General features: G+C 46.8%; 3 protein-coding genes across 3 annotated transcripts in view; all 3 read left to right on the forward strand.

The window, feature by feature from the left end:
• The window catches only part of LOC120946261 (putative uncharacterized protein DDB_G0286901), a gene marked incomplete at both ends in the record, with an annotated part of 5,550 nt that extends 1,503 nt beyond the window's left edge, over window positions 1-4,047 (forward strand). Inside the window, 2 exons of the mRNA XM_040361090.1 lie at window positions 3,622-3,843; window positions 3,943-4,047. Of these exons, the coding sequence (XP_040217024.1) occupies window positions 3,622-3,843; window positions 3,943-4,047 (327 nt within the window). The remainder of the gene's footprint in view (window positions 1-3,621; window positions 3,844-3,942) is intronic.
• Window positions 4,048-7,324: 3,277 nt separating this feature from the next.
• On the forward strand, window positions 7,325-31,233 carry LOC120946262 (mucin-19-like; the record flags this gene model as incomplete). Its single annotated transcript, XM_040361091.1, has 7 exons — window positions 7,325-8,266; window positions 10,532-10,593; window positions 12,151-12,302; window positions 20,601-24,269; window positions 27,076-27,182; window positions 29,300-29,413; window positions 30,954-31,233. Coding segments are annotated over 7 exons (5,073 nt in total), but the record flags the coding sequence as incomplete, so codon positions are not given.
• Window positions 31,234-40,913: 9,680 nt separating this feature from the next.
• LOC120946264 (mucin-2-like) lies at window positions 40,914-105,605 on the forward strand. Its single transcript, XM_040361092.1, has 19 exons — window positions 40,914-40,947; window positions 68,758-68,790; window positions 71,854-72,239; window positions 72,304-72,341; window positions 72,412-73,052; window positions 73,231-73,304; window positions 73,411-73,484; window positions 73,591-74,168; window positions 74,527-74,951; window positions 77,410-77,471; window positions 81,845-81,996; window positions 82,104-82,432; window positions 82,565-87,499; window positions 89,416-89,477; window positions 91,350-91,391; window positions 93,892-94,043; window positions 97,758-97,855; window positions 99,781-99,841; window positions 105,030-105,605. The coding sequence occupies exons 1-18, from the start codon at window positions 40,914-40,916 to the stop codon at window positions 99,826-99,828; spliced, it is 8,163 nt and encodes a 2,720-aa protein (XP_040217026.1). The 3' UTR covers window positions 99,829-99,841; window positions 105,030-105,605.
• Window positions 105,606-110,725: the final 5,120 nt, after the last annotated feature.

The raw sequence follows: 110,725 nt of genomic DNA on the forward strand, positions 1-110,725 counted from the left end.
AACTGCAGAAACAACAACTCCAACATCAACTGCAGCAACAACAACTCCAACATCAACTGCAGAAACAACATCTCCAACACCAACTGCAGAAACACCTCCAACATCAACTGCAACAACAACTTCAACTGCAACAACAACAACTCGAACACCAACTGCAGCAACAACTCCAACATCAACTGCAGCAACAACTTTAACATCAACTGCAAAAACAACAACTGCAGAAACAACTCCAACATCAACTGCAGAAACAACAACTACAGCAACGAAAACTCCAACATCAACTGCAGTGACAACAACTAGAACATTAACTGCAGAACCAACAACTCCAACATCACCTGAAGAAATAACAACTCCAACATCAACTGCAGAAACAATAACTCCAACATCAACTACAGAGACAACAACTCCAACATCAACATCAACTGCAGAAACAACTCCAACATCAACATCAACTGCGACAACAACAACTCAAACATCAACTGCAATGAAAATAATCCCAACATCAACTGCAGCAACAACAACTCCAACATCAACTGCAACAACAACAACTCAAACATCAACTGCAGAAAAAACATTTCCAACATCAACTCCAACATCAACTGCAGAAACAACAACTCCAACATCAACTGCAGAAACAACAACTCCAACATCAACTGCAGAAACAACAACTCCAACATCAACTGCAGAAACAACAACTCCAACATCAACTACAGAGACAACAACTCCAACATCAACTGCAGAAACAACAACTCCAACATCAACTACAGAGACAACAACTCCAACATCAACTACAGAGACAACAACTCCAACATCAACATCAACTGCAGAAACAACTCCAACATCAACATCAACTGCAGGAACAACAACTCCAACATCAACTGCAGAAACAACAGCTCCAACATCAACTGCAGAAACAACAACTCCAACATCAACTACAGAGACAACAACTCCAACATCAACTGCAGAAACAACAACTCCAACATCAACTACAGAGACAACAACTCCAACATCAACTACAGAGACAACAACTCCAACATCAACATCAACTGCAGAAACAACTCCAACATCAACATCAACTGCAACAACAACAACTTCAACATCAACTGCTGAAACAACAACTCCAACATCAACTGCAACAACAACAACTCCAACTGCAGAAACAACAACTCCAACATCAACTGCAGAAACAACAACTCCAACATCAACTGCAGAAACAACAACTCCAATATCAACTGCAGAAATAACAACTCCAACATCAACGGCAGAAACAACAACTCCAACATCAACTGCAACAACAACAACTCCAACATCAACTGCAGCAACAACAGCTCCAACATCAACTGCAGAAACAACAACTCCATCATCAACTGCAGAAACAACAACTCCATCATCAACTGCAGAAACAACAACTCCAACATCAACTGCAGAAACAACAACTCCAACGTCAATTGCAGAAACAACAACTCCAACATCAACTGCAGCAACAACAGCTCCAACATCAACTGCAGAAACAACAACTGCAGAAACAACAACTCCAACATCAACTGCAGAAACAACAACTCCAACATCAACTGCAGAAACAACTCCAACATCAACTGCAGAAACAACAACTCCAACATCAACTGCAGAAACAACTCCAACATCAACTGCAGAAACAACATCTGCAGAAACAACAACTCCAACCTCAACTGCAGAAACAACAACTCCAACATCAACTGCAGAAACAACAACTCCAACATCAACTGCAGAAACAACATCTCCAACACCAACTGCAGAAACACCTCCAACATCAACTGCAACAACAACTTCAACTGCAACAACAACAACTCGAACACCAACTGCAGCAACAACTCCAACATCAACTGCAGCAACAACTTTAACATCAACTGCAAAAACAACAACTGCAGAAACAACTCCAACATCAACTGCAGAAACAACAACTACAGCAACGAAAACTCCAACATCAACTGCAGTGACAACAACTAGAACATTATCTGCAGAACCAACAACTCCAACATCACCTGAAGAAATAACAACTCCAACATCAACTACAGAGACAACAACTCCAACATCAACATCAACTGCAGAGACAACTCCAACATCAACATCAACTGCAACAACAACAACTCCAACATCAACTGCAGCAACAACAGCTCCAACATCAACTGCAGAAACAACAACTCCAACATCAACTGCAGAAACAACAACTCCATCATCAACTGCAGAAACAACAACTCCAACATCAACTGCAGAAACAACAACTCCAACGTCAATTGCAGAAACAACAACTCCAACATCAACTGCAGCAACAACAGCTCCAACATCAACTGCAGAAACAACAACTGCAGAAACAACAACTCCAACATCAACTGCAGAAACAACTCCAACATCAACTGCAGAAACAACAACTCCAACATCAACTGCAGAAACAACAACTCCAAAATCAACTGCAGAAACAACATCTGCAGAAACAACAACTCCAACCTCAACTGCAGAAACAACAACTCCAACATCAACTGCAGCAACAACAACTCCAACATCAACTGCAGAAACAACATCTCCAACACCAACTGCAGAAACACCTCCAACATCAACTGCAACAACAACTTCAACTGCAACAACAACAACTCGAACACCAACTGCAGCAACAACTCCAACATCAACTGCAGCAACAACTTTAACATCAACTGCAAAAACAACAACTGCAGAAACAACTCCAACATCAACTGCAGAAACAACAACTACAGCAACGAAAACTCCAACATCAACTGCAGTGACAACAACTAGAACATTAACTGCAGAACCAACAACTCCAACATCACCTGAAGAAATAACAACTCCAACATCAACTGCAGAAACAATAACTCCAACATCAACTACAGAGACAACAACTCCAACATCAACATCAACTGCAGAAACAACTCCAACATCAACATCAACTGCAACAACAACAACTCAAACATCAACTGCAATGAAAATAATCCCAACATCAACTGCAGCAACAACAACTCCAACATCAACTGCAACAACAACAACTCAAACATCAACTGCAGAAAAAACATTTCCAACATCAACTCCAACATCAACTGCAGAAACAACAACTCCAACATCAACTGCAGAAACAACAACTCCAACATCAACTGCAGAAACAACAACTCCAACATCAACTGCAGAAACAACAACTCCAACATCAACTACAGAGACAACAACTCCAACATCAACTGCAGAAACAACAACTCCAACATCAACTACAGAGACAACAACTCCAACATCAACTACAGAGACAACAACTCCAACATCAACATCAACTGCAGAAACAACTCCAACATCAACTGCAGAAACAACTCCAACATCAACATCAACTGCAGGAACAACAACTCCAACATCAACTGCAGAAACAACAGCTCCAACATCAACTGCAGAAACAACAACTCCAACATCAACTACAGAGACAACAACTCCAACATCAACTGCAGAAACAACAACTCCAACATCAACTACAGAGACAACAACTCCAACATCAACTACAGAGACAACAACTCCAACATCAACATCAACTGCAGAAACAACTCCAACATCAACATCAACTGCAACAACAACAACTTCAACATCAACTGCTGAAACAACATCTCCAACATCAACTGCAACAACAACAACTCCAACTGCAGAAACAACTCCAACATCAACTGCAGAAACAACAACTCCAACATCAACTGCAGAAACAACAACTCCAACATCAACTGCAGAAATAACAACTCCAACATCAACGGCAGAAACAACAACTCCAACATCAACTGCAACAACAACAACTCCAACATCAACTGCAGCAACAACAGCTCCAACATCAACTGCAGAAACAACAACTCCATCATCAACTGCAGAAACAACAACTCCATCATCAACTGCAGAAACAACAACTCCAACATCAACTGCAGAAACAACAACTCCAACGTCAATTGCAGAAACAACAACTCCAACATCAACTGCAGCAACAACAGCTCCAACATCAACTGCAGAAACAACAACTGCAGAAACAACAACTCCAACATCAACTGCAGAAACAACAACTCCAACATCAACTGCAGAAACAACTCCAACATCAACTGCAGAAACAACAACTTCAACATCAACTGCAGAAACAACTCCAACATCAACTGCAGAAACAACATCTGCAGAAACAACAACTCCAACCTCAACTGCAGAAACAACAACTCCAACATCAACTGCAGCAACAACAACTCCAACATCAACTGCAGAAACAACATCTCCAACACCAACTGCAGAAACACCTCCAACATCAACTGCAACAACAACTTCAACTGCAACAACAACAACTCGAACACCAACTGCAGCAACAACTCCAACATCAACTGCAGCAACAACTTTAACATCAACTGCAAAAACAACAACTGCAGAAACAACTCCAACATCAACTGCAGAAACAACAACTACAGCAACGAAAACTCCAACATCAACTGCAGTGACAACAACTAGAACATTATCTGCAGAACCAACAACTCCAACATCACCTGAACAAATAACAACTCCAACATCAACTACAGAGACAACAACTCCAACATCAACATCAACTGCAGAGACAACTCCAACATCAACATCAACTGCAACAACAACAACTCAAACATCAACTGCAATGAAAACAATTCCAACATCAACTGCAGCAACAACAACTCCAACATCAACTGCAACAACAACAACTCAAACATCAACTGCAGAAACAACATTTCCAACATCAACTCCAACATCGACTGCAGAAACAACAACTCCAACATCAACTGCAGAAACAACAACTCCAACATCAACTACAGAGACAACAACTCCAACATCAACTGCAGAAACAACATTTCCAACATCAACTCCAACATCAACTACAGAAACAACAACTCCAACATCAACTGCAGAAACAACTCCAACATCAACATCAACTGCAACAACAACAACTCAAACATCAACTGCAGTGAAAACAATTCCAACATCAACTGCAGCAACAACAACTCCAACATCAACTGCAACAACAACAACTCAAACATCAACTGCAGAAACAACATTTCCAGCATCAACTCCAACATCAACTGCAGAAACAACAACTCCAACATCAACTGCAGAAACAACAACTCCAACATCAACTACAGAGACAACAACTCCAACATCAACTGCAGAAACAACAACTCCAACATCAACTACAGAGACAACAACTCCAACATCAACTACAGAGACAACAACTCCAACATCAACATCAATTGCAGAAACAACTCCAACATCAACATCAACTGCAGGAACAACAACTCCAACATCAACTGCAGAAACAACAGCTCCAACATCAACTGCAGAAACAACAACTCCAACATCAACTGCAGCAACAACAGCTCCAACATCAACTGCAGAAACAACAACTCCAACATCAACTGCAGAAACAACTCCAACATCAACTGCAGAAACAACAACTCCAACATCAACTGCAACAACAACAACTCCAACTGCAGAAACAACTCCAACATCAACTGCAGAAACAACAACTCCAACATCAACTGCAGAAACAACAACTCCAACATCAACTGCAGAAATAACAACTCCAACATCAACGGCAGAAACAACAACTCCAACATCAACTGCAACAACAACAACTCCAACATCAACTGCAGCAACAACAGCTCCAACATCAACTGCAGAAACAACAACTCCATCATCAACTGCAGAAACAACAACTCCATCATCAACTGCAGAAACAACAACTCCAACATCAACTGCAGAAACAACAACTCCAACATCAACTGCAGAAACAACAACTCCAACATCAACTGCAGCAACAACAGCTCCAACATCAACTGCAGAAACAACAACTGCAGAAACAACAACTCCAACATCAACTGCAGAAACAACTCCAACATCAACTGCAGAAACAACAACTCCAACATCAACTGCAGAAACAACTCCAACATCAACTGCAGAAACAACAACTCCAACATCAACTGCAGAAACAACTCCAACATCAACTGCAGAAACAACTCCAACATCAACTGCAGAAACAACAACTCCAACATCAACTGCAGAAACAACAACTCCAACATCAACTGCAGAAACAACATCTGCAGAAACAACAACTCCAACCTCAACTGCAGAAACAACAACTCCAACATCAACTGCAGCAACAACAACTCCAACATCAACTGCAGAAACAACAACTCCAACATCAACTGCAGGAACAACAACTCCAACATCAACTGCAGAAACAACAGCTCCAACATCAACTGTAGAAACAACAACTGCAACAACAACAACTCCAACATCAACTGCAGAAACAACAACTCCAACATCAACTGCAGAAACAACAACTCCAACATCAACTGCAGAAACAACAACTCCAACATCAACTGCAGAAACAACAACTCCAACATCAACTGAAGAAACAACTCCAACATCAACTGCAGAAACAACAACTCCAACATCAACTGCAGAAACAACTCCAACATCAACTGCAGAAACAACTCCAACATCAACTGCAGAAACAACAACTCCAACATCAACTGCAGAAACAACATCTGCAGAAACAACAACTCCAACCTCAACTGCAGAAACAACAACTCCAACATCAACTGCAGCAACAACAACTCCAACCTCAACTGCAGAAACAACAACTCCAACATCAACTGCAGAAACAACAAATCCAACATCAACTGCAGGAACAACAACTCCAACATCAACTGCAGAAACAACAGCTCCAACATCAACTGTAGAAACAACAACTCCAACATCAACTGCAGAAACAACAACTCCATCATCAACTGCAGAAACAACAACTTCAGAAACAACAACTCCATCAACTGCAGAAACAACAACTCCAACATCAACTGAAGAAACAACTCCAACGTCAACTGCAGTGACAACAACTCCAACTGCAACAACAACAACTCCAACATCAACTGCAGAAACAACTCCAACATCAACTGCAGAAACAACAACTCAAACATCAACTGCAGAAACCACAACTCCAACATCAACTGCAGAAACAACAACTCCAACATCAACTGCAGGAACAACAACTCCAACATCAACTGCAGAAACAACAACTGCAGAAACAACAACTCCAACATCAACTGCAGAAACAACTCCAACATCATCTGCCACAACAACAACTCCAACATCAACTGCAGAAACAACAGCTCCAACATCAACTGTAGAAACAACAGCTCCAACATCAACTGTAGAAACAACAACTCCAACATCAACTGCAGAAACAACAACTCCATCATCAACTGCAGAAACAACAACTTCAGAAACAACAACTACAACATCAACTGCAGAAACAACAACTCCAACATCAACTGAAGAAACAACTCCAACGTCAACTGCAGTGACAACAACTCCAACTGCAACAACAACAACTCCAACATCAACTGCAGAAACAACTCCAACATCAACTGCAGAAACAACAACTCAAACATCAACTGCAGAAACCACAACTCCAACATCAACTGCAGAAACAACAACTCCAACATCAACTGCAGGAACAACAACTCCAACATCAACTGCAGAAACAACAACTGCAGAAACAACAACTCCAACATCAACTGCAGAAACAACTCCAACATCATCTGCCACAACAACAACTCCAACATCAACTGCAGAAACAACAACTCCAACATCAACTGCAGAAACAACAACTCCATCATCAACTGCAGAAACAACAACTTCAGAAACAACAACTCCAACATCAACTGCAGAAACATCAACTCCAACATCAACTGCAGAAACAACAACTCCAACATCAACTGCAGAAACAACAACTCCAACATCAACTGCAGAAACAACAACTCCAACATCAACTGCAGAAACAACAACTCCATCATCAACTGCAGAAACAACAACTTCAGAAACAACAACTCCAACATCAACTGCAGAAACATCAACTCCAACATCAACCGCTCCAATAACAGCAGCAACAACATCTTCCCCAACAACTGCAGCAGTAACAACTCAAAACACAACTGCATTATCAACACCTTCAACAACAACAACTGTAGCGCCTGCAACTTCAGCAGCACAGAATACAACTACAACACCAACAACTACAGTAAAACTGACTACAACTAGAATACCAACAACTACAACAGCAAAGAGGCCCACAAATAGTAAACCAAAAACTGTTAGCTATTCCTTTATTATAATAATGGATCTGCAATTCATAGAAGACTATAACGTTCCTACATCCAGACCATACAAGGAACTCAGTGCAAGGATTAGGAAATATGTGAGTATACGAACGATTGTTATTGCCATAAATATTATTAGAAGTTTCTTGACATTCATGAATTTAATGTTGTAGGTCAGGTGTAAGTAAACTGGAGTTGCTGCCGCTTCCCGCCAAACAGGCCAAAGGGCTTCTTCTTGAGATGGGGTACACACATACAGTACCTGTCTTTAGGAGAAACTCCGCCATGTTGTGTCACATGAACTCCGGGCCCGACGTCCACCACCTTGAATAAACCATGGGCCAGATTCACGTACCTGGGCGCATCTTTGTGCGGGCGTAGCGTATCTTATTTACGCTACGCCGCCACAACTTAGAGAGGCAAGTGCAGTATTCACAAAGCACTTGCTCCATAAGTTGCGACGGCGTAGCGGAAATTGGCCGGCGTAAGCCCGCGTATTTCAAAGTAGGAAGCAGGTGGGCGTCATCTATTTAAATTAAGCGTGACCCCATGTAAATTAATGGCCGGTGGAACTGGGCATGCGCGCGCATGCTCAGTATCACGGCAAATTTTCTCCCTAAGTTACGCCGGCTCAATGCCTGTGACGTGAACGTAACCTCCGCACAGCCCCATTCACGTACGACTTATGTAAACAACGTAAAAAGATACGCTTGTGCCAACGTCCATATTTCGCATTACCTGCGCCTCATATAACAGGGGTAACGTTACGCCGGACGTAAGCCTTACGTAAACGGTGTAGCGGGCGCAATTACGTTTGTGAATCGGCGTATCTAGCTCATTTACATATTCGACGTGTAAATCAACGGAAGCGCCCCTAGCGGCCAGCGTAAATATGCAACCAAGATACGACGGCGTAAGAGACTTACGTCAGTCATGTCTTGGAGAAATTCTGGCGTATCTGATTCTTTGAATCAGGCGCATAGATACGACGCCTCACACTCGGACTTACGACGGCGTATCTGGAGATACGCCGTCGTAAGTCCTTTGTGAATCTGGGCCCATGTCTACACAATGGGCTAGATTCACATAGATTAGCGGATCTTTAGATCCGCGTAATCTATGTGATTTACGATCCGCCGGTGCAATTTATTGAGGCCAGTGCATGATTCACAAAGCACTTACCTCGAAAATTGCACCGTCGGATCGTAACTCCCCCGGCGGAGTTCAAATTCCGCGGCTAGGGGGAGTGTACAATTTAAATCAGGCGCGTTCCCGCGCCGATTTAACTGCGCATGCGCCGCTGGCGAAATTTCCTAGTGCGCATGCTCCAAATGACGTCGCTAGGACGTCATTGTTTTCGACGGCTACGTATTCCCGAACGACTTACGCAAACGACGTAAAAATTTGAATCTCGGCGCGGGAACGTCGGCCATACTTAACATTAGCTACCCCTCATATAGCAGGGGTAACTATCCGCCGGAAAAAGCCGAACGCAAACGACGTAGACGGGCGGACGTTCGGTCTTGAATCGGCTTTTCTCCTCATTTGCATATCTGACACGTAAAAAACAGCGACGACACCTAGCGGCCGGCGGTAGATTGCAGCCTAAGATCCGACTGGTGTAAGTCACTTACACCAGTCGGATCTAAGGGAGATCTATGCGGAACTGATTCTTATGAATCAGTCGCATAGATCCGACCGTCGGATCTCAGAGATACGACGGCGTATCAGGAGATCCGCCGTCGTATCTCTTCATGAATCTGACCCAATATGTTTTTCCAACGCTTTACTGAAAGCAGTAGGTTAACAATCTGTAAAACCATATGAAAGTGTGTGATCCCTCGCGCTACCAAGTGAACTATATAAATAAATAAATAAATAAATAGATCAAAAAATAAACGAAAGATGCTGCTGGATCTAAATTGTACAAGTGCACAGAAATTGAATATTAATAAAAAATGATTGGCGCATCTTCCAGATTTTCCTAAAACTCAATCAATAACGATCGCTAATGAACAAACAATAGAAAAATCACAATTTTATAATTCTGTAAGCTCCGAATTAGATGAAATAAAAGTGACAAAGAAACATTATAATTTTCCTTTAAAGTTATTCAATGGCAGGGGAAGTTACTGTACTTCCTGTCAAGTGAATGAATTATCAGCAGGACAGGAAGTGAGAAGAAATCTCCCTGCTCTGGATAGCAGTACAAACCCGACTGAGATTCTAATACAGCTACAAAAAAATAAAAATAAAAAATGTCTGGACTTACACTTTACTCAAATTTCTCATTTCTAAATACAAGGCCTTCAAATGTTGGGATTACAAATTCATCTCAGTAATTATATATATTCTCCTTGCAGGCATATCTAATCATTATTCAGACGATGCCTGACTGTATTGGTATCAATGTACATGGCTTCAAGTAAGTTTATTTAATGTTATTATATGGGGGGGGGGTTATTCAGGGGTCTGGGTAAGGCCACCCTAACTTTAAGCACTTAGCTGGCACAGAGTCCTGACCTCAACTGCAAGCCAGGCCTTCTCATTCAACATCAGTGCCTGACCTCACAAATGCTCTTCTGGAAGAACGGTCAAACATTCCCATAGACACCCTCCTAAACCTTGTGGACGGCCTTCCCAGAAGAGTTGAAGCTGTTATAGCTGCAAAGGGCGGGGCCAACTCAATATTGAACCCTACAGACTAAGACTGGGATGCCAGGATGATGGCCACAGTGCGGACCTGAATTGCCGGGAGGCCTTCAATAGATGTCCTCCCCTTTGCACGCTCCCCGCGCGCCCCCTGCAGGGGGCGCGCAGCGTGCGCTGTGATCACTGAGTCACTGAGACTCGGGTGATCACAGATCTGAGAAAGGGGCCGATCCCGGCCCTTTACCATGTGATCAACTGTCAGCCAATGACAGCTTATCACGTGATGTAAACAAAAGCTGGGTAATCGTTTATTTTTTCTCCTCACGCCGATCATTGGCTTATGTGTAAGGGACATCGATCCCGAAAAGGAAGAGGCAATTCTGCCTTATCTGTGCAATCAATACCCCATGCCAGTACCACCTGCCATTGCACCTGCCAGTGACCACCAGTGCCACCTATTAATGCCCACGAGTTCCACCTATCAATGTCCACGAGTGCCATCTATCAATGCCCACCAGTGGTGCCAATCAGTGACTCATCAGTGCCACCTAGCAGTGCTGCCTATCAGACTCACCTACCAGTGCCGATCAGTGCCCACTATTATCACACATCAGTGCCCATCACTGACACCCATCAGCACCCATCACTGACACCTATCAGTGCCACTTTTTATTGCCACTTCTCAATGCCCACCCGTGCCACCTATTAATGCCCTTCAGTGCCACCTCTCAGTGCACACCAGTGCCCTCTATCAGTGCCCACCAGTGACCATCAGTGCAGTGCAGCCTATCGATGCCCATCACTGAAGCCTATCAGTGCCCATCAGTGCAGCCCATCAGTGCCCATCCGTGCATTCTTTCAATGCCCATCAGTGCCCATCAGTGCAGCCTATCGGTGCCCATCAGTGCAGCCTCATCAGCCTACATCAAGGAAGGCGAAATATTACCTGTTTGCAAAATTGTATAACAAAATATAAAAAAAAAAAAAAAATTTTTTTAATTCGTCACAAAAAATAAAAACCGCAGAGGTGATCAAATACCATCAAAAGAAAGCTCTATTTGTGGGGGGAAAAATGATAAAATGTAATTTGGGTGCAGTGTTGTATGACTGCGCAATTGTTATTCAAAGTGCATCAGCGCTGAAAACGAAAAATATATCTGGGCCGGAGGGGGGGTTAAGTGCTCGGTAAGCAAGTGGTTAAAGTTCATGTGCATGGAAAGGCAGGCGTCCCAATACTTTTGGTCATATAGTGTATGTCTGTGTGAGTGGCATATCTGTTTAGGAAAAAAAGGCAGTAAAGTTGGGATATTTCTGTGTGTTTTCTCTACAGACGAGGTTCCACCGTCGCCAACACTTCCGCGATATTCCCGACGAGCAATCACACCGATATGGGGGTGCAGGAAGCGTTTAATAGGAATGCTGAAGCTGAGAACAACACCCTGGATAACATCCCTCTCTTCTTTGTAAACATAACAACTCCAGGTAGGTGAAACCCACATAGGAATGACCAGTGGAGTCCAGATGTCCCCAACCTTCCTTTTACCGCCTGACCACTCCAAATGCCCCCCTTATTTCCCCTTTTACAATGATGAGACCACACCTGAATTTGGAGTATAAATGGCCATAGCAGCCTTTTTTATTAACACAATATTAAATAATTTCAATATTAAAATATAATGGCCCGGATTCACAAAACACTTACACCGACGTATCTCGAGATACGCTGCGTAAGTGTAAGTATGCGCCGTTGTATCTGTGCGCCGTGCCCACAAAACTAGATACGCCTGAAAATAGGCTTCATCCGACCGACGTAACTTTTTTTTATTTCAATATATTTTTATTGGATTATTCAAAATTGTACAATAGTAGCAAATAAAATAACAATGTTTTACAGTATACAAGAGGTGAAATAGCATACATCTTCGATTGCACATATACAATGCTAGTTAGGAAGTTGAGTATATACAATACTGTTTAAATAAGGTAGAGAATTCCAAGTGATACTTAATGTTGAAACAAAAATCTAATTTCAATCGTAGAAGGGAGGATTGAACACTCCCGAACACCCCCGAGGGGACTCACAGTGCCCGGGAGGCAATCCTTCCATAAGAGATGTTAACTAAACAAAAAAAGTAAATAATAGTATTAAATTAAATGAAGCAAATCATGTCAGGGTATCGTACCAGAGATTCCAAGTAGCCCAATGGATCGTATATTTATGAAGTAAGCCTAAGGATGATGCCAGTATTTTTTCTTGTACAAAGAGTTTTATTGAAAAAGGTACATCAACAAACAAAAAGAGTACAAAAGAGAAAAAGACAGTGGTGGACACAGCATAAGCTATCAAACATCAGAACAAATAGTCCGTAGACCTGAGATCAATCCGGCTTCTAGGGATCCAAAAGCGAATCCAGAAGACCGGCAATAAAATGTCCTCAACTCCAGTAGCCTGCTAAATTAACCTAATGCCGGCTTAGGTAACATACCGGCTAACACGCCGGGGTAAATGTAGAACTTAAAAGCAAAGTTGCTATACGATACACAACATTACCAAAATATAAAAAAATAAATAAAAAAAATAAAGATAATAAATAAAATAACAAACCAAAAATTTTAATTCAAGCAGGCACATAGCAGAGGATATCAGTTTTTAAAAATATAAAATAAATAATGCATCCTGTGTCCAGGGCCGACAGGACCAAGCCCGAGGGCCCAAGCCACAAAGAACAAAGAAAGAGAGGATGAAAAGAAAGAGAGCCAACTAGATAAGTAGCATGAGCAAGTAGCAATGAAGAGAAAGAGGAAAAGAAATAGAGAAAAGAAAATAGAAAAAAGAAAGAAAGAAAAATAGAAAGAAAGAAAGAAAGAAAGAAAGAAAGAAAGAAAGAGAGAAAGAAAGAAAGAAAGAAAGAAAGAAAGAAAGAAAGAAAGAAAGAAAGAGAGAAGGGGGTCCACGGGGCGGGGGAACAGAGACCTATCAAAGAGAAAGTAGTGTCGGGTGCCAGTATTTTTTCATAGGAGTTATGAAGGTTGGTAAGGTCAACAGCATCATCAGGAGATGGCGGATTAGAATCTTCCCATTTCCTAGTAATAGATAGTCTAGCCGCTAAGAGGAAGTGAGTTACAATTCTTTGTAGATTAGCTGGGAATTTTTCTATTCCCAGGGATAACAGAGCCAATGCCGGATCGGGTGTTACTTGTGTTTGTGTCAAATCAGAAATTGTTTGGAAAATTTTTGTCCAGTAGTTGTTAAGCTTAGGGCAGCTTCACAATATATGAAATATGTCCCCTTTAGCAGTACAAAGTCTCCAACACGTGTTGGGGGATTGGGAATTAAATTTGGACATTACTGCTGGAGTATAATACCAACGTAGATTAATTTTGGTAGATAATTCCCATAGGGAGGTGCACTTAGAAGCTGATTGATTGGCTTTGCAAGCTATATGCCATTGGTTATCTGTAAAGGAACATTTAAAGTCTTTTTCCCACTGTAGATGAGAAGAAGATTTAGTGAAAGTATGTTTTTGTTGCATTAAATTATAGAATAAGGAAATGCCTCTTTTTTGTTGTACTGTTGATGTCAAATAGAACCAAGCCGAAGTGTGAATGAGCTTAAAGAAATGGCCTAGTTTATATAAACAATGTACCACTTGTGCAGGGGCGTCGTTAGGGCGTGGCTAGGGGGGCTGGAGCCCCGAATGGGTCCCCGAAAAGCCCCGAGTCTATGCCACATCCGATCACATTGTTAGCCCCGAGCGTCTGGGAGTCAGGACCTGATGCCGACGGTGGCCGAGTGCCGCCAGCACCGAGTGTCGCCGAGTGCCGTACTCGGCGACACTCGGCGCTGGTGACACTCTGCTACTTTCGGCATCAGATTGGCCCTGATCCCCAGACGCTCGGGGCTAACATGTGATCGGATGCGGCCCCGCCTTCTGGAGCCTCGGTGGCTCCCTTTCTCATGATCAGTGAGAACAGGCAGCGGGGAGGGATATATGTAAATCCCTCCCTGCTTGCAGCCCAGTGGGAGGTATCATGGGCGTTTGCTACTGTACACAGCGCCGCCGCCACGGTGCCTGACTTGAGCAAGGGAAGAGTGTCTCCTTTCTTCCTAGAGGAGGAATGAGAGCCAATAGGAGAGCTGCTACCTTCCATCCAATGCCTGAGAGCGGGCAGGTCTCCAAGGATCTCGGGCGCTGAAACATGAACAGGTGGAGGATTGTATAGGCAGCTATGGAAGACCCTGAATTATGGAAGAAAACTGATTGTGGCAACAAGTCCTGGAAACAAGTTAGTGTATTTTCAGAACTAAAGTGTCAGGGTACAAACTGGTCATATACCCTATAACCCATATTGTACATTATATACAGACTAGTCTGTACCCTGATACCAAGCTGAACATTATATACACACTGGGCTGTATATAATGTACAATATGATTTACAGGGTATATGACCAGTTTGTACCCTGCTGACACATTATATACAGACCAGTGTGTATATACAGTAATGTTCAGACCAGTGTATCAAAGCCTGGTGACAGATTGGAGCTGAGCCCGGACATGTGTGGAGGTGGTGGGGTTCCAAGAATTAATACTGGAAGAGGGACACCTGCATTGAACAGGGGGTGGGGGAGTTAAGACCCCCCCAGAATATGTGCTGAGGGACACTTTGGGAGAAGAAAGGACCTATGCTAGAAGTGGAGGTTGGATTTTAAATCCAACCTCCCACAAGAACATAAGCCCTCCCACCTCCCAAAGCACCCCCCAGCAAATCTGCCCCCCACCTCCCAACAAGCGCAAGTGGAGAGGGATGTGTGTACTGAGGGAGGGGATCTTTTTACGGAGGGAGGGGGGGTCTGTACTTGGTGGAGAGGGTGGTCTGTAAAAAGGGAGGGGGTCTGGACTGAGGGACAGAGGTCTATACTTAGTGGAGAGGGTGGTCAGTAGTAAGAGAGGGGATCTATACTTAGTGTAGAGGGGAGGTCTGGACTGAGGGAGGCGGGTCTGTACTGAGGGGGGACTATACTTGGTGGAAGGGGGTGACACCAACCCTAGTGACGCCACTATGCAGGGACAGGTCAGTGAGTCAGGTCAGTGTATGCAGGGACAGGTCAGTGTATGCAGGGACAGGTCAGTGTATGCAGGGACAGGTCATTGTATGCAGGGACAGGTCATTGTATGCAGGGACAGGTCAGTGTATGCAGATCAGGTCAGTGTATGCAGATCAGGTCAGTGAGTCAGGTCAGTGTATGCAGGGACAGGTCAGTGTATGCAGGGACAGGTCAGTGTATGCAGATCAGGTCAGTGTATGCAGATCAGGTCAGTGAGTCAGGTCAGTGTATGCAGGGACAGGTCAGTGTATGCAGGGACAGGTCAGTGTATGCAGGGACAGGTCATTGTATGCAGGGACAGGTCAGTGTATGCAGATCAGGTCAGTGAGTCAGGTCAGTGTATGCAGGGACAGGTCAGTGTATGCAGGGACAGGTCAGTGTATGCAGGGACAGGTCATTGTATGCAGGGACAGGTCATTGTATGCAGGGACAGGTCAGTGTATGCAGATCAGGTCAGTGTATGCAGATCAGGTCAGTGAGTCAGGTCAGTGTATGCAGGGACAGGTCAGTGTATGCAGGGACAGGTCAGTGTATGCAGATCAGGTCAGTGTATGCAGATCAGGTCAGTGAGTCAGGTCAGTGTATGCAGGGACAGGTCAGTGTATGCAGGGACAGGTCAGTGTATGCAGGGACAGGTCATTGTATGCAGGGACAGGTCAGTGTATGCAGATCAGGTCAGTGAGTCAGGTCAGTGTATGCAGGGACAGGTCAGTGTATGCAGGGACAGGTCAGTGTATGCAGGGACAGGTCAGTGTATGCAGGGACAGGTCAGTGTATGCAGGGACAGGTCAGTGAGTCAGGTCAGTGTATGCAGGGACAGGTCAGTGTATGCAGGGACAGGTCAGTGTATGCAGGGACAGGTCAGTGTATGCAGGGACAGATCAGTGTATGCAGGGACAGGTCAGTGTATGCAGGGACAGGTCAGTGTATGCAGGGACAGGTCAGTGTATGCAGGGACAGGTCATTGTATGCAGGGACAGGTCAGTGTATGCAGATCAGGTCAGTGTATGCAGATCAGGTCAGTGAGTCAGGTCAGTGTATGCAGGGACAGGTCAGTGTATGCAGGGACAGGTCAGTGTATGCAGGGACAGGTCAGTGTATGCAGATCAGGTCAGTGAGTCAGGTCAGTGTATGCAGGGACAGGTCAGTGTATGCAGGGACAGGTCAGTGTATGCAGATCAGGTCAGTGTATGCAGATCAGGTCAGTGAGTCAGGTCAGTGTATGCAGGGACAGGTCAGTGTATGCAGGGACAGGTCAGTGTATGCAGGGACAGGTCATTGTATGCAGGGACAGGTCAGTGTATGCAGATCAGGTCAGTGAGTCAGGTCAGTGTATGCAGGGACAGGTCAGTGTATGCAGGGACAGGTCAGTGTATGCAGGGACAGGTCAGTGAGTCAGGTCAGTGTATGCAGGGACAGGTCAGTGTATGCAGGGACAGGTCAGTGTATGCAGGGACAGGTCAGTGTATGCAGGGACAGATCAGTGTATGCAGGGACAGGTCAGTGTATGCAGGGACAGGTCAGTGTATGCAGGGACAGGTCATTGTATGCAGGGACAGGTCATTGTATGCAGGGACAGGTCAGTGTATGCAGATCAGGTCAGTGTATGCAGATCAGGTCAGTGAGTCAGGTCAGTGTATGCAGGGACAGGTCAGTGTATGCAGGGACAGGTCAGTGTATGCAGGGACAGGTCAGTGTATGCAGATCAGGTCAGTGAGTCAGGTCAGTGTATGCAGGGACAGGTCAGTGTATGCAGGGACAGGTCAGTGTATGCAGATCAGGTCAGTGTATGCAGATCAGGTCAGTGAGTCAGGTCAGTGTATGCAGGGACAGGTCAGTGTATGCAGGGACAGGTCAGTGTATGCAGGGACAGGTCATTGTATGCAGGGACAGGTCAGTGTATGCAGATCAGGTCAGTGAGTCAGGTCAGTGTATGCAGGGACAGGTCAGTGTATGCAGGGACAGGTCAGTGTATGCAGGGACAGGTCAGTGTATGCATGGACAGGTCAGTGTATGCAGATCAGGTCAGTGTATGCAGATCAGGTCAGTGAGTCAGGTCAGTGTATGCAGGGACAGATCAGTGTATGCAGGGACAGGTCAGTGTATGCAGGGACAGGTCATTGTATGCAGGGACAGGTCATTGTATGCAGGGACAGGTCAGTGTATGCAGATCAGGTCAGTGTATGCAGATCAGGTCAGTGAGTCAGGTCAGTGTATGCAGGGACAGGTCAGTGTATGCAGGGACAGGTCAGTGTATGCAGGGACAGGTCAGTGTATGCAGATCAGGTCAGTGAGTCAGGTCAGTGTATGCAGGGACAGGTCAGTGTATGCAGATCAGGTCAGTGAGTCAGGTCAGTGTATGCAGGGACAGGTCAGTGTATGCAGGGACAGGTCAGTGTATGCAGGGACAGGTCATTGTATGCAGGGACAGGTCAGTGTATGCAGATCAGGTCAGTGAGTCAGGTCAGTGTATGCAGGGACAGGTCAGTGTATGCAGGGACAGGTCAGTGTATGCAGGGACAGGTCAGTGTATGCAGATCAGGTCAGTGTATGCAGATCAGGTCAGTGAGTCAGGTCAGTGTATGCAGGGGCAGGTCAGTGTATGCAGATCAGGTCAGCGAGTCAGGTCAGTGTATGCAGGGACAGGTCAGTGTATGCAGGGACAGGTCAGTGTATGCAGATCAGGTCAGTGTATGCAGGGACAGGTCAGTGTATGCAGGGACAGGTCAGTGTATGCAGATCAGGTCAGTGAGTCAGGTCAGTGTATGCAGGGACAGGTCAGTGTATGCAGGGACAGGTCATTGTATGCAGGGACAGGTCATTGTATGCAGGGACAGGTCAGTGTATGCAGATCAGGTCAGTGAGTCAGGTCAGTGTATGCAGGGACAGGTCAGTGTATGCAGGGACAGGTCAGTGTATGCAGGGACAGGTCAGTGTATGCAGATCAGGTCAGTGTATGCAGATCAGGTCAGTGAGTCAGGTCAGTGTATGCAGGGACAGGTCAGTGTATGCAGATCAGGTCAGTGTATGCAGATCAGGTCAGTGAGTCAGGTCAGTGTATGCAGGGACAGGTCAGCGTATGCAGGGACAGGTCAGTGTATGCAGGGACAGGTCAGTGTATGCAGGGACAGGTCAGTGAGTCAGGTCAGTGTATGCAGGGACAGGTCAGTGTATGCAGGGACAGGTCAGTGTATGCAGGGACAGGTCAGTGTCACACACACACACGTAGGTCAGGGTATGTGTGTCAGGTAGGTCACCCCGCGCCACTCCACCGACCGCGGCCAAAGACACCCCCCCGGCTTCGCTTCTGGCTGAAGCCCCTGGTCTTTTTGGCACCTGGCAACGCCCCTGCACTTGTGTATATTGAGAATAATTAATGTGAGGGAGGTCATATTCGGATTGAATAGATTGGAAGGATTTAATGTATCCATTCGAGTAAAAGTCCTGTAGATAACTAATGCCTTTTCTGTGCCAGGAAGCAATCGGAATGTGATTAATAAGAAGGTATAAAGCTTGGATAGGGACCTTAATATCAATGCTGGGATCTGTTAGTTCATTTATACAGAAGTCTTGATTCATTCCACAAAGAAGAACAATTTACACAATACAGTACTTTAATGTCAAAAGTCACGGGGCCGGATTCAGATAGCCTTTACGCCGGCGTATCTATTGATACTTCTTTCTGTATTCAGCTAGATACGCCAGAATTTCCCTGAGATCCGACCGGCGTAAGTGTCTTACACCGTCGTATCTTAGGCTGCATATTTACGCTGGCCGCTAGGTGGCGCTTCCGTATATTTCCGCGAGGAATATGCAAATTAGGTCGTTACGCCGATTCAGAAACGTACGTCCACCCGGCGCATTTTGTTACGTCGTTTACGTTAGGCTTTTTCCGGCGTAAAGTTACCCCTGCTACATGAGGGGTATCCTATGTTAAGTATGGACGTCGTTCCCGCGTCGAAGTTTGAAAATTTTACGTAGTTTGCGTAAGTCGTTCGCAAATAGGGCTGTACATAAGTTACGTTCACGTCTAAAGCATTGACGATTTGCAGCGTAATTTCGAGCATGCCCACTAGGATTTTTCTGGTGCTGTACACACCATCAGATCAAAATCCCCACGGAAAACATACGCGGTGACGTGGCCGCGCCGTCGCCGCGACGATGACGCGGCGACGTGAGCGACCCTGGAAGGTAAATACTTCCACGCATGCGTCGAATCACTTCGAGGCATGCGAGGGATGGGGATCGCTTGGACGTGTCCGGTGAGTCTGTACAGACGACCGGATCAGTCCAACGGACAGGTTTCCAGCGGATAGATTTCTTAGCATGCTAAGAAATTTTTATCCGCTTGAAAACCGTCGGCTGGAGAAATGTCCGCCGAAAAATGTCCGCTAGGCCAGACACACGACCGGATTTGTCTGCTGGAACTGATCCGCGGATAAATCCCAACGGACAGATCCGGTCGTGTGTACGAGGCATTACACCCCGCGGAAAGATACACCAATGTATCTGAATCCGGCCCACGGACTGGTTCCCTAGGAGCCACATAATGAGAGGTAGGATGTTGGTCGGGTGTTCTATAACCCAAAACTCCACTGAATGTAGAGTAACAATACGCATAGGCAAAAGTTAACTTACAACACTAAAAATGTTCCTTACATGTTCTTGCAGAACCAGCAACGACTTTAGCTTCAAGAACAACTACAACTGTAGCATCCACGTCTTCTACACCTACACCAGCTACTACAACTACAGGAGCCACTACAACACCGCGATCAAGTATAGCCACAGAATCCAGTGCAACTCCTGGATCCAGTACAACTCCAGAAACCAGTACAACACCTGTATCCAGTACAACGCCAGAAACCAGTACAACACCTGGATCCAGTACAAAGCCAGAAACCAGTACAACACCTGGATCCAGTACAACGCCAGAAACCAGTACAACACCTGGATCCAGTACAAAGCCAGAAACCAGTACAACGCCAGGATCCAGTACAACACCTGGATCCAGTACAACTCCAGGAGCCAGTACAACACCTAGATCCAGTACAACGCCAGAAACCAGTACAACGCCTGGATCCAGTACAATGCCAGAAACCAGTACAACTCCTCTATCAAGTACAACTCCTGGACCCAGTAAAACGCCAGTAACCAGAACAACACCTGGATCCAGTACAACGCCAGAAACCAGTACAACACCTGGATCCAGTACAAAGCCAGAAACCAGTACAACGCCAGGATCCAGTACAACGCCAGAAACCAGTACAACACCTGGATCTAGTACAACACCAGAAACCAGTACAACACCTGGATCCAGTACAACTCCAGGAGCCAGTACAAGACCTAGATCCAGTACAACGCCAGAAACCAGTACAACGCCTGGATCCAGTACAATGCCAGAAACCAGTACAACTCCTCTATCCAGTACAACTCCTGGATCCAGTAAAACGCCAGTAACCAGAACAACACCTGGATCCAGTACAACGCCAGAAACCAGTACAACACCTGGATCCAGTACAACGCCAGAAACCAGTACAACGCCAGAAACCAGTACAACACCTGGATCTAGTACAACGCCAGAAACCAGTACAACACCTGGATCCAGTACAACACCAGAAACCAGTACAACACCTGGATCCAGTACAACGCCAGAAACCAGTACAATACCTGGATCCAGTACAACGCCAGAAACCAGTACAACACCTGGATCCAGTACAATGCCAGAAACCAGTACAACTCCTCTATCCAGTACAACTCCTGGATCCAGTAAAACGCCAGAAACCAGTACAACACCTGGATCCAGTACAACGCCAGAAACCAGTACAATACCTGGATCCAGTAAAACTCCAGGAGCCAGTTCAACACCTCGATCCATTACAACCCCAGAAACCAGTACAACACCTAGATTTAGTACTATGCCAGAAACCAGTACAACACCTGCATCAAGCACAACCTCAGAAGCCAGTACAACTCCTGGATCCAGTACAACGCCGGAAACCACTACAACACCTGGACCCAGTACAATGGCAGAAACCAGTACAACACCTTTATCCAGTACAACTCCAGGAGCCATTACAACACTTGGATCCAGTACAACTCCAGGATCCAGTACAACTCCAGGATCCAGTACAACACCTGGATCCAGTACAACTCCAGGAGCCAGTACAACACCTGGATCCAGTATAACTTCAGGAGCCAGTACAACACCTGGATCCAACACAACTTCAGGAGTTAGTACAACAGTTAGATACACAACTCCACAAGCCAGTACAAGTTCAGCAACTAGTATAACACCTGGATTCAGTACAGCACCAGGAACCAAAACAACACTTGAATCCAGCACAACTCCAGGATCCAGTACATTGCCAGAAGCCAGTACAACTCCAAGAGCTGGTACAACACTTGGATCTAGTACCGCAACACTTGAAACCAGTAAAACGACAGTAGCCAGTACAACACCTGGACCCAGTGATACTCCAGGAGCCAGCACGACACCTCATTCCAGTACAACTCCAAGAGCCAGTACAACACCTGGATCAAATACAACTCCAGCAGCCAGCACAATCCATGGGTCCAGTTCAACTCCAGTAGGCAGTACACTACCAAGAGGAAGCACAACATCTGCACCTAGAACAATCCCTGGAGACAGTACACCGCCAGGATCCAGCACCACAGCTCTATCCAGTACAAATCCAAGAGCCAGTACAACACCTGGATACAGTACAACTCCAAGAGCCAGTACAACGCCTGGATACAGTACAAATCCAAGAGCCAGTACAACGCCTGGATCCAGTACAAATCCAAGAGCCAGTACAACGCCTGGATCCAGTACAAATCCAAGAGCCAGTACAACGCCTGGATCCAGTACAAATCCAAGAGCCAGTACAACGCCTGGATCCAGTACAAATCCAAGAGCCAGTACAACACCTGGATCCAGTACAACTCCAGGAACCAGTACAACACCTGGATCCAGTACAACTCCAAGAGCCAGTACAACACCTGGATCCAGTACAACTCCAAGAGCCAGTACAACACCTGGAACCAGTACAACTCCAAGAGCCAGTACAACACCTGGATTCAGTACAACTCCAAGAGCCAGTACACCACCTCGATCCAGTACAACTCCAAGAGCCAGTACACCACCTGGATCCAGCACCACAGCTCTATCCAGTACAAATCCAAGAGCCAGTACAACACCTGGATCCAGTACAAATCCAAGAGCCAGTACAACACCTGGATCCAGCACCACAGCTCTATCCAGTACAAATCCAAGAGCCAGTACAACACCTGGATCCAGTACAACTCCAAGAGCCAGTACAACGCCTGGATACAGTACAAATCCAAGAGCCAGTACAACACCTGGATACAGTACAAATCCAAGAGCCAGTACAACGCCTGGATCCAGTACAAATCCAAGAGCCAGTACAACGCCTGGATCCAGTACAAATCCAAGAGCCAGTACAACGCCTGGATCCAGTACAAATCCAAGAGCCAGTACAACACCTGGATCCAGTACAACTCCAGGAACCAGTACAACACCTGGATCCAGTACAACTCCAAGAGCCAGTACAACACCTGGATCCAGTACAACTCCAAGAGCCAGTACAACACCTGGAACCAGTACAACTCCAAGAGCCAGTACAACACCTGGATTCAGTACAACTCCAAGAGCCAGTACACCACCTCGATCCAGTACAACTCCAAGAGCCAGTACACCACCTGGATCCAGTACAACTCCAAGAGCCAGTACAACACCTGGATCCAGTACAACTCCAAGAGCCAGTACACCACCTGGATCCAGTACAACTCCAAGAGCCAGTACACCACCTGGATCCAGTACAACTCCAAGAGCCAGTACAACACCTGGATCCAGTACAACTCCAAGAGCCAGTACAACACCTGGAACCAGTACAACTCCAAGAGCCAGTACACCACCTGGATCCAGTACAACTCCAAGAGCCAGTACACCACCTGGATCCAGTACAACTCCAAGAGCCAGTACAACACCTGGAACCAGTACAACTCCAAGAGGCAGTACAACACCTGGAACCAGTACAACTCCAAGAGCCAGTACAACACCTGGATCCAGTACAACTCCAAGAGGCAGTACAACACCTGGATCCAGTACAACTCCAAGAGGCAGTAGAACACCTGGATCTAGTACAACTCCAAGAGGCAGTACAACACCTGGATCCAGTACAACTCCAAGAGTCAGTACAACACCTGGATCTAGTAAAACACCTGGACTGGGCACAACTTCTGTCCCTAGAAGAACTACAGGAGCCAGTTCAACTGTGGCCAGTAAAACAGCTGGAATCAGTGCTGCTGCTGCACAAGGTACTGCATGGTTTACCCTACACCTGCTTTTTTTATCTCATGCTGGGAGATTACATTTAGTCATTTTTAGCCCCATCTGGAATTGGGCTTCATGGTACTATTCCATCTATTTCACTTTAAGGTCCTCACAGAGGACAAGGGGGGCACTCTTTATGTCTGGAGGAAAGGAGATTTAATCCCCAAATATGTAAAAGTCTTCTGCACAGTCACTGTGAAAATGTGGAATAGGCTCCCTCAAGAGCTGGTTCTGGCCATGAGGGTGAACCTAAACATTCCATTCAATTTATATCCAGCCCTGCTGCCCTTCACATTGTATCGTTTTTTGGAAACCCTAAAGGACATTTTTAGATTAAATGATAATTTTAGATGGGATAACAAGAGGAACGTAATGGTTCACTTTATAGAACAAAAGGGCGCATTTATAAGTAAGTGAATAGGCCCATGGGGGTAGCATAAGGGGTTGCAGGGGTCACAATCACAACCCCGCCCCTAGCTCGAGGAGGCCCCTGCTGCCTCCCTGTCATATTATCATATCCTCCACAAAGTCCAGCTCCGATTTGCCCTAGGGCCCCACAGCCTCGCTCCGGTACTGGGCTCCCACTTTGCCTTTCACCGTCCACACCTCTCTGTTCTCATTGGCTGGGGAGAAGCTGTGAGCCATTTCCTGAATGGAGGGGAGCACGAGTTAGGAACAGCCCAGGATGGGGGATGGGAGTGGGGGGGGGCAGGTCAACTTTTGCATCGGAGGCCCACAAGCTTCAAGCTACGCCTCTGGATAGGCCACCAGTCATCTTGTTGGCTTGGGCAGAAATTGATGTCCCACAGACCCTGGAATCCAATGAACTCCATAGGGACAGATTAGATCTGAAGACTATCATGATTCCCACACTTCAGCACCTTCCAGGGTTGGATTTCCATCACAGACTCCTGTAGGTACCCAACTGTTGGCACCCTAATACCCCTTTGATAGGATCCCCTATAACACAGAACATTTTCTTATTTTCTTGGTTCTAACCGGATTGAGACTATTATAATACTGTGCACTGTGGGCAGCAGCGTGGCTAAGTGGTTAGCACTTCCAACCAGCAGCACTGGGGTCATGGTTCGAATCTCTACCAGGAATAGGCGCAGACCAAGGCTGTGGCGGATATTTTCCAAAGTACAGACCATAGTGAAGGACACCAAGGTACATTTTAAATTAAAACCATCAACAAAAACACCCTTTAGAGCAGGGTGCCGATAGATCCCCCTTTAGAGCAGGGACCTCATAGATCCCCGTTTAGAGCAGGGCCCCCCATAGATCCCCCTTTAGAGAAGGGTCCCCATAGATCCCTCTTTAGAGCAGGGTCCCCATAGATCCCCCTTTAGAGTGAGGTCACCATAAATCCCCCTTTAGAGCAGGCTCCCCATAGATCCCCTTTAGAGCAGGGTCCCCATAGATCCCCCTTAGAGCAGGGTCCCCATAGATCTCCCTTTAGAGAAGGCACCCCCATAGAACCCCCTTTACAGCAGGGTCCCCATAGAACTTCCTTTAGAGCAGGGTCCCCTGCAAGACGGGCATAACAGGAGGCTGCGGACCCTGCAAGGACCACTCAAGGACACTGGTATATGTGTACAGACACCTTGCCGATCCCTGATCCCAACCATGGCACTACCTGACTGGAGCTTGCATGTTCTTCCTGTGCCTGCGTGGGTTTCCTCCCAGACTCCAAATGAGTAGTGCAGGAAGTAGTAGTCAGGTAGGTCAGTGTATGTGGTCTGGTAGGTCAGTGTATGTGGTCGGGTAGGTCAGTGTATGTGGTCAGGTAGGTCAGTGTATGTGGTCAGGTAGGTCAGTGTATGTGGTCAGGTAGGTCAGTGTATGTGGTCGGGTAGGTCAGTGTATGTGGTCAGGTATGTCAGTGTATGGGGTCAGGTAGGTCAGTGTATGGGGTCAGGTAGGTCAGTGTATGTGGTCAGGTAGGTCAGTGTATGTGGTCAGTTAGGTCAGTGTATGGGGTCAGGTAGGTCAGTGTGTGTGGTCAGTTAGGTCAGTGTATGGGGTCAGGTAGGTCAGTGTATGTGGTCAGTTAGGTCAGTGTATGGGGTCAGGTAGGTCAGTGTATGTGGTCAGTTAGGTCAGTGTATGGGGTCAGGTAGGTCAGTGTATATGGTCAGTTAGGTCAGTGTATGTGGTCAGGTAGGTCAGTGTATATGGTCAGTTAGGTCAGTGTATGTGGTCAGGTAGGTCAGTGTATATGGTCAGTTAGGTCAGTGTATGGGGTCAGGTAGGTCAGTGTATGTGGTCAGTTAGGTCAGTGTATGGGGTCAGGTAGGTCAGTGTATATGGTCAGTTAGGTCAGTGTATGTGGTCAGGTAGGTCAGTGTATATGGTCAGTTAGGTCAGTGTATATGGTCAGTTAGGTCAGTGTATGTGGTCAGTTAGGTCAGTGTATATGGTCAGTTAGGTCAGTGTATGTGGTCAGTTAGGTCAGTGTATGTGGTCAGTTAGGTCAGTGTATGTGGTCAGCTAGGTCAGATGTGTTACAAGGGCAGGGCAAAGGAGGTGGAGTCAGGGGCGGAGCCAATGGGGTGGCAAAATAAAGTTTCACCTAGGGTGTCGAGAAACCTTGCACCAGCCCTGAGTGCACCCGGTATCTGGGGCCCCACCCCTTTACCTCTTCTGCCTTTATTCGTATTCCTACTTTGCTTGGGAGTAAATCTAGTGCTGATTGTTGAACAGATTTTAGAATTTCATTTTAAGGCCAATATGTCTCATTGTTCAAATCTTTACAGAACTTTTATTTTTTTCTATTTTCCCATCCAGTACTAAATGATGGAAGTGAAATATCTGGATTTATCCCTAATTATGGAATTGTTCTCATTGTGCTGGCGGCTGTGGCGATGGCTGCTCTCCCGATAGGAGGATATCTGGTAAGTGCCAATGTTCTGGTAAGGCCAGCAGTGTATTTAGGTTTTGTGCTGCTCTAGGCCTGACTAAACTAATTTAAATATGGCCCACCCCTTCCTGTGAAGGCCACACCCCTTTCTGTTTAAGACCCGCCCTGAAATTGGGGACACTAGTTCTTAGGGCCTGGGGGGGGGGCATTGTATTGCCTTAATTTGCATAGATTTCCTCTCACTTCCTGTTTGGCTATGGGGCAGGAAGTGAAGGTAAATCTTTGTAATGGGACAGGGATGGTAAAAAATAAACTGACAGGGGATATAACCCTCCCTTATAGGGAGAATGTTGGGACTTTGATGTAAGGGAGGACTCTGTTGTGAGCGTGGCACTCATCCCGACTGCTTTACTCTATTAGCCAGATTCAGATAGACTGGCTTAATTTTGAGGTGGCGTAGTGTATCGCATATACGCTACGCCGCCGTAAGTTAGAGAGGCAAGTGCTGTATTCACAAAGCACTTGCCTCCTAAGTTACGGCGGCGTAGCGTAAATGGGGCCGGCGTAAGCGCGCCTAATTCAAATGAGGATGAGGGGGGCGTGTTTTATGTAAATGGATGGTGACCCGACGTGAGTGACGTTTTTTATGAACGGCGCATGCGCCGTCCGTGGACATATCCCAGTGTGCATTGCTCCAAAGTACGCCGCAAGGTACGCTTACGACTAACGCAAACAACGTAAAAAGATAGGCTTGTTCCGACGTCCATACCTTGCATGGGCTGCGCCACCTAGGGAGCAGCTTTATCTTTACGCCGGCGTATCTCTTACGTCAACGGCGTAACTAATTGCGACGGGCGCACGTGCGTTCGTGAATCGGCGTATCTTACTCATTTGCATATTCGACGCGGAAAACAACGCAAGCGCCACCTAGCGGCCAGCGTAAATATGCACCCTAAGATACGACGGCGTAGGAGACTTACGCCGCTCGTATCTTAGCCTAATTTAAGCGTATCTGGTTTCCAGAATACGCTTAAATTTACGACGGCGTAGATTCAGAGTTACGACGGCGTATCTACTGATACGCCGGCGTAAACGCCTCTGAATCTAGCTAGATGTGTTGTTTTGTTTGTTACTTACTCCTGGCATGGCGGCCACCTGTAAGCCTGGGGGCCCCATAATCTTCTATTGCCCGGGGGCCCTATGAGTTGTCAGTCCGCCCCTGCTGCCATCCACGCACTCCGCTCATTGTGGCCCATGACCGGTTACCTCTTCAAAAGGTTAAGCACCAGGGTGCCCACGCAGGGCCGCCATCAGGAATTATGGGGCCCCTTACACAGCTTCAGTCATGGGCCCCCTGGAGCAGAGAACCAGGGGGGGGGGGGGTGCTGCCGTCTGAAATTGAAATTGAATTGAGAAGCCGGAGGGGGGGGGGGCTGCTGCGAATTGAGAAGTGGAGGGGGGGCCCTTTACAAATTATTAATACAAATTAAAAATTAAAAAAAAATATAAAATAAATAAATAAACATTAATTAAAAAAAAGGGGGGGTTGCCATCCAGGGCCCTGGGGACCTCTGGGCCCTTTAATAAAAAAAAACATTTATAAAAAAAAAGGGGGGGTTTGACACATGGGGCCCTGGAGACCTCATGAGCCCTTTAATATATATATATATATATATATATATATATATATATATATATATATATATATATATATATATATCAAAAAAGGAATAAAAAGAAATAAAATAATATAAAAATAATATAAAAATTAATAATAATAATAATAATAATAATAATAATAATATATATATATATATATATGAAATAAAAAAATATATAAAAACCTCCGGACCTCTAAAAAAAAAAATGTCCCTTTAATAAAAAATAAAATAAAAATATATTAAAAAAATATATATATATTTTTTGTAAAAAATAAATAAAAAAAATGGGAGTTGTCATATAGGGCCCTGGGGGCCTCCGGGCCCCTGGGGACCTCCGGACCCCTAAAAAAAAAAAAAGGGGGTTGCCATCCGGGCCCCTGCTAGCCCGGGGCCCACTACAACAGGGCCAGTTGTACTGGCTTATCAGCGGCCCTGTGCCCACGTGTCCTAGTTTTGTTTGCTCACCTCTATCAATTTGTTTTTTCCACAGGTAGCCAGATTTGGATTTTTTAATAGCTCAATATCAAGAGAGATCCCATCTTACAGCTTGCCGGAGACTGGACGGGCGGTGCGAAGTTTCGAAATGTCAATGCCAACATCCATGGTAACAAGATTTAATTTGATATTAAAATGGAAATGTTGCATTTCCCATGGGGTTTTTTAGGCAGCAAAGAGTTTATAAGAGGATAGTTGAATAAAAACCTTTTATTGGGTCAAGAAATAAATGATAAATTCAGATATACTGTTGAACCTTGGATTACGAGCATAATCCGTTCCAGGAGAACGCTCGTAATCCGCGCTATCGTCAAAAGACGTCTGCAGCGCGGACCTGAAGTGCCGGGAGGACGTCTTTGGACGTCTTATTGTTTACATTACCCGCGCGCGCCACTGGGGGGCGCGCAGCGGGTAAACACTGTGCCGTCGCATCGCTGGGAAGCTGATGCGTGTACCTGGCGGCCGCGATGTCCGCTGGGTACACGCGATCGGCGGGAACACAGCAGGGACGTGGAGCTCTGTGTGTAATGATGGGGTGTAAACACAGAGCTCCACGTGCTGTCAGAGGAGAGGAGACCGATGCTGTGTCCCTTGTACATAGGGACACAGCATCGGTCACCTCCCCCAGTCACCCCCTCCCCCCACACAGTTAGAACACACCCAGGCTACACATTTAACCCCTTCCTCACCCCCTAGTGTTAACCCCTTCCCTACCAGTCACATTTATACAGTAATTAGTGCATTTTTATAGCACTGATCGCTGTATAAATGTGAATGGTCCCAAAATTGTGTAAAAAGTGTCCGATATGTCCGCCGCAATATCGCAGGTCTGACAAAAAAAATCGCAGATCGCCGCCATTACTAGTAAAAAATAAAAAATAAATCATAAATCTATCCCCTATTTTGTAGGCGCTATAACTTTCGCGCAAACCAATCAATAAACGCTTATTGCGATTTTTTTTAACAAAAATATGTAGAAGAATACGTATCGGCCTAAACCAAGGAAAAAAATATATATATTTTTTTTTAAATGGGATATTATTATTATAACAAAAAGTAAAAAATATTGTGTTTTTTTTCAAAGTTTTCTGTGTTTTTCTGCAAAAAATAAAAATCGCAGAGATGATCAAATTCCACAAAAAGAAAGCTCTATTTGTGGGGAAAAAATTATAAAAATATAATTTGGGTACAGTGTTGTATGACCGCGCAATTGTCATTCAAAATGCGTCAGCGCTGAAAGCTGAAAATTGGTCTGGGCACGAAGGGGGTTTAAGTGCCCAGTAATGAAGTGGTTAAACTGGGATATTTATTATAGCAAAAAGTAAAAAGTATTGTTTTATTTATTTTTTTTTGCTGTATTTTTGTTTATAGCGCAAAAAGTTCAAAACGCAGAGGTGATCAAATATCACCAAAAGAAAGCTCTATTTGTGGGGGAAAAAAAAGGACGTTGATTTTGTTTGGGAGCCACGTCGCACGGTCGCGCAATTGTCGGTTAAAGCGACGCAGTGCCGAATCCCACAAAAATGTCCCGGTCAGGAAAGGGGGGTAAATCCTTCCGGGGCTGAAGTGGTTAAGCCAGACGGTTTTGGCAGAAGACTTCTGTACTGATATTTTTTCTCCTACTAATTAATATTTTTCTCTTTTCACAGACTGGAAGATACACCCTCAGATCTTAGACCGACCAGCCACGACCTCCGGACAAGTCTGAATAAGAGAAATCGGAATGTTTAAACTGTATCCGGAAACACGCGCGATAAGAAGCGGTTGTACCGTCACGCCTCGGCTCTGCAGGGATCACCCATAGGAAGTCATGTGGTGGATCTGTTATCCCTGCTGGGGGTCTGGCACACCGGACATATTTATTAACCACTTCCATACAGGGCACTTATACACCTTCCTGCCCAGACCAATTTTTAGCTTTCAGCACTGTTGCACTTTGAATGACAATTGCGCGGTCGTGCTACACTGTACCCAAACTACATTTTTATAATTTTGTACCCACAAATAGAGATTTCTTTTGGTGGTATCTGATCACCTCTGGGATATTTATTTTCTGCAAAAAAAAATAAAAAATGACCGAAAATTAAGAAAAAAAAAAGATTTTTTTGTTTCTGTTATAAAACATTGTAAATAAGTACGTTTTCTCCTTCACTGATGGGCACTGATGGTACTGCACTGACGGGCACTGATAAGGCGGCACTGATGGGCACTGATGAGGTGGCACTGATGTGGTGGCACTGATGGGCACTAATATGCGGCACTGATGGGCGGCACTGATAGGCGGCACGGATAGGCGGCATGGATGGGCTTGGATAGGCGGCATGGATGGGCACGGATAGGTGGCACAGATGGGCACAGATAGGCGGCACGGCTGGGCACGGACGGGCACGGATAGGCGGCACAGACGGGCATGGATAGGCGGCACGGATGGGCACTGATAGGCGGCATGGATAGGCACTGATGGGTGGCATGGATGGGCACAGATAGGTGGCACGGATGGGCATAGATGGGCACTATTGTATTGTTGTACTAATGGATGCCAATCAGTGCCAAACAATGCCTGCCAATCAGTGATGCCCATTGTTGGCACTGATTGGCATCCATTGCGGCACTGATTGGCATTCATTTTGTGTGTCCTCCTCATCCCTGGTGGTCTAGGGTGGCATCCTTTTTTTTTTTTCACTTCTGGTCCATTTGCCCATCCCTGGTGGTCCAGTGGGCATCCTCGGGGGGGGGGGGCCTGTGCTGATGATCGATCAGCACAAACCCCCCCTGTCACAGGAGCAGCCGATCAGCTCTCCTCTACTCGTGTCTGACAGACGCGAGTGAGGAAAAGACGATTACCGGCTTTTCCTGTTTACATCGTGATCAGCTGTGATTGGACACGGCTGATCACGTGGTAAAGAGTCTCCGTGAGAGACTCTTTACCTTGATCGGTGTTGCGGGGTGTCAGACTGACACCCTGCAACAACGATCGCCGCGATGCGCGCCCCCGGGGGCGCGCAGCGGCTCAGAATCCTGAGGACGTCATATGACATCCAGTCAGGATTCTACAACCACTTTGCCGACGTCAATATGTCATTGGCGGGCGGCAAGTGGTTAAGCGATATTGCACTGGACTTTAATTCTTAGATCACTCCTTGAAGTGGAAATAGACTCAGGTATTACAGGACTCTGTCTACTGACACATTCTGATTTGAAATCTATTCAGAGCACTGCTACTAACAACTCAAGTATAGAAATCCACGCATGCGCAGTCCGTGGCTGCACGTTCAATGCACGGTACATTCTGCCATCTACAATAGAATGACATACCTCCCAACTTTCTGAGATGGGAATGAGCAGGGGCGGCTCCTTAATTAGGCAAATTAGGCGGTCGCCTAAGGCCTCGCACTTACAGGGGCCTCGCAAGCCGCCTAATTTGCCTCTGCTCAACCACTGTCTGATAGATCCGTGCCACTTTCTGCAGCCATTTTTATTTGCTTGAATTTTTTTTACCCATCATGGGCATGAGGGGGGCCCCCGTGTCTTTGTTTTTGCTTAAGGCCTCACAAAGCCTCTCGGAATGAGGGACACCTACTAACAAATGTATGTAGGCATAGGACACGCCCCCTGCCACACCCCCTTAAAGGAGAATTAACCACACAAAAAAAAGTTATTTAAATTCACAAGGACTTTTTTTACCACTATTATTCCTTTATTTTGGCTCCTAAAATGTACAAATGCAGAAATTTAGAAACTGGATGAAAGGTTTAGCTCTGGGGAAACACTTTTTGAAAGATAAAAAGTGAATTTTATATACAACTTTATAGATCAGACGAAAATGAGGGACAAATGAGGAGGAAAGAGGGACATTGCTCCAAATCAGGGACAGTCCCTCCAAATCAGGGACAGTTGGGAGCTATGGGATAAGCAGGGCGGCCATCCGGGGGGTACAGGCAGTACACCTGTAAGGGGCCCAGATGGCAACCCCCTTTTTTTATAAAAAAAAATTATATATATATATTTTTTTTTTTTTATTAAAGAACCCAGAGGTCGCCAGGGCCTTTTTTTTTTTTATTTAAATATTTTTTTATCATTTTTTATTTATTTATTTATTTTTTGTTTTTATTAAAGGGCCCAGAGGTCCCCAGGGGCCCGAAGGTACCCAGGCCCCCCGGATGGCACCCTCCCCTTTTTTTTTTTTTTTTTTTTTTTTCTTTTTTTTATATATTTTTTTCTTTCTTTTTTCTTTTTATTAAAAGGACCCAGAGGTCCCCAGGGGCCCGGATGGCTTTCCCACTTTTTATTATAATTTTTTTAAATATATTTTTTTATTGTTATTTTTTTTTGTAAGGGGCCCAGAGGTCCCCAGGGCAACCCCCCCCCCCCCCTAATTCGTGGTACTCCGCGCTTCTCAATTAGCGGCACCCCCCCCCCCCTCCCCTCAATCTTAGGCTGTAGCACCCCCCCCCCCCCCCTGGTTCTCTTCTCCAGGAGGCCCATGCCTGAAGCTGTGCAAGGGGCCCCAGAATTCCTGATGGTGGCCCTGGGGATAAGCAGCTTATAAAGTTGGGCACAAGTCCTTGTAACACTAAAATCACTTATTACAAAGCTCCCTAATGAACCTGCTAATTAGCAAATGTGTTCCAATTTATTTTTATACAAGATGATATTCTTTTTTATGATTCATACTACGCAATTCTTGGAAAATGTGTGAACTTGTCAGGTCATGGCTGTCAGGTCATGGCACCTGATATTTATGCTGATTAATCGTATTTATAGCGATATTAATAAAGAAGTGTCAAAGCAAGTCTGTGTCATTATGATGAAGGAGGTGTTGGAAACAATGTAACTAAACCGGATTTGATTGATCATTTTATTACAGGCTGGAGAAAAATTGATACAATGGGAAGATGTTTCTCTCGGAAGGACACGTCTCTGATGCCGCGTACACTCGACCGTTTTTCTGGGTTGTAAAAAATTAAATTTTTAAGGGTCTAGAAAAAAAACGACGTTTTTTTTTCAACCCGATCTTTAAACCGGCCTTGCCCACACACAATCGTGAAGAAAAAAAATATGCTTTAGCAAAGCGCGGTGACGTACAACACGTACGACGGCACTATAAAGGGGAAGTTCCATGCGGATGGCGCCGCCCTTGGGGCTGCTTTAGCTGATTCCGTGTTAGTAAAAGACGATTCGTGCTTTTCTGTCCGTTACAGCGTGATGAATGTGCTTACTCCATTACGAAACGCTAGAATTACCAGAACGAGCGCTCCCGTCTCATAACTTGCTTCTGAGCATGCGTGGGTTTTTCACGTCGTTAAAGCCCACACACGACCATTTTTTACGACGTTAAAAACGTAGTGGAAAATTAGAGCGTGTTATACATTTTTAATGGCCATTTTTTACATCGTGAAAAATGCTCTGTAGTCCACACACGATCATTTTTAATGACATAAAAAAAAAACTTCATTTTTTATAACCCGAAAAAGAGTCGTGTGTACGCGGCATGATAGCTTGTTAATGGTATTATTGACATGTGATTTTTGTCACAGGGTGGGATCGACCTCTCATTTACCACAAACTTATGTGCAATATGTTCGATTCCATACTAATGAACTACAACATGCACATTAACTGTAATAATTTAACCACCTCCATACCGGGCCTATCCTGGCACTTCTCTCCTACATGTACAAATCATCATTCTTTTGCTAGAAAATTACTCAGAACCCCCAAACATTATATATGTTTTTTTTAGCAGACACCCTAGTGAATAAAATGGCGGTCATTGCAACTTTTTCAAACGCCTTTTTTTGGAAAAAAAAAAATGGTTTTATGAATTAAAAAAATAACAAAACAGTAAAGTTAGCCCAATTTTTTTAGTAAAATATTAAAGATGATGTTACGCCGAGTAAATAAATACCTAACATGTCACGTTTTAAAATTGCGCACGCTCATGGAATGGCGCCAAACTTTGTTACTTAAAAATCTCCATAGGTGACTGTGACGGTATCGGTATGATATCCCCGTCAAGCATTCCCTCCTCTCCATACAAGAACATCACAGGATCCCCCACACATGAGTCAAGACTGGATGCTGGAACCAAGACACTTTATTGACACAAAAACTCAGCTTATATGTGGTTACAGCCTGTTAGGAACGCCCCCCTCACACAGTGGGGTTTCCCATACAGATTATAGGAGACAAGTCGGAGCCGACCATGCAGACACATTTCTTTAGATAAAGACATCACTGGAGTTAATTACTACACTGAAGCAATCAGAATAATTAACATACTACTTCTCTAATCATTTAGCCTGATGATACAATACACATCTTTTAAGGGTAAACACAGATCTTCTTTACACAACACAATAGATCAATTAACATTTAGAAATAGTGAGGGGACATTAGCACGTCAATAACCTGTCAGAGGAATGAATCACACATGAAATTCCTTTCTACCTCTACCCATGGCTAGCAGGGAGCAGTACACTGAGACATATAGGCAAATGTATCACAATGGCCCCCCTTCTTCTCCCTGCTCCGGCAAATCCGGTTGGACCTTCCCTGGTCCAGTAGGGTTGACGGGTTCAGAGCTTTTAGTCCGAGGTTAACTCCGTTTGGCATGACTGACCTCCCTTGACAACTGCTTCAGACTCAGGTATGTCACCGGGTCGTCAGATCACACGCCGGTCAGTCCCCAAGTCTTAGTGCGATTTGCAAAGTCACCAGAAGTCAGTGTGAAGACAGCGAATGGGTCTGTGCGCCGCCGTCTAGGTGTCCCGCTATGGGAGGGGGCAGGTTATGGCTCTGAAGTGACAATCACAGGAGATTCATAAAAAGGAAAAGTTATATTTGTTGTAGCACTGGTGCTCAGAGTCCGGGGGGGGGGGGGAGAGAGGGGACTCAGAGCCCCATAAGGTCAGCCACCCCCTGCTCCCTCCGCAGCCGCCGGTTCTCCTCTTGGAGCTTCTCCAGCTCCATCTCCAGTTCATGGAGCCTGGGGGGGTCAGCCTGCTGTGACCTCAGGTGGTTGTTCTCCTCCTCCATGCGGCTGATGCACTCCTCCAGCTCTATGTACTCACGGATCAGCTCCTGCTTGCTCATGTCCTGCAGGCTCTCCACGTGGTCCTTCATCATCAGGAACTGGGTGGTGGTGTAAGGGGCCACCGGTGGGCCCTTGGCGAACATCTCGGCCCGCATCTGGGACGCCCGCTGCGACTCCCTCTCCTCCAGTCGCTTCTTCTCCTCCCAGGTCCGCTGGTTATATGACTTCCAGGACCTCTTCTTCTTGAAGGGTGGCCGGCGGCGCCTCTTTCTGCCCAGCTCCCTCCAGGGCCCCTCCGGCTCAGGGCTGGAGCCCATGACCAGCTGACAATGGTGTTCCCTGTTGTCCGTAATAGCAGATTGTACCATGAGGGCTTCGTAAGGGGTGCCCAATGGTTCTTCCCGACCCCGCTCCTGGGGATCCCAAGCCGAGTCTACACAATGGGCTGCTGCTGGTGGGCGGTACCCAGGTTGAGACCAATTTGACCTGGTATTGTCATTCATGGGGCAATTCTGCTTGAAGTGACCCAACTGTTTGCACCGGAAGCAGCGTTGTTCGTTGTCCTCCTGGCGTGGATAGCGAGGGCTAGATGTCACAGGGGCGTTTTAATTTTTTTCATTTTTTTTTTTTTTTTTTTTTTTACTTATTTATACATTTTTTACACTTTTTTTTACATTTTTTTTTCGATCGTTTTTATTCCTATTACATGGAATGCAAACATCCCTTGCAATAGGAATAGTGTGTGACAGGTCCTCTTTATGGAGAGATGCGGGGTCAATAAGACCTCACATCTCTCCCCCATGCTGGAAAGCATGAGATTGTGAAAAAATTCACAGATCTCATTCTTACTAGCCGCAATTGCGGTTTGTTTACTTACGTGTACCCGGGCGTGACGTCATCACATCGCGCCCGGGCCTCCGACGGTCATAGAGATGACTGGTGACCATCTGGTCGTTCCTATGCAGAGGGGAACATGATTGACGGCCGGCTATGGCGCGTCACGCTTCCCAAAAATAGCCGAAATAGAACTTGGCTATTCACGGCGCCTGCGCAGTCAGCTCCTAGTCTGTGCGCAGGCGCCGTATAGCGCTGTGAAGAGCCGAGTCCTACTCCGGCTATTTTTGGGAAGCGTGACGCGCCATAGCCGGCCGTCAATCATGTTCCCCTCTGCATAGGAACGCCCATTCCCCGCGGGGAGTCTGAAACTTAACTACGGGATTAAACTGTGAGTACGGCGCAAAAAAATAAAATAAAGGCATACTGTAGCTCGCGCTAGTATGCTGGATGGCATGCTAGAAACTTGTTTTTTAGGGTGAACCTCCGCTTTAATGGGGTTCATTGATAAAAAACGTTAGCAGAACAGTGCCACTAGATGGCAGTAAAGTAGCAATCTAAACACAGGTCTACATACAAAGTAACAAATAAATTGGATACCAGCAGATCAAATACAAATAAAGATACAGATACAGTTAGTATACTGATACTCTTATGCCGCGTACACACCATCACTTTATGTGATGGAAAAAAACGACATTTTCTGTGAAGTAAAAACGAAGTTTTTGAAACTTAAATTTTCAAAAACGACGTTGCCTACACACCATCGTTTTTTCACAATGTTCTAGCAAAGCGAGGTTACGTTCACCACTTTTTTCCATTGAAGCTCGCTTCATAACTAGCTTCTGGGCATGCGCGGGTTAAAAAACGTCGTTTTAAATGTCGTTTTTTGCTACACACGGTCAATTTCTGTGAAACAAAAAACGACGTTTTGAAAAACGACACATAAAATTGAAGCATGCTTCAATTTTTTTTTTCGTTTTTCACAAGACATAAATCGACGTTTTCCCCCACACAAAAATGTCGGTTTTTTTCATCACATAAAGTGATGGTGTGTACGCGGCATAATACTATGTATCTCTACACAGCAAAAAAAAAAAAATATGTTGGACTTTTACAATCATTGGTACACAATTCATTATGTAAAATGTCGTATTCCCTAACCACTTCAGCCCCAGACCATTTCGCTGGCCAAAGACCAGAGCACATTTTGAGATTCGGCACTGCGTCGCTTTAACTGACAAATGCGCGGTCGTGCGACGTGGCTCCCAAACACAATTGACGTTTGTTTTTTCCCCACAAATAGAGCTTTCTTTTGTTGGTATTTGATCACCTCTGCGGTTTTTATTTTTTGCGCTATAAAAAAAATAGAGCGACAATTTTTTAAAAATATATATATTTTTTACTTTTTGCTATAATAAATATCCCCCCGAAAAAAAATATAAAAAAATATTTTTCCTCAGTTTAGGCCGATACGTATTCTTCTACATACTTTTGGTTAAAAAAAAATCGCAATAAGCGTTTATTGATTGGTTTGCACAAAAGTTATAGCGTCTACCAGTGATGGGAAAGATTTATGGCATTTTTATTAGTATTATTTTTTTTTTACCAGTAATGGAGGTGATCTTCGATTTTTATCTGGACATTATGACAGACAGATTGGAAACTTTTGACACATTTTTGGGACCATTGTCATTTATACAGTGATCAGTGCTATAAAAATGAACTGATTACTGTGTGCAGGGAAGGGGTTAATACTAGGAGGATATTAAGGGGTTAACTGCGTTCCCTCGTGTGTGTGTGTGTGTGTGTGTGTGTGTGTATTCTAACTGTAGGGGGGATGGGATTGACTAGAGGAGATGACAGATTGTTGTTCCTAGCTAGTAGGAACACACAATCTGTCTCTCCTCTCCTCACAGAACAGGGATTTGTGTGTTTACACTAGGGATGAGCTTCGAGTTCAAGTCGAACTCATGTTCGACTCGAACATTGCCTGTTTGCCTGTTCGGCGAACAACGAACAATTTGAGGTGTTCGCGGCAAATTCGAAAAGCCGTGGAACACCCTGTTAAAGTCTATGGTAGAAATCTAAATTACTAAATGTAAAGGTAATATGCAAGTTTTTGTCCTAAAAAGTGTTTGGGGACCCGGGTCCTGCCCCAGGGGACATGTATCAATGCAAAAAAAAGTTTTAAAAACTGCAGTTTTTTTCGGGAGCAGTGAAATTAATAATGCTTAGAGTAAAACAATAAAAGTGAAATATTCCTTTAAATTTCATACCTGGGGGGGTGTAAAGTATGCCTGTGAAATATCGCATGTTTCCCGTACTTAGAACTGTCCCTGTTCTAAGGCATTTAAAACCGGACTCGCGGCTATAATGAATTGTCGGCTCCCAGCAATTCAGAGAGGATTCATTCATAAAAAAAAGCATGGGGGTCCCCCCAAATTCAATTACCAGGCCCTTTAGGTCTGGTATGGATATTAAGGGGAACCCCGCCGTCAATTTAAAAAAAAAATGACGTGGGGTTCCCCTCAAATATCCATTCCAGACCCTTCAGGTCTGGTGTGGATTTTAAGGGGAACTCCACCCCAAAAATGTTTTAAAAATGGCGTGGAGTTCCCCCAAAAATCCACACCAGACCCCTTATCCGAGCACGTTAACCTGGCCGGCCGCAGAAAAGAGGGGGGGACAGAGTGCGCCCCCCCCTCTCCTGAACCGTACCAGGCCACATGCCCTCAACATGGGGAGGATGTCCCCATGTTGATGGGGACAAGGGCCTCATCCCCACAACCCTTGCCCGGCGGTTGTGGGGGTCTGCGGGTCTGCATGAACTGTAAGCCATAATCATCACAATTATGACAAATCACGGCTTGAACTATCTTGCTTTGCATGAAATGAGTCTCTCTCATATATTAGTTTTACCTTTTAAGTTGCATTAGTGAAATAAATTTACTTTTGCACGGTATTCAATTTTTTTGCGTTTCACCTGTATCTCCAATTAATCCAGGCTAGAGATCTCCAAAAATTCAAGGCAATATATTCCAGTGCTTCAGTGCTAGAGATCTACAATGATTCATGGCAAGATATTCCAATGATTCAAGGCTAGAGATCTCCACTGATTAAAGGTTAGAGATCTCCAATGATTCAAGGCTAGAGATCTCCACTGATTCAAGGCTAGAGAGCTACAATGATTCAAGGCTAGAGATCTGCAATGATTCAAGGCTAGAGATCTCCATTGATTCAAAGCTGGAGATCTCCACTGATTCAAGGCTTGAGATCTACAATGATTCAAGGCTAGAAATCTCCAATGATCCAAAGCTGGAGATCTACAATGATTCAAGGCTAGAGATCTCCACTGATTCAAGGCTAGAGATCTCCACTGATTCAAGGCTAGAGATCTGCAATGATTCAAGGCTAGAGATCTCCACTGATTCAAGGCTAGAGCTCTCCACTGATTCAAGGCTAGAGATCTCCATTGATTCAAAGCTGGAGATCTCCACTGATTCAAGGCTTGAGATCTACGATGATTCAAGGCTAGAGATCTCCACTGATTCAAGGCTAGAGATCTCCACTGATTCAAGGCTAGAGATCTCCATTAATTCAAAGCTGGAGATCTCCACTGATTCAAGGCTTGAGATCTCCAATGATACAAGGCTAGAGATCTCCACTGATTCAAGGCTACAGATCTACAATGATTCAAGGCTAGAGATCTCCAATGATTAAAAGCTGGAGATCTACGATGATTCAAAGCTCGAGATCTCCACTGATTCAAGGTTAGAGATCTCCAATGATTTAAGGCTGGAGATCTCCAATGACTCAAGGCTGGAGATCTCCACTGATTTAAGGCTGGAGATCTCCAATGACTCAAGGTTAGAGATCTCCAATCAATGAACAGTATTTGTTCTACTGAATGAAGAGCTCTAGCTCCAACTCATCAAGGGGCCTGTTGCACCTCTTTAGAGAAAACACACAAAGACCAATGTCCTCTGCAGCATGCTGGTAGGGGATAGGCTTTTCTACTCAGGCTATGGCTGCTTTCTAAAAAAAATAAAAATGATATGTAAGACTTTGCACACCTTTTCTTTTGAATGTATTTAGCTGATTTAAACTGAAAGTTCAATTGGGTTTCAAACAATTTGAACTTTTCTTTGCCCAGGAACAGCAACCATGTCAAATGCAGTCTTATGGAATGTGCTGCAGATAAAGACATACAACGTTCATCGCCTCACTACAAATGAACTTGTTAATTATCAATATGTTCCAATACATTTTTTTTACAAGATTAATTTTTTTTGTATGATTCATACTGTGCATCTCTGTGAAAATATGTTAACATGTCCGGTTATACCACACACAATATTCATGCTGCCTAATCCTATTAATTGTCATATTAATAAAGAAACAAGTGTCATGACAGGTCTGCGGTTGGCATAATGAAGAAGGGATTTTCAAGCACTGTTGTTGGAAATAATATAACTACATTTTGGTATACCGTTGTGTTTTCTACATGCTGCAGAAAAAGTGATACAAAGAGAAAGAGAGAAAACAGAAAGCCATAGACGAATGGCCGGCATGACAAGAGTTAAAGGGGCTTGTGTGAAGAGGGATAATAAAGTTTGGGGTAAGTTGAAGGGGCAAGATATGTTTTCTTAATTGGGGCAAGGGCAAGGAAAGGGGGGGGGGGGAGCCTCGAGGGGAGGTGTTGGTATTCAGTAGGAGGCAGTGGTGGCTGGTGCTCAAAATTTTTGGGGGGCGCAAACAAGCAGAAAATGTATGAAATAAAACCCCATCAAACGCAGCCACTGTGCCCACCAATCGCCGCTACTGTGCCCATTAAACACAGCCACTGTGCCATCAAATGCAGCCAATATGCCCACCAATCGCCACCACTGTGCCCATCAAACACAGCCAATGTGTCATCAAACACAGCCACTGTGCCCATCAATCACAGCCACTGTGCCCATCAAACACAGCCACTGTGCCATTAAACACAGCCACTGTGCCCATCAAACGCAGCCACTGTGCCATCAAACGCAGCCACTGTGCCATCAAACGCAGCCATTGAACACAGACACTGTGCCCATCAATCGCCGCCACTGTGCCCATCAAACACGGCCACTGTGCCATTGAACACAGACACTGTGCCCATCAAACACAGCCACTGTGCCCATCAAACACAGCCACTGTGCCCACCAATCGCCACCACTGTGCCCATCAAACACAGCTAATGTGCCATCAAACACAGCCACTGTGCCCATCAATCGCCGCCACTGTGCCCCATCAAATACTGCCACTGGGCCATTAAACACAGCCACTGTGCCCATCAAACGCAGTCATTGTGCCCATCAATCGCCCCCACTGTACCTATCAAAACGCAGCCACTGTGCCATCAAACGCAGCCACTGTGCCCACCAAACGCAGCCACTGTGCCATTAAATGCAGCCACTGTGCCAACAAACGCAGCCACTGTGCCCATCAAATGCTGCCACTGTGCCCATCAAACGCTGCCACTGTGCCATCAAAGCTTCCACTGTGCCCCATCAAATGCTCCCATTGTGTCCATCAAATGCTGCCACTGTGCCCCCCGCCCGCCATCTGCCTGGCACTTACCCTGTCTTGGTGGGGCAGGGGGTGACGGCGGCGGGCAGCAAGCGGTGTCCTCCATGCTTCATGTCTTCTCCCGTCCTCTACTCCTGTTCTCTCCTGTGATTGGACGCTTGATAGGCATCCAATCACAGCACCTGTCGTTTCAGCCAATCAGGTGATGGGTTACAGACCCAAGCACCTGATTGGTGGAGACGCGGTTCAGTGTTAGGAAAGTGAATATTCATCCGCTTTTCTAACACAGCTGGGTGAACTGTGAGCGCTAAGCATGGCGCTTGCTGTTTACCTTTTTTGACGCCTATTAGAGCCTATGGCTCTAAGCAGGTGCTTTTAAAAACACACCCCGCCGCTGTACTTTAGGAGCCCGGCGCCCAAAAAGGGTCTGGGTGCCTGAATAGGGGGTGTCCCCGGCGGCCATAGATAGATTCATGCAATGCATGAATCTATCTATTGGTGATAGAGGAGGGGTGATAGAGGAGGGTGGCAGGAGAGAGGGGGCAGCGCCCGTGCGCCCTTATGGATGCACCGCCACTGGTAGGAGGTCAGCAAGCTAGGCTCAACCTCCTACCCTCCCGCCCTGCATTTAGTAAGATGTTGTGCAGGTTATGGCAACTGTGAGGAGCATGATTTGGCGAATGCCGGGGTACAAGGTCCTTTTAGCTTCATATGGGCAAAAAAGTTAAGGTGTAGGGACCCATCAGGTACAGATCCCAGTTGGTGTATGGGTAACTGCGAGTTGTCACCGAGTCGGTGGATTGTGGCTGGAGGCCTGAGAAGTGACTGGCAGGTACGGTATTGGTTTTGATTTTAGGGTGACCACATTTCCAAACCACCATTCAGGGACACACAGATCCACGTCCTGTCAGGTGAGAGGAGACTGATTCCAGTACAGAGGAACACCAATCAGTCTCCTCCCCTTGTGAGTCCCCTCCCCCTACAGTTAGAATCACTCCCTAGGACACACAATTAACCCCTTGATCGCCCCCTAGTGTTAAACCCTTCCCTGCCCCTGCCAGTCACATTTACACAGTAATCAGTGCATTTATATAGCACTGATCACTATATAAATGTCACTGGTCCCAAAAATGTGTCAAAAATGTCCGATAAAATTCAGATGGCCGCCATTAATAGTTAAAACAAAAAATTATATAAATCTATTCCCTATTTCGTAGACGCTATGGGCCAGATTCAGGTAGACTTACGACAGGCGTATCAGTAGATACGCCGTCGTAAGTCCGAATCCCCGCCGTCGTATATTTAAGCGTATTCTCAAACTGAGATACGCTTAAATATTGCTAAGATACGACCCGCATAAGTCTCCTACGCCGTCGTATCTTAACTGCATATTTACGCTGGCCGCTAGGGGTGTGTACGCTGATTTACGCCTAGAATATGTAAATCAGCTAGATACGCCTATTCACGAACGTACGCCCGGCCGTCGCAGTAAAGATACGCCATTTACGTAAGGGGTTTTCAGGCGTAAAGATAAACCACCAAAAAGATGGCGCAGCCAATGTTAAGTATGGACGTCGGAACCGCATCTAATTTTTCAAGTTTTACGTTGTTTGTGTAACTCGTCTGTGAATGGGGCTGGCCGTAATTTACGTTCACGTCGAAAGCATTGACGATTTGCCGATATCATTTGGAGCATGCCCACTGGGATACGTTGATCGAAATGTTATTTACGTGGGGTCACACTTAATATACATAAAACACGCCCACAGCTTCAACATTTGAATTAGGCGGGCTTACGCCAGCCCTAATACGCTATGCCGCCGTAACTTCGGCCGCAAAATCTTTGAGAATACCAAACTCAACTCTCAAAGTTACGGCGGCGTAGCCTAAAGGTATGTGAATCTAGCCCTATAACTTTTGCGCAAACCAATCAAAGTACAAAATATTGTGGGGGTTTTTTTTCAAAATTTTCCCTCTTTTTTTGTTTATAGCGCAAAAAAAAAAAACGCAGAGGTGATCAAATACCACCAAAAGAAAGCTCTATTTGTGGGAAAAAAAGGACGTCAATTTTGTTTGGGAGCCACGTCGCACGACCGCGCAATTGTCAGTTAATTGTCAATTAATTGTCAGTTAAAGCGACGCAGTGCCAAATCCCAAAAAATGGCCCGGTCTTTGAGCAGCCAAATCTTCTGGGGCTGAAGTGGTTAATACCTTAAGTCATGTACTTCTCAGAACATATGCCTTAACATGACAGCTTATAATGGCATTGTTATACCCACCCCTCCACCATAAAAAGAGGGCTACAATGGCTTCCAGGACTTTGTATATAGGACAGGTGCACTTTAGCTGATGCCTCATTTTGAATTCTGCTTAATTTGCATGCACACGTCATACTCTGAGATTGCTATAAACGTGCCATTCTAACCCGCAAAACAACAGGTACAGCATTGGAAGCCTTTCTTGGGCAGCTCCCTCTTCATGATGCTTCAATGGACAGACTGCGCCCATGGCAGAGAGCTGGCAACTAATACACAGGGATTAAGTACTTGCATACTATAAGACTTACGTAGGCTGTTTTCACGTTTCTGTTGCTTATACACTATGGGCCATATTCTTGTAGTTTCTGCGGCGGCATCGCGTAAGCTATTTACACTACGTAGTGTAAAAGTGTAAAAGGCCCGGCGTATCCCCACGTAATTCCAAGGGGGCGGCTTGTATTTAAATTAAGCGCGCCCCCGTGCCGTTCGAACTGCGCCTGCGCCGGGCTTAAAATAGCCCAGTGCGCATGCTCCAGTTCTCGACGGAAAACGTCAATGACGCCGACGTGTGCGTCATTGGCGTAAAGTCGTATTCAAGAACGACTTAGGAAAACAACGTACCCGACGGGAAAAGACGACGCCATACTTAACATGGCATACGTGGGACTGGCGTAAGGTTACCCCTCATATAGCAGGGGTAACCTTACGCTTACGCAAACGACGTAAGCGACGGTTACGCGACGCAATTTCGTTCGGGAATCGGCGTATCAGGCTCATTTGCATAAACAAATGAGACCTGAACGTAAACGCCACCTAGCGGCCGGCGGCGAATTACATTTAAGATCCGACAGTGTAAGTGACTTACACATGTCGGATCCTCAGCGTATTTATGCGAAAATGATTCTAGGAATCACTCGCATAGATACGCGGGGCCAAAAACAGAGATACGACGGAGTTTCCTGAGATACTCTGTCGTAACTTTTCTGAGAATATGGCCCTATGTTATCAAAAGTATTGGGACGCCTGCCTTTATACACACTTAGGGCCAGATTCACAAAGAGATACGACGGTGTATTATCTACAGATACACCATCGTATCTCTGACTTACACTGGTCCTATCTATGCGCCTGATTCATAGAATCAGATACGCATAGATAGGGCTAAGATCCGACAGTGTTACACTGTGTTACACTGTCGGATCTTATTTTCGATTTAAAAATGGCGCCGTCTGATTTACCTTGAATAATATGTAAATCAGCGAGATACGCAAATTCACGAACGTACGCGGACCCGACGCAGTCTTCTTACGACGTTTCCGTAGCGGCTTTCCCGTCGTATACTTACCCCTGCTTTTATCAGGCGCAGCCAATGTTAAGTATAGCTGGCGTTCCCGCGTCGAATTTGAATTTTCTAACGTCGTTTGCGTACGCCGATTCACAAACACGCGCGTCGCAAGTCACGCTCACGTCGAAACCACTGACGTCCTAGTGACGTCAGTGGGAGCAATGCACGCCGGGAAATTCCCCGGACGGCGAATGCGCATTTAAATCGGCGCGGGAACGCGCCTGATTTAAATAGTACACTCCCCCTAGCCGCGGAATTTGAATTCCGCCGGGGGATTTAGGATCCGCCGCCGCAAGTTTGGAGGTAAGTGGTTTGTGAATTAGCCACTTGCCTCCTAAACTTGCGGGAGCGGATCTTAAATCACGTAGATCGAGCGGATCTATAGATCCGCTGATCTACGTGAATCTGGCCCATGAACTTTATGGGCATCCCAGTCTTAGTCCGTAGGGTTCAATATTGAGTTGGCCCCGCCCTTTGCAGCTATAACAGTTGATGTGCAGGCCAGTCAAGTTCCTCCACCCCAAACTCGCTCATCCATGTCTTTATGGACTTTGCTTTGTGCACTGGTCCAAATCATTTGGTGGAGGGGGGATTATGGCGTGTGGGGGGAGGGGGAATTATAGTGGGGGGGTTGTTTTTCAGGTGTTGGGATTGGCCCCCTTAGTTCCAGTGAAGGGAACTCTTAAGGCGCCAGCATACCAAGACATTTTGGACAATTTCATGTTCCCAACTTTGCAGGAACAGTTTGGGGACGGCCCCTTCCTGTTCCAACATGACTGTGCGCCAGTGCATGAACAAGATGCGAGCCAGGCCTTCTTATCCAACATCAGTGCCTGACCTCACAAGTGCGCCTCTGGAAGAATGGTCAAATATTCCCATAGACACCCTCCTAAACCTTGTGGACGGCCTTCCCAGAAGAGTTGAAGCTGTTATAGCTGCAAAGGGCGGGGCCAACTCAATATTGAACCCTCCGGACTAAGACTGGGATGCCATTACATTTCATTTGCGTGTATAGGCAGGCGTCCCAATACTTTTGATAATGTAGTGCATAAGCTAAAGAAACTTGAAAACAGCCTACGTAAGTCTAAGGCCCCATTCACACCTAGGCGTTTTTACGCCTGAAGCGCACTGCTCACAAACGCCAGAGGGGAGAATTAACATTATTCCCTATGGTGACTGTTCACACCTTAACGCCTGAACGCCCAAACGCCTGTCGCGCGAAGCTCAAACAAGTCCCGGACCTTTTTTTGTCGTGCGTATCGTGCGGTTTGGGCGTATTTGAGCGTTTTTTTTCCCCATAGAAAGTAATGGGAAACGCGCGAATTGAGCGTATCGCGCGACAACGGGCGTTTGCTACGGGCGTTTCGTCGCTTTAATAAATAGAACTTGTCGCCCATGCAGAAGATTAAAAAAATCTACCAACATAGCAACAAGTGATGAAAAGATGATCATTTTTCCTATTGGCTAAAATAAAAAACGCCGAAGTACAAAAACGTCGCACGACGCTGTATGCAAACGCGCAAATACGCGCGACAAAATGCCAGAAAAAAACGCCCAAAAAAACGACCGAACGACCAACGCTCAGGTGTGAATGCAGCCTTAAAGTATGCAAGTACTTAATCCCTGTGTATTAGTCGCCAGCTCGTGTTCTCTGCCATGGGTGCAGGCTGCCCAATAGTTTTGGTAATAAGTGCATATATTTATATACTGTATGGCCCGGATTCAGAAAGGACTTACGCCGACGTATCTTCTGATTTGCCGCGTAAGTCCACGGATGCTCCGTCGTATCTATGCGCCTTATTCAGCAAACAATATACGCCTGAATTTTGGCTTCATACGACCGACGCAAGTCTCCTACGCCGTCGTATCTTGGGCGCATATTTACGCTGGCCGCAAGGGGCGTTTCCATTGATTTAGGTGTCGAATATGCAAATGACCTATATACGTCGATTCACAAATGTACTTACGCCGGCGTAAAGTTATTCCACCTAAAGCAGGGGTAAGTCATGTTAGGGTATGGACGTCGGAACAGCCGTCGTGTTTTACGTCGTTTACGTAAGTCGTACGTGAATGGGGCTGGGCGTAGGTTACGTTCACGTCGTAGGCATTGAGCCGTCGTATCTTAGGAAGTATATGCAACGTGATTGTGAACATGCGCGCTTGCGCCGTTCGTTCGGCCCTTCCTTTACATGGGGTCATGCTTCATTATAATAGATCACGCCCACTACCTTCCTACTTTGAATTAGGCGGGCCTACGCCGGCCAATTTACGTTACGCCGGCGCAAGTTTGGGCGTTGGCGTTGCGCATATGAGATGCGCTACGCCGGTCTAAAGATGCGCCGCTCTACGTGAATCCAGCCCTATATATATATATATATATACACATATTTACCCATTCTATCAATTACCCTATTGGTCTTTTAAATGGCATTTGGTTTCTTTGTGAATATTTGGTATTGCATAAAATCTGAGGATCTTGGGTTCAATACAACTGGTACAAAAAGACGCCCCATCGATGACACCACTAACCAAGGCTTCTTGAAATACCTGTACAACATCTTGTTGGTGATGATGAACAACTCCATTGGGAATCCTCTCGTACCAATCTACATTTGTAAGAATTTTCGAAACCATTGCTTGTTGATTACTCATGCCAATCACAATGCCACCCTTGTCAGATGGTTTCAGAACCTCATCACGTCTTCTATAAATAGATTGTCTTTGTTGTAATGCCAATTTGTCACTTAAAGTCTTAAAGAAATGATTATGCATAGTCTCTCAAAGCACTTCTTATATTTAGTTGTTTAATATCAATTTACATCTTTTATGACTTCAAATTAGTCTAAAACAAAAGGGCAAAGTTTTAAAACCTTGCGTACAAAAAAGCGGCTCCAATAGGAGAAGTAGAGAATAAAGTAAGACTGATTACCAAGTATTGTAACCAATAGAGTTCTCCTGATACCGATACTAGTATCAGTATGGGTCCCGATACCGAGTATTTGAAGGAGTAAATGCTCCCGATGCCTAGTCTGATACCTGGACACTCAGGAACAATCGGTGTGGTGGCGGGGGAAGTTATAATCATGACAGACACTTCTCCTCCTCTCCCCTCCACGGCTTTCAGCTTTAGGGAGATCAGTGATTATAACTTCCCCTGATGCTGCACTTATCATCCCTGTGTGACCCCTGTATCCTCCTCCAGCTCCCCTCTGTGTTCCTCAGTGGGCTCCTCCACAACCCCCCTGTCCTCTTCCAGTCCCCCTCCATGTGCTCCTCCTGGCCCCCCCAGTCCACTCCCCCTCCGTGTGCTCCTCCGGTCCCCACAGTCCACTTCCCCCCAGTCCACCTCCGGTCCCCCTCCCAGTCCACTCCCCCTCCGTGTGCTCCTCCGGTTCCCCCTCCCCCAATCCACTCCCCCTCCATGTGCTCCTCTGGTCCCCCCCAGTCGACACCCCTTCCGTGTTCACTTCCGGTCCCCGCCAGTCCACTCCCCCTCCGTGTTCACTTCTGGTCCCCCCAGTCCACTCCCCCTCCGTGTGCTCTTCCGATCGCCCCCAGTCCACTCCCCCACCATATGCTCCCCCGGTCCTTCCCCCAGTCCACTCACCCTCCATATGCTCCTCTGGTCCCCCCAAGTCCACTCCCACTCTGTATGTTCCTCTGGTCCCCCCCAGTCCACTCCCCCTTTGTGTGCTCCTCCGGTCCTTCCCACAGTCCACTCCCCCTCCATGTGCTCCTCTGGTCCCCCCAGTCCACTCCCCCTCCGTATGCTCCTCTGGTCCCCCTGTCCACTCCCCCTCTGTGTGCACTTCCGGTCCCCCATCCACTCCCCCTCCATGTGCTCCTCCAGTCCCCCCCAGTCCCTCTGTGTGATCCTAGGGTCCCCCCTCAGTCCACTCCCCCTCCGTGTGTTGCTCTGGTTCCCTCCCCAGTCCACTCCCCCTCTGTGTGCTCCTTTGGTCCCCCCTCAGTCCACTCCCCCTCCATGTGCTCCTCCAGCCCCCCCTGTCCACTCCCCCTCTGTGTGCACTTCCGGTCCCCCATACACTCCCCCTCTGTGTGCTCCTCCAGTCCCCCCCAGTCCCTCCGTGTGATCCTCCGGTCCCCCCTCAGTCCACTCCCCCTCTGTGTGTTCCTCTGGTTCCCTCCCCAGTCCACTCCCCCTCCATGTGCTCCTCCAGTCCCCCCCAGTCCCTCAGTGTGCTCCTTCGGTCCCCCCTCAGTCCACTCCCCCTCCGTGTGCTCCTCCAGTCCCCTCCGTGTGCTCCTACGGTTCTGTCCCTCAGTCCCCTCCCCTCCGCGTGCTCCTCCGGTTCCCCCTCAGTCCACTCCCCCTCCATGTGCTCCTCCAGTCCCCTCTGTGTGCTCCTCTGGTTCCGTCCCCCAGTCCACTCCCCCTCCATGTGCTCCTCCGCCCCCCCCCAGTCCACTCCCCCTCAGTGTGCACTCCTCCGGTCCCCCTCTTTTAGGATGGAGAGAGGTGAAAGGAGCCAGTAAATCCGTAATTGCTGACCCGCAAGTCCACTCCCACTCCGTGTGCTCCTCTGGATCCCCCAGTCCACTCCCCCTCTGTGTGCTCCTCCGGTCTCCCAGTCCACTCCCCATCTGTGTGCTCCTCCGGTCCTCCCCCAGTCCACTCCCCCTCCATTTGCTCCTCCGGTCCCCCCAGTCCACTCCCCCTCCGTATGCTCCTCTGGTCCCCCTGTCCACTCCCCCTCTGTGTGCACTTCCGGTCCCCCATCCACTCCCCCTCCATGTGCTCCTCCAGTCCCCCCCAGTCCCTCTGTGTGATCCTAGGGTCCCCCCTCAGTCCACTCCCCCTCCGTGTGTTGCTCTGGTTCCCTCCCCAGTCCACTCCCCCTCTGTGTGCTCCTTTGGTCCCCCCTCAGTCCACTCCCCCTCCATGTGCTCCTCCAGCCCCCCCTGTCCACTCCCCCTCTGTGTGCACTTCCGGTCCCCCATACACTCCCCCTCTGTGTGCTCCTCCAGTCCCCCCCAGTCCCTCCGTGTGATCCTCCGGTCCCCCCTCAGTCCACTCCCCCTCTGTGTGTTCCTCTGGTTCCCTCCCCAGTCCACTCCCCCTCCATGTGCTCCTCCAGTCCCCCCCAGTCCCTCAGTGTGCTCCTTCGGTCCCCCCTCAGTCCACTCCCCCTCCGTGTTCTCCTCCAGTCCCCTCCGTGTGCTCCTACGGTTCTGTCCCTCAGTCCCCTCCCCTCCGCGTGCTCCTCCGGTTCCCCCTCAGTCCACTCCCCCTCCATGTGCTCCTCCAGTCCCCTCTGTGTGCTCCTCTGGTTCCGTCCCCCAGTCCACTCCCCCTCCATGTGCTCCTCCGCCCCCCCCCCAGTCCACTCCCCCTCAGTGTGCACTCCTCCGGTCCCCCTCTTTTAGGATGGAGAGAGGTGAAAGGAGCCAGTAAATCCGTAATTGCTGACCCGCAAGTCCACTCCCACTCCGTGTGCTCCTCTGGATCCCCCAGTCCACTCCCCCTCTGTGTGCTCCTCCGGTCTCCCAGTCCACTCCCCATCTGTGTGCTCCTCCGGTCCTCCCCCAGTCCACTCCCCCTCCATTTGCTCCTCCGGTCCCCCCAGTCCACTCCCCCTCCGTATGCTCCTCTGGTCCCCCTGTCCACTCCCCCTCTGTGTGCACTTCCGGTCCCCCATCCACTCCCCCTCCATGTGCTCCTCCAGTCCCCCCCAGTCCCTCTGTGTGATCCTAGGGTCCCCCCTCAGTCCACTCCCCCTCCGTGTGTTGCTCTGGTTCCCTCCCCAGTCCACTCCCCCTCTGTGTGCTCCTTTGGTCCCCCCTCAGTCCACTCCCCCTCCATGTGCTCCTCCAGCCCCCCCTGTCCACTCCCCCTCTGTGTGCACTTCCGGTCCCCCATACACTCCCCCTCTGTGTGCTCCTCCAGTCCCCCCCAGTCCCTCCGTGTGATCCTCCGGTCCCCCCTCAGTCCACTCCCCCTCTGTGTGCTCCTCCGCCCCCCCCCCAGTCCACTCCCCCTCAGTGTGCACTCCTCCGGTCCCCCTCTTTTAGGATGGAGAGAGGTGAAAGGAGCCAGTAAATCCGTAATTGCTGACCCGCAAGTCCACTCCCACTCCGTGTGCTCCTCTGGATCCCCCAGTCCACTCCCCCTCTGTGTGCTCCTCCGGTCTCCCAGTCCACTCCCCATCTGTGTGCTCCTCCGGTCCTCCCCCAGTCCACTCCCCCTCCATTTGCTCCTCCGGTCCCCCCAGTCCACTCCCCCTCTGTGTGCTCTTTCGGTCCCCCCAGTCCACTCCCCCTCAATGTGCTCCTCCGGTCCCCCCCAGTCTACTCCCCCTCCGTGTGCTCCTCCAGTCCCCCCCAGTCCACTCCCACTCCGTGTGCTCCTCCGGATCCCCCAGTCCACTCCCCCTCTGTGTGCTCCTCCAGTCCCCCCAGTCCACTCCCCCTCTGTGTGCTCCTCCGGTCCCCCCAGTCCACTCCCCCTCTGTGTGCTCCTCCGGTCCCCCCAGTCCACTCCCCCTCTGTGTGCTCCTCCGGTCCTCCCCCAGTCCACTCCCCCTCCATGTGCTCCTCTGGTCCACCGTCCTCCTCTTTCAGGATGGAAAGCAGAGGAAGGTGCCAGTAAATCTGTAATTTACCCGCTCCTTCCTTTTCTGAATGTCCATTCATAACCGGGCATTGTAAACTGTGTTTACGATGTCTCAATTTATGAATGGAGAGAAGTCGCTGTCTCCTCTCCATTCATCTTCAATGCAGCTGATGCTGCTGAGAAAGGGACTGGGGAATAACTATTCTCAGTCCCTTTCCATGTCTCAAAGGGGAGATATCCGGGGTCTGGTTAGACACCTGACATCTCACCAAAGCCCCCCTACCCCCAACAGGGTTGAATAAAAAAAATGTAATTAAAAAAAAGGAAACGTTGTAATAAATAAATATTCTAAAGTAAAATTGTAAAAATAATAAAAAAATAAAATAAACATTGACACTGACTGTCCACTCCCAGCCCCCCCCCCCCCCCTGAAAAAAAAAGAAAACATTGTAAAATAAATACATATATATCATGAGAAGCTCCATGACACTGGCATCAGAAAAGGCAGTGTTACTAACAAGGACTTTGGGGTGGATTTACTAATACTGGAGACTGCAAAATCTGGTGCAGCTCTGCCAAGAAACCAATCAGCTTCCAGGTTTTATTGTCAAAGCTCAACTGAACGATCTGAAGTTAGAAGCTGAGGTCCAGATTCACGAACAATTACGGCGGCGTAACGTATCCCCTTTACGTTACTCCGCCGCAAGTGCTTGATTCACAAAGCACTTGCATGTAAACTTGCCACGACGTAGCGTAAAGCCGTCCGGCGCAAGCCCGCCTAATTCAAATGGGGCGTGTACCATTTAAATTAGACGCGTTCCCTCGCCGAACGTTCTGCGCATGCTCCGTTAGGAAATTTCCCGCCGTGCTTTAAGCGAAATTACGGCGCCCCGACGTGTTTTTTGAACAGCGATGTGCGTTGCGTCCTTTCGTATTCCCGGACGTCTTACGCGGAAAAAAAAAATTGAAATTCGACGCGGGAACGACGGCCATACTTTAACATGGCTGGTCTAAATCTAAGCCATGAAATAGCAGGCTTAAGTTTGCGACGGGAAAAACCGACTAGCGACAACGTAAGAGAATGCGACGAACGCACGTACCTTCGTGGATCACTGTAAACAGCTAATTTGCATACCCGACGCGGAAAACGACGCGAACTCCACCCAGCGATCGCCGAAGTATTCCATCCTAAGATCCGAAGGCGTACGAAGCCGTACGCCTGTCGGATCTTAGCCAAAAGCCGTCGTATCTTTGTTTGTGAATTACAAATAAAGATACGACGCGGCAAATTTGAAAGTACGCCGGAGTATCAGCAGATATCAGCAGGTACTCCGGCGTACTTATTCTGTGAATCTGGCCCAGATTGGCTACCATGCACAGCTGCACCAGATTTTGCACTCAATAGTACAATAGTATAAATGGACCTCCATAGGACTGCCATACCAAGGGTGTTTTTTTTAAGAATTTTGTAGTAAAAATGTTTGATTTTATAAATTTTGGTGCTTAAAAAGTCCCATTTAATATAAACTCTTTTGATGTACAGTGAAACCTCGGATTGCGAGTAACAAGGTTTATGAGCATTTCGCAATATGTGCTATAGTAACGTTTGGAGACACGAGACATCTGTGTGTCTCCGGTGCCCCCGCACCTCTGGCCACGTGCGGTACTGCACGTGACACTGGAACCAATTATCTGAGTTTCCATTAATTCCTATGGGGAAACTCGCTTTGATATACAAGTGCTTTGGATTAAATGTATTCTTCTGGAATGAATTAAGCTCATAATCCAACTTACGTTAGTATTTTTTCTAAAGAATCGTGTCCTGCTAGGATCCCTAGCTGTGCCCTACCCCTCCACCCAAAACTGATGGCGTATGATCCAGCCAACAGTAGTCTGTTTATCTAACAATTCAAGCAATTGAAAGGAACAGCAAATGAGTAGCAAATTACCTGTGAATGGATTAATGGATTATTTATTGCCAAACCCAGTAATGACTTCATTAAATAGGGAAATCGCATAATTGTCTATTGTTAAGCCCCATCTCATACCTGTCATTCCTCTACGTTGCTCATGCAAAGGCTCGGAATGGGACGGTTTGGAAGGGTAAAAGATCATCCTTTTAGTTTCCATGCGTGATTAAATAAAAAAAATGCCATTTCCTCCTTGCGTGGCATCTATGATGTCACCAGACGGCACAACCTCCCTTATAAAAGTGACCCACTTACCTGCAATGTCACTCATTCGGCTGTGACTATCGGGAGGACAATACTGGACACATCCATTGGGAGACAGGTAAGTGGGCGATACTAGACCCTTGCTTTTACGTGTTGGATCTTTTGTTATACAGTAAAACCTTGGACTGCGAGGATAATTCGTTCCAGAAACATGCTTGTAATCCAAAGCACTTGTATATCAAAGCATTTTTTTTTTTTACAAGGTAAAAAAGAGAAGAGAGGCGCCTCTAAGTGTAGCAATAAGTTGCTAAATGTTGTACCTTCATTAACCACTTAAGACCCGGACCTTTAGGCAGCTAAAGGACCTGGCCAGTTTTTGCGATTCGGCACTGACAATTGCGCGGTCGTGCGACGTGGCTCCCATACAAAATTGGCGTCCTTTTTTCCCCACAAATAGAGTTTTCATTTGGTGGTATTTGATCACCCCTGCGGTTTTTATTTTTTGCGCTATAAACAAAAATAGAGCGACAATTTTGAAAAAAATTTTTGCTGTAATATATATCCCCCAAAAATATATAAAACATTATTTTTTTTCCTCAGTTTAGGCCGATACGTATTCTTCTACCTATTTTTGGTATAAAAAAAATCGCAATAATCGTTTATCGATGGGTATGTGCAAAATTTATAGCGTTTACAAAAAAGGGGATAGTTTTATTTTTTGTTACTACTAATGGCGGCGATCAGCGATTTTTTTTCATGACTGCAACATTATGGCGGACACATCGGACAATTTTGACCCATTTTTGGGACCATTGTCATTTTCACAGCAAAAGATGCATTAAAAAATGCACTGATTACTGTGAAAATGACAATTGCAGTTTGGGAGTTAACCACAAGGGGGCGCTGAAGGGGTTATGTGTGACCTCATTTGTGTTTCTAACTGTAGGGTTGGGTGGCTGTAGGTGTGACATCATCGATTGTGGTTCCCTATAAAAGGGAACACACGATCGATGACAGCGCCACAGTGAAGAACGGGGAAGCTGTGTTTACACACAGCTCTCCTCGTTCTTCAGCTCCGGGGACCGATCGCGGGACTCCAGCGGCGATCGGGTCCGCGAGTCCCGCGACCACGGTCACGGCGCTTCGGACCAGGTCACGTGCACGCGCCCGATCCCACGGCTGGGCTTAAAGAGCCACGTACATAGATGTGCCCAGCCATGCCATTCTGCCGACGTATATCGGCGTGAAATGGGTCCTTAAGTGGTTAATGGCCATGGTTTAGAGATGAGATGTCCAGCAAGCTCATACAGTATGGTGAGGGCTTCACAAACATTTGGCAATATGTGCCGGACAGGAAACCATTAGATTAGCCTTTCTCATCCAGGGTTCCTTCAAAGTTTGGAGGGTTCCTTGAGCAATAAGCAGCTTCTGCCTCTCAGACGAGTAACCGCTGACACCATTGATCTTTTCACCTATCCATAGCATCCCTCATTCTGACCACTACACTAATGTACCGTGAGCTTCAGATATCATCAGCAGGAGTTCCCTTAGGCAAGGTTCACATCTGTGCGGGTGTAACGGTATGGCTCGTGGGACCCAGAGGCTCCTGAAGGGTGTGGGGTACTCCTGTGTCAGCTTCTCCAATGACTCTTGTGTCTAGGGTCATCCTATGTCCACTAGGGGCATAGGATGACTGAGTAATGATATCATGGATTACATGAGATGGGACAGTAATCCACAATATATTCAAGAATGTCTAGAAGAACCAGAGCTTTTTTTCTCATAAAATAGGTGCAGGAACCCAACCACGACCTGTGCAGATTTCACAAACAGTAGAAGGGTCTTAAAGGGGCATTAAATACCAGAATTGCATTACATACAGAGTGCAGAGTTCAGGGGGGTTACACACAGAGTGCAGAGCTGGCACTTGTAAACACAGAAACCAGACTTCTGTGTTTACAAGTGATTGTGGTGAGCAGGCACCAAAGGGTCTGAGCCAAAGGTGGTGGAACTGAGTTCCCCCAAGTTCCCACTGAAAAAAAGCCCTGAGAAGAACTAATTACAATCGGTCAATAGAGTGACTCGTTCAATGTGGGGGACACATACTGTTAAGATGTTAATTGATGTTAATTACCTCCAGCTACCTGGCTGTAGTGATACAAGCTTGCTGTGATTGAATTCTATTGTCTATTGTGTTAATTAAGTCTGGCTCCTAAGATATTTCATGGTGCTATGCTAACTAACCCTGTATTGTGTGAAAGTTATATTGATGATAATATGTGAGTGAGTGAGTGAGTGAAAAACTTATATAGCGCAACACATGCGAACTGAATCGCCTCTGGGCGCTGTGTCCATTCCCTGGGTAAAAACCCTTTGCCCTCAGAAGAGATGGGTTTTAATCTTTCTCCTGAAGGCCAAGTGGTCCAACTCCAATCGGATGGTGGTTGGTAGCGCGTTCCACAGCCGAGGTCCCTGGACTGCAAATCTTCAATCTCCTTTGGACTTGTATCTGGCTTTGGGTATCTGGAGGAGGTTTTGATTGGTGGATCGCAGAATGCGATTGGGGTTGTGGGCTTTTATTTTTTCGCATAGATATTGGGGGGCGCTGCCTTGAATACACTTATGTATTAGGCAGAGTGCCTTGAAAGTGATTCTGTCTTTTACTGGCAACCAATGAAGGGATCTCAGTGAAGGTGAGATTGATTCCCATGGTTTTTTGCCGGTCACTAATCGAGCGGCCGTATTTTGAACGACTTGCAGACGAGTGATTTGGTATTTGGGGAGTCCTAGATAGAGGGCATTTGCGTAGTCGCGTCTGGAATTGATGATTGTTCCCACCACGACTGCACTGTCCTCTTTCGGGATAAAGGGGGTGAGTCTGCGTAGTAGGCGCAGCAGATGGTGGGGATCCGCTGACTACTGTGATGAGATTTAACACAATCTAAAAGATCAGATGTCTGACTTATGTTTACCAAAGGAATGTGTATTGTATTGAGGTGAGAATAGCTTATCGCGGAGTCGGAACGTCTGGGTAAATGACTAGTAATTAGCTCATGTAGATTATCTGAATGTCATTATCTAAAGGAATGTGTATTGAGCTCCATGTGTCATGTTGTGGGTGGAGTTAAGCCATTGTTTCTTGGGGCTTCTAACTGTATATAAGAAACCTGAGTTTACCATTAAAGGGTCATCCGTTGGGAACCAGAGACAGAGCTGTGTGTGTCTCGTTTCTGGGGGAAATCCAATGGGTCCTGTCTGCTGGATTGTGGAGTGTCGGAAGCTGTCTTGGGTTGGTGGAATGGAATATCGTAACGGCGTTAACCCCTGACCGTTACAGCGGGTGATTACAGCTCTGAGAATGCATCTGCTCCAACCACCCGCACAGAAAAACGCAGGAGCGGTGTACTGGCGCCATTAATGCTAATGGAACGTCGCATGCACTGGAAATCGCACCTACACTGGAGACCGCACTGCACTTGAAGTTCCCATGCAGACTGCGATTGCTGAAACGCCGCAGGGACCTTTTCCCTGCCTTTGAGGAGGCATAGCCATCCATTTAGATGAATGGGCTGCTGTGCCTAATCCTAACCCTAATCCTGGAGTGGGCAGGTGACAGGTAAGCCGCGATCCTTACTTGCCGACCCCCAGAACCTGGACAGGATAGGCGGCGGGGGTGGAATCTAGTGGAACCAAGCTGAAAGTAAGCTTTGCCTCCTCTCCCTCTCGCTGACATGCAGGGGCGGACTGACAACTCTTGGGGCCCCCCAGGCAATAGGAATCTCCCCCGGGCCCCATAATCTCCTAATGCCCGGAGGCCCCATAATCTATGGGGTTCCCCGGGCAATAGGAGATTATGGGGCCTCCGGGCAATAGGAGATTATGGGGCCTCCGGGCAATAGGAGATTATGGGGCCTCCGGGCAATAGGAGATTATGGGGCCCCCGGGCGACAGGAGATTATGGGCCCCCCGGGCAATAGGAGATTATGGGGCTCCCAGGCAATAGGAGATTATGGGGCCCCCCGGGCAATAGGAGATTATGGGGCCCCACGGGCAATAGGAGATTATGGGGCCCCCCGGGCAATAGGAGATTATGGGGCCTCCGGGCAATAGGAGATTATGGGGCCCCCCGGGCAATAGGAGATTATGGGGCCCCCGGGCAATAGGAGATTATGGGGCCCCCCAGGCAAAAGGAGATTATGGGGCCCCTGGGCAATAGGAGATTATGGTGCCCCCAGGCAATAGGAGATTATGGGGCGCCCAGACAATAGGAGATTATGGGGCGCCCAGACAATAGGAGATTATGGAGCCCCAAGGCAATAGGAGATTATGGGGCCCCCGGGCAATAGGAGATTATGGGGCCCCCAGGCAATAGGAGATTATGGGGCTCCCAGGCAATAGGAGATCATGGGGCCCCCGGACAATAGGAGATTATGGGGCCCCCCGGGCAATAGGAGATTATGGGGCTCCCAGGCAATAGGAGTTAATGGGGCCCCCGGACAATAGGAGATTATGGGGCCCCCCGGGCAATAGGAGATTATGGGGCTCCCAGGCAATAGATTATGGGGCCACACAGTATACACACACACACACATACAGTATACATACACAGTCAGGGGCGGACTGACAACTCATGGGGCCCCCGGGCAATAGGAGATTATGGGGCCCCCCGGGCAATAGGAGATTATGGGGCCCCCCAGGCAATAGGAGATTATGGGGCCCCATGGGCAATAGGAGATTATGGGGCCCCCGGGCAATAGGAGATTATGGTGCCCCCAGGCAATAGGAGATTATGGGGCTCCCAGGCAATAGATTATGGGGCCACACAGTATACACACACATACAGTATACATACACAGTATACACACACAGTATACATACACACAGAATATACATACACACACTGAAAGGGTACTGGAGAGGCGGGGCAGCTATAATCTTGGGATTTTTAGATCAAAAGGATGTCGGTAAGGGACATTTTAGGGACAGATATAAAAAAATACAGATTTTTACATACTGTCCCTGGTTTTACTGAGGCTGGCAACCCTGATGGGGCCCTCTAGTGGCATGGGTCCCTCGGGCAGTGCCCGAGTGCCAGAATGGTCAGTCCGCCATTGCCTCCATATTATAAAGGTTGAGAATGGCTGCTGTAGATGTTTGCTGCCCATTCCAGGGAGCACATTAATATTTCTCAGATACAGTATACCATCTGGTTACCTTAAATAGCCTTGATTGCGATTATTTCAAGGTGTCTGTCAAACAAATATTGAGTATAATAAGAAACGTGCGCAGGATTGTGAAAGTGCTCTCACACATGAGTAATATATATTGTATCCAGCGAAGAGGAAATATCAAAACAGCCGTAAAACTGGATATTATTTTGGCAGGTGATACTTAACATTCTACCGGAAGTCCTCAGGAGGAAACGTAGAGCAGATCTGTGATGACCTCTATGAGCCTCTTTATGAGGGTGTGTTAAGAAAACATATCTATCAAAGGAGTCACCCACAACATTCATCAGTCACAGAGAAAGTCCTGCGTACAACTTCTATTTGTTTTTTACATTCTGATGGAGCTCATATAGAAACCAGAACCACCAAATCTGAAGTACGTGGGGCAATTGTCCACACCAACCATTAGGACGTCATCTTTCATTTAATGGGTGGGGGGGGTTGCCTTTGCCAAAATCGGCAAAAAAGTTCTTGGCTCCAAGCCAGCCAAGACAGGAGAGTAGTCCTGGTCATTATAAAATTAGTGATAGTTAGTCACATTCAAATTGATTTATTTTGTAAAGTTGATGACCTTTAAACGCTCCATCGAACACGATGGTGGCGGCATTATAATGTGGTAGGAAAGCTTGGATCTCAGAATCCAGATATGCTAAGTCAGATGTTCACAAACACTGGCCAGGGCCGATCCTAGGGTCACAGACGCCTGGGTTCAGAAATATTTATGGCGCCCCCCACATGGGCGTGGTCATCTTACTAACTCCTCCCCTTTACAAATGATTCTATGGCTACGACTTATATACATACATATTTTTTCTTTACTAGCAACGGCAACAATCAGCACTTTCTGCCCGTCGCCGCCCGCCTCACAGCCTCTCAAGTCTAAGGCCCCGTACACACGAGAGGATCGATCCGCTGAAATTGATCCGCGGATCGGTTTCAGCGGATAGATCCGCTGGTGTGTACGATCCAGCAGATATTTATCCGCGGATATATTTCGGGCCGACCGATTTCCAGCGGATAAAGATTTCTTAGCATGCCAATAAATCTATCCGCTGGAATCGGCTCCAGCGGATCGATCCGGTGGTCTGTACAGACGAGAGGATATCCGCTGGAAACGGTCCGCCGGACCGTTTCCAGCGGATAAATCCTCAGGCGGATTTGGATCTGATGGCTGTACACACCATCAGATCGAAATCCCCGCGGAATACATCCGCGGTGACGTGGCAGCGCCGTCGCTGCGACGATGATGCGGCGACATGAGCAACCCTGGAAGGTAAATACTTCCACGCATGCGTCGAATAATCACGACGCATGCGAGGGATGGGAGTGGACGGACTGATCCGGTGAGTCTGTACAGACGACCGGATCAGTCCGCTGGACTGGATTCCAGCGGATAGATTTCTTAGCATGCTAAGAAATTTTTATCCGCTGGGAATCCGTCGGCTGGATTTTTATCCACCGGGAAATGTCCGCTCGGGCCTACACACAACCGGATCTATCTGCTGGAACTGATCCGCGGATAAATCCCAGCGGATAGATCCGGTCGTGTGTACGGGGCCTCACTCTCCAGGCCCCGGCTACTACTGGATGGGGAGCGGAGGAAGATCACTCCGCCAGGGAAAGCAAGGAGATAGGCAGGCAGGTGGCTGGCTAGATACAAAAAGATACTTGGTGGGCACACCCTAAAAATGCTATACATCTAAGATGGTGCTGCTATAAGACCCAAGACAGTACAAAACAGATTATAGCGCACACATGCAAAAATGACATTTAACCAGCAAGGCTAGTTAAAAACACCTGAACATATTCAAAAATACGGGGGTTTGGTCACACTATATGGTCATATAGTGCTAAGCCCACTTACTGCAACAAAGTACCCCGAATTAGTGGGTCCTACCCTAGTAATAGAATGAAAGAACCCGTGTCTCAACCATGGCTAGGATTTGAGCCAAGGCAGAAGAACATGCGAGGGAAGCTGAATGGGCATGCCCCCGAAACTGAAGAAATATTCCCTCCGCTCCGACCAGCGCATGATCATCAGAAAGGGGCACAGATAATGGGAAAAATACAACCCCCCTAAGCTAGTAGGCACGGCGGAGCGGGGGGGGGGTGTAATTCAGGTAGGGGCGCGCACTGATACGGCGGCGCAGCGTATCGTTTTTACGCTACGCCTCTGTAAATTACTGGAGCTACGCTGCATTCACGAAGCATTTGCTCCGTAATTTGCGGCGGCGTTTCGTAAAAGGGGCCGGCGTAAGCGCGCGTAATTTAAATGATCCCGTAGGGGGTGTGGATCATTTAAATTAGGCGCGTTCCCGCGCCGAACGTACTGCGCATGCTCCGTCGGGAGAATTTCCCGACGTGCATTGCGGTAAATGACGTCGCAAGGACGTCGTTGGCTTCAACGTGAACGTAAATGGCGTCCAGCGACAATCACGAAACGAGTTACGCAAACGACGCAAATTTTGAAAATCGCGTCGCGGGAACGACGTCCATACTTACCATTGGCTGCGCCTCCTAATAGCAGGAGCAGCCTTACGGCGAAAACTACGTACGCAAACGACGTAAAAAACGAGCGCCGGCCGTGCGTACGTTTGTGAATCGGCGTAAGTATGCAATTTGCATACTCTACGCTGACAACTATGGGTGCGCCACCTAGCGGCCAGCGTCAGAATGCACCCTAAGATACGACGGCATAAGAGACTTATGCCAGTCGTATCTTAGGCTACAGTCGGCGTATCTAGCTTTTCTGAATACAGAAAGTAGATACGCCGGCGCTACTTAGCAATTATGGATACGCAGGCGTAATTGCTTTCTGAATCTACCCCACTGTCTTTGAAATTGCCCCTGCCCCCTATTAAATCCCACGCATCTCACGTAGCATGCGCCGGGCACATGCAGGTTCGCGAATCGCCGTATTTCCCTCATTTGCATGTTTGAATGGCTAATCAATGGGAGTGGCCCCATGCGCCCAGCCTAAATGTGCGCCCACTCTACGCCGGCGTAAGCAAGATACGTCGGCGGCGTGTAGCCTGTTTTTAGGCGCATATTAGTTTGTGGGTCTGGCGCACACATACGACGGCACACATTTGCACTTACGTCGGCGTAACTTGTTATACGTCGGCGTAAGTGCTTTGTGAATCTGGGCCATTGTGCCTAAAGCCTTATGGTAATGTCAGGTGGGAAACATTCTTTTTTTGAAGATAAAGACGTTTTATATCTGTATTTTATTTTCTGGCAGGATTCTATGAGCCGTGTCGGGGGGAGAAGAGATCTCAGCCAGAGCAGCAGAATGGCAGGGGGGTTCCACCTTCTGCTCTTTACAGGTAAGGAATCGGGTTGTGGGATCTTCTAACGATACTTAGGGCCAGATCCAGAGTGAGAGTACGCCGGCGTAACTACTGATACTCCGGCGTACTTTCAAATTTGCCGCGTCGTATCTTTAGTTTGAATCCTCAAACCAAGATACGACGGCTTCTGGCTTCGATCCGACAGTCGTACGCCTTCGGAACGTAGGTGCAATACTTTGGCGCCCGCTGGGTGGAGTTTGCGTCGTTTTCCGCATTGGGTATGCTAATTAGCTTTTTACGACGATCCACGAAGGTACGCGCGGCCGTCGCATTCTCTTACGTCGTCGCTAGTCGGCTTTTCCCGGCGTATAGTTAAAGCTGCTATTTTGTGGCGTATAGACTTGCCATGTTAAAGTATGGCCGTCGCTCCCGCGTCAAATTTTAATTTTTTTTTTTTTCGTAAGTCGTCCGTGAATAGGAAAGGACGTAACTCACGTCTAAGTTCAAAAAATGACGTCGGTGCGACGTCATTTCGCACAAAGCACGGCAGGAAATTTAAAAACGGAGCATGCGCAGTTCAATCGGCGCGGGGACGCGCTTCATTTAAATGAAACACGCCCCCTACCCGCCCAATTTGAAATAAGCGCCGAGAGATACACTACGCCGCCGTAACTTACGGCGCAAAATCTTCCTGGATTCGACTTAGAGCCAGGTAAGATACGGCGGCGTAGCGTATCTCTGATACGCTGCGCCAGGGCAGTTCTATGTGAATCTGGCCATGTGATTGTAATTTCCATATCGATTCATTGATCAATCTCTGCTGTTCCGTCATCTACACAATAGTTTCATTTTATAAAGCACATTTGCTCCGCGCTTCTTCACCTTTCACCCAAAATATGCATTTCCTGTTCACTTGGAAATCCATATCTCAGGACCTTTCACTCTGTATTAATGATACGGACAATCAGTGATGTATTTAGGTTTTGTGCTGCCCTAGGCCTGACTGAACTCATGCACCCCCCTACTTTAAATATGACCCACCCCTTCCTGTCAAGGCCACACCCCTTTATGTTTAAGACCCACCCCTAGGGACACTAGTTCCCGAGGGCCTGGGGGGCATTAAATTCCCTTAATTTGCATAGATTTCCTCTCACTTCCTGTTTGGCTATGGGGCAGGAAGTGAAGGGAAATCTTTGCAATGGGACAGGGATGGTAAACAATAAACTGACAGGGGCTCTAACCTTCCCTTACTCTATCCAAAATGAAAAAAAAAAGTGTTGCCTATAGTTCTACTTTAACCACTTAAGGACCAGCCCATGTACATATACGTCCACAATATGGCACGTACAGGCACATGGGCGTATGGGTACGTCCTCGCCTATTAGCGGGTGGGGGGTCCGATCGGGACCCCCCCCGCTACATGCGGAGGTCGGGTCCGCTCGGGGAGCGATCCGGGACCACGGCGCGGCTATTTGTTTATAGCCGCTCCGTCGCGATCGCTCCCCGGAGCTGAAGAACGAGGAGAGCCGTGTGTAAACACGGCTTCCCCGTCCTTCACTATGGCGGCGCATCGATCGCGTCATTCCCTTTATAGGGAAGACACGATCGATGACGTCATTCCTACAGCCACACCCCCAAACAGTTGTAAACACATACTAGGTGCACCCTAACTCCTACAGCGCCCCCTGTGGTTAACTCCCAAACTGCAACTGTCATTTTCACAATAAAGAATGCAATTTAAATGCATTTTTTGCTGTGAAAATGACAATGGTCCCAAAAATGTGTCAAAATTGTCCGAAGTGTCCGCCATAATGTCGCAGTCACGAAAAAAATTGCTGATCGCCGCCATTAGTAGTAAAAAAAAAATAAAAAATAAAAATGCAATAAAACTATCCCCTATTTTGTAAACACTATAAATTTTGCGCAAACCAATCGATAAACGCTTATTGCGATTTTTTTTACTAAAAATAGGTAGAAGAATACGTATCGGCCTAAACTGAGGAAAAAAAATGTTTTTATATATGTTTTTGGGGGATATTTATTACAGCAAAAAGTAAAAAATATTGCTTTTTTTTCAAAATTGTCGCTCTATTTTTGTTTATAGCGCAAAAACTAAAAACCGCAGATGTGATCAAATACCACCAAAAGAAAGCTCTATTTGTGGGGAAAAAAGGACGCCAATTTTGTTTGGGAGCCACGTCGCACGACCGCGCAATTGTCTGTTAAAGCGACGCAGTCCCGAACTGTAAAAACCCCTTGGGTCTTTAGGCTGCATATTGGTCCGGGGCTTAAGTGGTTAAGCACAATTTTCGGATAATTTTATGGAGAGGACTAAGAAGATATAACCAGGGCCGCCATCAGGGGGGTACAGGCAGTACACCTGTAAGGGGTCTGGAGGTTCCCAGGGGCCCGGAGGCCCACAGGACCCCAGATGGCAACCCCCTTTTTTTTATTTATTTTTTATAAAAATATATATATATTTTTTAATATATTTTTATTTTATTTTTTATTAAAGGGCCATTTTTTTTAGGGGTCCGGAGATCCCCAGGGCCCTGGATGACAACCCCCCTTTTTTATAAAAAAAATACCCTTTTTTTATATATTTTTTGATTTCTTTTATTTTTTATATATATTTTATATTATTATTATTATTATTATTATTATTATTATTATTATTATTATCATCATTATTATTATTATTATTATTATTATTAAAGGGCCCAGAGGGCCCCAGATGGCAACCCCCCTTTTTTTATAAAAAAAAAATATTTATTTTTTTATATTATTTTATTTATTTATTTATATATATATATATATATATATATATATATATATATATATATATATATATATTTTATTATTAAAGGGCTCAGAGGTCCCCAGGGCCCCATGGGGCAAACCCCCTTTTTTTTTTTTTTTTTTATTAAAGGGCCCAGAGGTCCCCAGGGCCCTGGATGGCAAACCCCCCCCCCTTTTTTTTTATAAATGTTTATTTTATTTATTTTTTATATTTTTTTATTTATTTATTTTTTATTAAAGGGCCCAGAGGTTTCTTTTTTTTATTAAAGGGCCCAGAGATCCCGGATGACAACCCCCCTTTTTTTGTAATTTCTTTTTCTAAAAAAAAAAAAATTGTGTATATATATATTTGTACTTTATTAAAGGGCCCAGAGGTCCCCAGATGGCAACCCCCTTTTTTATTTCTTATTTTTTTGTAAAGGCCCCCCCCCCCCCCGCTTCTCAATTCGTGGCAGCCTCCCCGCTTCTCAATTTCAGGCGGCAGCACCCCCCCCTCGGTTCTCTTCTCCAGGGGGCCCATGCCTGAAGCTGTGTAAGGGGCCCCATAATTCCCGATGGCGGCCCTGGATATAACCATACCAATGGTGCAGCAGAAAACATATAGCACAGTGAGGAAGGTTTGTGGTCCAGGATGATAGGACAGTCAAAATTAGAAGAAGCTTGCGTTACACTGACAGTGTAGCGCAAGCCGGCGGGGACTCTTTCCGTGCTGCCCCCCTACAAAGTGCTGCCCTAGGCCTGGGCCTATGTTATATTTCTTTGCAGCACCTGACTTTAAACATTGAGTGTTGTAAAAATGGTAATTGTATCGATTAGTGTGCAAATGAGCACTTTATTCAATGTAGACCCATAAATTGTGCCATAAACAGGGCCACCATCAGGAATTATGGGGACCCTTACACACAGCTTCAGGCATGGGTCCCCTGGAGCAGAGAACCGGGGAGGGGGTGCTGCAGCCTCAAATTAAAAAGCGGGGGGGCTGCCGCTAATTGAGAGTCGGGGGGTGCCCAATTGGGGGGGTTGCCCTGGGGACCTCTGGTCCCCTTACAAAAAATTTTTTAAATATATATATTAAAAAAATATTTAAAAAAAGGGGACCTCTGGGCCCTTTAACCACTTCCCGACCTACGCATGTATATGTACGTCCACAGAATGGCACGTACAGGCAAATGGGCGTACATGTACATCCCCCCCCCCCCCCCCCCGCTACATGCGGCGGTCGGATTCCCGCGGATCGAGTGATCCTTTTATAGGGAGACTCGATCGATGGCGTCAGTCCTACAGCCACACCCCCCTACAGTTGTAAACACACACTAGGTGAACACTAAATCCTACAGCGCCCCCTTGTGGTTAACTCCCAAACTGCAACTGTCATTTTCACATAAACAATGCAATTTAAATGCATTTTTTGCTGTGAAAATGACAATGGTCCCAAAAATGTGTCAAAATTGTCCGAAGTGTTCGCCATAATGTCGCAGTCACGAAAAAAATCGCTGATCGCCGCCATTAGTTGTAAACGCTATAAATTTTGCGCAAACCAATCGATAAACGCTTTTTGCGATTTTTTTTTTACCAAAAATAGGTAGAAGAATACGTATCGGCCTAAACTGAGGAAAAAAAATATATATATATTTTTGGGGGATATTTATTATAGCAAAAAGTAAAAAATATTGCATTTTTTTCAAAATTGTCGCTCTATTTTTGTTTATAGCGCAAAAAATAAAAACTGCAGAGGTGATCAAATACCACCAAAAGAAAGCTCTATTTGTGGGGAAAAAAGGACGCCAATTTTGTTTGGGAGCCACGTCGCACGAACGCGCAATTGTCTGTTAAAGCGACGCAGTGCCGAATTGTAAAAACGCCTTTGGGCATTTAGCAGCATATTAGTCCGGGGCTTAAGTGGTTAAAAAAAAAAAAAGAAAAAAAAGAAAGAAAAATATATAAAAAAAATGTTTTCTACAAAAAAAAAAAAAATCCCAGTGGCCGGAGGACGTTTATAGACAATTGCCGGAATGTCAAGTGGTAAAAGTGGTGGGAAATTCAGGGGGCGTACTTGCCTAATCCATATGACAAATCTGCATTGTCATTTTTTTATTTATTATTATTATCATTATTATTATTATTATTATTATTATTAGAAAGAATACACCATGTCCATTTTATGCGTCATTTGTTTAGTAGTATATGACCTTTCTCTGTAGGCGCCGTGTGAATCCAGTTCTAATGTTTCTCTGTTCCAATATGGTGGAAAATTCAACCATTTCCATTGGATGGACTCACCTTTTCACACGACTGTACATGTGAAAGTTTTTATGAGAATTGAATGAAATATCAATCATTTGTTTTTTTCATTCAGGGCTTCTATTGGTGACAAACTGCCAGCCTACAGGTGAGTTATTGATTTGCGCTTTTTAAATGTATAAGGAAAAACACTCACCGGCCAGTTATATAACAACGTTCATACTCAGGAGGATGTTCCAGAAATTCAAACAAATAGTTGGTGGGAATATCATTATATAAAGAAAAAAAACATATATAAGTGCATCTAACCCTAAGAACATTACTAACAGAGAACTATAGGAAAATATGACACTATATTACCAAAAGTATTGGGACGCCTGCCTTTACACACATGGGGCCAGATCCACAGTCAGCGGCGTAGTTTTAGGCAGGCGTAGCGTATCGTAGTTACGCTACGCCGCCGCTACTTTGAGAGGCAAGTGCTGTATTCACAAAGCACTTGCCTCTAAAGTTACGGCGGCGTAGCGTAAATCTCCCGGCGTAAAGGGCGCGGAATTCAAATGATGAACAGGGGGGGCGTGTTTTATGTAAAATAAGCTTGACCCCACGTAAATGACGCTTTTTTCGTACGGCGCATGTTTACGCGCATGCTCAGTATCACGTCGAATTTTCAAATTAAATTACGCCCGCTCAATGCCTAGACGACGTGAATGTAATTTACGCAAAGCCCTATTCGCGAACGTTTTACGCAAACGACGGAAAATTCTACGCTGGCCCGACGTCCATACTTAACATTGCGTACTAAGACGTACGCCAGTCGGATCTAGCCCAGCTTCAGGCGTATCTTGTTTTGTGGATGCAAAACAAAGATACGCCGGAGCATCCTAGAAGTTACGCGGCGTATCAATAGATAAGCCGTCGTATCTCGTATCTGAATGCGGGCCCATGAACTTTAACGGCATCCCAGTCTTAAAGTGGAGGTCCACCCTAAAAAAAAAAAAAGGCTAAAAAAATAAAAAACACCTTGCACTCTACACCCCCCCCCCCCCCCCAAGCCCCAGTTTTACTTATCTGACCCCCCGAACTTCAGTGAGCAGCTTCATCGCAGCTTTGGGATGAATTGGAGTGGCCAGGCCTTCTCATCCTAACCTTAACTCTAAACCCTAACCACAAACCCTAACCCTAAACCCTAACCCTAACTCTGACCCCTAAGCCTAAACCCTAACCCTAACTCTAACCTTAACTCTAAACCCTAACCACAAACCCTAACCCTAAACCCTAACCCTAACTCTGACCCCTAAGCCTAAACCCTAACCCTAACTCTAACCTTAACTCTAAACCCTAACCACAAACCCTAACCCTAAACCCTAACCCTAACTCTGACCCCTAAGCCTAAACCCTAACCCTAACTCTAACCTTAACTCTAAACCCTAACCCCAAACCCTAACCCTGACCCCTAACCCTAAACCCTAACCCTAACTCTGACCCCTAAGCCTAAACCCTAACCCTAACTCTAACCTTGACTCTAAACCCTAACCACAAACCCTAACCCTAAACCCTAACCCTAACTCTGACCCCTAACCCTAAGCCCCAAACCCTAACTCTAACCTTAACTCTAAACCCTAACCCCAAACCCTAACCCTGACCCCTAACCCTAAACCCTAATCCCTAACCCAACCCTAACCCTAAACCCTAACCATAACTCTGACCCCTAACCCTAAACCCTAAACCCTAACCACAAACCCTAACCCTAAACCCTAACCACAAACCCTAACCCTAAAACCTAACCATAACTCTGACCCCTAACCCTAAACCCTAACCCTAACTCTGACCCCTAACCCTAAACCCTAACCCTAAGCCCCAAACCCTAACTCTAACCTTAACTCTAAACCCTAACCCCAAACCCTAACCCTGACCCCTAACCCTAAACCCTAACCCCTAACCCAACCCTAAACCCTAGCCCTAAACCCTAACCTTAACCCTAACCCCAAAACTAACCCTAACACCCTAACCCTAAACCCTAACCCCTAACCCAAACCCTCATCCTAACCCCTAACCCCTGACCCCCTAAACCCTAACCCCTAATCCTAAACCCTAACCCAGCCCTAAACCCTAAGCCCCAAACATGGGAGTCTATGCCCAGAAGTTGGTGCAAATACCTGTCTTAGACAAATACCCCCTCCCCCCTGAAAGGTGCCAAATGTGACACTGGAGGGGGGGGGGGGGTTCCGAAAAGCGGAAGTTCAATTTTTGGGTGGAAAAACATCCGATGCTTACAGGCCCCTCCAGTCCCCTCGTTTACTTACCTGAGCCCCCGAAAGTCCTGCGTTGTGAACGTACTGGCTTCTCAGCCGGGCTTCTTGGCTCTTCATTGGATGATTGATAGCAGCGCAGCCATTGGCTCCCGCTGCTGTCAATCAAATCAATGACGCGGCGTGTCGGGGGCGGGGCCTGAGTGGTACAATACTGTATCACACGGGAGCGCGCCCGCAAGTTAACTCCCTTGGGATAGCGCTTCCCAGAGGGGGGTTAGCTCTAGCGGGGAGGAGCTGAGACAGCCGCCGAGGGACCCCAGAAGACGAGGATCGGGGGCCACTCTGCGCAAAACTAACTACACAGTGGAGGTAAGTATAACATGTTTGTTTTCAGATAAAAGTGGTCTCAGCAACGGATTCGCCGCAAGATAACTATTATCGGGGGCGGGAAGAGGGCCCCCCCTGATGCCGCGCTCCAGTGGTCTCCGCCCCTTACCAGAGACGATCGGGTCCTCTCCCCTGTTCGGCTGGCTGCCGAGTGAGGCCCCATGGCATGGACTGGCGGGAGCGACTTCAAATGTCCGTCCAATGACCGTCCAATGCTCTTAAAGGAGAATTTTTTATTTTATTTTACAAATTATTATTTTTTATTGCATTTTAGTGTAAATATGAGATGTGACGTCTTTTTGACCCCCAGATCTCCCATTAAAGAGGACCTGTCATGCTTTATTCTATTACAAGGGATGTTTACAGTCCTTGTAAATAGGAATACAAGTGACACCATTTTTATTTTTAAAAAGGACAGTGTCAAAAAAAAAAAAAGTAAAATAAATAAGAAAAGAAAAAAGATTTAAAGCGCACCGTCCTGCCGAGCTTCCGCGCAGAAGCGAACGCATACGTGAGCAGCGCCGGCAAATGAAAACGGTTTTCTAACCATTCCTTACATGTAATTGCAGAATCAACAACTACAACTTCGAGAACATCTGCCGAGACAACTACAACTGTCACATCTACAATTACAGAAGTACCAACTACAACTGTCACATCTACAGAAGTACCAACTACAACTGACACATCTACAACTACAGAAGTGCCAACTACAACTGTCACATCTACAACTACAGAAGTACCAACTACAACTGCCCTACCTACAACTACAGAAGTGCCAACTACAACTGTCACATCTACAACTACAGAAGTACCAACTACAACTGCCCTACCTACAACTACAGAAGTGCCAACTACAACTGTCACATCTACAACTACAGAAGTACCAACTACAACTGTCATATCTACAACTACAGAAGTACCAACTACAACTGTCCCACCTACAACTACAGAAGTACCAACTACAACTGCACTGCCTACAACTACAGAAGTACCAACTACAACTGTCCTACCTACAGAAGAACCAACTACAACTGTCACACCTACAACTACAGAAGTACCAACTACAACTGCCTCACCTACAACTACAGAAGTAACAACTACAACTGTCACACCTACAACTACAGAAGTACCAACTACAACTGTCACATCTACAACTACAGAAGTACCAACTACAACTGTCACATCTACAACTACAGAAGTACCAACTACAACTGCCCCACCTACAACTACAGAAGTACCAACTACAACTGCCCCACCTACAACTACAACTGCCCCACCTACAACTACAACTGTCCCATCTACAACTACAACTGCCCCACCTACAACTACAGAACCACAAACTACAACTGCCCCAGCTACAACTACAGAAGTACCAACTACAACTGTCACATCTACGACTACAGAAGTACCAACTACAACTGCCTCACCTACAACTACAGAACTACCAACTACAACTGTCCCATCTACAACTACAGAAGTACCAACTACAACTGTCACATCTACAACTACAGAAGTACCAACTACAACTGTCACACCTACAACTACAGAACTACCAACTACAACTGTCCCATCTACAACTACAGAAGTACCAACTACAACTGTCCCATCTACAACTACAGAAGTACCAACTACAACTGCCCCAACTACAACTACAGAAGTACCAACTACAACTGTCCCATCTACAACTACAGAAGTACCAACTACAACTGTCCCATCTACAACTACAGAAGTACCAACTACAACTGCCCCACCTACAACTACAGAAGTACCAACTACAACTGTCACACCTACAACTACAGAAGTACCAACTACAACTGTCCCATCTACAACTACAGAAGTGCCAACTACAACTGCCCCACCTACAACTACAGAAGTACCAACTACAACTGCCCCACCTACAACTACAGAAGTACCAACTACAACTGCCCCACCTACAACTACAGAAGTACCAACTACAACTGCCCCATCTACAACTACAGAAGTAACAACTACACCTGCCCCACCTACAACTACAAAAGTACCAACTACAACTGCCCCACCTACAACTACAGATGTACCAACTACAACTGCCCCACCTACAACTACAGAAGTACCAACTACAACTGCCACACCTACAACTACAGAAGTACCAACTACAACTATTCCACCTACAACTACAGAAGTACCAACTACAACTGCCCCGTCTACAACTACAAAAGTACCAACTACAACTATTCCACCTACAACTACAGAAGTACCAACTACAACTGCCCCCTCTACAACTACAGAAGTACCAACTACAACTGCCCCACCTACAACTACAGAAGTACCAACTACAACTGTCCCACCTACAACTACAAAAGCACCAACTACAACTATTCCACCTACAACTACAGAAGTACCAACTACAACTGCCCCACCTACAACTACAAAAGTACCAACTACAACTGCCCCACCTACAACTACAAAAGCACCAACTACAACTATTCCACCTACAACTACAGAAGTACCAACTACAACTGTCACACCTACAACTACAGGAGTACCAACTACAACTGCCCCCTCTACAACTACAGAAGTACCAACTACAACTGCCCCACCTACAACTACAGAAGTACCAACTACAACTGTCCCACCTACAACTACAAAAGCACCAACTACAACTATTCCACCTACAACTACAGAAGTACCAACTACAACTGCCCCACCTACAACTACAAAAGTACCAACTACAACTGCCCCACCTACAACTACAAAAGCACCAACTACAACTATTCCACCTACAACTACAGAAGTACCAACTACAACTGTCACACCTACAACTACAGGAGTACCAACTACAACTGCCCCCTCTACAACTACAGAAGTACCAACTACAACTGCCCCACCTACAACTACAGAAGTACCAACTACAACTGTCCCACCTACAACTACAGAAGTACCAACTACAACTGCCCCACCTACAACTACAAAAGTACCAACTACAACTGCCCCACCTACAACTACAAAAGCACCAACTACAACTATTCCACCTACAACTACAGAAGTACCAACTACAACTGCCCCACCTACAACTACAGAAGTACCAACTACAACTGCCCCACCTACAACTACAAAAGTACCAACTATAACTGCCCTGCCTACAACTACAGAAGTACCAACTACAACTGCCCCACCTACAACTACAGAAGTACCAACTACAACTGCCCCACCTACAACTACAAAAGTACCAACTACAACTGCCCCACCTACAACTACAGAAGTGCCAACTACAACTGCCACACCTACAACTACAGAAGCACAAACTACAACTGTCCCACCTACAACTACAGGAGTACCAACTACAACTGCTCCATCTACAACTACCAAAGTACCAACTACAACTGCCCCACCTACAACTACAAAAGTACCAACTACAACTGCCCCACCTACAACTACAAAAGTACCAACTACAACTGCCACACCTACAACTACAACAGTACCAACTACAACTGCCCCATCTACAACTACAAAGGTACCAACTACAACTGCCCCACCTACAACTACCAAAGTACCAACTACAGCTGCTAAACAAAGAACTGTTAGTTATTTCTTTATTATAAGAATGAATCTTCAATTTATATCGGATTATAATAATTCTTCATCTGAAAAATACAAGGAGCTCAGTGAGAAGATCAGATTTTATGTGAGTATAAGAACTATTATTATTATTGTCCGAAATATTATTAGAAGTTTCTTGACATCCATGAATGGAATTTTAGGGAGATCGTTTATAAAGAAAATGTACTGGAATTGAGCCATTCTCATTTTTGAAGCATCTTTAGTAACTACTCAATCACATATGAGTAGCCCATGTGTTATGAAAAAGAAATGCAACTCTTTCTGCAATGCTTGCCCTGTGCTGTGTTCCCTGCAGACTCTGAAGTCCTCCTCCAGGTTGAATGATGGTCAGCGTCATAGGCATGTGCACAGGATGTGTGAGGTGTGCCTGGGCACACCCTAATAACCTAGGGGCAGATTCACATAGAATTACGCCGGCGTATCAGCAGATACTCCGACGTAACTCCGAATCTAAGCCAACGTATGTCTAAATGTATTCTCAAACTGAGATACACTTAAACATGCCTAAGATACGACGGCCTGCGCCGTCGTATCTTAGGGTGCAATATCTACGCTGACCGCTAGGTGGCGCTTCCATTGCGGTCGGCGTAGAATATGCAAATGACTAGTTACGCCGATTCACAAACGTACGCTTGCCCGTCGTAGTGAATTTTAAGTTGTTTCCGTGATAGATACGCGGCGTAAAGATAAACATGCCCCCTAGGTGGCGTATCCAATGTTAAGTATGGCCGTCGTTCCCGCGTCGAAATTGGAAAATTTTATGTCGTTTGCGTAAGTCGTCCGTGAATGGCGCTGGACGCCATTTACGTTAACGTCGAAACCAATGACGTACTTGCGACGTAATTTCGCGCAATGCACGGCGGAAAATTTAGAGACGGAGCATGCGCAGTACGATCGGCGCGGGAACGCGCCTAATTTAAATGATCCACGCCCCCTACCTGGATCATTTGAATTAGGCGGGCTTGCGTCGGTGGACTTTGCGCTACGCCGCCGTAACTTTACAGGCAAGTGCTTTGTGAATCAAGCACTTGCCTGTAAAACTTGTAACTTGTAACATAAAGGAAATACGTTACGCCGCCGCAGTTCTACGAGAATCTGGCCCCTAGTGTGCATTAGCATTATCACTCTGTGTAGAAGCGGGGGGATGGGAAAGATCTCCCTCTTACCGGTCCTGCCATAAGAGAAGTGTTTACACACATCTTTCACTGTGCTGGCAGGGATATAAATGTGCCATATATATATATATATATATATATATATATATATATACATACATACACACACAGTGGAATCTCAGTTTAAGAGTAACTTGGTTTGAGAGTGTTTTGATTTTTTTTTTATCCTGACTCGGTTTGCGAGTGTTGACTCGCAAGACAAGCAGAATTCAAGCTAAATAGGCCTGCAGTACCTCATTTGGCCTGAGGTACAAGGGGCGCAGAAGCTGTGCAGAGCCCAAAATAGGCCTGCAGTACCTCATTTGGCCTGAGGTACGGGGGCGCAGGAGCAGAGAAAAGCCGGACATTAGCCTGCAGTACCTCATTTGGCCTGAGGTACTGGGGCGCAGGAAACAAGCCGAAGTGTCCTCTGGCCTTTTCGGCGCTCTCTGGCACCCCACCTCAGGCCGCATTCGGTATTGCATCCCATTGAAGTCAATGCGGAACAAATCATTTTAGTTTCCATTGACTTCAATGGGAAAACTCGCTTTGATATGCGAGTACTTTGGATTACGAGCATTCTCCTGGAACGTATATTATACTCGTAATCCGAGGTTCAACTGTATATACCTATATATATATATATACACACACAGGCCCAGATTCACGTAGGAGATACGACGGCATTTTTTTTTTTAGATTTTTTTATTTTTATATATATATATATATATATATATATATATATATATATATATATATATATGTAATAAAAGAAATAAAAAAATATAAAAAAAAAAATTTATAAAAAAAAGGGGGATTGTCATCGGGGCCCTGGGGACCTCCGGACCTCTTAAAAATAAAATAAAAAATTTGTCCCTTTAATAATTTTTTTTATAAAATAATATTAAAAAAATATATATTTTTTTTTATAAAAAAAAGGGGGGGTTGCCATCCAGGCCCCTGGGAACCTCCGGACCCCTTACAGGTGTACTGCCTGTACCCCCCTGATGGCGGCCCTGATGACTGAGTGCGTCATTTTTGCAAATGCCATTATTGGGGTTAATGCGCAAGTAATGCCAATCAAAGCGCGGGAACGGCGATTACAGGAAGAAAATGCGAGGGGACATGGCGGCGGAGGGGAACTAGGAGGACTTTCGGGGGCTTCGATCTCAGGTAAGTGCCACATAATGAGCTAGTACGCTATGCATACTAGCTCATTATGCCTTTCTCTTGCAGGTTTTTTTTTCCTCGTTTTTCGGGGGGGGGGGGGGGGTTACTTCCTCTTTATCGTGCACTTCAATCGTATTTTTTGTAACTAATTACGAGGCCTTGAAAATTTTACATGAATTATATATATTCTCCCTGCAGGCGCTACAACTCATTCAAAGGACGTTGTTTGGCTGCACCGGTGTCACTGTATACGGCTTCAGGTAAGTTATTAAAATGACAAGTTTGTGTGGAAAAAAAAAAATATATATTTTTATCATTGTCACTTTTCAAAAACTTGTAGATAAAATTCGATCTGCGAATAGATCAAAAAAAATAAAAGTTTTGTGATTCAATTTTAATTTTTGTATAGCAAAAAAACTGTGGTGACTGAATACCACCAAAAGAAAGGTTCTATTTGTCCAAAAAAAAAATAGTTAAATAAAACATTTTTGGGTACATTGTTTCATCACTGAGTACTTGTCATCCAAAGAATCACAGAGAAGAATGGACTGTTAATGAAGGGGGTAAAACTCAAGGGCATAACTAGAACCTTCAGGGCCCTGGTGCAAGACACCATGAAGGACCCCCCGATCCTGTCCCAGGGGCCCTTACCATTGATCCAGGGCCCTTTACCCCCATCGTGGGGCCCTTTATTGCGGTCCCACAGCAGGACCTTTTCACGTGTTGTGCAGCAGGACCTCTTCCTGCACAGTTGCCAACCTTTCCAAAAATATATTTCAGAGACACTTTTTTTTTCCTATGTATTCAGCCAACCAATGTAGGGGGAAGAACGTATCTTAATTAGGGGTGGGCCATTTAAAATGTGTGGTTCTACAAGAATCACCTAATGCCATACCCGTTTGCACATTTCTACACCCCCCCCCCCCACAACATCCTCAGTACCACTTATACATCTCTGTACCTCCCAAATAATCCCTGTACCCCTAGCACACCTTCCTACTCCCCAGCACACTTCTGTATCCCTTACTGCACCTCCTACACACACCTCTGCACCTCTCAACATCCTTCGTACCCTCCCAGCACACCTCTGCACCTCTCAACAGCCTCTGTACCCCCCCCCCCCCCCCAGCACACCTCTGCACCTCTCAACAGCCTCTGTACCCCCCCCCCCCCCCAGCACACCTCTGCACCTCTCAACATCCTCCGTACCCTCCCAGCACACCTCTGTACCTCTCAACATCCTCCGTACCCCCCCCCCCCCCAACACACCTCTGCACCTCTCAACATCCTCCGTACCCTCCCAGCACACCTCTGCACCTCTCAACATCCTCTGTACCCCCCAACACACCTCTGCACCTCTCAACATCCTTCGTACCCTCCCAGCACACCTCTGCGCCTTTCAACATCCTCTGTACCCTCCCAGCACACTTCTGCATCTCTCCACATCCTCCGTACCCTCCCAGCACACCTCTGTACCTCTCAACATCCTCCGTACCCCCCAACACACCTCTGCACCTCTCAACATCCTCCGTACCCTCCCAGCACACCTCTGTACCTCTCAACATCCTCCGTACCCCCCAACACACCTCTGCACCTCTCAACATCCTCCGTACCCTCCCAGCACACCTCTGTACCTCTCAACATCCTCCGTACCCCCCAACACACCTCTGCACCTCTCAACATCCTCCGTACCCTCCCAGCACACCTCTGTACCTCTCAACATCCTCCGTACCCCCCAACACACCTCTGCACCTCTCAACATCCTCCGTACCCTCCCAGCACACCTCTGCACCTCTCAACATCCTCTGTACCCTCCCAGCACACCTCTGTACCTCTCAACATCCTCTGTACCCTCCCAGCACTCCTCTGTACCTCTCAACATCCTCCGTACCCCCCCCCCCCCCCCAACACACCTCTGCACCTCTCAACATCCTCCGTACCCTCCCAGCACACCTCTGCACCTCTCAACATCCTCTGTACCCTCCCAGCACACCTCTGTACCTCTCAACATCCTCTGTACCCCCCCCCCCCCCCCCAGCACACCTCTGCACCTCTCAACAGCCTCTGTACCCCCCCCCCCCCCAGCACACCTCTGCACCTCTCAACAGCCTCTGTACCCCCCCCCCCTCTGCACCTCTCAACATCCTCCGTACCCTCCCAGCACACCTCTGTACCTCTCAACATCCTCCGTACCCCCCAACACACCTCTGCACCTCTCAACATCCTCCGTACCCTCCCATAACACTTCTGCACCTCTCAACATCCTCCGTACCCCCCAACACACCTCTGCACCTCTCAACATCCTCCGTACCCTCCCAGCACACCTCTGTACCTCTCAACATCCTCCGTACCCCCCAACACACCTCTGCACCTCTCAACATCCTCTGTACCCTCCCAGCACACCTCTGTACCTCTCAACATCCTCTGTACCCTCCCAGCACTCCTCTGTACCTCTCAACATCCTCCGTACCCCCCAACACACCTCTGCACCTCTCAACATCCTCCGTACCCTCCCAGCACACCTCTGTACCTCTCAACAGCCTCTGTAACCTCCCCCCCCCAACACACCTCTGTACCTCTCAACAGCCTCTGTAACCCCCCCCCCCCCAACACACCTCTGTACCTCTCAACAGCCTCTGTACCCCCCCCCCCAACACACCTCTGCACCTCTCAACAGCCTCTGTAACCCCCCCCCCCCAGGACACCTCTGTACCTCTCAACATCCTCTGTACACCCCCCCCCCCCAACACACCTCTGTACCTCTCAACATCCTCTGTACCCCCCCCCCCCAACACACCTCTGTACCTCTAAACATCCTCTGTACCCCCCCCCTCCCCCAGCACACTTCTGCACCTCCTAGAATCCTCTTTATCCCTCAGTATGCCTCCATACGTCCAGCAAGCCTTTGTAACCCCAGTACACCCCCACCCCACCAGCACACCTCTGTACCTCCCAACACCCCCCCCCCCAGCACATATGTACTCTGCCTCACATCTCTGTACCCCGCAGATCTGCACCTTGGCACCTCGCACACTCCTAAGGCCCCTTTGACATGGGGCAGACCCGTCAGCGGGATCCGCTTGCTCAGCAGCAAGTTGGCAGTAGTTGGCACCCAGATAGGATACTGTACTGTGTGACCTCCCCCAACATACACACACACATATATATGCACACACATGCAGTATACCAGTGGCGGTGCGTCCATAAGGGGGGCATGGTCACCGCCCCATCTCTCCTGCACCGCTCTATCACCATAGATAGATTCTTGCATTGCATGAATCTATCTATGTTTGCCGCTGACACCCCCTATTCAGGTGTCCGGCCCCTTTTTGGGCGTCGGGCACCTGAATAACAGCGGCGTGGGTGTTTTTTGGAAGCTCCTGATTAGAGCCGTAAAAAAAGGTGAACAGCGGGCGCCATGCTGGGCGTTCCCTGTTCACTCAGTGTTGTGTTAGCAAAGTGAAGGAATTCGCTTTGCTAACACTGAACCGCCTCTAAGCCAATCAGGTTGCCGAGTCTGTTACCTGTCACCTGATTGGCTGAAATGTCAGGAGCTGTGATCAGATGCCTGAGAGAGGACAGAAGACATGGAGGATGTGCAGGAGACCGCCGCTGACCCGCTGCGAGACAGGTAAGTGCCGGGCAGCATTTGATGGGGCACAGTAGCGGCAATTGATGTGCATACTGGCAGCAATTGATGGGTACAGTAGCTGTGTTTGACGGCACAGTGGCGGCAATTCATGGGTACAGTGGCTGCTTTTGATGGGCACAGCGGCTGCATTTGATGGGCACAGCGGCTGCAATTGATGGGCACAGCGGCTGCCATTGATGGGTTTTTTTTCAGTTTGTTTGCGCCCCCCCCCCAAACATTTTGAGCACCAGCCGCCACTGCAGCATACAGTATACACACATGCATACATACACACATACAGTACCTATATACACAGGCATGCTCACCGATACACATATATATATATATATATACACACACACACTGTACTTCCAGTACAGTCAGATCACCCCATGGCCACTTACCTGTACATTGATCAGCAGCTCTGTCATGCCCACAGCATCTCCCCCTGCACCCGACTGTCATTTTACTATGCAGTGGAGGGGGGGGGGGGGGGGGTGATTGGCATCTCTGGTCCCCATGGAATGACACTCGGGCTAGCAATTTATTGTCCTGTATACAGTGGAGAGGGGCAGGTATCAGTGTACAAGTAAGTCGCTCTGCTTGTATACTAAAGCCGATACCTGCCTGACCCCTCCCCTCTCCATTATATACAGGGAAAATAAATTGTTAGCCGGAGAGGCAACCACAGAGCTGCCGATTGCCCCCCCTGCCTCCACTGCATAGTGAACTGACAGCCAGGGGTGAAGGGGGAGATGCCACAGTGGCGGAATGCCAGGGCCTGGTCACAAGCGTGACTGCTCTGTCCCTGGTAGTTCCACCACTGAACTAAAACCTGCTGCTACTGAGGTGGATAAAGAGGGTCAATGCACACGGCTTGTCTTTTCACACATTACACATAGTACTGGGTTCATATAGAGAAGAATATGTCTGTGTAAGTGGTGGATCTGACCAGGGAGAAGGCATCAAGGCTGAGATATTTCTGTGTGTTTTTTCCTACAGGAAAGGTTCCACCATCGCCAACACTTCCGCAGAATTCCTGAATGACAATCAAACTGACATGGGAGTGCAGGAAACATTTGATAGGAATGCCATGGATGATAACAGCACCTTGGGGGGCATTCCTCTCTCCTTTGAAAACACAACAACTCCAGGTAGGTGAAATCATAAAATAATATTTATTCAAGGTAACAAGTAACAGGTAATAGAAACCATTGTTCTACAAAATATGCTTCAATTCTGTTTTTCCTGGTTTCTCCAGCACCCCCGACTACAACAGCATCTATGATGACCACAGCGCTGACTACAACTGCAGCATCCACAACTACAGAAGCATCAACAGCCTCACCTACAACAGAGGTACCAACTACTACCGTCCCACCTACAACAACAGAACTACCAACTACTACCGTCCCACCTACAACTACAACTGCACCGCCTACAACAACAGAACTACCAACTACTACCGTCCCACCTACAACAACAGAACTGCCAACTACTACCATCCCACCTACAACAACAGAACTACCAACTACTACCATCCCACCTACAACAACAGAGGTACCAACTACTACCGTCCCACCTACAACAACAGAAGCATCAACTGCCCCACCTACAACAGAAGTACCAATTACTACCATCCCACCTATAACAGAAGTACCAACTACTACCGTCCCACCTACAACTACAGAAGTGCCAACTACAACTGCCCCACCTACAACTACAGAACTACCAACTACTACCGTCCCACCTACAACTACAGAAGTGCCAACTACAACTGCCTCACCTACAACTACAGAAGTGCCAACCACAACTGCCCCACCTACAACTACAGAAGTGCCAACTACAACTGTCCCACCTACAACAACAGAAGTACCAACTACTACCATCCCACCTACAACAACAGAAGTACCAACTACTACCGTCCCACCTACAACAACAGACGTGCCAACTACAACTGCCCCATCTACAATTAGAGAAGTATCAACTACAACTGCCCCACCTACAACTACAGAAGTGCCAACTACAACTGCACCGCCTACAACTACAGAAGGACCAACTACAACTGCCTCACCTACAACTACAGAAGGACCAACTACAACTGCCCCACCTACAACTACAGAAGTGCCAACTACAACTGCCCCACCTACAACTACAGAAGTACCAACTACAACTGCCCCACCTACAACTACACAAGTACCAACTACAACTGCCTCACCTACAACTACAGCAGTACCAACTACAACTGCCCCACCTACAACTACAGAAGTACCAACTACAACTGTCCTACCTACAACTACAGAAGTACCAACTACAACTGCCCCACCTACAACTACACAAGTACCAACTACAACTGCCCCACCTACAACTACAGAAGTACCAACTACAACTGCCTCACCTACAACTACAAAAGTACCATCTACAAGTGCCCCATCTACGACCACAGAAGTACCAACTACAACTGCCTCACCTACAACTACAGAAGTGCCAACTACAACTGCACCGCCTACAACTACAGAAGGACCAACTTCAACTGCCTCACCTACAACTACAGAAGTGCCAACTACAACTGCACCGCCTACAACTACAGAAGGACCAACTACAACTGCACCGCCTACAACTACAGAAGGACCAACTACAACTGCCTCACCTACAACTACAGCAGTACCAACTACAACTGCCCCACCTACAACTACAGCAGTACCAACTACAACTGCCCCACCTACAACTACAGAAGTACCAACTACAACTGCCCCACCTACAACTACAGAAGTACCAACTACAACTGCCTTGCCTACAACTACAGCAGTACCAACTACAACTGCCCCACCTACAACTACAGAAGTGCCAACTACAACTGCCCCACCTACAACTACAGCAGTACCAACTACAACTGCCTTGCCTTCAACTACAGAAGTGCCAACTACAACTGCCTCACCTACAACTACAAAAGTACCATCTACAAGTTCCCCATCTACAACCACAGAAGTACCAACTACAACTGCCCCACCTACAACTACAGAAGGACCAACTTCAACTGCCTCACCTACAACTACAGAAGTGCCAACTACAACTGCCTTGCCTACAACTACAGAAGTGCCAACTACAACTGCCTCACCTACAACTACAAAAGTACCATCTACAACTGACCTACCTACAACTACAAAAGTGCCAACTACAACTGCCCCACCTACAACTACAGGAGTACCAACTACAGCTGCACCGCCTACAACTACAGCAGTACCAACTACAACTGCCCCACCTACAACTACAGAAGTGCCAACTACAACTGCCCCACCTACAACTACAGCAGTACCAACTACAACTGTCCCACCTACATCTACAGAAGTACCAACTACACCTGCCCCACCTACAACTACAGAAGGACCAACTACAACTGCCCCACCTACAACTACAGCAGTACCAACTACAACTGCCTCACCTACAACTACAGCAGTACCAACTACAACTGTCACACCTACAACTACAGAAGTACCAACTACACCTGCCCCACCTACAACTACAGCAGTACCAACTACAACTGCCCCACCTACAACTACAGCAGTACCAACTACAACTGCCTCTCCTACAACTACAGCAGTACCAACTACAACTGCCCCACCTACAACTACAGCAGTACCAACTACAACTGCCCCACCTATAACTACAGAAGTGCCAACTACAATTGCCCCACCTACAACTACAGAAGTGCCAACTACAACTGCCCCACCTTCAACTACAGCAGTACCAACTACAACTGCCCCACCTACAACTACAGAAGTGCCAACTACAACTGCCACACCTACAACTACAGAAGTGCCAACTACAACTGCCCCACCTACATCTACCGCAGTACCAGCTACAACTGCAGCACAATCTACAACTGCCCCACCTACAACTAGAGCAGTACCAACTACAACTGCCCCACCTACAACTACACAAGTACCAACTACAACTGCACCGCCTACAACTACAGAAGTATCAACTACAACTGCCTCACCTACAACTACAGAAGTGCCAACTACAAGTGCCCCACCTACAACTACAGAACTACCAACTACTACCGTCCCACCTACATCTGCAGAAGTACCAACTACAACTGCCCCACCTACAACTACAGCAGTACCAACTACAACTGCCCCACCTACAACTACAGCAGTACCAACTACAAGTGCCCCACCTACAACTACAGAGGCATCAACTACAACTGTCCCACCTACATCTACAGAAGTATCAACTACAACTGCCCCACCTACATCTACCGCAGTACCAGCTACAACTGCAGCACAATCTACAACTGCCCCACCTACAACTACAGAAGTACCAACTACAACTGCCCCACCTACAACTACAGAAGTACCAACTACAACTGCCCCATCTACAACTACAGAAGTAACAACTACACCTGCCCCACCTACAACTACAGAAGTATCAACTACAACTGCCCCACCTACATCTGCAGAAGTACCAACTACAAGTGCCCCACCTATAACTACACAAGTATCAGCTACAACTTCAGCACCAACAACTACAGCATTGCCAAGTACAAATGCAACTGCACCAATTACAGTGACAGCAGCGCTGGCAACTGCAGTACCAACAACAGCAGCACCTTCACCAGCTAAAACTACAGCAGCACCGCCTACAATTGCACCAACGATATATACAGCAGCACTGACATCGGAAAAATCAACAGTTACAGCAGCACTGACAACTGCAAAACCAACAGCTCCAGCAGCACTGACAACTGCAAAACCAACAGCTACAGAAGCACTGACAACGGCAAAACCAACAGCTACAGCAGCACTGACAACGGCAAAATCAACAGCTACAGCAGCACTGACAACTGCAAAACCAACAGCTACAGCAGAACTGACAACGGCAAAACCAACAGCTACAGCAGCACTGACAACGGCAAAATCAACAGCTACAGCAGCACTGACAACTGCAAAACCAACAGCTACAGCAGAACTGACAACTGCAAAACCAACAGCTACAGCAGCACTGACAACTGCAAAACCAACAGCTACAGCAGCACTGACAACTGCAAAACCAACAGCTACAGAGGCGCTGACAACTGCAAAACCAACAGCTACAGAAGCACTGACAACGGCAAAACCAACAGCTACAGCAGCACTGACAACGGCAAAACCAACAGCTACAGCAGCACTGACAACGGCAAAATCAACAGCTACAGCAGCACTGACAACTGCAAAACCAACAGCTACAGAAGCACTGACAACGGCAAAACCAACAGCTACAGCAGCACTGACAACTGCAAAACCAACAGCTACAGCAGCACTGACAACGGCAAAATCAACAGCTACAGCAGAACTGACAACTGCAAAACCAACAGCTACAGCAGCACTGACAACTGCAAAACCAACAGCTACAGAAGCACTGACAACGGCAAAACCAACAGCTACAGCAGCACTGACAACGGCAAAATCAACAGCTACAGCAGCACTGACAACTGCAAAACCAACAGCTACAGAAGCACTGACAACGGCAAAACCAACAGCTACAGAAGCACTGACAACGGCAAAATCAACAGCTACAGCAGCACTGACAACGACAAAATCAACAGCTACAGCAGCACTGACAACTGCAAAACCAACAGTTACAGAAGCACTGACAACTGCAAAACCAACAGTTACAGCAGCACTGACAACTGAAAAACCAACAGCTACAGCTGCACTGACAACTGCAAAACCAACAGCTACAGAATCACTGACAACTGCAAAACCAACAGCTACAGCAGCACTGACAACTGCAAAACCAACAGCTACAGAGGCGCTGACAACTGCAAAACCAACAGCTACAGAAGCACTGACAACGGCAAAACCAACAGCTACAGCAGCACTGACAACGGCAAAATCAACAGCTACAGCAGAACTGACAACTGCAAAACCAACAGCTACAGCAGCACTGACAACTGCAAAACCAACAGCTACAGAAGCACTGACAACGGCAAAACCAACAGCTACAGCAGCACTGACAACGGCAAAATCAACAGCTACAGCAGCACTGACAACTGCAAAACCAACAGCTACAGAAGCACTGACAACGGCAAAACCAACAGCTACAGAAGCACTGACAACGGCAAAATCAACAGCTACAGCAGCACTGACAACGGCAAAATCAACAGCTACAGCAGCACTGACAACTGCAAAACCAACAGTTACAGAAGCACTGACAACTGCAAAACCAACAGTTACAGCAGCACTGACAACTGAAAAACCAACAGCTACAGCAGCACTGACAACTGCAAAACCAACAGCTACAGAATCACTGACAACTGCAAAACCAACAGCTACAGGAGCACTGACAACTGCAAAACCAACAGTTACAGCAGCACTGACAACTGAAAAACCAACAGCTACAGCAGCACTGACAACTGCAAAACCAACAGCTACAGAATCACTGACAACTGCAAAACCAACAGCTACAGCAGCACTGACAACTGGAAAACCAACAGCATTGGCAGCAACAACAAGAGAACGAACCATAAACACAATACCAACAACAAGGCCAGCAACTAGACCAATAGTCTATAGTTATTTCTTTTTTATATTATTGGATCTGCCATTCATAGAAGAATACACAAACCCTTCATCCAATGAATACAAGGAGCTCAGTACAAAGATCAGGAAACAAGTGAGTATAAGATCGAGTGTTCTGGGCCTAAATATTGTTAGGAGTTTCTTGACATTCGTGAATTGAATCTTGTAGATATCTTGAAGGGAAAGTATAATGATATAGAGTCATCTTCATTCTACAGCAGATCTACCTTCACTTAGTAATAAGTCAGTGTGGCTGCAATTCTCACCTTAGCCCCAACACTGCCCCCCACAGGCTCTCCAGGGCACTTCCAAGTGGAATGACGGCTACTCTGCCAGCATTATTCCCCCCATATTCACTACATGTAACCTGTAGGTAAAGCATTGTTTGTTTCTGAAGACCTGTTTACTGTTGTGTTGTATATAGTCTAAAGAGCTACACTATATTACCAAAAGTATTGGGACGCCTGCCTTTCCACGCACATGAACTTTTATGCAGGGCTGTTTGAAGGAATTTGGGGGCCCCAAGCAAAATGGGGGCCCCCAAGCACCCCCCCGCATGCATAGCCTACTTTAACGCTACACAAATTATTTACACCTATGTTCTTACTCCTCCCCCCCTCCCTAGTCCCTATGTTTTTCTATTCTCACCTCCCCTTTTTCCCTGTAGGCTGCCGCTGTAGCGTGGCCCAACTCCTCTTCCTCCTGTCAGTTCGGTGTTCTATCATTATGGGTCCCCAGTTCTCAATCAGATAGTGCCCGGGCTGGGCTGGGTACCGCGCGGTACAGGAGATTCAGTTTTCTGTGTTCCCGGCCGGACTGTGTGCACTTCCTGTCAGTCCGGCCGGGAACAGGAAACTGAATCTCCTGTACCATGCGCGGTACCCGGCCGGACTGACAGGACTCCAGGAAGGAAGGAAGGAAGGAAGGAAGAGGAGCTTGGCCATGCTACAGCCTGGGAAGGGGAAGTTGGGGGCCCCAGGCCAGCTCGGGGCCCCAAGCAATTGTTTGTTTTTCCTGTCCTGTAGCGACGGGCCTGCTTTTATGGCATCCCAGTCTTAAGGCCCCTACACACGGTCGGACTTTTTGCCAACAAACTTCAAAATGGGCAAGTTTGCAAAAAAAAATATCCGAGCGCGCGTACGCTCCATCGGACAAACTTTTTTCGGTTTTCATCGGAAAAAGGTTCGCTCTGCAAACGGACAAACTTTTCGGCAACAAAAGTCCGATGGTGCCTAGTCCGACCGTTGTTCCTGTCTCTTTTGATATCAAAAGAGATGAGTTTTGATCTTTCTTCTAAAGGTCAAGTGATTCTCCTCCAACCGAACGCTGGTTGGTAGAGCGTTCCATAGTCTGGGACCCTGGAGCGCAAATCTTCGCTCTCCTTTTGACTTGTATTTGGCTTTGGGTATCTGGAGCAGATTTTGATTTGTGGATCGCAGAACGCGATTGGGGTTGTGAGCTTTTATCTTTTCGCATAGATATTGGGGGGCCTTCCCATGGATGCACTTATGCGTCAGACAGAGTGCTTTAAACGCAATTCTATCTTTTTCTGGCAACCAATGAAGGGATCTCAGTGAAGGTGAGATTGATTCCCAGGGTTTTTTCCCAGTCTAGCGGCCGAGTTTTGAACGACTTGCAGACGAGTGATTTGGTACTTTGGGAGTCCAAGGTAAAGGGTATTTGCATAGTCCAGTCACAATTGTTCCCACCACGACTGCTATGTCTTCTTTCGGAATAAATGGAATAAGTCTGCGTAGAAGGCGCAGCAGATGGTGAGATCCGCTGACTACTGACCCTATTTGTGCATCCATTGTCATGTGGGTGTCAAAGATGACTCTGAGACTAGGGCTAGGGGTCATCATTGTAGGGGCCCCAGAGCATTACTTTGCCCAGGGGCCCAAGATGCTAATAAGATGGCCCTGCTTGAAACTTTTTAAACTTATAGATACTAGGTCTTCAAATTTTGACATGACAAATTAGTATCAGTAATTATATCCATTCTCCTTGCAGGCGTACTTATTGCTTGTTCGATTAATGCCTGACTGTATTGGTGTCACCGTATACTCCTTCAGGTAAGTCATCCCAATGTTATTATATGGGGGGGGGGAGGGGTAAGGCCACCCTAACTTCCAACACTTGGCTCCCACTCAGACTATTCCTGCTAATAAGTTACATTGTAAAACTTCAGGGATATTATTTTAATTAACTTTATAAAGTTTATGTATAGATAGTGGGCCAGATTCACATAGGTTAGCGGATCTTTAGATCTGCGTAACCTATGTGATTTAAGATCCGCAAGTTTTTGAGGCAAGTGGGTAATTCACAAAACACTTACCTCAAAACTTGCGGCGGCGGATCGTAAATCCCCCGGCGGAATTCAAATTCCGCGGCTAGGGGGAGTGTAGTATTTAAATCAGGCGCGTTCCCGCGCCGATTTAAATGCGCATGCGCCGTCCGCGATTTTTCCCGGCGTGCATTGCTCCCAATGACTTAGCTAGGACGTCATTGGTTTCGGCGTGAGCGTAACTTGCATCCAGCACTTTTGTGAATCGACGTACGCAAACGACGTAAAAAAAAAAAATTGACGCGGGAACGACGGCCATATTTAACATTGGCTGCGCTCTCATAGAAGCAGGAGTAAGTATACGCCGGAAAAAGCCGAACGCAAACGACGTAAAAAAAAAAAAAGCGCCGGGTGGTTGTTCATTTCGGAATCGGCGTAACTGCTCATTAGCATAATCGTTGCGTAAAAGATAGGGAAGCGCCACCTAGCAGCCGGCCTGGTATTGCAGCCTAAGATCCGACGGTGTAACACAGTTACACCGTCGGATCTTAGGGATATCTATGCGTAACTGATTCTATGAATCCGTCGCATAGATACGACCGGCACAACTCAGAGATACGACGGTGTATCAGGAGATACACAGTCGTATCTCTATGTGAATCTGGCTCATTATTTTTACTAGTGTACACGGCGAGTTGTCTGGCCGCCATGGGAAAGACCTGTCAAAGTGGGCCAGTCTGGATGAAGTTCAGGGCCAAATTTTTGTCCCAGTCCAGCCCTGGACTCCCCTTACCGGACACTCCCGGAGTCACTGTGGGTTGGGTGCTTGGTGTTGTTGTTTTTTTGGTTTTGGGGGGACTGTACAGCATGACTGGAGGGGGGCAGTGTATTGGAAAAAGCAGAGTGACCATGAGCGCACTCAGGGCAATGCAGGGAGTATTTCTCCTACCTTTCTTCCAGAGGCAGGAACAGCCTTCGAGGAAGACCCTAAGTCAGGGGGCGGAGTCGGGGGGGCAGAGCCGGGGTGGAGCTTAGGGGCGAGAAGGAGGAATCCTCCTCCGGCTCGCTCTGAATGCTGGGGCTCCGCTCTCCTCCTCGTTGTGACGTCACTGGTTGTTAGACGCCAGGTGGGCCGTGTCTAGCAACCAGTTGTTTTGCCAGGCAGCGTCTGGGGGTGAACTAAAGTGGGTCTCTGACAGAACTAGTACAGCGGGCAGTGAGGGGCAGCAGGGATGCGGTCGGCATTTTTTAGGGGGCAACAGATTGGCCAAGGGGAAATTCTGGGACATTGTATTGTCCCGGAATGAAGGTGCCCCGGGACGCGGGACAGACGTCCCACAGGCAGTCCAGGACGGTTGGGAGATATGTTTTATGCATATTTTTTGGAGAATAAGTTTATTGTTTAGTGTCACTCTGCGGAATTCCCCACACTTTGGAGATTCCCTCCCATTTTTTTTTTTTTGCATCTCTGAGACAGGAAGTGAAGTGAAATCTCACCAAAAAATTATTCAACAAGAGGGTCAATGTGTAGGGTCTGTTTGCACATTATACATAGTACTGGGTTTAAAGGAAGAGGAATATGTCTTTGTGGTCAACCGATCTGACCCGGAAGAAGGCAACAAAGCTGAGATTTTTTTTTTTTTGTGTGTTTTCTCTACAGACGAGGCTCGTTCTCCAACGTGCAGAAAAGAAACATAGAAAGGTATGATGTACCGACCATGCATATGTATCATATTAGTCTTTTGTGAACGAGCTGTGCCCTGCCAGTGTGTGGGAAAGGTTAGGTGTCACCTAGGTTCAGGGCCGCCATCTGGGGAGTACACCTGTAAGGGGCCTGGAGGTCCCCAGGCAACCCCTTTTTATTTTATTTTTTTATTAATAATTTTTTTTTATATATATTTTTTTTGCTTTTATTAAAGGGCCCAGAGGTCCACAGGGCCCCAGATGGCAACCCCCCCCTTTTTTATATAAAATATATATATATATATATATATATATATATATATATATATATATATATATATATTTTTTTTTTTTTTTTTTTTTATTAAAGGGCCCAGAGGTCGCCAGGGGCCCGGAGGTCCCCAGGGCCCCGGATGGCAACCCCCTTTTTTTAATATTTTTTTATTTAAAAAAAAATCTATCTGGGGCCCCCAGATGGAAACCCCCCCTCTGGGCCCTTTAATATATATTTTTTTGTGGCACCCCCCCGCTTCTCAATTAGCGGCCGCACCCCCCCGCTTCGCAATTCGTGGGGCAGCCCCCCGCTTCTCTGAAGCTGTGTAAGGGGCCCCATAATTCCTGCCCTGCCCTGCCTAGGTTGTCATGGAGGGAGGTTGAGGGGCTCCGGGGTGCTGGTCTCCTACAGAGAAAACTCGGTTTGGGTCCTGGAGTGTGAAGGCTTCATAGAGACTTGGGAGGGATGAAGCCACCAATCCCAGGTTTTGTGTACAACCAGCACACTAATAGCTAGATTCAGAAAGGGCGTCCTAACTTTGCGGCGGCGTAGCGTATGGCATTTACACTACGCCGCCGTAAGTTAGCGAGGCAAGTACCTGATTCACAAAGTACTTGCCTGCTAAGTTATGGCGGCGTATCGTAAATGCGGCGGGCGTAAGCGCGCCTAATGCAAAATAGGCTGAGGGGGCATGTTTTATGCTAATTTGGGTTGACCTGACGTGATTGACGTTTTTTTGGAACGGCGCATGCGCCGTCCGCCTACATTTCCCAGTGTGCATTGCGGTTAAGTATGCCGCACGGTCCTATTGATTTCGACGTGAACGTAAATGACGTAAATCCCTATTCACGAACGACTTACGCAAACGACGTAAAATTTTCGAATTTCGACGCGGGAACGGCGGCCATACTTAACATTACTATTCCAGCTATTTGATGGAATAACTATAGGCCTGATAATGCGTTGCGTAAACGGCGTATCTGTACTGCGGTGGCCGGGCGTACGTTCGCGAATAGGCGTAAGTAGTGATTTACATATTCTACGCCGACCGCAATGGAAGCGCCACCCAGCGGTCAGCCTAAAAATTACACTTTACTATACGAGGGTGTAAGACACTTACGCCGCTCGTATCTGAGCCTAATTTAAGCGTATCTGGTTACCAGAATACGCTTAAATTAGCGCGGGCGCACATTCAGACTTAGGCTGGCGTATCTACTGATACGCTAGCCTAAGTCTCTCTGAATCTGGCTATAACTTAGCAGGCGTGTGCAGGACTTTTATTAGAGACCCGATCAGGGTTCATTGCTCCACCTTCGGCGGACCTAGGAGGAGGTCTCTGCCCAGGAGTCAGGAAGGTGCTACCTAGGAGACAAGAGGGAACCAGTACAGCAAGGAGCCCTTTTTTTCAGACCAATGGTAGGATTGCCTAAGTTATCTTATGCCAGAAATGTGGCATCTAAGGAAGTCCTAAAGGGGGGGGGGGGCGGGCTCACACTGGGAAGGGGGATCACAAAAAATGATCTTGCAGCTGTTCAGCCACTGGATCACTTTCATTGGAGAGTTGACAGTCGTCTCTCCTGATGGGCGTGTAATACCCCCCCCCCCCCACCACGTAAGTCTTAGGCCGGGTACACACGAACAAACATGTATGGTGAAAGCGGTCCGTCGGACCGTTTTCACCATACATGTCTGCCAGAGGGCTTCTGTACGATGGTTGTACACACCATCGTACAGAAGTCCGCGCGTAAACAATACGCGGGGCGTGTCCGCGGTGTCGCCGCGTCGATGACGTGGTGTCGCCGCGACAATGACGCAGCGACGTGGGCGGCCCGCCTTTAAAATGCTTCCACGCATGCGTCGAAGTCATTCGACGCATGCGAGGGACGGCGGGCGCCTGGACATGTACGGTAGGTCTGTACTGACGACCGTACATGTCCGAGCGGGCAGGATTCCAGCGGACTGTTTTAAAACACGTCCAGGAATATTTGTCTGCTGGGAAAAGGCCCGGCGGGCAAATGTTTGCTGGAATTCGGCCCGCTCGCGCCCACACACGACCGAACATGTATGCTGAAACTGGCCCGCGGACCAGTTTCAGCATACATGTTTGGTCGTGTGTATGGGGCCTGACAGGAGTGGTAAGAAAAGGGTTTAAAGGAGATCATTGCACACGGCCAGAAGGAGGAATATTCAGATCCGACCAGGAAGAAGGCAGCAAAGTTAAGATATTTCTGTGTTTTCTCTACAGTCCAAGTGTTACCGATGTCGTCTGTTCAGCAGAGTTCCCGAAGAACACTCATAGCGATGCCGAGACGCAGCGCAACTTTGATGTGATTGCCAAAATCAATGGCGACGTCTTGGGGGATATAAGGATCCATGCTACAAACACAACTGCTCCAGGTGGGTGAAACCAGAAAGGAATATTCATTAAATAAAGTTTATCTGTAGCTGGAAATGGAAACTATTCTCATATAAAATATGAGGGCATTAGTAGGCCTCCAGGTCGGGTCCCCTTGGGCCCTCCTGAATCCTCCGCAGTGCAGCAATGCTCAGTAAAAGACGCGGTTACGCGTTTCATCACAGTACACAGTAATGAGGTAATTAATGTGATATAAACCCCACTTTCAGCAGCTTTTTTTTATTTTTTTCTATCACTCACGGATTATGCAGCGTCTTTGTCTTTAAAGTGGTTGCAAAATATGAACAAAGTACATCCCTCTATAGTGTGTACTTGTCCCAATCCAGAGCACTAAGTGTCATTTCTGTCTGCTGCTTCCTTCCTCTGCTATCAGCATGAGTCACTTCTGACAAGTTTTTCTGACACCAAGAGAAATATGGTGACTGGGGAGAGAGCTCCAGCACACAGCCTGGGATTGACAGCCCCAGCTCTGTGTGCTGTGTGAGGGGAGTGTGTATCTTCCCCCCGATCAGTATTAAAGGGGTTGTAAAGGCTAATTTTTTATTTTCTAAATAGGATACTTTAACCACTTGCCGCCCGCCAATGACAGATTGACGGCGGCAAAGTGGTTGTAGAATCCTGACCGGACGTCATATGACGTCCTCAGGATTCTGAGCCGCTGCGCGCCCCCGGGGGCGCGCATCGCGGCGATCGTTGTTGCGGGGTGTCAGTCTGACACCCCGCAACACCGATCTCGGTAAAGAGTCTCTCACGGAGACTCTTTACCACGTGATCAGCCGTGTCGAATCACGGCTGATCACGATGTAAACAGGAAGAGCCGTTGATGGCTCTTCCTCACTCGCGTCTGACAGACGCGAGTAGAGGAGAGCCGAACGGCTGCTCTCCTGACAGGGGGGGTTCGCGCTGATTGTTTATCAGCGCAGCCCCCCCTCGGATCGCCACATGGACCACCAGGGAAGCCCACCCTGGACCACCAGGGAAGGGCAGATCCAAAAAAAAGGCAAAAAAAAAGGCTGTAAAAAAAAAGGGCAGATCAAAAAAAAAAAGGCTAAAAAAAAAAAAAGATGCCACTCAGTGCCCACAAATGGGCACTGACTGGCAACATAGGTTAATCAGTGCCGCCCGAAGTGTCCATCAGTGCCACCCTACAGTGTCCATCAGTGCCACCCTACAGTGCCCATCCATGCCCAGTGCCCACCTATCAGTGCCCATCTGTGCCACCCATAAGTAGCGATCAGTGCCACCCATAAGTGCCGCCCATGAGTGCCCATCTGTGTCGCCTATGAGTGCCCAGTGCCACCTATGTGTGCCCATCAGTGCCACCTATGTGTGCCCATCAGTGCCGCCTATGTGTGCCCATCAGTGCCGCCTATGTGTGCCCATCAGTGGCGCCTATGTGTGCCCATCAGTGCCGCATACAAGCGCCGCCAATCAGTGCCACCCGTCAGTACTACCTCATCGATGTCCATCGGTGCCATCTCATCAGTGCCCATCAGTGCCGCCATATCAGTGCCCGTAATTGAAAGAGAAAACTTACTTATTTACAAAAAATTTAACAGAAAAAAATAAAAACGTATTTTTTTTCTAAATTTTCAGTCTTTTTTTAGTTGTTGCGCAAAAAAAAAAAAACGCAGAGGTGATCAAATACCACCAAAAGAAAGCTCTATTTGTGGGAAAAAAAGGACCCCAATTTTGTTTGGGTACAGTGTAGCATGACCGTGCAATTGCCATTCAAAGTGCGACAGCGCTGAAAGCTGAAAATTGGCTTGGGCCGGAAGGTGTATACGTGCCTGGTATGGAAGTGGTTAAGCTAGTGCATTGTTGGGTCACTTACCTTTTACTTCAATTTTCCTTCTAAATGTTTTTTTTTATTTGTCTGAATTTCTCACTTCCTGTTCCTCCTCAGTAAGGTGTTCAGTAAGCTGTTCTAAATGACTTTCCACCGCTCGGATGATGGTGGAAAGCTTACTGAGGAGAAACAGGAAGTGAGAAATTCAAACAAAGAAAACAATTTTTTAGAAGGGAAATGGAAGGAAAAGGTAAGTGACCCAACAATGCACGAGCTTAAAGGAACCGATTTAGAAAATAAAAGACAAACCTTTACAACCCCTTTAAGAGCTCTCCTTACTGAATGCAAGGTATTCTCTGATTGGACGAGGTGGTGATGTCATGATCTCCACCTCATATAAAATCACAGAAAGCCTTGTATTCATTGATAAAATAAATTCTTCATTTTAACATCACCACTACTAATGATGTTTTACAAACTGAAGATGAAACTTTTATGACATATTTTTTAAACATGTGCCATTCGTTTTGTTCCGAATTCATTTTTTTAATGAATTTCAACAAATTCGTAGATTCGGAAATATCCAAATTAACGAAAACCCGTTTAACAAATTTTTATTAATATCTGTAAACTCGACAATTCATAAATACGTAAATTCGAAAATGTGGAAATTCATAAATTCGGAAATTCGGAAACCCGAAAATTCAAACATTTGAAAATCAGAAATAATAACTAACTATTGTTGGCTATTAAATTAGAGGTATTGGAATTTCCTTTCAAATTTGGCTGTTAGTAAACGTAACGAATACGAATTTATCCGAAGTTCCCAATTATCTGAAATAACAAATGGTGCATCTAAACAAATGGAATGTAACAAATTAATAATAATAAATAACAACAATAATAATAAAACCTTTTAAATATTATTATTATTATTATTATTAATTTTATTAAAAATAATAATAGTTATTAATTTGTTCTGTTTCATTTGTTTAGATGCGGCATTTGTTATTTCGGATAATTCGTAACTTGGGATAAATTTGTATTCATTACGTTCACTAACAGCCCAATTTGAAAGAAAATTCCAATACCTATAATTTAATTATCGGCGTATACTGCGCACTATTTTGCCCTAAAAATCAGGGCAAAATCGTGGGGGGGGGCGCGGTATACGCCGATACCCGCTTTCCCGCCACGAGTTTGAATACTGCCCCGGCATATACCGAGCGCAGTACACTCGTGTATCTTTGGGCAGTCTCGGCGCCTCTCGCGCTGACGTCCTGAGCGTACAGGACGTCAGCGCGAGAGTTGCCGAGCCTGCCCGACGATACACGAGTGTACTGCGCTCGGTATATGTCGGCGCAGTATTCAAACTCGGCGCGGGAAACGAGCGGGGAGGATGCCGCAGAAGGACGCCGGACCCGACGAAGAGGACACCCGAAGCCGCAGACGGACGCCGGACCGGACGAGGCCGCCGATGGACGCCGCGCAAGACACCAAAACTGTAAGTACAAAACATCTTTTTTCAACAGGAATTCGGGCAACTTTAGGGGTGCACGCTATACGCGGGAGCGCGCTATACCCCGATAAATACGGTAGTTATTCTTTCGAATTTTCTGATTTTCTTTCCAATGTTCGGATTTTGAATTTACAAATTTACGAATTTATGAATTTTCAAATTTTCTGATTTTCTTTCTTCTTTTCTGATTTACGAATTTACAAATTTATGATTTTTTTTTAATTTTCTTATTTTCTAATTTTCTCATTTTTAAATTTACAAATTTTCAAATTTACGAATTGCGATCATAACAAATGACCCGAAAAACGAAAAAAAAACAAACAAATGAAGCGAAAACAAACACATTTTTCGTCAGTGGACATGTCTAATATTTTTTTTCTTTTACAGATGCCGCTGTTGTGGATGGCACAATCCCAGGCTATGCCATTGCCCTTCTTGTCATCGTGAGTGTATTAGTGGTTACTGTTGTTCTTCTCACCTATATTGTAAGTATCTAATGAGTATATGAAGGTGAAATATTAGAAAACGAAATAAAATGATAAAATGTGCAGGCATGAATGAATTTTTGTTATGCTTTTGCAGTACTGGAATATTGGAGGGGTTTATGTGTGTGGGTGTGAGTGGTACATCCATGTGTTCTAGTGGAGCTAGATCACCCTACAAATGATACCACTAATAATAAATGTCAGAGGTGGATAAAGATGAACCTATGCCAAGTCAGGCTAGTCCAGCGTACCCAAAGGGCCTGGTATAGACTGGGGGGGGGGGACTTCCACACCGTTTTTTTCTTCTTTTTTTTTTTTTACCGCCCCTTTTTCTTTTTTTTTATAAAGCTATCAGTGGGGAAACCCATTGACAGCTGATGACTCATCGGTTGTTAAGGACGCTGCAGCCGGCTTCTCAGCCCCGCCCCTTAACCACTTAACGCCCGCCGCACGCCTATTTACGTCCACAGAATGGCACGTACAGGCAGAAGGACGTATATATGCCTTCTAGCGGGTGGGGGGTCCGATCGTGACCCCCCCCCCCCGCTGCGTGCGGCGGGCGGATTCCCGCGGGGAGCGATCTGGGACGACGGCACGGCTATTCGTTTATAGCCGCTCCGTCGCGATCGCTCCCCGGAGCTGAAGAACGGGGAGAGCCGTATGTAAACACGGCTTCCCCGTGCTTCACTGTGGCGGCGTATCGATCGAGTGATCCCTTATATAAGGGAGACTCGATCAATGACGTCAGACCTATAGCCACACCCCCCTACAGTTGTAAACACACAATAGGTGAACCCTAACTCCTACAGTGCCCCCTGTGGCTAACTCCCAAACTGCAACTGTCATTTTCACAATAAACAATGCAATTTAAATGCATTTTTTGCTGTGAAAATGACAATGGTCCCAAAAATGTGTCAAAATTGTCCGAAGTGTCCGCCATAATGTCGCAGTCACAAAAAAAAATCGCTGATCGCCGCCATTACAAGTAAAAAAAAAAAAAATTAAAAAAAAACTATCCCCTATTTTGTAAACGCTATAAATTTTGTGCAAACCAACCGATAAACGATTATTGCGATTTTTTTTACCAAAAATAGGTAGAAGAATACGTATCGGCCTAAACTGAGGAAAAATAAATTTTTATATAGGTTTTTGGGGGATATTTATTATAGCAAAAGTTAAAAATATTGCATTTTTTTCAAAATTGTCGCTCTATTTTTGTTTATAGCGCAAAAAATAAAAACCGCAGAGGTGATCAAATACCACCAAAAGAAAGCTCTATTTGTGGGGGAAAAAAGGACGCCAATTTTGTTTGGGAGCCACGTCGCACGACCACGCAATTGTCTGTTAAAGCGACGCAGTCCCGAACTGTAAAAACCCCTTGGGTCTTTAGCCAGCATATTGGTCCGGGGCTTAAGTGGTTAATAATAAGATTTTTTTGTATAAAAGTGGGAACTCACAAAATGCAACTGGCAAAAGGCCATAAACACAATACAATTTGCAATAGCCACAATCTGGTACAGCTAGCTGTGCATGGCAACCAATCAGCTTTTATCTTTCATTATCCCAAGAGCAAGCTAAAGATAGAAGCTGATTGGTTGCAATGCACAGCAACTCCAGTTTTGATAAATGATTCCCCTTATTTATGCCAGATTCTTGCATTGGCGTGCTTTAAAAAAACATGTGCCAATGAATCTGGTGTGAGTGGACCCTTAACTGCTTCCGGACAGGCGGGAACCCTATTGCCACTCTGGGCCGCACTCCAGCGCGATGACCGCGCAATTGTCATTCAAAATGTGATGCCGCTGAAAGATGAAAATTGGCCTGGGCGGGGGGGGGGTGAAAGTGCCCGGTATTGAAGGGGTTAAAGGCATTTGTAAAATGTTTATTTTTATATTTGATGGATGATGGGTGTCTTCCTTCTCTAGGTGGCGTACACCAGATCCTTTTCATACTCCTTTAACACCGGATTCTGAATCGGTCATTGAGGTGAGTACAAACCTCTGATAATAAAAGTTTACAATGGCTTTGTCATTAGAATAAAGCAAAGCAATTGAAGAAAATATAAGAAATGTGAAGGAAAATCAGAAACTTTGTTTGTAATTTTTTTTTTTTAAATAACAAACATGTTACACTTACCTGCTCTGTGTAATGGTTTAGCACAGAGCAGCCTGGATCCTCCTCTTCTCTTGTCCCTCGCCGGAGCTCCTGGCCCCTCCCTCCTTCGGGGTGCCCCCACAGCAAGTAGCTTGCTATGGGGGCACCTGAGCAGGTTGGCTCCTAAGCCTCAGCGCTATGGGCCAGATCCACAAAGAACTTACGGCGGCGTATCTATTGATACGCCGCGTAAGTTCTACGATGCGCAGTCGTATCTTTGTTTTGTATCCACAAAACAAAGATACGACTGAATCTGGGCTAGATCCGACTGACGTACGTCTTAGTACGCCGTCGGATCTAAGGTGCATATTTATGCTGGCCGCTAGGTGGCGCTTCCGCGTCGAGTATGCAAATTAGCTAGATACGCCGATCCTCAAACGTACGTCCGCCCGGCACATTTTTTTACGTTGTTTACGTAAGGCTTTTTTCGGCGTAAACTTCCCCCGGCCCTATGAGGCGTACGCAATGTTAAGTATGGACGTTGGGACAGCGTCAAATTTTCCGTTGTTTACGTCGTTTGCGTAAATCGTTCGCGAATAGGGCTTTGCGTAATTATGTTCACATCGAAAGCATTGACTATTTGCGACGTGATTTTGCGCATGCGCACTAGGATACCCCACGGACGGCGCATGCGCCGTTCGTTCAAAACGTCAATCACGTCGGGTCACGATTTATTAGCATAAAACACGCCCACCTCTTCACAATTTGAATTAGGCGCTCCTACGCCGGCACATTTACGATACGCCGCCGTAACTTAGAACGCAAGTGCTTTGAGAATACAGCACTTGCCTCTCTAAGATGCGCTACGCCGGCGCGGATGTACGTGGATCTGGCCCCTAGTGTCCATTCACATAGAGCAGGGGTCTCCAAACTTTTCAAACAAAGGGCCAGTTTTTTTCCCCTTAAGACTTTAGGAGGGCCGAATTGTGGCCAGCGGAGACAGCAAATGTCCTGGGCCCAGCATCGGTGACAATAAATATAGCCTCAAGGTTGGTCTCAGGAGGAGTAGTGCCCCTATTATTAGGACTAGGAGGAACAGTATCCCATCATTGCTATCAGTGGGAGAAATAGTGCCCCCTTGTTGGCGTCAGTGGGAGGAATAGTGCCCCAAGGGCCAGATAAAGGCTAGCAAAGGGCCACATCTGGCCCACGGGCCGCAGTTTGGAGACCCCTGACATAGAGAATCAACTCTCTCCTCTTTGGCTCGCTAGCTGTGATTGACAGTGGCAGGAGCCAATGCACCTCCTGCTGATGTCTCAGCCAATGAAGAGGAAGAGTCCCTATAGAGCTGCTGCTCTCCTGCACATTTCTGGATCAATGGGCACAGAGGTGAGTATTGGGGGGGGGGGGTGAGCTGCACACAGAATTTTCTTTTTTACCTTCAAGCATAGAATGCACAAAGGTAAAAAATCTTTAGCCTTTACAGACACTTTAACCACTTCCCGACCTCCTCATGTACATTTACGTCGGCAGAATGGCACGGACAGGCACATTGGCGTACCTGTACGTGCCTGCCTAGACGTGGGTCGGGGGTCCGATCGGGACCCCCCCCCCCAGTACATGCGGAGGTCGGGTCCGCTCGGGGAACGATCCGGGACGACGGCGCGGCTATTTGTTTATAGCCGCTCCGTCGCGATCGCTCCCCGGAGCTGAAGAACGGGGAGAGCCGTATGTAAACGCGGCTTCCCCGTGCTTCACTGTGGCGGCGCATCGATCGAGTGATCCCTTTTATAGGGAGACTCGATCGATGATGTCAGTCCTACAGCCACACCCCCCTACACTAGTAAACACATACACAGTGATCCCTAAATGTTACAGCGCCCCCTGTGTTTAACTCCCAAACTGCAACTGTCATTTTCACAGCAAAAAATGCATTTAAATTGCATTGTTTATTGTGAAAATGACAATGGTCCCAAAAATGTGTCAAAATTGTCCGAAGTGTCCGCCATAATGTCGCAGCCACGAAAAAAATCGCTGATCGCCACCATTAGTAGTAAAAAAAATAAAAAAAATAAAAATGCAAAAAAACTATCCCCTATTTTGTAAACGCTATAAATTTTGCGCAAACCAACCGATAAACGATTATTGCGATTTTTTTTACCAAAAATAGGTAGAAGAATGCGTATCGGCCTAAACTGAGAAAAAAAATGTTTTATATATGTTTTTGGGGGATATTTATTACAGCAAAAAGTAAAAAATATTGCATTTTTTCAAAATTGTGGCTCTATTTTTGTTTATAGCGCAAAAAATAAAAACCGCAGAGGTGATCAAATACCACCAAAAGAAAGCTCTATTTGTGGGGAAAAAAGGACGCCAATTTTGTTTGGAAGCCACGTCGCATGACCGCGCAATTGTCTGTTAAAGCGACGCAGTTCCGAACTGTAAAAACCCCTTGGGTCTTTAGCCAGCATATTGGTCCGGGGCTTAAGTGGTTAAGGGGGTCTAAAACACGGGAGGCAGAGGCGGGCCGCCTTATCATGTGATCACAGTGATTTACCAGGAATTGTCGATAATCACAAAATAATCACATTTTGTTGCTTTGCAGCCTGACATTAAGACAGACACGGTTTTTGTTTTATCCAGCTGTATTTACTCATCGCTGAGCCAATCAAAATGACCACAGCTGATCACAGTTGAAAGTCAAATGGCTTTCTGTGCCAATGAGAAGGTGATTAGCTACACCTGACTACATTTACAAGTCATTTTTAGGAGGGGGGAGGGGGGTGATACTTTTTCCAACTCTGTGATTCTGTTTTGAGTTTCTTTTCATTTTTGTTATGACAGTTTGGTGTTATATCTTTTACTTGGATGTCATAAGTTGCACTGAGTAAATATGGCTGGATAAAACAAAAATGGTGTCTGTCTAAATTTCAGGCTGCAAAGCAACAAAATTGAATTCTTCTAAAGAGGGGTGATTTTTTCTATACCCCCTGTATACTTCCATAAAGGTTTAAAGTCCAACTTTGAGAAATGTGAAAATGATCCCTTGCAGTGGAGCTGGGCAACCCAGGGTAAAGATGCTAAATTGCGCCCTCTCAACGTGCAAGGATCAAGTGTAATCAATGGGCTGCGAGGTGTCGTTAGTCTTGCCCAGGGCCGCACGGATGACTACTGTCCGCCTCCTCTGCTGTCCTCATGCCCGCCTCCTCTGCTGTCCTCATGCCCGCCTCCTCTGCTGTCCTCATGCCCGCCTCCTCTGCTGTCCTCATGCCCGCCTTCTCCGCTGTCCTCATGCCCGCCTTCTCCGCTGTCCTCATGCCCAGCTCCTCCGCTGTCCTCATACCCGCCTCGGCTCCGATGTCCTCATGCCTGCCTCCTCCGCTGTCCTCATGCCCGCCTCCTCTGCCTTCCCAGCTTCCCTCGTGCCCACCTCCTCCGCTGTCCTCGTGTCCGCCTCCTCCGCTGTTCTCATGCTTGCCTCCTCCTCTGTCCTCATGCCTGCCTCCTCCGCTGTCCTCATGCCCGCTTCCTCTGCTGTCCTCATTCCCACCTCCTCCGCTGTCCTCATACCCGCCTCCTCCGCTGTCTCCTCGTACCTGCCTCCTCTGCCTTCCCAGCTTCCCTCGTGCCCACCTCCTCCGCTGTCCTCATGCCTGCCTCCTCCGCTGTCCTCATGCCTGCCTCCTCCGCTGTCCTCATGCCTGCCTCCTCCGCTGTCCTCATGCCTGCCTCCTCCGCTGTCCTCATGCCCGCCTCCTCTGCTGTGCTCATGCCCGCCTCCTCTGCCTTCCCAGCTTCCCTCGTGCCCACCCCCTCGCTGTCCTTGTGTCCGCCTCCTCCACTGTCCTCATGCCTGCCTCCTCTGCTATCCTCATGCCTGCCTCCTCCGCTGTCCTCATGCCTGCCTCCTCCGCTGTCCTCATGCCTGCCTCCTCCGCTGTCCTCATGCCCGCCTCCTCTGCTGTGCTCATGCCCGCCTCCTCTGCCTTCCCAGCTTCCCTCGTGCCCACCCCCTCGCTGTCCTTGTGTCCGCCTCCTCCACTGTCCTCATGCCTGCCTCCTCTGCTATCCTCATGCCTGCCTCCTCTGCCTTCCCAGCTTCCCTCATGCCCACCTTCTCCACTGTCCTCATGCCTGCCTCCTCTGCCTTCCCAGCTTCCCTCATGCCTGCCTCCTCCGCTGTCCTCATGCCTGCCTCCTCTGCCTTCCCAGCTTCCCTCATGCCCTCCTCCTCCACTGTCCTCATGCCTGCCTCCTCCGCTGTCCTCATGCCTGCCTCCTCTGCCTTCCCAGCTTCCCTCATGCCCTCCTCCTCCACTGTCCTCATGCCTGCCTCCTCCGCTGTCCTCATGCCTGCCTCCTCCGCTGTCCTCATGCCTGCCTCCTCCGCTGTCCTCATGCCTGCCTCCTCTGCCTTCCCAGCTTCCCTCATGCCCTCCTCCTCCACTGTCCTCATGCCTGCCTCCTCCACTGTCCTCATGCCTGCCTCCTCCGCTGTCCTCATGCCTGCCTCCTCCGCTGTCCTCATGCCCGCCTCCTCTGCTGTGCTCATGCCCGCCTCCTCTGCCTTCCCAGCTTCCCTCGTGCCCACCCCCTCGCTGTCCTTGTGTCCGCCTCCTCCACTGTCCTCATGCCTGCCTCCTCTGCTATCCTCATGCCTGCCTCCTCTGCCTTCCCAGCTTCCCTCATGCCCACCTTCTCCACTGTCCTCATGCCTGCCTCCTCTGCCTTCCCAGCTTCCCTCATGCCTGCCTCCTCCGCTGTCCTCATGCCTGCCTCCTCCACTGTCCTCATGCCTGCCTCCTCTGCCTTCCCAGCTTCCCTCATGCCCTCCTCCTCCACTGTCCTTGTGTCCGCCTCCTCCGCTGCCCTCATGCCCACCTCCTCCACTGTCCTTGTGTCCACCTTTATTAAGCATTTTAAACCCTTGCAGTTCAGGAGAGTCCAACTGCACGGTTGTTGTTTTTTTCGGTGCTGGGGTGGGGCTTTAATGTGAGTTGTGAATATGATTTAAAAAAAAAAAAATGATATATATATATATACAGTATAGTCTTCATACTTATATCTGGTTCTTTTACAGATAATCTGCAAGGTTTACATGTGAACTTTTGGAACTAAAAGTTATGGACGTCACTGTGAAGATCCCATAATGAGGAACTATAATGAGGATCTCAAGTAATGCAGCCTGTGCCAACTATCCCAGTTCTGATTTCTGGATCCCCCAGGAAAACACAAGAGATGGCCGGATCCATAGAAGAGATACACACCCAGTACAATGCAATACCGTGTATCTGTATATCCAGGGTCAGAGTCGCTGTAAACCGCCTATTTATAAAACATTTGATGGATGAATGTCAAACACATTAATGCAGGCTGCAAGAATTCTGGCTGTAATTTCTGTAATAGAATAATCCCTATGATCGTTAGCGCCATCTTGTGGCCGAAATGCAGTATATTCTCTTTCCAAGGTATTTCAGAAAACAATAACACATTTTAGAAACTTAGATGGAGATGACATCAGTGTTAATTTTTTTTGTTGTTTACAAACGGTTTATTGAAAAATTAGTCTCAATACAGTTTAATTTTGACATCAAATTTCGATTTAGTTTTACGTAAACGGCATAGCTAAATCCGACGGGCGCAAGTACGTTCGTGAATCGGCGTATCTAGGTCATTTGCATATTCGACGCGTAAAATCTACGGAAGCGCCCCTAGCGGCCAGCGTAAATCTGCACCCAAGATACGACGGCGTAAGGAGACTTACGTCGGTCGTATCTTGCAAAATTCAGGGGTATCTCAGTTCCTGAATACGCGCATAGATACGACGGTGCACATTTGGACTTACGACGACGTATCTGGAGATACGCTGTCGTAAGTCCTTTCTGAATCCGGACCATGCTGTTTATAAAAAGTTAATTTTCAGGGTGGAACTCCGCTTTAAGTGGTTGTAAAGTAAACCCTCAAAAAAAAAAAAACCCTGCAAGACAAAGGCATAATGATCTAGTATGCATACTAGCTCATTATGAATTACTTACCTTAGATCAAAGCCCCCGTAGAAGTCCCTGCCCCCCCCCCCCTCCGGCAGCGACATCTCTCCCGGGGGTTACTTTCAGGTATCGCGGCTCCATCGCTGTGATTGCCCGGAGCCGCGATGATGTCACTCCAATGAATGCGCACGGTAACAGCACACGGACTGAAGCAACGGCACATAGGTGCCATTGATTCCGTTTGCCCCAGTGCGCATGTGCTGATGACATCAACACATGCAGGTGACAGGGGATATCTCCTAGGAGATATCCTGTGTAGATACAGGTGAGCCTTAATCTAGGCTTACCTGTAGCATGAAGTGGTTGTAAAAGGTTTACAACCACTTTAAGGTTTGAACATTTGCACTACAGACACAGATTTAGCCGTTGTGATATCAATTCTATTTAGTTTTAGTCACAGGTCCAGATTCTCAAAGGACTTACGACGGCGTAGCGCCATGTACGCCGTCGTAAGTCCGAATGAGAGCCGTCGTATCTATGCGGCTGATTCTTAGAATCAGTTACGCATAAATTCGGCTAAGATACGAGCGGCGTAAGTCTCTTACACCGTCGTATCTTAGTTGCATATTTACGCTGGCCGCTAGGTGGCGCTTCCGTAGATTTACGCGTCGAATATGCTAATGAGCTAGATACACCGATTCACGAACGTACGTGCGCCCGGCATAGCAAGATGCGTCATTTACGTAAGACATACGCCGGCGTAAAGTTACCCCTCATAAAGCAGGGGTAAGTCATGTTAGGTATGGACGTCGGAAACGTACGAACAGCGTCGTGTTTTACGTTGTTTGCGTAAGTCGTCCGTGAATGGGGCTGGACGTAATTTACGTTCATGTCGAAAGCATTGACTATTTGCGGCGTAATTTTGAGCATGCCCACTGGGATACGTTCACGGACGGCGCATGCGTCGTTCGTTAAAAACGTCAATCTTGTCGGGTCACGATAGATTAACATAAAACACGCCCACACTAGCCTACTTTGAATTACGCGGGCTTACGCCGGCACAGTTACACTACGCCGCCGTAACTTTGGCCGCAAGTTCTTTGAGAATACGGGACCTGCCTCACTAAGTTACGGCGGCGTAGTGTATCTGAGATACGCTACGCCCGCCTATAGATAGGCGCTTTTTTGAGAATCTGGCCCACAGTCTTTTGACTAAAATTTAATTTTAGTTTTGTCGTATTTTTGTCATCTGAATTGTTTTAATTTTAGCAGTATTTTTAGTAGACTAACATAGTATTAATTTAGTAGACTAAATTATTTTAGTAGATGAAATTAACACTGGCTGACATCCATTCTATGAATGTTTTGAAAATATGCTCCTAGGTAAAGGAAAAGGCAATGCCAGCTACTCTTCAAGACCACATTGAATACAAGCAATGCTAGATACTACAGGACTGCACTATATTGTTACATAAAGGCAATGTTTACTTCAGGGAATAATATTTATATAACAATTATTTATTTTATAATTACTGCAAGACTCAGGCCTCGTACACACGACAGAGGAACTCGACGTGCCAAACACGTCGAGTTCCTCGTCGAGTTCAGGGATGAACCCGCCGAGGAGCTCGGCGGGCCGCCTTCTCCCATAGAACAACGAGAAAATAGAGAACATGTTCTCTATTTTCTCGACGAGTTCCTCGGCGGCTCCATCGGGCCAAAAGTGTACAGACGACAGAGTTTCTCGGCAGAATCAGGCTCTGACCGAGTTTCTCGCCGAATTCTGCCGAGAAACTCTGTCGTGTGTACGAGGCCTAACAGAATTTTATTTTGCACTATTCAGAAAGGATCTGTTGTATTGAGATGTGACTGTTCAGATATTTATTATAAGATTACAATAAAATATTATTTATTGATGTTGATTATACAAACTCCACTTTTTTGTCAGCAATCTTCTATTCATTGGCCATAATAATCAGGCAAATGCCATACAGATAGTTCATTGGAATGGATGTCTGGTAAAGCATGTTGCTCCTACTACAAGATCATTTTACAGTCCATGTTGAATGTTACAAAAAAAAAAATAAAATGATTACAATAAAAATGCAAAACTCTTCATAAAACATGGCTACACTATTGTATAGAAGATAGAGAAAGGGTAACCGCTCAAAGAGAACCAGATAATCAAGTTCCTGTGGTCCGAACCTAGGGTGCAGGCAATGCAATTAGCTTTTTTGTTCTGTTTTTGGCCGTGGCATGTATTTTGTGATCCATTTTTAATAAAAGGAGAAGTTTTTTTGGAGTGCGGCTGTCCCAGCCCTTTCTTGTATTCAAACTATTGTATAGAAGAATAACAATCAAGTACGGTAGATACCAAACATGCCTGTACTATATTGTCCAGTAGATGAACTGATGACATTTTAGACCTCTTAAGAGGCGGTTCACACTGGACTTCAGAGACGATTTGCAAAATGACTTCGGTATAGAAGTCAATGCAAGTCGCCCCGAACCGCCCCCAAATTTGTACAAGAACCTTTTTCTAAGGTGGAGCGACTTGCGTCGCTCCTATTAGAACGGTTCTGGTGAATAGAATGGGACGCGACTTGTCAGGCGGCTGAGTCGCCCCAGTGTGAACCGGCTCTAAACAAATTTGATTTATATCACGTTTAGTGTTTATCAAATTGTGATTTTATTCCATTCAGTATTCATTTAGTAGACTAAGGCCGCGTACACACGATCGGTCAAAACCGATGAAAACGGACTGAAGGACTGTTTTCATCGGTCCAAACCGATCGTGTGTGGGCCCCATCGGTCAGTTATCCTTCGGTCAAAAAAATTAGAACTTGCTTTAAAATGTAACCGATGGACGCCTAACCAATAGGTCAAAACCGATCGCTAGTATGCAAAATCATGTTAAAAAAACCTGCGCATGCTCAGAATCAAGTCGACGCATGCTTGGAAGCATTAAAATTGAGAAGGGCGTACCTTGACATCTTACATTAAAGTGAGAAGTGGGGGGTGCTGACTTCTTACCTCTTCTCCCATGCAACCAGCGAGTTGAGAAGCGGGGAGAGGGGCTAAAAATGACTTCTCACTAGGCGGGGCCTCTAGTAATTTAGGGGGCCCTCCGCAGCTTGCATAGTGAGCCTATAGGGCGGATCGGCCCTGTGCTTATGCCCAGAGGAGCCACTGATGTATGGGGTCCCCTGATTCTGGATGGCAAAGACCCCTTTCGGCAATGCCACGCCCTTTGACACACCAGGGCCGAAGAGGGAAAATGTATTCAGGCTACACACCCAACGAGACAACAAAAAAAATGGCAACAGTCACAAAGAAATGTAATGTGTACAAAACAACGACAATGTGGGAACCAAACCCGTTCCCGCTGCATGAACCCCAAATCTAGGCGAGTGGGGACCATAACTAAAGGCGATAATCTCCTAGAGCGAGGGTCGGCAACCTGTCACTCGTGGCCCACCTGTCATTTGCAGGCAGATGACAGGTAGCCAGGTAGCGAGCACGACACTCCACACCAGGGAGAAAGCCTCGCATTACTGTGTGGAGTTACAGACAGAAGAACAGGAAGTGAGGATTTCTCAGAAGAAATAAGGACATTTAAAAGCAAAATGGAAGGATGAGGTAAGTGAAGGAGGACTGCACCAAGGTGAAGGAAGCTATTTAGGGAAAAAAAATTGTACCTTCACAACCCCTTTAAGGACTTTCAATTGCAATGGATCCTTGTGATAGTACTCCAAACTTATTTGAAGGGTGCCAACGCTCTCTGATGAGCCACCCCTGGGCTCTGTGATGTATAAACTCTGCAGGTTCCTGAGCCGTTTTACGAGTGTATCCTCGATGCAAAAAAACAAGCTACATGGTGCTTTATCTTTTGAAACCACATTTATTAAAAAAAAATTCACTCAGCACTGTAGGTGCTTCTAGGGCACCAAACAAATCAATCGAATCTCTATATAACCCAATCAGAAGCCGTAGGTCCGTTCGTTTGTCCTTGCGATGCTGCTAAAGCCTACACCGTCCTAACCCCTCCCCAACGCGTGTCGACACAGGGATCACGTGTCTTCCTCAGGGGGATTGCGCCTCCAACCGCCCCGGTCCAAGCGGTGCTGGTCACTCTGGGTGTTTGTAAAAGGTTAACCAACCCCAGTGAAGATCGTCTGCTGACGCCTAGATTGTTGTCCTTCGAGCTGGAAAATCTCTATGTGAGGCTGAGGGCGCAATTCTGGTTGCAGTGGTTGGATCTGAGACCGCCACTGTCACAACACTTGTTTTTCGAGAGATGTGCCGCCCACAGGAAGTTCCAGTAGGTTTCTAGAGCTTTGCCGAAAATAAAATCAAACATTCAATGGATGACCTTTGACCAGGGCCGCCATCAGGAATTATGGGGCCCCTTACACAGCTTCAGGCATGGGCCCTCCTGGAGCAGAGAACCGCCTGCCGCCTGAAATTGAGAAGCGGGGGGGGGCTGCCGCGATTTGAGAAGCCGGGGGGGGGGGCCTTTACAAAGAAAAAAAGAAAAGAAATAAAGAAAAATATATATAAAAAAAAGGGGGGTAGCCATCCGGGGCCCTGGGGACCTCTGGGCCCTTTAATAAGAAGAAATAAAAAATATATATATATATTGGGTTTTTTTAAAAAAGGGGGGTTGCAATCTGGGGCCCTTTAATAAAAAAAAGAAACCTCTGGGCCCTTTAATAAAAAGAATAAATAAAAAAAAAAAAACATTTATAAAAAAATATATATTTTTTTAAAAATAAAAAATAAAAGAAAT

Source organism: Rana temporaria, chromosome 7, assembly GCF_905171775.1.
Source record: "Rana temporaria chromosome 7, aRanTem1.1, whole genome shotgun sequence".
NCBI lineage: Eukaryota > Metazoa > Chordata > Amphibia > Anura > Ranidae > Rana > Rana temporaria.

Bases quoted from the DNA above. Each gene is read 5' to 3' on its own strand.
- LOC120946264 (XM_040361092.1), top strand. From the start codon at position 40,914: ATGATTCAAAGCTCGAGATCTCCACTGATTCAAG. The intron at 81,997-82,103 runs GTAGGTGAAATC...TGGTTTCTCCAG, and splicing joins TGAAAACACAACAACTCCAG to CACCCCCGACTACAACAGCA. The intron at 91,392-93,891 runs GTATGATGTACC...TTTTCTCTACAG, and splicing joins CAGAAAAGAAACATAGAAAG to TCCAAGTGTTACCGATGTCG.